At 36.8% G+C, this 144,179-nt stretch overlaps 3 protein-coding genes, 1 long non-coding RNA gene and 1 pseudogene across 8 annotated transcripts; 2 read left to right on the forward strand and 3 right to left on the reverse strand.

Annotated features, from left to right (window-relative positions):
• The first annotated feature begins 37,185 nt into the window (after nt 1–37,185).
• LOC145064179 (T-complex protein 1 subunit theta pseudogene) lies at nt 37,186–37,862 on the forward strand (annotated as a pseudogene). The gene is made up of 3 exons (XR_013688051.1): nt 37,186–37,275; nt 37,469–37,563; nt 37,634–37,862. The product of XR_013688051.1 is annotated as a T-complex protein 1 subunit theta pseudogene (transcript).
• An 11,106-nt stretch (nt 37,863–48,968) lies between these two features.
• LOC145062062 (patatin-like protein 2) lies at nt 48,969–51,795 on the reverse strand. Of its 2 annotated transcripts, XM_079009679.1 has the most exons (8): nt 51,400–51,795; nt 51,088–51,269; nt 50,615–50,792; nt 50,365–50,523; nt 49,829–50,128; nt 49,470–49,642; nt 49,256–49,366; nt 48,969–49,207 (listed from the first exon to the last, which is right to left on the reverse strand). In XM_079009679.1, the coding sequence occupies exons 1-8, from the start codon at nt 51,529–51,531 to the stop codon at nt 49,183–49,185; spliced, it is 1,260 nt and encodes a 419-aa protein (XP_078865805.1). In that variant the 5' UTR covers nt 51,532–51,795; the 3' UTR covers nt 48,969–49,182. The 2 variants fall into 2 exon arrangements, with proteins under 2 accessions (XP_078865805.1, XP_078865804.1); XM_079009678.1 differs by having other exon boundaries at nt 48,969–49,366.
• Nucleotides 51,796–68,745: 16,950 nt separating this feature from the next.
• On the forward strand, nt 68,746–71,305 carry LOC145064915 (uncharacterized). 2 transcript variants are annotated; one of them, XR_013688137.1, is made up of 7 exons: nt 68,746–69,030; nt 69,192–69,258; nt 69,378–69,721; nt 69,839–70,203; nt 70,373–70,471; nt 70,558–70,663; nt 70,761–71,305. It is a non-coding gene; the product is annotated as an uncharacterized LOC145064915 (long non-coding RNA). The 2 variants fall into 2 exon arrangements; XR_013688136.1 differs by having other exon boundaries at nt 69,378–70,203.
• Nucleotides 71,306–71,676: 371 nt separating this feature from the next.
• LOC145061946 (patatin-like protein 2) lies at nt 71,677–74,529 on the reverse strand. Its single transcript, XM_079009544.1, has 7 exons — nt 74,227–74,529; nt 73,934–74,115; nt 73,374–73,551; nt 73,129–73,287; nt 72,471–72,776; nt 72,105–72,277; nt 71,677–72,027 (listed from the first exon to the last, which is right to left on the reverse strand). The coding sequence occupies exons 1-7, from the start codon at nt 74,368–74,370 to the stop codon at nt 71,886–71,888; spliced, it is 1,284 nt and encodes a 427-aa protein (XP_078865670.1). The 5' UTR covers nt 74,371–74,529; the 3' UTR covers nt 71,677–71,885.
• A 17,462-nt stretch (nt 74,530–91,991) lies between these two features.
• LOC145061945 (patatin-like protein 2) lies at nt 91,992–95,339 on the reverse strand. 2 transcript variants are annotated; one of them, XM_079009543.1, is made up of 7 exons: nt 94,953–95,339; nt 94,517–94,698; nt 93,470–93,644; nt 93,195–93,356; nt 92,768–93,073; nt 92,462–92,634; nt 91,992–92,389 (listed from the first exon to the last, which is right to left on the reverse strand). In XM_079009543.1, the coding sequence occupies exons 1-7, from the start codon at nt 95,295–95,297 to the stop codon at nt 92,248–92,250; spliced, it is 1,485 nt and encodes a 494-aa protein (XP_078865669.1). In that variant the 5' UTR covers nt 95,298–95,339; the 3' UTR covers nt 91,992–92,247. The 2 variants fall into 2 exon arrangements, with proteins under 2 accessions (XP_078865669.1, XP_078865668.1); XM_079009542.1 differs by having other exon boundaries at nt 93,470–93,650; nt 94,953–95,331.
• Between the last annotated feature and the right edge of the window lie 48,840 nt (nt 95,340–144,179).

The raw sequence follows: 144,179 nt of genomic DNA on the forward strand, positions 1-144,179 counted from the left end.
TTCCCTTTAGTATCTTCACTTTTGGTTTTCTCATTACTCTTTTAAAGTCAATTCTGTATTTGGTAATGATAGTAATTGGGGAAAACTACTCCTTAAAACATAAATCAGTCGGGTCTTGGTAGAAGACTATTTTTATTAAAAAAATATAGGATTTTCTGGAAAGGACGCTAATACACCGTAGATTCTAAACTACTACTTTTCATAAAGTTATTTTCAATAAAAATGTGTATTTATACAAATGACACTAAATACTTATGGACTCACCAGCATTATAAAATGCTGATACTCGCTTTCAAAATAACTGGTATTCTCAGGTCAGCGATAGACAGGTACATCCCAGGAGCTTTTGTGTGAAGACAGTCTAGTACCGAGATGCTTCTATGTTATGCTCTGTAATTACTTTGATATTACTATATCATGTAACCGATGTAAAATTATTACTATTAATGTAATGGTTGTTGTACTTTGATTACTATACTACATATGTTGTGATACTTGACATGACGTCATCCACCCCAGAACTTTTCCGTCGTTCCGGTTTTGGGGTGTAACACAATTTTACCCTTTCGGTCAAAAATGCATCTCATGCATTATTTCTCTAAAACTTACTCATCTAACCTCTTATAGTGACTTAAACTTGTTTTGGCCATCTTCATGAACTTACAACTTCATATTATCATATTTATCTCATAAATGACTAAATTGCCCTTTTGGTTAATATTTGACTAAAAGTCAAATCTTTCTAAATTTTGGGTTGTTAGAACCTACTTACTAAACGAAAGAAATTAGAGCAAGCTTCGAGTGTAGTTTTAAATGAACAATGTTTAACATCGGTGATAAGAAAGATTCTAATGAAGATGAGAGATTCATGTAGCATTATATTGCCTTGCAAGTTCGAGATTCTCCTAAAACGAATGCACTAGTCAATTATGGAGCTAGTATCAATCTAATTCCGTAATCTATATATCAAAATCTTGATCTTCTGGAACATAAATCGACAAGGATGAAGATCCACATGGCAAACCGCTAGCTTACTTATCCAAGAGGTATTATTGAATATTTGCTCTTTAAAGTGGAAAAATTCATTTTTACAATTGACTTTGTTGTCATACATATGGAAGAAAACGGTGAAATTCCAATAATACTTAGGAGACCATTCCTTAGTATTGCGAGATCCCTAGTTGACATTAATTATTCTAAAATAACACTAAGAGTGAGGTCCGAAGAAATAACCTTTGGAGTAGATCAAGCAATGAAATACTCAAAATGACATGATGATATAGTATTATTTATGGACATTGTTATTAATCTACTAGAGGAAGAGTCGAAAGAACATAAAGGTGAGAACATTGATAACGATTAAGAATTTTGGAACGTGAGAGGCTTATGGAAGAAGAAATGCAAAATACAAGCCTAAAGCAGTTCTCGCAACGTGACTTAGAAGTATACGCACCATGACTTGAAGACCTACCGCGAAGTAAAGTTGAAGAAACTTCAGCTTCTTCACGTGATCCCCAAACCGATCACGATGCGATTGTCATGTGCGCAAACTTTTATATTGATGTTACAACATCTTTGAATTGGAAAATGTCCGAACCTTTTCCTAAAAATCATGAATCTGAAGAGTTTCAGATGTAAAAAAGTTCCAAACAAGCTTATTGGTTGATGGGAGTGATGAAAAAGAGTATGGTGCAAAGAAGGAAAATTAGCAAGCGTAAAAGAGAATATTAATGTGATATATATTAACATATAAGTATTCATATATTTATTTTTATGCTATTATTCTAATATAAATTTTATATATGTATAGTAATTTAGTAAATTTTAATGTGAATATTAGTGATATATATATATATATATATATATATATATATATATATATATATATATATATATAATTTTCTATTCCAAATCACTTATATACATATACAATTTTCTATTCCATAAAATGGTTCTAAAATATCTATAAATATATTTTAGTACGCAAATGGACAATTTATTTATACATACATATTTTGTTGTCAAAACAATTTATTATATATATATATATATATATATATATATATATATATATATATATATATATATATATATACTAGTCAACCCTGGTCAACGGTCAACCTTTGACCCGACTCGTCGAGTCTTCCATAGACTCGTCGAGTCCATATGTGAACTCGAGTCCTTTGAATCCTTTCTGACTCACCGAGTCACTCACCTAACTCGGCGAGTCATCCATTGATCTGAGTCACGGGACAACCCGCTCCGACTCGTCGAGTCTGCTCATGGACTCAGCGAGTTCATTTTATGCACAACCTCAAACAACCTTCTGAGGTCAGATCTATTCCTCTAATCCTTACATCTAACATTCCCAAGCTCAATAATCACGTAAAGTCTCTATCTTGATGCACATACAACATCTAAATGAACATATATGATGATTTAGCCCCAAATACCATAACCCAAGGTCATAACCTCCATTGTTCTTCATAAAGCTTGATGAGTAAGCCTCTCTGGACCTCTATGGATCCAGATCCAAAGCCTCATCACCAGAAAAGGACTATTTGGACATCAAATCAACCTAACAAAGGGCCCAAGAAACCCTAAATCCATATATTCTTCATAAAATAGAAGAAGAGCCGAATTACTACCTCAAATGCGATGATCTTATCTTCAACCCAACCTCCTTTGTTTCCTCTTGGCTAGGACCTCCTTCTTCTTGCTAAACAACACCACAAAGGTCAAGAATGGCTTCCTTTCTCTCTCAAAACGCCCAAGCACTCTAGGGTTTCTCTCTATGGACTGGTAGCCGCAATGAAGGCCATAAGGGCCTTTAAATAGGTCCCAAACCCGAGAAATTAGGGTTTCTTTCGTCAGCTCTGACTCGACGAGTCACTCCCCTGACTCGTCAAGTCCCCTAATTAACCACGTCATCTAGTCGCGACCAGACTCGACGAGTCTAAGCACCAACTTGTCGAGTCACCTTACATAATTAAAGAAATACAACATAAATTAATATACCTGGGAAACTGGGTGTTACAGAGATACAAAAATGGACCGAGAGAAAGAGATGGTGTCGGTTTTTAGTGAGAGACAAAGAGGGTGAAAGATAGAAAGACGGTGGTGCAACAAGTGATCTGGGAACGACATCGAGCAAAAGATTAAAGGAAGCATAAATAAGTATAATACAAAAAGACCGAACCGGAAAAATCTGGAAAATAAGATCTATGAGAATGAAAAAGCGAAATAAATTGGAAGATGTTTACCAATGTAGGTAATGAGGCTTGCCGGAGAATGAAGAGAGTTAGGAGGGAGACGGAAGAGATTTGATAGAAAGGGCGGCCGAAGATGTGTAAACAATTTTAGGGTTTCCACATACGGAGTTATGTATTTGCGTGTGTATAGATTTGCATTGGAAGCTTAATAAGATTGTACATGATGTTATAATATTTGTACCTCTTAATTTTCAAGAAACATGTAATATGCTTTATATAATAGTAAATATATATATATATATATATATATATATATATATATATATATATATATATATAGATGTGTACCGCGCAAAATGACACCGACAAATATCTCTACTGATGAATACTTTCTTACGGGGAAATAATTATTAAATTTATTATTACTTATTAAGTAATAAAAAAATTACCACTTTTAAGTAAAATATATATATTTTTTAGACCTTATATATATTGTCTATTTATATTACTTATGTAATTTAATTAATAACAATCTCTAGTTTAAGAAATATAAATATATTTTTATATACAACACTTTATTTTCTACAAATTGAATTTATTAATAACCATCCTTATTTTAGTCTTTATATTTTCGGCTAGTAATAATCATTTATTTATGCATAATTCATTTATACAAAAAGGTTTACAACTTATACCTCTTAAAATTTAAGATCTGATATATATATATATATATATATATATATATATATATATATATATATATATATATATATATATATATATATATATATATGGGTAGGATCAATATAGATCCAAAATAAGCAATTGAACCATAGAACCACCTAAGAAAATCAAAATATATTAATTCTATTCAATTACTATCCAAAATAGTAGGAGATCATTAAAATACATGGGATTAATCTATTTTCATATTTAATCTAAACCAAATAATGTGTAATTTGTATTATGTGATTCCATGTATTACGGTGCATAATTTTATTGTGCACCTTTTAATCTAAACCGCTCAGTGAATAATCATATGGTTATAAATACAGTTTTGTGGTTCTATGAGTTTAGAGTTGTTCTCCATTGATCCTTTTGTCAAACCCCCAACCGGCGGTGGAAACACCTGATAATGTAACGTCATTCCGTGTATCACAGTTATCAAATTCCTGAAAACACATGCATTTTGAAAATACGTCAACATAAATTTTGTGAGTCCACAGGTTTTGACTCTAAGTAAAATAGTTCTTTTTCCCAAGTTTAAAAAGTATAAAACAAAGTATAAAAGAGTCATTATGACTCATACTTATCTCCAGCCTATTGTTTATATATCCTAGGTGTAATAGTTTACTTACTAAATAAGTAGTATACCTATAAGTTTCATATACTATAAATATAAGTGTTTGTAATCCCATACAAACGAAGGTTGATACCTATAAATCTTATTTCAATTCTATATGAGTATGTGTACTAGGTATACTGGTTTACTTATCGAATAAGTGATATACCTAAGAGTTCCTAGAGCATAAGTGTTTGGGAAACTCATACTTAACATTGATACTTGTATATCGACAAAGTATAATGCTTCTAGACTATAATTGCACTACCATGAGTCTATAGCCACTGCTAAACCGATGCCACTACCTCTGAATGGTACTATAAAGGGTTCGCACCAATATAATCATTCCACACACTTCATCAACGTCGTATAAACAAAAGGATCGTTCATCACTTCAAAAACGTTGGGTTGTAGCTAGCAACCATGGGTGGGGGTGTCAACCCGCATTTATTTACACACAACTTCCTCGTTGGAAATGTGGGCAAGTTTGTCACCCGAAAAACCGCTAGGTTGTTGCTAGCAACCACGGGTGGGGTGTTAACCCGTATAAATCTATACATAAATTCCTTGCTCTCATAGGATTAGCAGTTACAGGTCAGGAGATCTCCGACTAAGATTTTCCAATCTTAGTTGATGAATAAAATAGCTCATGTAGACTTGGTCGAGTTCGGTTAGTTCCAATAGTGAAAGCATATTTGTGTCTAAAACCTTAAGTTACTAGACTACGCTTTAGATGTTACTCCTAATTTCTATAATACTTAGGCACTACAACAACTATAACTTGAAGTAAAACCAGATTTTATCTAACATCAAACCAATAATAGCAACATACTTAACAATGAGTATACATAACTCCTGAGTATAACTTCGGGGCTATATCACACATAATATTTGTAGAACGCCCGAGTATAACTCAGGGTCTACATTAGTATAATCTAATATAATACCATGCTAACAAGTTTAAGATAGTTGTATGTTTTCAATATATCAGATATATTCTAGGTATATATGGTACGAAACAACTATATCCTGATTAATATAACTATCTATGTTGATACGAACATACTATCATATAAACATAATATTAACTTTTATATAATATTTAGCATGCATTTTCCCCCGAAAACATTAAAAAGTGGGTTCGTGAAACTCACCATAGTAGCTTGATTTTATAAAATTCTAACTAGAAATGGTCAGCGGTTTGTGATCGTCGGGCTCGGAATGTGGAATGCCTTTAGCAAACGAGAGAGAGAGAGAGAGAGAGAGAGGAAAGAGATTTAGGTGGAAGGAGATCAAGGGTCAAAGTTGCTATTTATAGGGTGTCTATGGCAAGTTCACTTCGTGAACATGACATGTTCACGCCGTGAAGCATGGCTGCATCACTTCATAGACTTGCCATCTGCATTCTAGCTTCGAAAGGTGTCCAGATGACATTTTCACATCGTGAAAGTGATAGGTTCATGTCGTGAGGTTCTACGAGTCACACCGTAGCCTTATCATGTGTTTTCTAACCTCGATTGGTGTCTTGGACTACTTTCACGTCATGAACCTTAATGTTCACGTCGTGAACCAAGGCAGCTAGGGTTTCTACCGCGTATCATGCTTTCAGACAGCTACATCTTTGGAAGATCATAACTTTTTCATACGAGCTCTGTTTTGACATTCTTTATATCCACACATAGGTATTTCCGAGTACTACAACTTTCCTTCAGACTCCAATAGGTAATTCTAAGTTTGTTTTAAATTCCTCTTGTTATAAAGATTTATAGTGTTAGAGTTTATCATAACTTCTTCATGCGAAGTCAGATTTAGATGTTCTATTTATTTTTGGAATCGTATGGACACGCACTTTGATTTATACCATAAGGTAGGTATGAAAGTTCATATTTTTATTTGAACTTGCCATGAACTACAAAGTAAGTTTATTATATTATTTGTTTGATATATCCATATGCTACTGTTGTTGACTTATTTTGACTGGTGTTAGATTGTCCCCCCGTTGAAATAATTCCGTCTTGAAATTTATCTTGTACTAGATACCACCGAAGGTTCCTGGATAGCTTCCCTGCTTCCGATTAAGAATGCCCTGCCGCAGCCTAAACCTTCCCTCCTCCTTAACTTTGGACTTTCGTTCCTGAAGTGTCCAATGTCACCACACTCATAACACGTTATTTCTCCACCAAAGTTTGTTCCAACATTTGTTTCCTGATTTACTGTTGTAGGTTTCATTCTTCTACAGTAATTAACCATGTGCCCCTTTTTTTTACACTTCGTGCAAATAACATAATCACCTAAGTGATGATGGTTGCACCAATTATACCATGGATGCTTGCCTTCATATTGCTTTCGTGGCATGAGTGTTGTTGTTGTAGCGATATAAATAGTTGCCACTTCTTGTTTCATACCAAATGATTGTATTGGGTTTCTTCCATTGAACTTATGCTTGAATACTCCAGATTCGGGAGGATCAACTTTTGCTACCATGGATCCCCCTCAGATCTCTATGTTGGTTAGCTGATGAACTATTCTCTTTGTACTGTCATATGTTCTAGGTTTTGAAGAGATAACCATCCCTTAGATTTGTGGTGCTAGACCCCAGATGTATCTCTCAGTTTTCTTGTATTCAGGGGTTACAAGTGTTGGACACATCACTGCAAGGTCATTGAATCTAGCGATATAAGCATTTATTTATGAACCTTTCATTCTTAGGTTCCATAGTTCTTGTTCTAGATTCTGCACTTCTCTCTAGGACAATACTCTTCTACTAGCATCATCTTCAACTCCTCTCATTTCATGGAATTTACAGCATTAATTACCATTGTATTTACATGCCTGTTCCACCATGTTAATGCCACTTCAATGAAAGTACATGCTGCAAATCGTACTTTACAATCATCTGGACAAAAGCTTATTTGAAATACGGATTTTGGCTTTTCAATCCACCTAGTCAAATTAACGACTCCTTCAGTTCCATGGAAGCTCTTCGGTTTGCAATTCATAAAGTATTTGTAGGTACACATTATGGCGGTCCCTACATTGCCTTCATTTCTAACTCCACCTGTTGTGACATTAGCTAGAGCTGTAGCGATTCTCTGAGCTATAATTTCTTCAAGTTCTCCTGAACTTATTGAGGGGTTTATTTATGGTTGTTGTTGTTGTTATTGTTGTTGTTTTTGTGGTTCTGATAATTGGTTAAGGTTTACCTGAACACTACTTCTTCTTGGCATTTTTATTTAGTTCCTAAATAGTAAGAATATTATGAGTTTTATGAAGTATTTTAATTAGTCATTAATTTATGAGTGTAAATGACTTCAATTATTCATCAAGGTATAGAGCATAGTGGATGACACTATTTGGCACATGATTATTGTAATATATGCTTCATATTTATTACTAGTGGTTACACATGTTTATTATAGGTTTATATGAGAAAAGTTTCAACAAAAAAAAATTGCAAGGTTCACTACACCCTTGCTAGAAACTTTTCCTCATTACCTTAACTAGTATGGATTTTCATTTCCTATCTTACTCAACCACTAGTTCTACTCTATCTACTAGTATCCTAGGTGATGACCTAGTGCATTAGTGACGTGAATCATTTGTTCCTTAAGTGCTTAATAGCTTTGCTCAAGTTCTCCAGTCTGCTCCTCGTTTCTTAAGGTTTGATTGAAGAGCTCTAGTTCTACAATCCTTGCATCGTGAGTAATCATGTTGTTATGAGCTAAATTAATGCAATGATGGGCATCCATCACTGCTTACTGATCTCTTATTCTCTGCCCTTCTAGCCTTCGCACCCTTCCTGAGAGATGAGTAGTCTTCCCATCGACAATTTCCATTTTTTTTTCTATTCTCACACTTTTCTCAAACAGTTGAGTCAAAGTGTATTGTTAGGAAGAAGGTGAGGGATATGGTCGGGATGATTAACCAATCTCATACTTGTTAGCAGTTCTTTCTTCTGCTACCCACCTGTCAATCGTTTGTGCTATGCTTGCAGGTTCATCTTAAACTATATTGGTAACCAAAGATGCCCCCTTTGGATTATTCTTATTAATCCTTATCCATTTTGGTATGGATTTATGAGCCGTGCGTTTTATCTTGGCTCCTCTTAGAAATTTAAGATAAAGGGTATTCATTGGGGCTAGGCAAGATGCAACTGATTCTGTCTCTTCCATAGGCTCGCTTTCTTCAATTGGTTCGCTCTCTTCCAGTTCGTTGGAAGGTAAAGGTGTTCCGTCGTCGGAGGGTATTGGATGGAAGATAGTTGGAATCATAGGGTAGTAAGGATCATCTGCCAAAAGATGGGATGAAATCACTTGTTCATCATCCGTATCCTCTAAGATTATCCATTCTCGGAATGAGCAATGTCGAATTCCTAATTTGTATCACCAAATGTTTAGTTTATCAAATATTACTTCCAATTTGAATAGTCCATATGATCTGATCATAATAAAATGTAGTTGCACACCTACACCTAGTTGTGATAGGATCTACACACATATAAACTTTAGTTGGACTATTTGATCTAAATCCATGAGATCAAAAGCATTCCAGGTGTTTAGGTGTATTCTTATCGAGGGTTTGATTTTTTATATATGAATTTATATTTCTTATTTGTTGTATTCACACATTATTAATTACTGTTTGTTACATCAGGTCTAGCTGATAAGGCACCGACCAGTCAGGACAGTCGAAAGGGCAAATCATTTTAGCATATCACCGTTCTGAAATCTAACAACCCAAAGTGACATGTCTATCTTGTCACCGCTCCCGTAAGTAGTCCTTCAGTAGATAATTAGTAAAACTTTTTACTATAGGTTATGGGATATACATATACCTAAACCTAATAGAGTAAGCCCTAGACTATAGTCGTGCTTTCCTAAGAAAGTACCAGTTCTCTATAGTCAATAGCTTTAATACCAATCTATCACACCCCCACCCGGTGGCGAAAACACCGGGCGGTGTAACGTCATTCCTTGTATCACAGTTTTCAAATTCCTGAAAACCCATGCATTTTGAAAATACGTCAACATAAAGTTGGTGAGTCTACATGTTTTGACCCTGAGTAAAATAGTACTTTTTCCCAAGTTTAAAAAGTATAAAACATAGTATCAAAGAGTCACCCTGACTCATACTTATCTCCAGCCTATTGTTTATATATCCTAGGTATAATAGTTTACTTACTAAATAAGTAGTATACCTATAAGTTGTTGGGTTTTGAGCATTCTAACACTCCTAAGTGTACATGCAACCCTAAATACCTTGGATCTATGTTTTCTTTATCATACATGCAAATATGAATATTTCAAGGTATTACCCTAACTAGCATACAATCATAAGTACTAGTATAACAAAAAACTAGATAGAATACATACCTTTTGATCTAGCTTGATTCCATGGAGCTTAAGAGCCTAGTGCCCCAAGTGTGACACCTCAAATGGTTCACACAACATCAAATACACTTAGAATAACTTGAGAGAAATGAGACACTTCATGAAATCGGCTAGCCCTCACCATTCCTTCATAGTGCCGGTTTATGGGAAGAATAAGATGCTTATATAGTGTGTTACAATTTGGGTTACACCATGTAAACCCTAATTGTCATGGCCTTTCATTTAGAGATGCAACCGGGGGCGGATATTGGCGGGGAATGCAATACCTGTCCCCGTACCCGAACTCCGATCATCAGACCGATCCCCGCCCCCGCCCCGCCTAATCCCCGACGGATTTGGGTAAAAAATCCCCGCCGGGTACGGTAAACCCGATGGATACCCGTTTAGAACAAAAAAATCATACAAATAAAAGAAAAAGACAATCATATTTTATTCTTTACACAACCAATATCGATTCAAAACTGTTAAGAGGTATGCTATACACACAACCACAACTGTTGGAAGCATGTTTAAAAGTTAATCCTCAAACTTTTGTTTCTCATTTGGAGTGTGTAGCCGTATGACGTAAATAAAGGGTGTATCCAATCATACAATTACCATGTTTTTTTCTGTAAAGTATTGCTATATACATCTCGATCAAACTAAAAAACATTCCAAAAACACCAAACATTGCTAATTCTTCAAGTCATAGTGATTTTGAGTCTTCATGAATGATGATGATCGTCGTTCGATGGAATGAATATTGATGCTTAAAGACGTCGATGAATAGAATAGATGATCGGAGAATGGATGCCAATGCTTGATTCCTTGATTCTCGGTGGTTGAATGTCGAAGTGTGAAGAATGCATGCCACTAAGATTCGAAATCTGAAAGAGATGAAGACGATCTAGTGCTTGATACTCAGATATCTAGAAAGATTCAAGTTCATATAACATCAAATCGATTATTGCAAAATCGAGTTCAGACATTGAGTTCATATAACAAAAAATCAAGTTCATAGCAACATCGAGTTGATATTAAAAGAACGAGTTCATACAAATTAAAGCATACACACAATAAACTAGTTCGGCAATTAACAAGTTATAACCAAAAACAAGTTCAAAAATGAAAAAGAAACTTACATGAGGAGTTGTCCATGGTCACAACTCACAAGTCTGGAAATGAAAGGAGAAACGTCTTCGAGTGTTTAAATTTACATGGGGAAACTAAAGGTTTTCCTTTTTATTTTAATCGAAGACACACACAACTGTTGAGTAAGTCTTGTAAATTGATACTCCATTAAATAGTTATTAAAGTGAACAAATTTCGATATATATATATATATATATATATATATATATATATATATATATATATATCGGGTCTTAACGGGGCGAATAGTATCGTACCCACCCCCGTCCCGTCCCCGCTTCGGGTACAAAATGTAAACTCCATCCCCATCCGTTACCCGTTAAGGCGGGTAATACCCGGTCCGATGGGGTTGGGTATCCGCGGGTACATGAGTCCGCGGGTAAAACTTGCATCCCTACTTTCATTTCCATGATCCATGGGTACAAAAACACCATGGAGCATCCTATAGGTTTTAGCCCAACTTGATAATCCATGGAGCATTAGCCCGCTATACAAGTATGGATGATTTACACAATCAACCTATATATTTAATTAGTCTCCTTTTGATCATTTAATTAATTACAAATTAATTCTTGATCAATACTAATTAAATAATCTTATTAATATATTAGAACTTATAATATATCAATAAACCTTAAGTGTTATTTTTCTCATTTTAGTCTATCCAAATGCATGATGCCATGCAACCCAAATGGAGCATGCCAATCGGGTCAAGTACATACCAAATATAGTTATGGACTTAGACACTAATCCAACGTAAGTTTCATATACGATGAATATAAGTGTTTGTAATCCCATACAAACAAAGGTTGCTACATATAAATCTTATTTCAATTCTATACGAGTATTTGAACTAGGTATACTGGTTTACTTATTGAATAAGTGATATACCTAAAAGTTCCTAGAGTATAAGTGTTTGGGAAGATTATACTTAACATTGATACTTGTATATCGACAAAGTATAATGCTTCTAGAGTATAATTGCGCTACGATTAATCCATAACCGTTGCTAAAACGACGCTACTACCTCTGAATGGTACTATAAAAGGTTTGCACCAATTTAATCGTTCCGCATGCTTCATCAACGTCGGAAAACTAAGAGGACCGTCTATCACTTGAAAAGCGTTGGGATGTAACCAGAAACCACGGGTGGGGGTGTCAACCCGCATTGATCTACAAACAACTTCCTCGTCTGCAAATTGGGCAAGTTTTGTACTGACCGTCATTTGAGGTATCCATTATTAATTATTTCTTAAATTATTATTTCGGCTAAATATGGATTTAAAGGACTATTGGAGTGAACTTAAGCAAATGGGCCAAGGATTTGGGCCGCCCATAAGACGTACGCTGGGGGTAGCCTTGGTGTACGCGAGGCGTAGAGGAACGCGTTGGATATGGGGGACGACCGCACGTACGCGTAGCGTACGTGAGCGGATGCCAAACCTTAATTTTTAGGCTTTAAGACATATAAATACCCCATTATAGCCACCCCTGGCCTCCTTACTATCCCATCACCCTTAGAAAACCCTAATACGCCCTCACACTCCATTGTTGTGCGTGTTTGACCTTTTGAGCATATTTTTGGTGAAGAAAAGCTTGGAAGAAGTGAAGAGGAGTTGGAGAAGAAGAACTTGAGTATCTTGAGCTCAAGGATCTGGGACTATTTCATCTTTTGGCACTCGAAGGAGGTATAAAGCTTCCGACTTTCCTCTTAGAAGCTTAGATCTAGGATTATGGAACTTTGGACCTTTTTAGGTCCAAAGGATGGATCTTTATCATGCAACTTCGTTTTTGAGCTTGGGGTTGCCACCTTGGAGCTCAAAGCAGTCCTTTAGCAGTAAAGTTTCAACCTTTAAGGCCTTTATGTAACCATGCATGAGATCTAGCCATTTCTATGGAGTTAGTTTCTATTATTCAATGTTTGGGCTCATTTGTTGGGTATCAAGCCACCAAGGGATCAAGACATTGAAGAGGACTTGGATATGTGGTTATAGCCTTTGGATTAGATTATTAAGCACTTAACGGGAAAAGTGACTTAACATGCAAGTACACTGGGCGCACATGCAGGTACGTGCAGCGTACATGCCATTTAGCCAGTACGCTCAGCGTACAAGGGAGTACGCCCCGCATACTCAACATTATTGGGCTTCTCACATTTTGGGCCTTGGTTTGGGCCAACTATTGGACTTATTAATTATTAGGCCTTAGTAGGCCATCAAAAGTCAGATTTTGGACTAAGGACATGGTTGGGCTTAGGGAAAGCCCATTGAGAAGTTGTGCCTAATTTAGAAAATTAGGCCATTAGTGGGCCTTTAATGGGCCATTAGTGGACTTAGAAAGATTAGTTGGATTTGGGCCTTGGATATGGTCCAAAAAGTAGAGCAGATGTAAAATGGTCATTTTACCCTAAGAAGGATTCTCAGTTTCCTGACTAAGTATTTTTGTATAGAATTAGTCGGGGGAGTCGCGGGAGCAACCAACAGAGATTCCCCACGCACGAGTTCAACATCCAGTTTGAGAGGTGAGTTTCTCTCTAGTAGGAACAGGTCTAAAGCCACAATGTTGGCCAGTTTGTATGTTAGTAGTTTTGGGCTTCGGTCCGATGTCGGGGCGGTCCCAGGAAAAGTATATGTATGCTTGATGTCTTTGTGATTCATGAATGTTATGTGTTATGTGTTCCGGGGTAAGTCCGATGCCAGGGCAAGCCCGATGCATGTTAGCATAGACGTTATTTGTTATGTGTTCTGGGCTTCAGTCTGATGCTGAGGTACGCCCGATGTATGATATATATTTATGTTATGTGTTTATGATATATGATATACTGTGTATGGGTCGGGGTAAGCCCGGTGTCGAGGTGAGCCCGATGTCGGATGTGGTCTGATGCTGTGGTGAGCCCGATGCCGAGTAAGAGTCTGATGTCGGGTAAGCCGATGCCGGGTTCATCCCGATGCAGCTGGGCGGTGTAACAAAGTTTATTTTACATGTTATATGTTATGTATATGGTATGTGGTAGCTTGGGGGAACTCACTAAGTTTCGTGCTTACAGTTTTCAGTTTGGTTTCAGGTACATCAGCTAGCAAAGGGAAGGGCTCGGGATGATCGCATGGAACACACCACAGTTTTCTAGCCTGGGAGATTTACTCTGATATTTGATATGAGATTTTGATATGTTGACAGATACTACGATATTTTGAGACACATGGTTTATGATTTTATATGATGATGATGATGATAGTTATGGTTTTATTAATAACTTAAAATTGAAATTTTTGGTCTGTATTTTTTGGACGTTTCAAGTTGGTATCAGAGCCTTGGTTTGAAGGATTCGGGCACACTCTCAGGTGTGTCTGAACTCAAACTAAGTACATGGTATGAAAGTTTTCAAAAGAAAATCATTTTTACAAAAGAATTTCTAAAAAAGAAAAGAACTTTGAAAAGTGAAAAAGGGTGTGGTGCATGCGTTCAGCCGAGCTCAAGTAAGTACTCCCAAATTACCCATACAAGTTTATGTTAGGATATGTTTATGAGAACTTCATGCTAGTTAGGACTAAGGATCTAGGAAGGCTGCCTTATGTGCCTATTATATATGTATCAGCTTTATGAGAATTGCACTCTAGTTTAGGACTAAGGATCTAGGAAGGATGACTTATGTTACTGTTATGTGTATCTCAGTTTTATGAACCACATGCTAGTACAGATTAGTTAGTGATGGCTTAAATGTAATATGCTTGATTATGTGTACTCGCTGCTCAAATGTTGCTTGCTTTGTGATTTTAGGAGTTCTAGTTATCTCTTACTAACTAGTAAATGAGTATGTTACGTTACAAATTGCAAGGACTAAATAAATTTCAGAAGGTTAGGTCTAGCTCTATTGCGCAACTCTTGTCTGAGTCCAACCGTTGTAGGGTAGGATCTTTCATTCAAAGAATTATCTAGTCTTAGTGATATGTAATAATATTCACAAGCTAGTTAGGGGGAGGTAGCAGGGACTTCTTATACAGCTGATGGTAGAGAGTGGGTTGGTGATTACCCTAGGGCAAGCCTAGTATGAGTTTAACATGAGATCAACAATAGTAGTAGAAGGGACTTGGTGGAGTCGAGGCAGTTCTTGAGGAAAGTACGGATAGATGTGGAAGGTAGTAAGGGCCCGTACTACTGAAAGCAGAGGATCCATACTCGAATCAAGGGGGTCTGAGATGAATCCAGGAAACTTGTAGTATGATAGATCCCTCAAGTTACGATGAGTATACTGATGTTTGATATGGTGTATTTTCAGTATGGTGACATTACGCCCTAGGTCGACTGGCACTGGTGAGAGATAAGGCTCGGGCTCTGGATCCGAGCAGATGGATGAGCAGACAAGGGATTTTATTTTGTCTAAGATCATGTGTAGCATACTAGATCAGAGTCCTGTGATCTTTGGATCGGTCAAGGAGGGTATTTTAGAGCTTCTGGATGAGAAGTTGAGCGCTTTACGCATCGAGTTGGCGGCCATGATGGGGTCATGCACACTGGATTTCAGGGAATTCAGGGCTTGTGGAGCTCCTGGTTACCATGGGGCTTGGGACCTATTGCGATTACTAGATGGTTGGCTAATGTCGCCAATGCGTTCCGCACCAGCAGATGTCCCGAGGGGGACAAGGTTAGACTAGCGTCCTGTCTTCTGAAGGACAGGGCACATGACGGGTGGGAATAGGTTGCGATATCCATTGGGGATGGTTCAGTTTTTGATGCTATAACATGGGGTGACTTCTCGGCCAGGTTCAAGGCCGAGTTTGCACCAGTTATTGAGGTGCAACAGTTAGTACGGGAGTTTCAGGACCTCCAGTAGACAACAGAGACAGTGGTGGAGATCACCGCCAAATTCAGAGAGAGAGAGAGAGAGAGAGCCCTTCTCGTACCACATTATGTGGCGAACGAGGAGATGAAGAAGGCTTGGTACCACAAGATGCTGAGGAGTGACATTAGACAGTTTGTAAGCCACTCTAGCTGCAAGACGCTGGAGGACATGATTGCTAGGGCTCGAGAGAGAGAGTTGGATTTAGAGATGGAGAGGAAGAGGAAACCAGAGGAGGGTTAGTCAAGGAGTTCGGGCAAGAAGCCTAAGGTATGAGATCACAGATCTCGGAGCTAGAAGAGCCACGACCTTTATGGCAAATGCGGCAGGATGCATGAGGGAACATGCAAGGCGGGGAGTTCGAGCTGCTACAAGTGCGGACGAACTGGTCATGTGAGCCGAGATTGCACAGCCACTACCACCACCACGACATCATCAGATCTGATTTGCTTTCAGTTCAATCAGAGGGGACACAAGTGGTCCCAGTGCCCAAGTTTAGCAACAACAGGGAAGGTGGTAGCACCTTCTCCTGCCACATTGAGTATTACGGATGGCTACCACGGCCGGGCTGAGGCGCCGACGGCACGGAGCAGGGCTTTTCAGCTTACTACAAAGGAGGCACGAGCAGCTCTTGATGTGGTGACGGGTATGTATATTTCTCTTATCTCTATATTGTTATTGTTTATTACATATGTTTAGATGTTTTGTTATAGGATCGTTCTTAATGAACAATATATCATCTTTGGTATTGTTTGATTCGGGTGCCACCTGATCTTTCGTCTTGCTTGCGCTTATCAATCGATTTAGTAGAGCTACATAATAGATCGATTTCCCGATTGATGTAGAGATCACATATGACAGGACCGTCAGGGTCACGAGAGTTCACAGAGGTTGTACACTTCAGTTGTTTGACGAGCAGTTTTCAGTGGATCTGGTCCCTATTCCTTTGAGAGGGAGTAAGGTTATAATGGGTATGGATTGGTTGAGGCCTAATGGGGCAATGATTGATTATGAGCAGCAGCTAGTGAGGGTTCGCACCTCTAGTGGGGGAAGGTTAGTGATTCAGGCCGTGAGGCCACAACGCGGTCCTATCTTATATCAAGCCGCGAGCACGAGGCGTTACCTTCAGCAGGGTTGTGCAGGTTATGTCGCTAATGTGATGGATACCCGGGATAAGGGTAATGCAATAGTGGAGGATGTACCGGTAGTGCGAGAGTACCCGGACATATTCCCGAAGGATCTGCCTGGGATACCTCCAGAGTGACAGGTTGAGTTTAGGATTGATCTACTCCGTGGTACAGCTCCGATAGCCAATGCAACATATCGGTTGGCTCCTAACGAGATGTAGGAGTTGTCTATGCAACTGTAAGAGCTGTTGGACAAGGGTTTTATCAGGCTGAGTAGTTTACCATGGGGAGCCCCAATCCTATTTGTGAAGAAGAAGGAAGGGTCACATTGCATGTGTATAGACTATCGGGAGCTAAACAAAGTAACGGTAAAGAACCGTTACCCACTTCCGAGGATAGATGATTTGTTTGATCAACTTCAGGGAGCATCTTGGTTCTCCAAGATCGATCTTTGGTCAGGGTATCACCAGATGCGAGTCAGTGACGATGATGTGCATAAGACAACTTTTAGGACTCACTATGGTCATTATGAGTTTGTAGGGATGCCGTTTGGGCTCACCAATGATCTAGCCGCGTTCATGGACCTCAAGAACCACGTGTGCAGACTGATGTTGGATTAGTCTGTAATAGTATTCATTGATGACATCTTGGTTTACTCCAGGGCCGACCTATGCGCCAGGGCAAGTTGCACCACTGTCTCGGGCCCCCAAAATCCTAAGAGCCCTATATTTTAAAGCTGTTATATTGGATTGATAGTTTGAAAGCCCATTTTTTATAACATTTGATCTGTTAAAAGGGCCCAAATCCAAACTCCAACTCAGGCGCAAAAGAGAACACGATTAGTGACTTTCGATTGAGAATTCCAAGGTGTTAGCATCGGACTCTCAAACGACAAATGTGAAAACTGAAGCGCTGTCACCATATCTGCCACACTCAATTTTGAAATAGATTATCCGATTTATTTCCCTCTCCAAATCTGTTGTGCTAATACCACAATACGCCATTTGATTTTTGATTTTCTTTTAATAGCCTGAATCCTGATCGTGACGCCAATTCGCCGTTTGCCATAACCAAAACTCAAACTGAAAGCCCGAAATGCCAATATGTGGTACGCCATCTGATTTGTTTCATCTTTATTTCTTTTTTGTTTATGGAATTTTTGTTTTGCTTTCAGATTTTTGTTTCATGAATATGCTTTTTGTTTCTCGAATATACAGTCTGGAATATGATTTCTATTAATTTACATGAACATGTTGCAGGTTTTTTGGTCTTCAGATATACTTATCGGGTATTTCTTTGGGTTTGGCCATTTGGGTCTTGAGATCTTTATTAATTTCTTGTTCTTCTGTTTGTAATTGTTGCTAAATGCCACTGTCGATTTCTTTTGTTTGTAATTGTTGCTAAATACCACTGTCGATTCTTGAGTTTTAATTGTTCATTATTTAATGCATTAAGTTATTAAATAGATCCACGAGTCTAATCAATTTTTCATTCCAGATGTGATGACTTGTGACTTGCTACTTTTGTTGGTATGTTGTAGTACTTAGGAGTAGGAGTCTAGGATAATTACAAGACCATTCACTATTTTTTTTTGGTTTTTTGACTTTTCTTTGGACTCTAGTCACTAATGAAATGTAACATATTACAAATTCACACTAGTACAAAAATGACCTATGGTCACACTTTCTGAAAAAAGGGTCTGTGACACTTTTTACTAAAAGTGTGGCCAAAGGTCACTAAAAAAATTTAGAGACTGTTTTTGGGTACATTTAAATTAGTTTGTGTGGCCATTATATAGAAACTTAAAACTTTAACCACACTTAATTGTACCAAATGTGACAAATATTAGTCACACTCGACCACTGAGGTGATAGGTTACAATCAACCACAGGTATCAATTAAGATTGTCATACTTTTTTTGTGACAGACAGTAGATTAACGTATCGTGATATGAGTTAGTTCTATGTGTGTTTGTAACCTGGTGCCTATATAGCCACATAACAGACAAAGTAGCTAAAAGGTGATACCATGGTCACACTAAATATTTGTGTGTCCATAGGGCGGTTATGTACTAGTTGTACTTAGTTAACGCAAGAAATTAAAAGAATTTAGTATTGGCTACTTATGGTCATGTATCATTTATTACGTGTGTCAAAATATGATGAATTGGCTTTAAGAAGAAACAAATATTGTGTGTGTAGGTAGCATTTAGTTACGATTACAACTATTATATGTGTCTATATGTAAATATAGACACATATGTAATGTTTATTATGGTTGTACTATTGTATTTGGAAGACTCAGTTTGACAATATTTATCTTTGATATCATTTGGCAGAAGAAAAAATGAACAAAAAGTTCAATCGTGGCATTTTACAAAAGTACATTGCTTATTTTGCAATTGAAGGGTTGTATAAATTAATGAAAAAAAATGAATGGGAGTTTTGTAAACTTAGAAAAAATTTCTGAAAAAAACTAAAGATAATAAAAACAAAAACAAATAACAATATGGTTGTATTGAATAAGATCTATAAGAAAGGACCAAATTGCCCTTTTTGTCATCTATTTTTTTAATTGCACCAGATCAGACACCATTAAAAATGAAAAGAATACAACCTATTTTAACAGAATAGTATGATAAATAAATGAAAAGAATACAACTTTTTCAAACATTGCATAACAAAAGTACATTACGAGAACATGCAGTTTATGTTATAACATGTCATCCACCATTATAGTAAAAAACTGAAAAAAAAATAACTTTGAGTTATAACAACATTACACCAGAATAGTTTGATGGTGTAAAATGGTAAAAAAAAAATATTAAGGAAAGTATAACGTCATTTTTTGTCATTTTCTTATTCTCCACGTAATGCTAGGATTAAGGTTTGGCCTTTCCCTTCTACGAACAAAAATAAAGATCATTAAATGTTAAAAGAAGGAAAAATATTATTGCTACAAATGTAATTCATGACATTAAGAAACACATACCGTACGTATAACAATACCATGACAATCAGTACGAAAATAATCATTTTCCTTCTGCAACTCACGTGTGTCTGCACTTGGCAATATATTATCATTTTGAGGAACTAAACTACTAAATTCTTCATCTACATCTTCATATGTATCTCTGTAATTTTTGGGAGGTGTATTGACCACAATAGTCATTTTTTGATCGAGCGGGTTTGTGACATAAAATACTTGTTGTGCTTGTTTGGCCAATATGAAGGGATGACCTTTATAGTCTAATCTTTTTAGTTCAACAAGTGTGTACCCTCATTTATCCCTTTTTACCCCATTTCTATTTTCAACCCAGTCACACATGAAAATTTGAATTCATTTAAAATGATAATCTAGTACCCATATCTCTTGTAAAACACCGTAATAAGTGTTTTCGGCATATGTTACAACTTCTTTACTGATGTGTGTGCCAGTTGCAACGACACTAACCCCACTGTTTTGGTAAACTTTACCTTGATGAGCTTTTGTATGAAAAGTATATCCATTGATAGCATATACATCGTATTTAATAATGTTCTTATTGGGTCCATGTGAAATTCATCTCATTGTCTCTGTGTTATAATTGTCAGGTGGAATACCAACAGTATCATCTTTTTGAGGAATTCACTAAAAAACTCAATCGTCTCTTCTGCAACATTCTCTTCTACAATGCATCCTTCTGGTCTATTTTTGTTTTGGACGTACCCCTTAATAACCTTCATAAACCTTTCGAACAGGTACATCCATCTAAAGAATATTATACCGCATAATTTTACTTCACTAGTTAGATAAACGGTTAAATGAATCATCATATCAAAAAATGACGGTGGAAAGTGTTTCTCAAGAAGGCATAAGGTTACACATAACTCCTCTTGCAACTTATTGAGCTCATCCAGTTTGATTTCTTTGCTACATATTGATTTGAAAAAGAAACAAAACCTTGTAATAGCAACTCTGGTGGGTGGATGCATAATAGATCGAATTGCTATGGGCAAAAATTGTTGCATGAGCATGTGATAGTCATGTGAGTTTAGTCCGATCAACTTCCTATGCTTTAGACTCACCAAAATAGAAAAATTAGAACAATACCCTTGAGGAACCCATAAGTTGTATAAAGTCTCACATAATTTGTCTTTTTCCTCTTTTGTCAATGTACAACCTGCTGCAGGAAGTGTTGTGTTGTTCCCCTCTATCTTAGGATGCAACTCTGGTTTTAAGTCATAATGAACCAAATCCAATCGAACTTTATAACCATCTTTCGTCTTCCCGGGAACGTTCAACACATTTCCGGTTAAACTCTCACCCACGTTCTTTTCGACATGCATAAAATCTATACAATGTGGAATCAAATTGTCGCGCCAATACCTTTGCTGTCTATACCATATATTGAATTTCTTCCAGTATGTGTTATTTTGCTGGCCCACATCTGAAGTACCCACTTGGCTTGATTTTCTCTTTTTTTTTTTATTAATCTTCCCACCTCTTCCAATTATAGAATATTGGATTTTTGCCTCTTTTCCCTTAGACACCTTTCCCCATTAATTAATTATAAATTTGACCCTGTTATATACTTCCTCCCCATTCATAGGTTCTGAAGAGGGTGAGAACTCTTGTTGTCTATTGAATGCCTTTTTTGTCTTCTGAACGGGTGATCATATGGTAGAAATCGTCTATGACTAGCATAACTCTGCTTATTCGATTCAGGGAGTCTAATGCAGTGTGTTTCTTTGCCACACACAACACAACCTTGAAATCCGCTGTATGGACAACTACTTAATGTACCTAGAGCAGGATAATCATTAATAGTCCATAACACTACTACACGTAGTTTAAACTGCTCTTGTGCATATGCATCGTATGTTTCAACTCCAATATCAAGTAATAATTGCAGATCATCAATAAAAGGTGCTAGGAACACATCAATATCATTTCCTGGTGTTCCCGAAATCAATAACGAAAGCATAATGAACTTTCTCTTCATACACAACCTCGGTGGAAGGTTGTAAATGATAGTTAAAATAGGCCACACACTATGACTCCTATTTCCTCTATTCACATCGACCCCGTCAGTCGAAATGCCTAGCCGCAAATTTCTTGGCTCGCTAGCAAAGTCAGGGTATTTGTCATCAATGGCAGCCCATGCTGGCGAATCAGCTGGGTGACTTAAAACACCAATATCCACCTTTCTATCTGTTGCGTGCCATGTTAAATCTTTTGCAGTAGTCTTAGATTGAAAAAGTCGTTTCATGCGTGGAATAATTGGAAAGTACCACAAAACTTTTGCAGGAATATTCTTCTAAATTTTATTTTTTGTTCATCGACCTTCCATCTTTATTTATCACAAGTAGGACATGTTACCATGTCTGTGTATTCGTTTCTGTAAAGTATATAGTGGTTGACACATGCGTGTATCTTAGTATACCCTGAACCCTTTGCCTTGAATGCTTTTTTGGCCTCGTATGTACTCCTATAAATTTCGTTACCTTTTGGTAACATATTTTTGATCAAAACCAATAATTCGGTAAAGCACTTATCTGATACTCCATACTTACTCTTTAAGTTGAGTAGTTGTATGACTGCAGATAATTTTGTGAAATTAGGACACCCTTTATATAGGGGCTTCTCGACATCTTCAATCAATTCTCTAAACTTCTTAGGGTTCCCAATAAAATTTTCTTCTATAGCTTCCACCATCTCTATTGTTTCTGCAGCATCTGCTGGCATTTCGGTGTTCTTGTTCGTGGAATCAACAACGTATGACGTGTCCATGTATGTTCATATATATAATTTCTAGGTGATTCCTCTATTTCTCCATGCTTATTCCAATTCGTGTATGTTTGATCAATTCCATTCCTGAATAGGTGATCATCTACCACATCCACCGAATGAGATATGTGTAACACCCGTGTTTCTGGGCTTGTCATTAATAGCAATGTAATAGTCTAGGTTAACCCTTGTAAACCATTTTGAAATAATAAGAATGTATTATTTGAGTATTATGTGTTTTATGCCTAATTGTGTGGCTTAATTGAATTAAGAATAAAAATAAGCGTGAAAATGAAATGTTAGATAAGACCGATATCGATAAATGAAGACATAGTGGTCGTGACAAGGTTTTCGAATATATAAAGAATGCTGAAATCCGAGTTATAACGAAGAAGTTATGACCTGTCGAAGTTTCGTGATAGAACCGGCACGACGCTGAATGACGTAAAATATGAATTTAAGATAGAGCGATATTTAGCCTTAGTGATCTAAACGAAAGTTGTAGAATACGTTAAACCGAGAGCGTGCATAAAAAGAACGTCTAAATCTGACTTCGTATGAGGAAGTTATGATTTTTATAACTTTCGACTTAGCGGTATGCAGCCCGAAGTTCGGATTTGAGATCGAAGGATTTCTAGCCAAAACAATCTGAACGAGAATCGAAGATCCCGTCGATAGTAGTCTAATGGTAAAAAGACAGATGAAAACGGATGTCCAATGAAGAAGATATGAATTTCTAACGGAGTTTTCCTGTCCTAGCCCACCAAAAAAACAATAAAAATAAAAGTCAAAATTAGCTGACGGAGTCTAAATGAAAGTTGTAGAGCATAATATCACCTACATGTGGATATAAAGAACGTCAAAAATGGAGATCGTATGCGAAAGTTATAAATTTCTGAAGTTCGAGGCATGCATCTCAAAGTGGGAACCCCCTGCGTTCCTTTGGGGAACGCACTGCGTTCGATACTTGGCTCCGGAGTGGCCATGTCAATGCTGACTCAGCGGATAAGGGATAGGATCGGATCCCTGCTCCTACGCACCGTGTTCAAAGGCAACGCACTGCGTTCGTTTGGGGAACACATTGCGTTCGCGAGAGACTTCACCCTATAAATAGATATCAAAGGGCAGTCGTTTGTGGTTGCCAAATCTCTTCTCTATCACCCTTATTTCATCGATCTACGTGCAAATTATACCTCCGAATCCCCGGTATCATCCCGCAACCCGAAGCGATTCCTGAAGTCCCGAAGATCCCAAAAAGTGAAGTTTCCCGAGTCGAAGCTCTGCCCGTGAGAAGTTGATTTTTGTGAAGATCTTCCAGATCTACCGAAGCATACTACTTCTACAAGTCGTAGTGCTGTCCGATCATCTTCTGATCAAGTGAGTGCATAGTCCCTTTCATATACCCGATTAAAATACAAGTATGGAATGTATTAGATATACAATATAAGTTAGTGTGTAGCTGCTTTCTGCTAACACACATATAAGAAATATTCTCTATGAAATATGTGCTATGTGATTATACGTTATCTGTTTATTTGGAATGAATATCGAATGAATATCTTATCAGTTTTAAGTGGCATATGAATGCATATGTATATTGTTATCTACAAAATGTTGGGTAGAACTTGGGTAGATAGTTGATGTGTGATAAACTAATGAGAGGCCTTGATGTGACTGTGATCTAGTCATTCAGCAGATTATGGATGACGACCACAGACTTTTTTAGACAGTTCAGTGGAACACTGGCAGGCTCATAACCTGTAGGTGTAATGAACTTGGGTGTTCATTTTCTGTATTCTATCCCCCTCATGGTTGCCTTTAGGGTATCTATTTTTGAGGAAACCCCTTTGTTGTAATGTCTGTCCTGATGAAAATCCTAGATTAGGTCCCTGGTAATAGTGGTTGTCATAGGGACGTAAAGTAAGGATAACGGGAATGGGTAATCGGGTTATTGTTGTTTGGTGAATTGAATATAATTATTTATTGTGGGTTGAAAACCCTATATGCTCACCAGGCTCCCAAGCCTAACCCACTTAGTTTCTTTGTATTACAAGTGGTGGCGCGAGAGCATAAGTTGCAGAACTTGTGAATATATTTTGTTTATAGACCTGTTATTCTTTATAACTGTTGTAAGGTCTATGCTTTACTGTTTATGCTTTTGTGTCTGTATCGGAACATGACATCCCGAGTTTTGATATATAATGAAAATACATTTCTTTAAGAAATGCTTTGATAAACCCTGTTTTATCATTTATTGTTTTGGGGACAAATTCCGCAACTCTTTCAAATCAATGGATTTACTCTTAAATTATTTTAAAAGCATAAATGAAATCGATATTTTCTGGCCGAGATTCTGGGGATGTCACAATATGTGGTTTACACATTTGACACATGGACATGGAATTCTTATCTTTTTTTTTGGTATCTACAAGATCCATATTTTTAGAAATCTTGTAATTGTGTACTGCATATTTCAAAAATTCTGGAACACCCATTACATACGTTTGTGATGTTCTGTAGGCTCCCATCCAAGACTTATCCATATTCAGTTTATAACAGCATCAACAAGCAATATATGTTTCCTGTTCATTGAAGCTTTTTAACAAACAGTAGGTGTACATAAACGAAAAAGATCACATTACAATTAAATCCAATAACTGGAAACCAAATACTTGTTAATTCAAGAATATATAATGATACATCACCAAACAAAATATCAAAGATTAATATTACGAAGGTAATTGTTTTTTATGTACCTTTAAAACTAATGTAGTATGTGTACCTGTATGAATTTCATGTTAAATTATCAATTCCTGGTTGAAGTATAAATGTAGTTGCAATGCATTTGTAGTAAGCAGAGAATGATTCGATGGGAATGCATATTGTCTAAAAATTCATATCTATGCAATAGGTGTGGATGATCAAGGATATATCGAGAAAAACCAAAAAAGGAGAAAAAAATTGTTCCTAACGGGGTTCGAACCCATGACATTCCAACATATACCTTTACCTACATTTACACCTACCAACTGGGGTGATTGGTTGTTTGTAAGTTATTTGTTTACGAAAAAAAACATAACAATAAACTAAAAGAGAAACATTTGACGAAAATACCCCTACTTCCTCTAGAACTGATCTAAGACAAACACATTTACCATCAATCACACTTTCCTCATTTGATACAATATACGTAATTGTGGTTGCACATTGTTTTTAATTAGCCTTCACAATTGGAAACAAAAACAAATGACAAAAATACCCCTGATTCTTCTCACACTCTTATTGTTTAATTGTAGTTATGCACATCATATATGTATCCAAGATTAACTTATTTTTTTTTCTATCAATACTAGGATGATGCATATCCTTAAATGATGTTTCCCTTTTCTTTTCATTATATATACTGAATGACCATTATACCCATATATCTCAAACACAGTTTCAATGGGAAATTATAACATTTTCTTTGTTTTATGATAATAACAAATAATTGACGAATATACCCCTGCTTTAGCATAATCTCCATATGTTGATAACAAACATGTGACAAACTAACTAATCTAACCAATAACTTACCTCTAAAGTGGAAATAAGTTGACAAGCACATTCCTTTTTTTACAAAACAATGCTGCAAAACAGGGACAATACTTACTCAGTTATAAGTATGAAACACAATATAAATAACAATATAAAATTATAATTATAATTACTTCCCATTTTTCCCCTAAGCCATTTATAATCAAAACAACATCATATTGCTTACAAAAAATAGTTTCATATATACTCTGTATTAAACACAAAATGGAGTATAACATAGGTCACCTACACTATGTTTTTTCCACGCTATCACATTCTCCTTCGCCATGTCCATTGCATCCTCGATTTTTTCTCTTGGAATGGTCATGTTTAGCATATGCCTGATGTATGGTATTCCATCATCAACTGTTGCCATTGGGTGTTCTGTTACAAAAAAATGAATAAGCTTCTCAACTCTTTTGGATGGTGAGTTCATCAAAAAGTGGGGGAAATTGATTGGAACAAATACATGCCTATGTTCAACATACATATGTTCAATCTCTCAGAATTGGTGTTCCCTAACGATCATCTTGAAAGTTCCCCAACAATCATCATTCAGAATTGGAATCATTGACAACCCACAGTTTTCTTCGGTTGGCATATGATACCAGTTACCCATAGTTGTATACCCCAAGCTTTTCGAAAAACGACCAAGCATCTTCATGTTGAGCAAATCGATTTTGACACATGAAATAAAGTTAACTTTTGTCTTTTGATACGACTTACCTGGATATTCTGTAAAAAACCCGCCATATACAACTCTAATGGTAAATCTCTTATCGTTTGCTTTCCCGTACTCTACTATTGGTGTGTTTTTCGGTGGTTAACTACTTACACTCCAGAGTTGGAACCTTGGATTTTCCCATGGATAAGCATTCATCTTTGTTTCCATTGATCGTCAGAGTTGTTTTCAAAGATGAGGAGCAAATAATTGAAGCTATCGTATGTTGGTAATGAAGATGTAAGAATGACGATTTTGATATAAGGGGAGGCTTTAAATGGATCATCATTCGGAGATAAAGGGACATCGATGTAGGCCATCACTTCCGATTAATAGTAGGCTACAGGGGAGGTGCAATTTGAACGAGGGTTATGATAATGATTATCGATATTGTGTTATACATTCATATATTCTTTACATTAATATATATATATATATATATATATATATATATATATATATATATATATATATATATATACTTGCTTTGTTTTTATTATTACCATATAAAATATAAATTTATATATAAATTTATTATAAATACATAAAATCATTTTTTTAATTAATATGGATATGGGTTGCAGGTAGTCGGGTGTTGGTACGGGTTGACCATCCATAGGCAATTTAGGGTGTTGGTAATGGTTTGGGACCAAAATGGGTTTATAATATAGGTATGGGTTGCAGGTGGTCGGGTGTTGGTACGGGATGACCATCATTAGGTAATGTAGGGGTGTTGGTATTATTTTGGGGCCAAAATGGGTTTATAATATGGGTATGGGTTGCAGGTGGTCAGGTGTTGCTAATGGTTGACCATTATTAGGTCATGTAGGGGTGTTGGTAATGGTTTGGGACCAAAATAGGTTTATGATATGGGTATGGGTTGCAGGTGGTCGGGTGTTGGTACGGGTTGACCATCCTTAGGTCATGTAGGGGTGTTGGTAATGGTTTGGGACCAAAATGGGTTTATAATATGGGTATGGGTTGAAGGTGGTTGGGTGTTGGTAATGGTTTACAATTATTAGGTCATGTTGGGGTGTTGGTAATGGTTGACGATTATTAGGTCATGTAGGGGTGTTGGTAATGGTTTGGGACCAAAATAGGTTTATAATATGGGTATGGGTTGTAGGTGGTCGGGTGTTGGTATGGGTTGACCATCCTTAGGTCATGTAGGGGTGTTGGTAATGGTTCGGGACCAAAATGGGCTTATAATATGGGTATGGGTTGCAGGTGGTCGGGTGTTGGTAATGGTTGACCATTATTAGGTCATGTAGGGGTGTTGGTAATGGTTTGGGACCAAAATGGGTTTATAATATGGGTATGGGTTGCAGGTGGTCGGATGTTGGTACGGGTTGACCATCCTTAGGTCATGTAGGGGTGTTGGTAATGGTTTAGGACCAAAATGGGTTTATAATATGGCTATGAGTTGCAGGTGGTCGAGTGTTGGTAATGGTTGACCATTATTAGGTCATATAGGGGTGTTGGTAATGGTTTGGGACCAAAATGGGTTTATAATATGGGTATGGGTTGCAGGTGGTCGGGTGTTGGTACGGGTTGACCATCATTAGGTCATGTAGGGGTGTTGGTAATGGTTTAGGACCAAAATGGGTTTATAATATGGGTATGGGTTGCAGGTGGTCGGGTGTTGGTACGGTTTGACCATCATTAGGTCATGTAGGGGTGTTGGTAATGGTTTGGGACCAAAATGGGTTTATAATATGTGTATGGTTTGCAGGTAGTCGGGTGTTAGTATGGGTTGACCATCATTAGATCATTTATGGGTATTGGTAATGTTTTGGGACCAAAATGGGTTTCTAATATGGGTACGGGTTTAGGACCGACATGGGTTTATATTAGGTGTATGGATTTTTTTTTACTTAATATAAAATAAAATAAAAAATCTGAACAAATTGTTCACACGGAAAAATTAGTAAGCTAACTAGACCTTGTTCTTATTTTCGTTTTATTATACTATTATCCCATTGTATATACATAATTAAATGTTAAATACTTTTTATTTCCAATAGTGATATAGTTGTATCCTAACGTAAAATTCTTAATTTACAAGGACCAAAGTTGTAACATTTCTATTAATATCTAATAACTCGTAATAATGTTTCAAAAGCCAAAAAATGTTTCCAAACCACGATTTATGCTTTTCATCGTGTGAGTTCACTATCATATCAAAATTTGGAAATAATTTGAATTCAATTCGTCAATCAAAATTAAGCAAATATAAAGGGAGGCAAACATTTTTTCCATTTTATTTTGGGCTCCAAATCATCGCGGGAAGTATTCATCTATCTCACTGCCAAAACTATGAAGATCAATCCATCAGATGAAGGAAAATCTGGTAAATTTGGTAACCACCCTCAAATTAGGACTTACTAACAATGTATTATTTAAAAGACTTTGATTTTTTCAACCATTGTATGGTTTTTCTCTAGGTTGTATCGATCCCAGTTGGATTATATTTCAGTTCATCATTCGACAACATTCATCACACATTTCTACTGTAAGTATATTCTTTGTATATGGTGTCAATGTTATTGATTGTATTGATTAGGGATTATACATAAAACATAAATTTTTTGATTCTTCATATTACTGTGCTTGTTTCACACCAAATGTTCGATGAAATGTGTATGTGAAATTTTGCATGTAATATAAGTTAGTCATCCTTTTTTATTAAACATATAAATAATCAAACTTCATTCATATGTTTCATGTCAACATGAGAATCATGGAGGTGAAAAAGGAACAACATGAGGATATGCCTGACTATGATATGGAATATGAGAAAGATGATGGAATCTAATTTTATGAATCGGACATAGAAGATGATGAAAATAATGACATTGACTACAATAGCCATTCAGATTCGAAAGAAGAAAAGCAAAGCAAAGTTCCTAGAAGGTCACCTAGGAAGAGGGGCTTGACTCGATTGACAAAGATGAAGATCGAGTATGTCAATTTTGGTTGTAGAAAAAACGTGTCAAGTTTGATGAATTCGGTAACTTTATAGGGAAGAATAATGCAGTGTTTGTTAGTTATTTGGGAGATCTTGTCCACGAGAAGGTGGGATTAAGTGCTCTTTGCTGGAAGAAAGTAAAATCGGAAGTGAAGGACAAACTTTGGGAAGAGATTACACTAAATATTTTTTTTTTTTTACTTTTTTTAACTGCATCTCATATTTTATTTACAAATCATGTATTAAATACTAACAAATTCATTATTTTTTCATTTTAGCGCTATTTTGAAGTTAATGAAATTGGAAAAGAATTTGTGATGAATAGGCTTCGTATCCTTCTACAAAACTTTAGAAGGAAATTGTATGCAGCTTACGTCAAGCCACATCTAGGGAATTCCAAAAAGCTTAGAGAAATCCTTGTTCGATATCGTGCAATAATTACTGAAAAAGATGATTGGAACAAATTCATGACATATACGCAATCTGAAGAGTTTAATGTTACAACTTTTTTCCCATAACTTCTTCATTTTTTTATCATAAAATTACCAAAAAGTGCTTGACAAATCTTTTTTGACAGGTTGTGTCACAAAAGATAGTCAAAGCACAAAAGATGTCAAAGTATGATCATTAGATGGGACGAGGGGGGTACACTACTCTTAGGCGGAAGTTGGTAAGCTTTGATTTTAGCTATATGATCCATTATATTACCTTCATAGTGTTCTACTTAACAGAATTTTACTTTATATTATTTACAATTTAAGTTTTTTTTATCAAGATTGAAGAGAAAATGATTTCAAAGGAAGAAATGCTCCCAAGGTCAATTATGTGGTGTAAAGGAGGTGAAAGTAAAGGAGTATTTAAGGATGAAGATGTTAAACTCATGGCGGATAAGCTAGTAACTTCAATAAACTTTTTTATTACTATTACTATAAAGATTTTAATCAGTTTTATTAGGACAATAATTATTAATATTTTGTGTGCTAGATGGAACAAGAAAAGCAGATAAAAGAAGGACAAGTTAATCTTGAACCGGGAACGGATGCCATGACCTTAGTTTTTGGTTAGGAAAAGGGAGGATTTTTAAAAGGTGTCGGTACAGGAGTCAGTTACAATAGATATTTCAATGTTCCTCGTAGCAAAGGATCATCTAAAGAAGAAATTAAAGATCTTAAAGTTGCACTGCATAATGTAAAACTTGAGCTTGAAAAAAACGATGCTGAAATCAAGGATTTGTCTACAAAGGTTAATGAACAAGATCAAACACTAAAGCTAGTTTTGGCTCATCTTAATGCAAAAGGAGCCGACTTTCAAAATCTGTCTCATACTGTTGTAAGTAATCTTACTAACAAAATGTATTTTCAATGTTAGTTGTAAATTGCATTTTTTTAGACATTTTCCATGTTTCTTTATATTTTCTAGGGTATTTCAAGTGACAAGATTGTTGAAAGTAGTGAAACAACTCCGCTTAGTCTCAAAACCAAGCAACCATCAGAACCTGTAACACTAGTATGTTATCATTTTATAAGATAATCATTGATATACTTTTTTTGGTACTAATTTCTGTTTTTTCACTTGGGACTTTAACTTATTTAGGTTATTGCAAAACCCACCAAGAAACAAGCTCAAACCAACTCTGTAACTGCAACTCCCGATACACAATTGATTTCCATGAAATCTGCAATAGTAGTATATACTTACTTTACAGTTTTCAACACTTTTAATTTATCTTTTATATTAAAATATAATTTTACGTATATGTCTTAAACATTTATATTAGGCAAATACAAAACTCACCAGAAAAGATGTTGACTTTAAGACTGCCACTATCAATCCTGACATACCAACAGTTTCACCAAATAAACCCCTTCACCAGGTAAGTGTTTTTTACATGTTGAATATACATTTATGTTTTTTGTTTCTAATTCTAATATTACTTATCATTGTAGCCAAACAAGTGTACTCTATCATATCCGTATAAAAAGGAACATCGTTGCTCGTGGTACCATTCACTTATCATCAGCAAGACAATTCATTCATGAAATTCCTCTACAGATGATTGCTATAAAGTTTCCATTGATGAAGTGGTAATAAAAAAAGCATTTCTACCCCATAAAAATGGAGAATTCACATTAGTTGAGGATGCATATAAAAGTTTTGTTCCATGGCCAAAATACCTTGTGCAACCCGAGTCAAAGGTTTGTTTAATTATGTTCACTACTTTATGCATTACACTTTATTTTCTTCATAAAGTAGTATACTAAGGTTTTGATGAACTAAATTTTTTTGTTTCAATGTTGTTGTTATATGTACCAGAAATTATATCACATCAAGAACATCAACATCGAAACTCAAAGAAAAGGAAACCAAGTTACATCTCATCTGATGCCCTTCTCAAGAAGACAAGGAGCAATACAAATAAGAAGAATGCATAGTTATGTTTAGGTTTTGGTTTATGATGTTTTTGATTTTTTTTACCATTATTTAAATTCTTCAAATTAGAACAATTTTTTTTGGTATTTTAATTAGGAATTTAATGTATGGATTTGATTTCAATTGTTACTAATATCAAATTATGAATTTTGCTTTCGTTTCATATTGTTGGGTTTGGTTACATGAATTTAAATTATTTTGATGTGTCTAAAATTGTAGAAAAAGTAACAATAAATATTAAATTAAAGTGGCTTTAATATGAATTTGGCCATGTTTTATTGGTTTTCAATGTCTCTAAAATTATACAATGGTTACTGTACATCATTTTTTAATGTGTGGCTATATGGTTAACAATAGATACCATAATGGATTGTTGTTGTGACTAAATACTAGCAAACTGTCACTTATAAAATTAATTATATGTGTCCATTTACCTAACATGGTCATGTTCACCGTAATTATATGTATCTAAAATATACCCAATAGTCTTATTACGATACCGAATAGTCCTTAATTTTAACAAAATGTGTGTCTTTATAATACTTATGATTGTATTTTTCATTTAATTGTGTGTCTCTGTACGATAGACTATAGTCACAAAAATTGATTGCTTTTTGTGACTTACCAATTTGCCACTTATGGAATTAATTATATGTGGCCATTTAGCAAACATGGTCATGCTCACCGTAATTACATGTTTACAAAAGATACACAATAGTCTTAATAAAATTTAAACTGTGTGACAATATAAAAGAAAACAACTACACTAAAACATCATGAATGTCGCAAGTTGGTGGTATACAGTCACCACAGTTACTAAATAAATGTGTCTATTGATGGTTTAACACTACAATATTGGATATTTTAAGGAAAAAAATTTCATACACATTTGCCACACTTTAATAATACGGCCACATGTTTTCATCTCATACAGACACTACATTTTAAAGCGACCATAAGACCTATACGATAGCGTTACCTTCTGTCACACTTTCAGTGAAAAAATAAAATGTCACTATATGCATATGGTCACACATTTTTGGTGTCACTATAAGTCATTTTTCTTGTAGTGTCATATTTACAATTGAATATTTTATTAATGTTTGTTATTGTTTTCCATGGTGTTAACAATTTAATATTGTTAATTATTAATTAGAAATTGCATTATAATGTTGTTTTATTAGTTTTGTGACTTTGTTTAATGTGTTTGTATTCTAATGTGTAGGACTAACATTTTGGAAAAATAATTACTGCTCTTGCAAAGCTACTTTAAGATATTCAATTTTAATGATAATAAGGGATCGTGTTCATGGGTAGTAGATCAGTCAACAGAGATTTGACCTTGTGGAAATATACATCGCTTAATTAGTGATGTATAGAATAAGTGGGAGTGTGGGACTTGATGTATCAGTGTATTTGTGTCTAACTTTAATAATGAGATTTTTTTATATATATGGTGGCCCCCCTTAATCGTTTTTTTCCCCGGGCCTCAAATTTATTTGGACCGACCCTCGTTTACTCCAAGACTCAGGAGCAGCATGAGGAGCACCTGAGGGAGGTGCTGGAGACACTGAGGAGAGATATACTTTTTGTGAAATTCTCCAAGTGTGAGTTCTGCTTGCGCGAGGTGCAGTTCCTTGGGCATCTCGTCAACCATAAGGGTACACTATAAGAAAAACAACCTTTAACGACGCGCAATCAATGACACGCGCTAATAGAGGATACGCATTTGTGCGTGCCCTAAAAATCGATGTCAGTTTTCCAAAATTTGAAGGATAGACGACACGCATTTGTGCATGCCCTACGATTAGTGTCAAACAAAACAAAATTAAAAGCACGGAGGATGCTTATTTTAAGTGCGTTTCGTCTACAAATGTCGCTTTATATTTTTTTAACTAAACGCGCGTTTTTAAAGAGGGATCTAAAATTCTAAAATTTTGAATACCCTCCTTCTCACTCTGATCCTATGGGTCGCCATATCTCTCGCACAGAGCCATTCTCTCCCTCCCCCCTCTCTCTCTCTCTCTAACCCTAGACACAACCACTGGCCATTCACGTTCCTTCTTCCTTGCTCCATATTTTTAACCTTCCCCCGCCGCTATCTTCTTCTCCCCCGCTGCTATCTTCTTCTTGCTCCATATAATAAAATCGGCGACCAAAGAATCAGGATCGCTTCTTATTTTGCTTTTCCGTCTCCCACAAAAACCCTAGTTTCTATCACCACTTCTTGTCCCTCACAAAATCTTTCATTGAACCGACGATTGGGGGTCTGCAACTCTTCACGTTGACAACGCCCTGCTGCAACTCACGATGGGGCCCAATGGTGAAGCAATTACATAACATGGTTGACTACTCTGGCGTATTTAATTTTGTATTCATCTTCTTCCTCTCTAGCTTCCCGTAAATACAAAATTAATCCCACTGTTGAATTAGTGAATTAGGGGTTAGGGTTTGGAGTGATTTGGGGAGAACTTCCCGGAATTGGGATTGAGAAAAGAAGATTGTGTGGAAGGAAGTTGGATTGACAACGTACTTTACTGGGCCTACTTCAACAACACAACCGAAGACATAGTGAAGGTAAAGTTTATGGGTTGCAGCTACTCTTCCCCTCCATTTCTCTCTTTCTTCTCTCATTATTATTATTATTATTATTATTATTATTATTATTATTATTATTATTATTATTATTATTATTATTATTACTATTATTTGTAACAGCCCGGAATTTCAGGTATTGTTATAATTATGTTTTGGGGGTGTTTTAAGAGGGGACTCGGCGAGTTGGAGCCTAGACTCGCCGAGTAGGATCGCAGACCCGGTCGCGGGTTCGCGACGGGACTCGACGAGTCCGGATATGGACTCGGCGAGTCTGCGCTGTTTAGCGAAAACCCTAACCGTTCAGGTTTGGGACGTATATGAAGGACTTATTGGCCGTCATTGTTCATTTTAGCCTTCTGAGAGAAACCCTAAATCGATCGTGTGCATCTGGAGCAAGGTTGAAGGCCATTGTTGATTTTGGAAGAGTTATTGTGCAAGGAAGAGAAGGCTTGGTTAAGGGAACAACAAGGGGAGTCACGTTCTGAGGATTGGGGACACAGAGAGCACATCATCCAAGTAAGAATTCGAGTTATACTCGGCTATGTTGATGTGTATATGGATTTAGGGTTTATGGAACCCTTTTGTGACTAGATTGAATGTTACCCTAGTCCCCCAAACGATTGGAACCCTGTATTGAGACCTTTGGAGGTCCAGAATGTCCCATGCCTGAGCATTTCGGGAATTGATGAAGGTTTTGGATTGGAATCCTTATGCCTTAGGTCAAAATGTAAATTATGAATCATGGGGTGTATCATGAGCACCGAAATGAGGACCTTACGTGATGGATCAGTCTAGGAAGGCCAGACCTATGAATGGTCGGAGCAGTTCTGACCTTAGGAAGCAGTTTGAGCGGTTGCATGGCATGGACTCGCCGAGTTCGATGAACAGACTCGGCGAGTAGCTTGAAGATTAACTAGGACTCGTCGAGTTGTTCTTCAGACTCGGCGAGTTGAGTCGGGGTGGCCCCGCGATTCTTCCAGGAGTAACTCGTCGGGTCAAGGAAGATACTCGACGAGTAGAAGGGGAATCTTAGAGAATTGGAGGACGTCTAGACTCGCCGAGTCGCTCTAGCACTCGCCGAGTCCGGTCATGTTGACCGTTGACCGTTGACCGTTGCCCAGAGTTGACCTATGGGTGACTTCTTAGGGACAGTTAAACTTAGAAGATAAAAGTGTTAATAAGAGATATATGATAGGGAGATTGTAGCTTGGCGGATCGAGCACGAGTGATTTCAGGATTTGCTAGCTTTCAGTATTCACGAGGTGAGTCTTCTCACTATACTGTACCCAGAAGGGTTTGACTGTGTGACCGGAAGGTTAGATATGATATGTGATATGTGTGCTATATGTGGTAAGTTATATGTTATATGTGCTATGTATGTTATGGGCCGGAAGGCGATTATATTATGGGCCGGAAGGCATTATGTTATGGGCCGGAAGGCGATTATGTTATGGACCGGAAGGTCGGTGTGGGTAGGACCGGAAGGTTTACCCAGCAGGGACGGAAGTCCCCTGAGACACATGGACCGGAAGGTCAGGGCCTGGAAAGGCGTATGAGCGTAAGTTGTATATTGGGGAACTCACTAAGCATTTATGCTTACAGTTATTATGTATGTGTTTCAGGTACTAGCGAGGACCGTGGGAAGGCGCCGGCGTGATCTGTACACACTGAAGGATGTTTTTATGATCTTGGGATTTAGACAATTTGTATTTGACATGGCACTTAAATTATTTATGCATTGTTTTGGAATGAAAATACTCTATTTTAAAATGAAAAATTTGTTTGAAAATTTGCGTTGTTACATTATTATTATTATTATTATTATTATTATTATTATTATTATTATTATTATTATTATTATTATTATTGTTATTATTATCGTTATTATTATTATTATTATTATTATTATTATTATTATTATTATCATCATCATCATCATCATCATCATCATCATCATCATCAAATAGTAAAATAGTTGTAAATTGTTTTGTTAACAGGAGAGGAGAAGAACACTCATTCGTTATAAAACCTGCAATTCATTATGGAGGAACAGTAAAACTCAAAGTGAGACAGTAGTTTAGGAAATGAAAGGAGTTTTTTTGCTGCGTGGAAGTACATATAGCATACTTGATGATCTGCAAAGGGCTATCGATGATGGTGTAAATACTTACAAGGTAATTTGGACCTTCTTTTTTCTTTCACCAAAAACAATGATAGGGCAGTGTGGGAAATAAAAGTAATTTTTTTTAGGAAAAACCTAAACTCAGAGTTAATAATTTTGTTGCTTCTTGTTTTTGCGGTTAGTAACAAGATAAAATGCATTACTGTTTGGATAAATTATATTTTTATTCCTTGTATTGTTTTTAGGCGTTATGCAAGGACAGTAGAATTGTGCCTGGAGCTGCAGCCACTGAAATTGAATTAGCAAGAAAACTAAAGGAGTTTTCTTTCTCGGAGACAGGGTAGGTAATCTGAATGATTAGTTTTTGTTTTACTAAATTTGTTTTATGATTGGTGATTGATATGATGCAGATTAGATCAGTATGCAATTGGAAAATTTGCAGAGAGCTTTGAAATGATACCAAAAACATTAGCTGAGAATGTTGGGCTTAATGCTATGGAGATCACATCTACTCTATATGCAGATCATGCCAATGGAAATGTCAAAGTTGGTATAGATTTGGAGGAAGGAGCATGTAAGGATGTCTCCATATTGAAGGAAATCATATCCTTATTTCTTGTGTTGTGCTTACAGGGTTGATGAAAGCGAATAGCTCTGGATTTAGAAGAGGAAAAGAAAGCTCAAGCTGAAAGAGATAAGATGCTGCAAATGCAAGTGTTGCATTCTTCATTTCAATTGTTAGTATGAAACACATAGTAGATTAGTTGAATGTAAATTTATATATTGTAAGAAATAGAATTGTATGACATTAAATTTTATGCAATGGATTGTATTTTTTGTATATAGTATTTTATTTCTATTATGAGACATTAAATGAAAATTTAATTTAAAAATAAATAAATCTATAAATATTTTTTTTAAACATTTAAATTTACGATACACAAAAATGTGTGTCTTCTTCATTTATGACATGGCCTTTCTTGATAGGGGCTTTCTTGATACGCATTGCGTGTCATTAACACGCGCGTCGTAAGGTTACGACACACGAATGCGTGTCGTCTTCCTTTATGACAGGGCCTTCCTTGATACATATTGCGTGTCGTAAACGCACGTCGTAATTGCGCGTCGTAAATGTGCATCATCTATAGACGATGCGCAAAAGCGCGCCGTCTCCCTTTATGACAGGGCCTTCCTTGACGCGCATTTGCGCGTCGTCTGAGCCTTTTACGACGCGCAATGAGCTTCGTAAAAGGCTGTTTTTCTAGTAGTGGTATTCTAGTCGATCCGGCCAAGATATAGGCCGTGATGTAGTGGGAGATTCCGAGGTCTCCATCTGAGATTCGAAGTTTTCTGGATCTAGTGACTTATTATAGGAGATTTATCGAGTACTTCTCCAAGATTGCGGTTCCTTTGACCCGACTGACCAAGAAGTCGGTGGTTTTCTGTTGAGGGCGTAAGTAACAGGCAGCCTTCAAGACTCTAAGACAAGGGTTATGCGAAGCACCGATTCTAAACTTACCAGAGGGAGTTGATGGCTTTGTAATTTACTGTGATTCTTCGATCACAGGCATGGGAGCAGTTTTGATGCAGCGGGTCATGTGATAGCTTATGTATCGAGGCAACTGAAGCCTCACGAGGCTAACTATCCGACACACGATTTAGAGATGGGGCTGTGGTTTTGCCCTCATGATTTGGAGGCATTACCTCTAGGGAGTCCTTTGTACCATTTACACTGACCACAAGAGTTTGAGGTACCTCATGGACCAACCGAATCTGAACATGGAAGCGTAGGTTAGTGGATGTGGTGAAGGATTATGAATGTGGGATCCTTTACCACCCAGGCAAGGCCAATGTGATGGATGTTTCCCTGAGCTGCAAGGCGGTAGTGGCCGCAATTCGACACATTTGTCTGAGGATAACAGTGATTACTCCATTGCTGGAGAAGATTAGAGAGGTGCAGGTGGAGGGTTTGAAAGAAAAGCGTGAAAAGTGTGAGAGGATTGTGGGTCGGGTGGCCTCATTTGATTATGACAGCCGAGGGTTGTTGACCTTGCATGGGAGGGTCTGGGTTTTGTATTGGGCAGAGTATGACAGGTTCTGATGGATGAGGCCCATAAGTCGAGGTTCTCCATCCATCCTGGGGCAACGAAGATGTACAGAGATCTTCGACCCGATTACTGGTGGTCCTGCATGAAGCGGGATGTATCTTGGTACGCAAAGAGATGCTTGACTTGCAGGAAGCTCAAGGCAGAACACCAAAGGCCTCACGGCAAGATGCAACCATTATACATCCACGTGTGGAAGTGGGAGGACATTATTATGGATTTTATCACTAAGCTTCCCAGGACTGCACGTGGGGTTGATTCGATATGGGTCATCGTAGATCGGTTGAGCAAGAGTTCTCACTTTATCCCGATCCAGGAGAGCATCTCGGCCGAGATTTATGTGCGAGAGGTAGTGGCACGACATGGAGTGCCAGTCTCGATGGTGTCAGACCTAGATGTTGGAAACAGTTTTACGACGAGATGGGTACTCGTCTCCACTTCAGCACCGCTTTCCACCCACATACCACCAGACAGAGCGAGAGGACGATTCAGACTCTCGAGGACATGCTCCGTGCATGTGTTTTAGATTTCAGTGGTTGTTGGGATACGTATCTTCCGTTAGCGGAATTTTCGTATAACTATAGTTACCATGATAATATAAACCGGGCTCCCTTCGAGATGCTTTATGGGAGGAAGTGTAGGACCCCAATCTGTTAGGGTGAGGTTGGTCAGAGGGTCATGGGGAGTACGGAGGTAGTACTCAAGACCACAGAGAGGATCCAGCAGGTCCAGAGTAGGCTCCAGACTGCTTAGAGTCGGAAAAAGAGTTACGCCGACAAGCGGCTTTTAGACTTGGAGTTTCAGGTAGGCGACATGGTCCTCCTGAAGGTGTCACCTTGGAAAGGTGTCATCCTATTCCGGAAGTGGGGCAAGCTGGGCCCTAGGTATATCGGTCCTTTCAAGGTTATAGCCCGGGTGGGCAAGGTGGCATATCGATTGGATCTTCTAGCAGAGCTCAGCCAGATCCACATCACTTTCAACGTTTCTCAGCTACGGAAGTGCTTAGTTGATGAGTCAGCAGTTGTACCTTTAGAGGACATTCACGTGAATGATACCCTGAACTACATCGAGAGACCAATGGCTATCCTTGACAGGAGGACGAAGGAGCTTAGGAAAAAGAGAGTGGAGCTGGTGAAGGTGCAGTGTCAGCACCACAAGGACTCGGAGTGGACATGGCAGCTTGAGGATGAGATGAGGGAGCACTACCCAGAGTTGTTTCCAGATGCAACAGACTTCGAGGAAGAATTCTTATTCAAGTGGGGGTGAACTGTAACGACCGTCATTTGGGGTATCAATTATTAATTATTTCTTAAATCATTATCTAGGCTAAATATGGATATAAAGGACTATTGGAGTGAACTTAAGCAAATGGGCCAAGGATTTGGGCCGCCCATAAAACGTACGTTGGGCGTAGCCTTGGTGTACGCGGGGCGTAGAGTTAGTTCGATCTGTGATTCTAGCCATTTCTATGGAGTTAGTTTCTATTATTCAATGTTTGGGCTCATTTGGTGGGTTGCAAGCCACCAAGTGATCGACTTTACGGATCAAGACATTGAAGAGGACTTGGATCTGTGATTATAGCCTTCGGATTAGATTATTAAGCACTTAATGGGAAAAGTAACTTAACAGGAAAGTACGTTCGACGTACATGCAGGTACACGAGCGTAAACGCCATTAAGCTAGTACGCTTAGCGTACAGGGAGTACGCCCTGTGTACTCAACAGTATTGGGCTTGTAACCTTTTGGGCCTCGATTTGGGCCAACTATTGGACTTATTAGTTATTGGGCTTTAGTGGGCCATCAAAAGTCAGATTTTGGACTAAGGACATGGTTGGGCATAGGCAAAGCCCATATTGAGAAGTTGGGCCCAAATTAGAAAATTAGGCCATTAGTGGGACTTTAATGGGCCATTAGTGGACTTAGAAATATTAGTTGGATTTGGGCCTTGGATATGGTCCAAAAAGTAGAGGAGGGGTAAAATGGTCATTTTACCCTTAGAAGGATTCTCAGTTTCCTGACTAAATATTTTTGTATAGTGTTAGCCGGGGAGTCGTGGGAACAGCTAGTAGAGATTCCTCACGCACAAGTTTAGCATCCAGTTTGAGAGTGAGTTTCTCTCCAGTCGGAATGTGTCTAAGGACACAATGCCGACCCGTTTAGGTGTTAGTAGTTTCGAGCTTCGGTCCGATGCTGGGGCATTCCCGAGAAGAGTATTTGTATGCTTGATGTCTTTGTGATTCATGCATGTTATATGTTATGTGTTTTGGGGCAAGACCGATATATGTTAGTGTATCTCTTATATGTTATGTGTTTCGGAGTAAGCCCGATGCATGTTAGCTTAGATGTTATCTGTTATGTGTTTCGGGCTTCGGTCCGATGTCGGGGTAAGCTCGATGTATGATATATGCTTATGTTATGTGTTTATGATATATGATATGTTGTGTATGTGTTGAGGTAAGCCCGATGTCGGGGAAAGCCGATGTCGGGGTAAGCCTGATGACATACGTGGTCTGATGCTGGGGTGAGCCCAATGCCGAGTAGGAGTTTGATGCCGGGTAAGCCGATGTTGAGTTCGTCCCGATGCAGCTAGGCGGTGTCCTAAAGTTTATGTTACGTGTTATATGTTAGGTGTATGGTATGTGGTAGTTTGGGGGACCTCACTAAAATTCGTGCTTACTGTTTTCAGTTTGGTTTCAGGTACTTCAACTAGCAAAGGGAAGGGCTCCGGATGATCACATGGCACACACCACAATTTTCTAGCCTGGGAGATTTACTCTGATATTTGATATGATATTTTGATATTTTTACAGATATTACGATATTTTGAGATACATGGTTTATGATTTTCTATGATAACGATGATAGTTATGGTTTTATTAATAAGTTAAAAATGAAATTTTTGGTCTGTATTTTTGGGATGTTTCAAGTTTTTCACCCAAAAAATTGTTGGGTTGTTACTGGCAACCACGGGTGGGGTGTTAACCCGTACAGATGTATACATAAATTCCTCGCTCACACAAGATTAGCAGTTACAGGTCAGAGGATCTCCACTAAGATTTCCAATCTTAGTTGATGAATAAAATAGCTCATGTAGACTTTTTCGAGTTCCGTTAGTTCCAATAGTGAAAGCATATTTGTGGCTAAAACCCTAAGTTACTAGACTATGCTTTAGATGTTACTCCTAATTTCTGTAATACTTAGGTAGTACAACAACTATAACTTGAAGTAAAACCAGGTTTTATCTAACATAAAACCAATAATAGCAACATACTTAACAATTAGAATACAGAACTCCCGAGTATAACTCCGAGGCTATATCACACATAATATTTATAGAACTCTCAAGTATAACTCAAGGTCTACATTAGTATAGTCTATAATAATAACATGCTAACAAGTTTAAGATAATTGTATGTTTTCAATATATCAGATATATTCTAGGTATATATGATACAAATCAAATATATCCCGATTAATATAACTATATATGTTGGTACGAACATACTATCATATAAACATAATATTAACTTTTATATAATATTTAGCATTCATTTTCCACAGAAAGTATTAAAAATTGGGGCAGTGAAACTCACCCTAGTAGCTTGATTTTATTGAATCTAACTAGAAACGATCAGTGGTTCGTGATTGTCGGGCTCGGGACGTGGAATGCCTTCAGCAAACGAGAGAGAGGAAAGAGATTTAGGTGTAAGGAGAGCAAGGGTCTAAGTTTCTATTTATAGTTTGTCCATGGCAAGTTCACATCGTGAACATGACATGTCCACGTCGTGAAGCATGGTTGCATCACTTCATAGACTTGCCATTTGCGTTCTAGCTTCGAAAGGTGTCTGGATGACATTTTCAAGTCGTGAAAGTGATAGGTTCACATCGTGAGGTTCCATGCGTTATCTTATAGCCTTAACACGTGTGTTCTAGCCTCGATTAGTTTCCTAGACTACTTTAACGTTGTGAACCTTAATGTTCATGTCGTTAACCAAGGCAGCTGGGATTTCTGCCACGTGTCATGCTCTGAGACAACTACATATTCAAAAGATCATAACTTTTGTATCTGAGCTCTGTTTTTTACGTTCTTTATATCCATGCGTAGATGTTTCCGAGTACTACAACTTTCTTTTAAACTCAAATAGGTAATTCTAAGTCTATTTTAAATTCCTCTTGTTATAGAGATTTATAGTGTTAGAGTTTATCATAACTTCTTCATGCGAAGTCAGATTTAGATGTTCTATATATATTTGGAATCGTGTCGACATGGACTTTGATTTATACCATAAGGTAGGTACGATAGTTCATATTTGTAACAGAATTTGTCATGAAATATAAAGTAAGCTTATTATATTATTTGTTTGATATAATCGTATTCGACTGTTGTTGTCCTATTTTGACTTGTGTTACACCTTCCTCCCCCCCCCCCCTCTGTTTCTATATATATATATATATATATATATATATATATATATATATATATATATATCTAATTGAATCAAAACACAAACTTCGTAAATAAAGACGAATTTAACTTCGTTAGGAACAAAATATTGTAAAAGTGAGTTTATTGTGATTTCTATTTAATAACTACTTTATATATATATATATATATATATATATATATGTGTGTGTGTGTGTGTGTGTGTGTGTGTGTGCGTGTGTGTGTGTAAAATCCTGCATTTATATGTTGATTTCACATTAGTTATGCTGCCATGTTTTTGTCAGAAAATCATATTATAAAACTTAAACTCTAAGTATAGAAAACTCTACGACTTAAGTTTTAAAGCTTGATTTACTTTCTTGAACGAATTGAACTAGTTAGGCAATTAAATTTATATTAAAGTTTGTGACTTAAGCACACACACATAATTCTAGTTCTGATAATTACAGGTTTATTTTATGAGTTTTATACTCTTCATCCACTAAGAACATGAAAACTTATTAAAAGACCTTTGTGTTATAACTATTAATCATTAAGGAGCATGGAATTTATTGGTATAGATCTATAGAGGTTGATGAAGCTGTCTGACGACCGTTATCTGACAAGTCAAAACAGGTGTAAATGTTCATTCTCGTACTACTTTCACAATGTTGATGAAGCCTTAGTAATGATATCAACACACCCTTCACCATGTCTTTCAGAGGCTTCTCATCTATACTTCGGTTATAGGCTCATTATAAACCCTTGAAATTCATTCTAGAATGTGCATAACTAATGTCTGAACCACTTTGTTCAAATAGTGAAGTGTCAATTTAATTGTTATTTTAAAATAAATAATACCTTACAAGGATTTGACACGACATTTTATTAAATTATAACTTATGTTTTATAAGTTATAGGTATAAACAAGTCTCTTTTACTAGTATGGGATTACGAGTGTAAACATTTTATATTTTATACTTTTATAATTTATTTGTTTAAACACATTTTTTATTATAAAAAAGTGAGTTAAAACTAGTAAAACGCACAAACATTATTGTTGACGTATTTTCAAACATATGTATCTTCACGAACTTAAGATTTGGAGGACACACCCTGTAGTGGTGTTGATTATGATGAAAAATGGTGAATATGAAAGATCTAGTGAATCATTGTAAGAATCATGAACATCAAGAACACAAAAGAGTAAATAAATCTGGTTTAAGCTCTTATTAGTTTTTGATAGAAAGAGTACAAATGGGTCTTGCTATTTCTCTCTCTAAAACTAATCTCTCCAAAATGATCATAACATAAATGAGTGTCAATCACTTCCTATTTATACGAAAGAAAACTCATTACACAATACAAGAGAGTAAGCACTAACTACATCCAAGCGTGACTTTGCACACTAACATTCTCCCCCTTAAAGTTAGGATTGGATGTCGAAACTTCAATGTCCAATGAGCTCGTGCGATCAAGACCAAATGCCCCTCTAAGCAATACCAGTCTTGAAATCCGCATATGAATACCCGAGAAGCCTCGAATACCCATTCTTCATTCTCCCCTTTTTTATAATAAAAAAATGATTATAAAACCCTTTAAGGGTGAGAAGCGCCCGATGAATAATCTTCACATAACTCCCCCTTGATGTGTGCCAAAAATGAAACACTTCGAAAAATTTGCATGGAAAAACAATCACGAAAAAGTCACGGAAAATTTCCAAATTTGTGAAAATTTTCGACTTTTGGGTGAGAGTTATGCCAAAAACAATCTAAAATGCAAAACACTCCCCCAATTGCGAAAATGGGCATAAAGAGTATATTCGCATTAACTGTAGGGGTTGAACTGTAAATTCCTCCATTTCTCAGAATTGTTAGTCCTATTTCGAAGTTGGGTAGTTTTTGCCAATATTTCAAAACTATAGGGAGTATATGAGAAACATATGCATTCTTCACAAACTGTTTTCACTTCAATGTCGAATGTGGATCAATTGTGCCGTTTTGGTAAATGTTTAAGGGTGAGATTTGAAACTGTTCCTTTTACTTTTCACTTCGTTACACAAAAACTGAATGAGAAGGTTTTACCATCAAAGGCAAAATTCAAAACACACATCCTTCGCTACTCGGCATCAATTTCTCGTGTTCTAGCCCTTCTCTTTTCAACTCAACCTTTCAAACCTTTTATTTCTTAGTCCTGAATACTCGAATCAACTTAGACTGTCGAGTGTCGAGTATCAACAATCATTCTACCATCGACTCAAAACCTTCTTCCTTCGCTTTTCATTCAACCAACTGTCGACATCAAGACAACCCTTCGCTTTTCAGCTAGATAACCCTCATTAACGAACCATGGAAAACATTCAAAAAACAAACCCATCGTCCATCACTTCGAAAATGATTCCTTCACAGTCGATATCACAAATCATAGGCTTCGCTTTTTGTTACTAAACCCAAAACATCAATATCGATCCCCAAGGCTTCGATTATTGACTCCAAAATCATCAATCGACTCCCATAAACCCATTCTTCGTTTTCAATCGATAATCATCGACATCCTTCCCAAAAACCAATAGATGACCATCGATCCCAAATCTTCGATTTCACACCCTTCGAAATCGATCCTCAACTCCTGCTAGTCCTAGTCGACTTCAAATACAATCAATAGTTGGATTCGATCTCTAAACAAAACATCATTTTCATCATACTCCAAACAACAAAATACCGTGAAATGCGATTTCAATTCATCATGACTCACAGCAAAACTGATTTTGAACTATGTTCTCCTCCAGTTTGGTTATGAATGTGAAACGAACATAGAAACATTAGTCAAAATTGAGTTTGACTAAATTATCTTAAAAACCAGTCGAAATCAATGTTGACTGCAAGCAACACACTTTCGATTACAAGCAACTGATTCGAATTCGTCTTTCAATATTTTGATTTCCCATTCCGTCAATAGACTTTCGACAATCCAAACCCATATTGAAATCAAAACTTGAAATTGCCGTTTTTCTTCTTCCCTGTTGATCTTCCAGAATTAGCCCACGAAGGCAACCCTTGCAATTCATTCATAACAAAAATCCTCTAATTGCAATAAAATTCAATAGAGAAATCGAATCCCAAACTTCACTCTTCAATTCTGAAATCGATTTCGAATTTGAAACTTGACTTTGAGTTTAAACCAAAATCGAATAGATCAAGAATTTCTAAAGGAATTGAAAATAATCTGAAGTCATTATCAAGAAATCGATCAATAAATTTCTTGATTTTGAGTAATAATGTGCCAAATTCAACATATGACCTTTAGAATCGAACGATTATGAATGAGCAGTTCATCCGATAAATGGATTAATCATTTTAAATTGAGCTCGATTACACGATATGACCAATAACGAACTTGAAGTTTGGGCTAAAGACTTGGATCTGTTAGAAGTTATGAACTATCGGCTAAGTTGCGTATGTGGCGTGTACGATGGGCGTACTAGCTTATGATGATCAACGAGTTCCTCTAAGGTACACTGGGCGTACTATATGTATGTTGGGCATACGCGACTCAGACTCAAATCTGAATTTTGGGTCTTGGGCCCTGTTTAAAGGTCTTAACTCATTTCCAACACTTCTTATCTTCAGCCTCCATCCTCTCTAACCCTAAATTCGAAACCATAGCCTTATTTGGAAGGATTTTGAGCCTTGTAGTGATTTTGGGTGGATTTTTAGTGCACCTAGAAGAAGAAGAACTCCTTGGCGAAGTGTTGGTTGTCTTGGAGCTTGTAGATCCAAGCCTTGTTCATCTTGATCAAGCTTCTGGAGGTATGAACTTTTGATCTTGATGACTTTCTGATGTAGATCTAATTTGGGTAATGATTTGTCATGTTTTGGTCCCATAGTTGTAGTTCTAATGAGTAGATGTTACTCCAGAACCTTTGAGCATCATATTTGTTCTTTGTTGAGGTCATTAAGTTGGATGCTAGCTGTCTTTATGACTCTTGCATTGCATGTTGGGCTAGGCCCGTTGGTTAAGAAGGGCTAGGCCCATTGTTGTGGGTTGTGCCAAATGTGAGGGCTAGGCCCAAGGATATGTATTATATGTCGTATTTTGGGGAACTCACTAAGCTTTGTGCTTACGGATTTTATGGTTATTATTTCAGGTACTTCTTGTTTGAAAGAGAAGGGTCCGACTTGATTGCAGTGCATCCACCCATGTTTCCGCACTTTATGATTTTGAGAATTGTACTCTGATAATTATTTTACTTTTACGTACTTCTGAATGGTTGACAATAATAAATGATTTTTGTGTTGAAATAAAATTGAAATTTTTACCTTATGATTTTTGGAATGTTACAATGTAAATATTTTTTGAAAAAATTATCTCATTATCCTAATCTATTCCTAATTGAAGTGTGCTACCATTTTATAGGATGCAGTTGTGGAATTTTTGCATCACAAGGTATTACTTTTTTTCTCCTGTTTCAACACTTTTTTCGAGAATGTGTTCTATTTTTTTTAAATATACATAACTCACTCATATGAAGTTTGAATTACATGATGTTTTTCCAAAATGTAATTAGTGTTTGTAATTCATTTTAGACTAATAAAAAAAATATTTTGGCAAGATATTAAATCAAGTACAAGTCCCGAAAGACAAAAAATGAATGATGTGTATTTTCTGTTTTTACCGCTTATCATTATTTTTTATAATCTGTCTCATTATTTAAAGGGCACATAACTCACACATATGGAGATTGAATTACTGGATTTTTTCAGCATGTAATTTTTTGGTGCTTCTACTTCATTTTAGACCATACAAACGTATAATTTGGTTAATTATTGAATCACGCCCAAGAAAATATCATACCAATGCTACGTATTTTCTGTTTCAACACTTATTTATTTATTTATTTATTTTTGGAATCTATCATGCTTTCAAATTACGTACAACTCATTAATATGAAGTTGAAATTACTTTATTTTATGCTTAAAACTTGGTTATTTGAATTGTATTAAACTTAGTTTTTCATTTTGTTGTGGTTGAAAGTGCATTGATATTCTTGTTTCCATTAAGAAAGTGCATTGCAATTATTGGTTCCATTTTGAAAGTGCATTCCAATTCTTGGTTCCATGTTGGTAGCACATTGCTAATCGTTGTTCCAAAACTCGTTTTATTACGAAAAAAATCACAAAACCTAATCTAATTTGAAAAACAACCAAAAAACCAGCATTGGACCTGGACTGAAACCGGCACGTACCGGCCGTACGGTTCTCGATTCTTGTTAACTCTTAAATCAAGTTCGGGTTCCAAACCGGTTCGGTCCAAGATAATATACATACACTTACTTCCCTCAACATAACTAGGCATGTCTAGATCATATGTAAGGCAATGTTGGCCCTACTTCACCATTTTAAGTGGTGTGGTAATTAGAAGTATATATCCTTTATACATTAATGCGTAGTGTTCCAAATGCTGCAAAATTTGGTTTTTTCAATGCTGCAAAATTTGGTTTTTTCAATGCTGCAAAATTTGGTTTTTTCTCCGGCATGATACATGGTTCCAGGTTTGCTTTTTCTGGCAATATAAGGTCACGAAGGCGCTTCTCCATCGAAAGTTGTTTTGCGAAACTGTCCAAGAAGGCAAAACAGTCCAAGAAGGCAAGAAGGCAAAACAGTCAGTCATAACGTAATTAAACGCACCAAATAGTATGTAGTTGATTAAGATGCATACTCTTGGAGAGCCTCTCCATTAGTTTTTTCCCTGTAGGGGATAAACGTGCCGGTTTCGAAGTTCACCCTTGAAACTCTCTTTTTAAGTAAGCTTTCACCAACCTTAACCAAATATTCCAAATTGTCCTTGGTAGCTCTATCAAGTGACAACAATGACCTTTCTAATCCATCCTCCTGTTTCATACAACTTTGTTGATATATCATAAAAAAATTAATCTTTATCAATAATTCTAACTAAAAATGTAAATACCCCTGAACGACTCACGCTTATATAAATTTGTAAGTGTACGTAGTTCCTTCGGAGCTATTATATTTTTATGCCAATGTTTCAAAATTATAACATAAAGATTACACACAAACCTGGATGCGTAGGTAATTTTCTTCAATGTTGAGGGCTTTGAAGACAACTGAAAGGTGGTTATCAACCATATCAGTGCTAGATTGAGTGGAAATATCAAGTAGGGGAGTGGAGCCATTGGCATTGAAAAACCATCCTAACAAGCCCCATTTTGAAGCCTCTTTTGCGTTCCATTTCATTTTGCATTCACCAGTTCCAATAGATATAACCAAAAATCTACGATAATCTAGGGATTGGGATACATGAAAATCGCTAGTTTTGCGAATGAGTTGCTTAGCAATTTCACCCATTGCAATAAGAGTCTGTTGCATGCAGAATAAAAATGAGTAAGAAGATGTCCATTTTGTAGTGTAATTGATTAAAAAATGTGTTGATCTTTATATTAATCTTAAAAAACACTTAACAAAGTTAAAGAAGATTTTAATATGATCTATGTCCTTCAACATTCTTAGATCTTGTGCTTTGAAAGTTTCTTAAAAAATTATAAGGGTCAAATGGACCATTATGTTCCAAATTTATAATTGACGAGTATTCTAACCGGATTATTTACTGCTACACCACCATCAACTAGGTTAAACTCATGCTTGTGTCCCTCATGAATCGTTTCAAAATGATATGGTGGAAGATAAGTAGGTGTTGCTGATGTTGCTATGCAAATATCCGACAACAAGGCATTCAAATATGACTTTTCCTTCATCTATCAACATGAAAAAAGATCGCATGGGAAATATTTGTATGAGTAATATAACAATTACGTCTCACAATGGAAAAAGATAATCAAAACGTACCTCATAGTTGGAAAAGATTGTTGGCTGGAGTGTCCGGATGTCAAAGGTAGGAATAACAACATTAGTTAATGTATCTTCCAATCTAATGTTTTTAAACCTCTTCCTAATGGAGTTCTGGAGGTACTTCCCATCGTATAGTGGCCCAGTTAAGCTCTTTATAATTTTTGTTAACATATTGCTGTTTTTCAAGAAATCAAAACCATGTCATGATGTCAATATAACTCATTTCGTGTGTAAATGGGAAAATTTGGTGTTGTATATTTCTTTGTAACAATTCTCTTATAAAACGACGCTGTTCTCTTCTTAAAAAAGAAGACTATATTCTGTTTTAAAGTTGTAGAATTTGTCTTTGTAACATTTTACTCGAATCCTTTAGTTTCTCTTAAGCAAGGTGAAATGCTATAAATTTATTCTCTTTGGATGGTTACACAAATAATATTTCCAATTTCAAACTAGTTACATGAAATTATTACCAATCTTGAGGGAAGATCTTTGGGCAATTCTGGAGATAAAAATTCTTGATGTCTTTAGCGGAAAATAAAGGGCGCTTTATTTCATTTGGAGCCGTTAACATCGCAGTGATGAGACCACCGGTACTTGTCCCAGCAATTACATCAAAATAGTCTGCTATTCTTGCGTCTTCACCATCTATTCTCTGAGCATTAAATAAAAATTACGATTGCAAAGAACAAGAATTATCAGATTTGTAACATGGTAAAGATATCATACACGTTCAAACAAAAAAACAGTTAAAATTTTGAGAAATCAAAGGAAGCATGTTATACCTTAAGCTCATTCTCAAGAAAGTCGAGGATAATAGCTGGTATAAGACCTCTGATTCCACCTCCATCGATACTAAGAACTGTGATCAACTTCCCAAAAGCCGGGGGCTGTAGTACTGATTTGGATCTCTCCATTTGAGTACTCGTGAGATTCCTTTGTGTATATGTGTATAAGTTTTAACTGACTTTTTGAGGCTTGTTAAATTGAGCTTTATTTTATTAGAATGGTTGGTGCAAAAACTATGCATTCACATAGCAGAACTATATCACGAATCAAGAAACGATGGAAACCATAGGGTAAAAATTGTTTTTTCACATGAAGTGTCTTTTACTTAAATGACTTCGGATGCTTTTTTTATATGCATAGGCATATAAAAAGAATATTAACCTCTTTAGATTTTAAAGGTAGCTATGTCAATAATATGTGGTAGCGATATCGATACTTTATTATAAAACAAGAACAAAATTTCATATAGTGCGTGACAGTTATAATGCATGATAATGTAAATGATTAATAATACACATGACATGATTAGACTTGTAGGTCCCTTTTAGCACATCAATTCGACCAAATTTTGTGAACGCACTACTTCTGTCAATTTTGTTCTATAACAAAGATGGACACCTTTCTTCCACAATAATTCCATTTCTACAGGCTACAACTCTCGTCTCGTATCTTCATGTCCATCACTTTCTCAGTTTTGCATGGAATCGTTTACCAATATTTGTCATGTATGTTTGTACCCACTTGTTGTCTCACCAGCTAAAAAAGAAACAAAAAACAATGACACATCTCTTTTGTTATGTATTGTTATTCACTCACTATACTCTTTGAAGTATTTTTGAAATTAATTAACTTGTTAAATATAATGACACATAGCCTTTTGGGAAGTTTGACAATACTTGAGTCTGTGGTCTCTCGAGACCTCTAAAGTCCAAACAATATATTATCTTTATTCGACTGTTACATTTATACCAAAATTGAATAGCTTCAATATGTTTCGGAAAGCAATTCCATGTAAAATAAAGTTGTATTAAAAAGGTCAATTACAAACAGTGGAGTTCCTGTCGCATTGAAAATGATAAAATAACTTTTAATTCCGGAGTTTATCTGCAATAAAATTATAATTATAATTTAATAAATTATAATTTTATTTAACTTTTTATTAAGTTTTGTACGTGAGCATTGTATTTTAAATAAATTTTACTAAATCATAGTGTTTTGAAAATTAATTCCCCAAAGCCAGTAACTTATTTTTTGGTGGTTTGTTTTTAATATTCATGAAAAACAAAAATTATATCACCACACTATAAGAAATTAGAGTATTACCGGCGACATGCGTCGTCGCTAAAAGTGGGGCTTGTCGCCGTTAATGCTTGTTTGTCGTCGCTAAAGACATGACGCCGCTAATAAGTTCATGTTGCCGCTAAAGACTTGTCGCCGATAATAACCCATCGTCGCCACTAAAGGCGTCGCCGGTATTGGTGTTTTTCTTATATATATATATATATATATATATATATATATATATATATATATATATATATATATATATATCACATTAAAATTGAAAAAAAAAACTGGTATGATATTAATTAATCTAATCCTACATCATTTCATTCCAAAATATTAATACAATATCCTTTTAAAATACTCGTTTGATTTAACATATAACAAAATATCGAAAATACTAGTCTAAAATACTTGCACAAAAAAAAACATAAAAAAAATCCTACAACTATCTACTCGTCATCATCACTCTCCTCGTTTCCTCCAGTTTCATTTCGTTGTGGCAACGAACGAAACCAATCTTCAAGTGCAGCACTACATGCCGGATCTTTTAACATTGTTTGAAGTATTTCCAACTATAAATAAAACAACATAGTCTGATAAGTTAAACTAACATTATAGCATTGTATATACAAAATATACATTCCACATATTGCATATAAAACATTATAGCATTGTACTATAACTAACAATTACCAACCTACAAAATATCATTGTAGCATTGTACTTTTATAAACTAACAATTACCAAGCTATAAAATACCAATATATCAAACTATAACCAAAGTAACAATTACCAATATATAAACTATTATCAAACTAACAATTAACAAATTTTGAAACAATTACTAAACCAACAATTACCAACATTTGAAACAATTACCAAAATTAAATAGTCTTGTCACCTCTGATTGTTGTGTTGGCTGTGTCAGTGTTGTTCCTGATCGTACATCGACACAACCGTAGAAGGTTTACGCCCGTCGCTAAAAGTGGGGATTGTCGTCGTTAATAGTATTAGCGGCGACGTGTCGTCGCTAAAACGTCGACGCTAATGTTTTATCACTATTAATCATATTGTCGCCGCTAATTCTTGTTTGTCGTCGCTAAAGACATGTCGCCGCTAATAAGCTCTTGTCGCCGCTAAAGACGTGTCGCCGATAATAACCCATCGTCGCCACTAAAGGCGTCGTTGGTATTGGTGTTTTTCTTATATATATATATATATATATATATATATATATATATATATATATATATATATATATATATATATATATATATATATTTCACATTAAAATTGAAAAAAAAAACTCGTATAATAATCCTACATCATTCCATTCCAAAATATTAATACATTATCCGTTTAAAATACTCGTCCGATTTAACATATAACAAAATATCGAAAATACTAGTATATAAAATACTTGCACAAATTAAACATAAAAAAATCCTACAACTATCTACTCGTCATCATCGCTCTCCTCGTTTCCTCCAGTTTCATTTCGTTGTGGCAATGAACGAAACCAATCTTCAAGTGCAGCACTACGTGCCGGATCTTTTAACATTGTTTGAAGTATTTCCAACTATAAATAAAACAACATAGTCTTATAAGTTAAGCTAGCATTATAACATTCTATATACAAAATATACATTCCACATATTGCATATAAAACATTATAGGATTGTACTATAACTAATAATTACCAACCTACAAAATACCATTACAACATTGTACTTTTATAAACTAACAATTATCAAGCTATAAAATACCAATATATCAAACTATAACCAAACTAACAATTACCAATATATAAACTTTTATCAAACTAACAATTACCAAATTTTGAAACTATTACTAAACCAACAATTACCAACATTTGAAACAATTACCAAAATTAAATAGTCTTGTCACCTGTGATTGTTGTGCTGGCTGTGTCAGTAGTTGTTCCTGATCGTACATTGACACAACTGTAGAAGGTTTACGCCCGATGCCTCTGATATGGCCATGCCGAACACCCAATATTTTTTCAAAACAATTCTGTGTATCCTTTGGTGTTAGACCGCTTGCTTCAGAAGAAGCTTCAGTTTTTGACTGATCTCAAAGAGTAAAGCATTCTGTATTTTCTAAAAATAATAAATATAATAAAAATTAGATTACTAACTACCCCTTGACGATATAAGCACTTATATGAAAACACAAATTAACCACTTACATATTGTTGCTCGACTGCAGGACTACTAAACACCCCTTGGCGATCAGCATTGGCTTTACAAAATGCTTCGATTCGAGCGATGTCCTATTTGACATTAAAAATTATATTAATTATAATTTAAATAAACAGTTAAATATATCATAGCTTACTTCTTTGAAACATGCATTGTTATACGAGCATGATCCCCCTCTGTTTACAACTTGTTGTTGTGCACGGACTCCTTTGTTTGACGCCAAACGCTTTAGAAATTCAGGAGTTTGAAAATGCTCGACTGTTTGCGCCCAATTTGCACGTGACATACCATTGGGGGGGGGGGGGGGGGTTGGCTAATGCCCTTGGGATATCTGTAAGCCCCCCAACATTCTCAAAATAAGTATGTGCTTTATTTTTCTGGCCTCTATAAATTCTTTGCAAGGTCGCATCAATGCTCTGCAACAACTGAGCAAGCTCGGGATCCAAGTTAACCTTATCTAAATCAAACTTATTCTACAAATACAAAAAAGTTAGTTAGTTAAATATTAATTAGAACTAAACTTAAAATATTGTCCAAGTTACCTTTAAATGAACCACCGTGGCATTCCTTAAAGCGGGGGAAATATTGTCCCAACCAGATACGTTCAAAGGGATGTTCATCCATATATACTTCCCAATCTCACGGGTAAACCAATTACCATGGTTTCCAACAGGGGAATATGTCAGCTCCCTATCGAAATCCAAATCTACAGGCTTTCCCTTGTTTGCCTGTATTATCTTTGATAGTTGAATGCTTTTTGCTAGGCTTCTTCTTTTTTTAGGGAGCTCAGCTGAAAAATATAATTAAAATTATTAGTCACGATAGCTTATAATAAATGGATAAAAATACCTAACGAATATATCATAATAAGACTTACCATCATGTTCGTGTTCACCACGACCAAAGCCTACAGGAGGTGGTGGATCCCCGACTCCATCACCTCCATGTCCTAAGCCCATAACATCCGCCATCACGTAGAAGAGTATCGCCCAACTAAACCCCATATATAGGCTACAAAATTACAATATGAATAGAATTTATACATATTACATTTACAAAAATAATACATTTTCTATTATAACATTGTAGTTTCCAAATTGCATACAAATACATACACAATATAACATCATACTTTTTTTCCAATATTGCATCCTACTTTTTTGTTTAATTTTTTCCATGCACAAATTCATTATACAAATATAACCTTTACAAAAAATATCATTTATAGAACTTTAGAAGTGTAATAATTCAAAAAAATGGTAAGAAATTGATCATAATACCAAAATATACTTCTAAATACAAAACCACACAAATTCATCTAAATACATTTCCATGAACAAATTAAAATTACTACAAAAACTATAACTTATCAATTAAGAACTTTATCACATCATCTTATATATACCAAATTATTAAACCTAAATATCACATAATCATACATATATACAATAGATTCAATTCCATTTTTTCATTTCATTTTAGACATACAATACAACTTTCATATTGGAATCACCAACTGACTCCCATCAGTCTCTGGCTCTGACTCTCAAACATCCCACCGCAAAGCGGACCTTTAACCCCTCCGGGCAGAAGCTCGTCAACTGCGTAGACTCAATGTCTACGATCCATTTCCTAGCAGCAATGGGGTTCTTCACCCTGTGAAAATCCGGCGCACCACTCCCTCTGAAGTCCTTGAAGGACAATGTGAGCGTAGTTGCCTGGCTACACGCCAAATCGCTCCAAAAAGCTCAGAAGCGATCCTCCATCAGCTCAACTATCCCTTCCTTGATCGACCCGAAGATGATGGGAGTTGACTCAAGGATGCCTCTGGTGATCTCAGACGCGATGAACTCGCGTAGCCTCTCATCCACTGGTTCGGAACCTGAACCTGAACCCGATCCTTCTCCTGAACTGCCAACTACCGGCCTCTGCTGCAGTACCACCATTCTGCAATACATATAGGCAAATATTAGTGATACTGATATCCTTAAAGGGATCTCATCAATTACAAGTTCTTCGGTCTTGTCTTAGCCTTCCTCAATTCGGGTACGGATCCTTTGCTTTCAGTAGTACGGGCCCATACTACCTTCCACATCTATCCGTACCTTCCTCAAGGACTGCCTCGACTCCACCAGATCCCTTTTACCACTGCTGATCTCCACTACTCTTATCCTAGGTTTACCCTAGGAAACCTCTGACTTAACTCAAACCAACCCTCAGCTGCTGAAGGCCTCCTTGTGATGCCAATTAGCCATCACCTGAATACCAACTTGTAACAACGTAAATTTCCAAAACAATTTTTCGTATTTTATAAAAACATAATTCGTTTATTATTCATAAAAACATCTTTGTTTGAAAACTTAATTCATAACATAGAACAATCCCCAAGATCTCATAGCAAAAAAATCCCGTGTGTGTACTGATCAAGCCGGCGCCTTCCCGCGATCCTCACTAGTACCTGAAACACATAACACAGAACACTGCAAGCACAAAGCTTAGTGAGTTCCCCAAAATACCACATATAACACATATTAGCCACTCGAGGCTATAACTTTGTGGGTTCGTGCACCCAAACTCTGTGAACCCTCAGGTTCTAACTCTACAAGCATGCACAGCATAAATCACATAGAAGAATGCAGTGCAACATATAAAATATATATATATATATATATATATATATATATATATATATATATATATATATATAGCATACAAACACTGTATCACATAACTCTGTTTACCTACTCAAGGTAAAGTATAGTGAGAAGACTCACCTCGGATATCTCAGTAAATCTCTGACTCGGTAACTCTGGTCTAGCCCCTGCCTAATCACATGAAATAAATACTCTAATTAATACGACTCTCAGGGCTAGGCTAATCTCTTCCTCTCAATACATCCTCTAGGAAGGGTAAAAGACTATCCTACCCTTCCGATGACTCTAAAGTCCAAACGTTGACTAATCCCTAAAAGTCAACGCAGTCAACGGTCAACCTTGACCAAACTCGCCGAGTGTGCAACTGTGACTCGGCGAGTCCACACATGCTCTTTACTCTCCTAGTCCTCATTCGACTCACTGAGTCAACCTCAACTCTGCAAATCATCACTGATCACAATCTGTGAAATGTCTCGACCCAACTCGCCGAGTCTGGCTCCTGACTCGACGAGTACCATCGTGCACTCTGCCCTCTAGATTCCCTCTGACTCACCAAGCCATTTCCCCCAACTCAGTGAGTCACCAACTGTGTCATTATCGGGAAAACCCTCGTCCTACTCGTCGAGTCAACTAAAGGACTCGGCGAGTTCTTGCCATGCTCAAGCTGAACTGACCTCTTGAGGTCAGATCCGCTCCTCTAAACCATAGATCCAGCTTCCCAAAGCATTATAACCATGTAAATATAACATCTTGGTGCACATGCAAAGGCTCAAAGGCCTTATTTGAAGATATGGCCTCTAAAATGACATCCTAAGTTCATAACCTCCATTAATACCCATAAAGCTCAAGGGAAAAGGGTCTCTGGACCTCTTTGGGTCTAGATCTACAGCACCAACACGAGAAGGGACCAATTACTCCATATAACCATCCTCTAATGGGGCTAAAAAGCCCTAACTCTAAGAATTACACCATAAACTGAAGGAGGGGTCGAATGAATACCTCAAAATGAAGTCTTTGAGCCCTGGAATCACTAGATTAGCACCCTCTTCAGTCTCCTCTTGTCTTGGTCCTCTTCTATTTGCAAAAACACCAACAAAGATCAAGAAATAGCTTCTTTCCTCCCACAAACGCTCTAGCTCACTTAGGGTTTCTCTCTGGGGTTTGGTAGCCACAAATGACGGACATAAGGCCCTTTAAATAGGCCCCAAACCCGAGGAATTAGGGTTTCATTAAACAACGTGGACTCGCCGAGTCCTTGGGGCGACTCGTCGAGTCCAACCGTCCACCCGGATAATGATTCGCCTCTCTACTCGGCGAGTCTACGCATCAACTCGCCGAGTTCTTCCATAAGTCTAGAAATTAAATTGAATAAATATAATACCTGAAATTCCGGATGTTACAATTCTCCCCCACTTGAATCAGACTTCGCCCTCGAAGTCTCAACCCTGAAATAGCTCTAGATGCTGCTCACGCATCTCCCGCTCTGGTTCCCAAGTCAACTTGGATCCTCTCCGATGTTGCCATTGAACCTGCACCTGCGGCACCTCCTTGTTTCTTAGAACCTTGATCTTCCGATCCACAATCACCACTAGTCTCTCCACGTAGTTCAGGCTCACATCCACCTGAATGTCCTCTAACGGCACTACCGCCGACTCTTCGGCTATACACTTCCTCAACTGAGACACGTGGAAGGTATTATGAATCCGCTCCAACTCCGCAGGTAGCTCCAAGCGATACGCTACCCTGCCCACCCTCGCGATCACTCTGAACGGCCCAATATACCGGGGCCCTAGCTTGCCCCTCTTCCTGAATCGAATCACTCCTTTCCAAGGAGATACCTTTAGGAGAACATACTCACCGACCTGGAACTCAAGCTCAGATCGTCCCCTATCCACATAACTCTTCTGACGACTCTGAGCGGTCAACAACCTCTGCCTGACCTGCTGTATTTGCTCTGTCGTCTGAAGCACGACCTCCATGCTACCCATCACTCGTTGCCCTACCTCTCCCCAACAAATGGGAGTCCGACACCTCCTCCTATACAACAGCTCAAAGGGTGTCATACCAATGCTCGAATGATGGCTGTTGTTGTAGGAGAACTCCGGTAAGGGCAAATACGTGTCACAACTTCCGCCAAAATCCAACACACATGCTCGGAGCATGTCCTCGAGCGTCTGAATCGTCCGCTCGCTCTGTCCGTCAGTCTGTGGGTGATATGCCGTAGTAAAATGCAACCTCGTACCCAACTCCTCATGAAATTTCTTCCAAAATCTGGATGAGAAACGCACATCTCGATCTGACACAATCGAGATCGGCACCCCATGCCGCGATACCACCTCTCTCACATATATCTCTGCCAACTTCTCCGCAGAAGAATGGCGAGAAAGTGAGCGCTCTTTGTCAAGCGGTCTACTATCACCCAAATTGCATCGACACCCCTCGCCGTTCTCGGCAATCTGGTGATAAAATCCATGGATAACTGTTCCCATTTCCACTTTGGGACTTCCAGTGGCTCTAACTTACCATGCGGTCTCTGATGTTCGGGCTTCCACTCTGGGACTTCCAGTGGCTCTAACTTACCATGCGGTCTCTGATGTTCGGGCTTAACCCTACGACAGGTTAGGCACCTCTCAACAAACTACGCTACATCTCTCTTCATACAGGGCCACCAATACTCCCTTTTAAGATCAAGAAACATCTTAGTGGCCCCGGGATGGATCGAGAATCTCGATCTATGTGCCTCCTCCATCAAGATGGTACGCGTTCCTCCAACAAAAGGTACCCAAATCTGACCTTGGAAGGTCATAAGCCCTCTGCTATCGGTCACGAACTCCGACACCTGTCCGATAACTCGCTCTCTCTTGAGGTTCTCCGGTCTCACTGCCTCAGCCTGAGCCCCTCTGATGGTGTCCAACACCTGAGTCATCACCGTCAATCTCATACAAATATCCCGAATCGGGGCGCTCTCTGCTCTACGACTCATAGCGTCGGCTACCACATTAGCCTTTCCCGGGTGGTACAGGATCTCGCAATCAGAGTCCTTTACTACATCCAACCATCTCCTCTGACGCATGTTCAGGTTTGGCTGATCCATCAAATACTTCAAACTCTTGTGGTCCGTGTATATCATACACCGAACCCCCTACAGATAATGGCGCCAAATCTTGAGGGCGAACACCACAGCCCCCAACTCTAGATCGTGGGTGGGATACCTTCCCTCATGGGGCTTTAGCTGCCTTGATGCGTACGCGATCACATGCCCCCTCTGCATCAACACCGTGCCCAACCCAGATATCAATGTGTCACAATACACCACGAAGTCCTCCATCCCCTCTGGAAGAGTCAACACCGGGGCTTCGCACAATCTCTGGCGAAGAGTCTCAAATGAGGCCTACTGCTCTGGGCCCCAGCTGAACACCACACCCTTCCGGGTCAACCTGGTGAGAGGAACATCAATCTTGGAGAAATCCCTGATGAACCTCCGATAATAGCCGGCCAACCCTAGAAAGCTCCTGATCTTAGAAGGAGATTCCGGCACCTCCCAACTCATCACCACCTCGATCTTGGCCGGATCTACCAAAATCCCCTTTTGGTTAACGAGGTGACCAAGAAACTGCACCTCTCGTAACCAAAAATCACACTTGGAGAATTTGGCGTAAAGCCTCTCCGATCTCAGCATGCTGAGGATCTCTCGCAAATGCTCCTCATGTTGCTCCCTGGACTTCGAATACACCAGAATGTTGTCAATGAACACAATCACTGATCGATCCAGCATCGGTCTGCATACCCGGTTCATGAGATCCATGAACGCTGCAGGCGCATTGGTGAGCCCAAATGGCATCACCACGAACTCGTAATGCCCATAACGAGTCATGAATGCGGTCTTCTGGATATCCTCCTCGCGCACCCTCATCTGATGATATCCAGATCTCAGATCAATCTTGGAAAACCAAGATGCTCCCTACAGTTGATCGAACAAATCGTCGATCCTCGGCAAAGGATAACGGTTCTTGACCGTTAACTTATTCAGCTCTCGATAATCTATGCACATTCGGTGCGAACCATCCTTTTTCTTCACAAAAGGATCGGTGCTCCCCACGGCGAGCTGATCGGCCGTATAAACCCCTTCCCCAGCAGCTCTTGAAGCTGCGAGGATAGCTCCTGCATCTCTGGAGGTGCAAGGCGATAGGGCGCCTTGGCAATAGGTGCTGCCCCTGGAATCAAATCAATGCGAAACTCAACCTACCTCTTGGGAGGAACACCCGGTAACTCCTCGGGAAAAACATCTGGGAATTCACTCACTATCAGGACCTCCTCAACCATACTCGGTCTCTCTGCACCAACTCTTGAATCCATCACATACGCTACAAAACTACTAAAGCCCTGCTGTAGACTCTGCCTCGCTCTAGCAGCCGAACAAAACGCTGAATCGGGATGAGTACCCTCCCCGTACACCGTAAGAACTCCCCCACTTGGGTCTCGTATAGTCACCAGCTACCGCTCGCAATCGATAACTGCTCCAAATTTTCTCAACCAATCCATGCCTACGATGACACAGACGTCCCCCATTGCAATCGGGACCAAATCAATAGGAAACTCTACACCGAAAATCTCAAGTACACATCCTCGAATCACCTCCGTGGCATACACTGCTCTCTCATCGGCGATGGAGACTCTCAGAGGTCGACTCAACGCCTTTCGACTAATACCGACGTGCTGACTAAAAGCCAACGATACAAAAGATCGACTCGCACCCGAGTCAAATAACACCAAAGCAGGTACAGAACTCACAAGAAAAGTACCTACGCATATCATAATATAAGCACAAAATCTCAAACATTAAAATAAATACATGAAAGAATACATACTAGCCACGACATCGGGCGCTGCGCGGACCTCTTCCGCAGTCAACTAGAAGGCTCTCCCCCGAGCCTTCGGCGTCTCGGTCTTCACCGGCCGACTATCAGAAGCTCTAACAGCAGCAGGGGCAGACCCCTGAGAAGCTCCCTGTGCTGTCCCTCGCAACAGAGGACACTCGGCCTTCTGGTGTCCGGTCTGGTTGTAGTGAAAACACACTGCAAACCCCTTGGGGCAGTCCTTGGCCATATGCCCCTCCTTGCCACACTTGTAGCAAGATCCCGCTCTACAAACTCCATCATGACCCTTGCCGCACTTTCCAAAAGTGCGGCCCTTCTGGCTCCCTGCTCTGGAATCGGCAGGCTTGGCCCGCTTGGCTGCCAGTTGGAACTGTGTCGGTCGCCGATCCCTCCCCTGAGTCTCCGCCTCCTCCCTAGCCTGAGTCTCTAGTTCGATCTCCCTCTTCCGGGCATTTTCCTGAAGCTCGGAAAATGTCCAGAACGAGGAGTTCGCCACGAACTCCCGAATGTCTCTCCTCAAATAACGGCTCATACGTGCCTGCTCAGAAGACACGTGCTCAGGGCAGAACATCGCCCTCTCATGAAACATCCTGGTGATAACCGTAACAGACTCCGTACCCTGCTTGAGGGTCAAAAACTCATGTGCCAACCGATCTTGTTCCACCGAGGGAACGTACTCATCACGAAATATGGTGGTGAACCTCTCCCAGGTCACCGCAGCAAGCTCTGTTGGAGAATAGTGTGCTGTCGCGAACTTCAACCAGTCCTTCGCCCCCAGACGAAGCTGGTTCAGCGCAAACCGAACCCTCAAGTGCTCCGGGCACGAGCAAGTATAGAAACACCCCTCAATGTCAGATACCTATCTCATCGCTGCAATCGGATCCTGCGTCCCATCAAACTCTAGTGGCTTCGTGTTGCTGAACTCCCTGAACAACAACGAGTCACCCCCTTGCGGCCTAGCAGCAGCGACGGCTGCAGTGGCCGCTGCAACAGCAGCCTCAGAAAGAGCGGCATAACGCTCGTCAAAAGTCTCAATCAATGTGGTCTTAATAGACCCGAACATCTCTCGTATCTCTGCCCTGATGGCCGCAGCCACCTCCTCATGGATGATCCGACGGATCTCCTCATCACTAGTCTCGGTGTTCTCTGGCATATGACGTGTCCTCACCATGATCTGCCTCTGAAATACAACATACGATATATTAGAAACTCACTCGAGCATACTCGCACTCGATAACTCATCCCTCCTTGATCCCTGGCATCCCGAAGATTCTTACTTGAACTGTACACCACCCCGGTGTTTTCAGTAGTATGGGCCCAATACTACTGTCCGCACCGTATCAGTATACACCCCAAGTCCTCCTCTTAGGATCCCAAGTCCCAAGTACTCTATTATGCATAATCCACTCTATATAGATCTCTCATAAGCTCCTCACTGCTACCTACTCACTCTTAAGCATCTCATAGCAGCTCACCTCCCCCTAGGCTAAGGCATCACAAATCAGGCCACTCTAGTCCTAATAGGAATACCTATCTCATAAACATATAACATAAGGGTATTTTGGGAAATCACCGTTCGGGCGTGGACTGATCGTACACACGACTCTGCTCTACGCTTTCTAAAGATCTTTTACTCTTTTCATAAAACTTGGTTCTCTTTTGAAAATATTTTTCAAATCTTCAGTTTGAGTTCAAATACGCCCGAAAGTGTACTCGAATCCCTCAAACCAAGGCTCTGATACCAACTTGTAACAACGTAAATTTCCAAAACAATTTTTCGTATTTTATAAAAACATAATTTGTTTATTATTCATAAAAACATCTTTGTTTGAAAACTCAATTCATAACATAGAACAATCCCCAAGATCTCATAGCATAAAAATCCTGTGTGTATACTGATCAAGCCGGCGCCTTCCCGCGATCCTCACTAGTACCTGAAACACATAACACAGAACACTGTAAGCACAAAGCTTAGTGAGTTCCCCAAAATACCACATATAACACATATTAGCCACTCGAGGCTATAACTATGTGGGTCCGTGCACCCAAACTCTGTGAACCCTCATGTTCTAACTCTGCAAGCATGCACAACATAAATCACATAGAAGAATGCAGTGCAACACATAACATATATATAGCATACAAACACTGTATCACATAACTCTGTTTACCTACTCAAGGTAAAGTATAGTGAGAAGACTCACCTCGGATATCTCAGTAAATCTCTGACTCGGTAACTCTGGTCTAGCCCCTGCCTAATCACATGAAATAAATACTCTAATTAATACGACTCTTAGGGCTAGGCTAATCTCTTCCTCTCAATACATCCTCTAGGAAGGGTAAAAGACTATCCTACCCTTCCGATGACTCTAAAGTCCAAACGTTGACTAATCCCTAAAAGTCAACGAAGTCAACGGTCAACCTTGACCAAACTCGCCGAGTGTGCAACTGTGACTCGGCGAGTCCACACATGCTCTTTACTCTCCTAGTCCTCATTCGACTCACTGAGTCAACCTCAACTCTGCAAATCATCACTGATCACAATCTGTGAAATGTCTCGACCCAACTCGCCGAGTCTGGCTCCTGACTCGGCGAGTACCATCGTGTACTCTGCCCTCTAGATTCCCTCTGACTCACCGAGTCGTTTCCCCTAACTTAGTGAGTCACCAACTGTGTGATTATCGGGAAAAACCTCGTCCTACTCGTCGAGTCGGCTAAAGGACTCGGCGAGTTCATGTCATGCTCAAGCTGAACTTACCTCTTGAGGTCAGATCCGCTCCTCTAAACCATGGATCCAGCTTCCCAAAGCATTATAATCACGTAAATCTAACATCTTAGTGCACATGCAAAGGCTCAAAGGCCTTATTTGAAGATATGGCCTCTAAAATGACATCCTAAGTTCATAACCTCCATTAATACCCATAAAGCTCAAGGGAAAAGGATCTCTGGACCTCTTTGGGTCCAGATCTACAGCACCAACACGAGAAGGGACCAATTACTCCATATAACCATCCTCTAATGGGGCTAAAAAGCCTAACTCTAAGAATTACACCATAAACTGAAGGAGGGGTCGAATGAATACCTCAAAATGAAGTCTTTGAGCCCTGGAATCACTAGATTAGCACCCTCTTTAGCCTCCTCTTGTCTTGGTCCTCTTCTATTTGCAAAAACACCAACAAAGATCAAGAAATAGCTTCTTTCCTCCCACAAACGCTCTAGCTCACTTAGGGTTTCTCTTTGGGTTCTGGTAGCCGCAAATGACGGCCATAAGGCCCTTTAAATAGGCCCCAAACCCAAGGAATTAGGGTTTAATTAAACAGCGTGGACTCGCCGAGTCCTTGGGGCGACTCGTCGAGTCCAGCCGTCCACCCGGATAATGATTCGCCTCTCTACTCAGCGAGTCTACGCATCAACTCGCCGAGTTCTTCCACAAATCTAGAAATTAAATTGAATAAATATAATACCTGAAATTCCGGATGTTACATTCGTGGGATAACTTCTGGACAATGGGGGATACAAATGAGGCTGATAGATGAGGAATAAGATGCTTAAATAGGGTACAAGTCCCAGAACTAGGGTTTTCCCAACCCAGACCAGACTCGCCGAGTCAGTCTCCCTGACTCGCCGAGTCGGTCACTTAAGCCGCGACACGGATCACGCTCTGACTCGTCGATTTCCTCCTTGGACTCGACGAGTTAACCCCCTTGACTTAGGGTTTTCCTTTCCTTTCTTGACCTTTCTGATTCCGGGTGCTACAATATGATATGTTATGAGTATGGTATATATGGTTGGTATTTTGGGCGTAACTCACTAAGCTTTTTGGGATTACAGTTTTCAGTGTATTGTTTCAGGTACTTCAGGAGAACGTGGCAAGGCGAAGGCATGATCGTACCGCTCCTCGTGTTTTATGTATTTATGTGTGCTTCTAGGAAATACTCTGATAATAAATGAATTGAAAACCTTTTTGTAATAAATTAATGAATATGAGTTGTTTCTGAAAAGTTTAAATTGGTTGAAAAATTTTTGGACGTTACAAAATAGCTACAGACCCGCATCCGTAGCTATTCCGTTACTTAACTAGGACATCCCATTCTGTAGCTGATCTATAGCGATTCCGTAGCTAATTAGCTACGGAAATTTTCCGTAGCTATTTTCCGTAGGAAAATGCCATGTTTTCTAGTAGTGTATGGATTTTAAGGTCCAAAAACTAAAATACCGTGCAGTTAAAATAGTAATAACATTTAAGCATAGTATCTTAACTCCATGGCTAATTATAGATAATGAAATTTATCAAATTCCTATCTTATATTTAATGACTGAGAGTGAAATAGTAGACGATAAATTTGTGATTACATATTAACTTCAATGGGTTCATTGAAAAATCATTGACTAATATAAAAAAAATTGTTATAACATGTATTTTATATTCCTAAAAAGCTAAGGAGACGTTCTTTTAAAATAAGTGTTAAGCTTTCAAAAGAAATAAGGATAAGATGGGTAAATCGGTTCACAAGTCATGATACATTTATGGATTGCGATTCACCAAATATTAAATTCCAATCTGTTATCAAGTGTTTACGATCGTAAGTTGTGACCGGATGGGAAGGATCGGAAGCTATCAGAATGTGCTCCTACAACAACAGCTTTCATTCTGATTGAGATTGGTAGCAAATAGTCCAAAATAGTCATTGTCATAATTTCTCTGACGTTCTCTCTATGGAATAGCAAATAGTTCGAAATACGTAACAATTTTAGATAGACACGCACCTCAGAAATACTCATTCATCGGATAGCCTAAGGGTCAGCTTTCATGAACTAACAATTAGCAACAACAAAAATCAAAACATAATCATTACTAATGCATGTGCACCATATCAAGCTAGAGTCTTTCCTCGATCAGAGGTAGTTACACTACAAGAAAAGTCCTTATTAGTGACTAATTTTTAGTGACGACCTAAAATTTGGTCACTAAAAGCATCTTTTAGTCACCAAAAATTAAATGGTCACTGAATTTTGGTAATCCTACAAATTTAATGACTAATTGTATGTGGTGGTCACTAACTCGGTCACTAAACCACAAAAAAATTAAATTACTTTTAATTCATATCATAACAACTAGTTAGTGACTAAAAATAATGGTCACTATGTTAACAATATAGTGACTAAGAGTAATGGTCACTATGCTAGAAGCTTAGTGACAAAAAAATGTTTACTGTATTGAAGGTTTAGTAACCAAAAATAGTGGTCACTGACTACACTTATTCAAAACCACATGCTTACTCTTTCATTATTGAAAACTACTTAAATGGGGAAAAACAATTAGTGACCACTCAATAGTTGTCACTAATGGATTACAATTAAAAAACAATTAGTGATCATAAAACAATGGTAACCGACTATCTATATATATATATATATATATATATATATATATATATATATATATATATATATATATAATATTTTTTATTTTTGAAAATGACAACAACTTTGTTTTTTTACACATAATTTTACAAAAACTTGTTACATTGACCGGTCTGTATCAAAAATATTTACTATGATAATATTTGGAAAAAATTGAAAAAAAAGAGAAACATGTTAGAAAAAAAGCCTTGGGTTGTATTTATATTTTCAAACCGTACACATGGTGATGACATAATAGTTGTCAATACATGGAAAAAATTAGTGACTAGAAAATAGTGGTCACTAGTATAATCAGAAAAAGAATACAAACGATTTTTTTACATAGAGAAACAATGCGACAATAGAGTAATGGTCATTGGCTATGAGTTAGAACTGCGAAAATTTTCTGACTATAATATTACGGTAACTGGAAAATTACAAAAGAAAAAGAAATCATTGTTTTACAATTTCAAAGTCATAAACATCATTTTTATTTTTCATTAATTTCATCGATAAGAAAATTGCTTATAACTTATCAACGTAAAATTACAAAAATGCCTTTATTTTACTATTTTTGATTTAATTATATTATCCATAAGAAAAAATGACATAAATATATGCGTTAAATTAGCTTTGTTTTTTTTTTGGTAAGATGGTATACTTTTCAAAGAGTGATTATATATTTGTTTTTTATACAAATTAAATAATCAGCCGTCAATTTATTTAATAAATATATTTTTATATAAAAGCCTTTTTCCAAGTAATAAAACAAGATTACGAGTCGGACCTTTTTACGATCCATTAACCCATCGTCGCCATCATCTGAAAATTAGTCTGAAGGGTATAATTGTAAATAGGCAACTATAAAAGGACAACTTGAGGGCAGAGTCTGTTTCATGCGTTGCCAAAAGGGCGAACGAAATAGAGCAAATTCCGTTATCTATCCACACAAAAATTCAATCTTTTCGCATTCTCTCAATCCTAGATATCCATCGTTTTCTCTGAATCGATATCTTTGCTCTTCGAGAAATTTTGCTTGTTTTTTTGATTCGGAGGTTTTTTCAAAACGAATTTTCTAGGGTTTTTTTTTTGAGAATTCATCAGCCATGGTTTACGATTCGATCGCCAACGCTTCGATCCCGACTTCGGTTTCCAATCCGAAGGAAATTGGCAAGAAAAAGCGGGTACATTTATTGAATTCTATTCAATTGTTCGATTTTATGATGCGTATCGTTTGATTGATGGATAGTTGCGACAGAAACGTGTTGATTTTTTCTTTTTGGGAAAACAGGAAGTTCTTCATGTTTTTTGTTACGATCTAACCTGTTTTTTTTCAATGTTGAAGGTGAATAGGACCGTCAAATTTAAGCAGAGCAAACTTCATGTTCGTCGTGAACAGTGACTTTCTCAAGGTGATTTTTCTCAGTTTTTTTTGTGTTTGTATGTGAATTTTTGTATCATGTGTATTTGATCTGATATGTATTGTATGTAGATGTATTGCTCTTATGGTTAATCAAAAAAAATCTTACAGGGAAGAACAAAGGGTTTACGGAAGAAAACAAAGGCAATGTTCGTGCAAAAATGCCAGACATGCATACCCCAAACAAGGGAGATCGATCACTAGTAAAATTAGTAATTAATTATGGTGGTAAAGAGAACGATGGTCTGATGAATCATTACAGAGATTCCAATAACCCTACTAGTCATACAAGCAGCTTGGGGAGTAACAGATCAGTGACTAATTTCACAAGTAGTAGTAGCCGGAGCAGAAACAGTAGCAATGGTGGTTGTTATTCAGAAAGTATGACAGAAGAAGGTGATGGTGACGATGGATGCCACCATCGAATTGATTATCCCCACTCCTTCTGCTAGAATGTAAGTGGATATTTTAATTGTAATTACATAATTGGCCTTTTTTAGGGTGTTTGTGTATTTTGTATATGGTTGTAACCATTCATGACAATTCTTACACCTTGGAGGTTTTATTATTAGTGGTTACAACAGCTAGTACATGCTTCGATGGCAAGTTTTTGCTTTGTGGTGGAAGAGACATCTTGTGGGTGTATCTATAATGCTCTCTACTTCCTTCAGTTATATCAGCATTGTCTTTACTCTCATGTCAAAGCCTTTATCTCATGCTGCACAAGAGCATTTGTAACTTATTCTACAACAGTTTCTTTTTTAAATGTAATTATCTTTTTATACTCTTTATTAGCTGATTATTCTGACATGCATTTTCTTTCGAATTTACAGCCTGCACCGGACAATTTGTGGGAATGTTCACTAACCTTAATGGTGCATGCAACGCTTATGTATCCTAATCAACACAAAGCTTGAGATCACTTCTAAAAGAACAAGTACATCTCATTACTTTCATCAAGGCTATTTTATTCTTTTTTCCCAACTTCTAACTCTTTTTGTTACTATGTATTGAAGGAAATCTCTTTCAATATGCCACTTTGCAATTCAAAGTTAGATTTATGATTATTCATTTATATAATAGCTTTTTTTTATATCTAATATCAGGTGGATATACAAGCACTTGCACATGCTGTTGAGCTTACAAGACAAGGGGCAGTTGACAGCTTAAAATTTGCAAAGGGTGATCTATTCCAAGCATTTCAAGTAAGCTTACATTATAATGGTCAATTAGAATTGCTACTCATTCAGTCATTCTATGAAATGTCGTTTTTAATCCTGGTTGTTAACAGAATGAAGTGTGTCGGATGAGATTAGACATCACCATGCTTGATGAACTTATTCATGAGTATTGTGTGTATAGGGGCATTGTCAGCTCTGGTGCTCCAAACCCTTCATGTAAGTAGATAAGACTCTGTTTGGTATGATGGAAATCATGGAATGGAATCACAATTAAATGGAATGGAATTGGATCAATTAATTTTTTTTTGCTTAGGTGAAGGAATGAAGATAGGACATGAACCATCGGAATCGGAATCCGCTTTATCTGTTGAAGCCAGAAGTGGATCCAATAAGCTTGTTGATGCTGACATGGATTCACCTGGCACTGAAGAACGATACCCATGTGGCACAATGAGCAACAACCATGAAGACTGTAGTACAAGTGGCAACAAGTGAGCAACAACCATGTTTTTTTAATGCATTTAGCTTATGAACTTTTAGGTTAAATACAAGGATGTAGGGAGAGTCAATCAACTTCCAATTCCTATTACAATATTGAAATAAAGGATGCGTATCTTACTCCCTGGATACTTAGTTGTAATTAAGTTGAATGGATATGCCATATGTAGGTGGTTATAGTCATGAAATACACTAGTTCTAGTAATGTTTTGTAAAGAAAATATGAGCAAGTTTCAAGATAATAGAACACATTTATTGGAAGCTAATATGAGGTTTGATTGATTGTATTGGGTTTAGTTATTGTAATTTTATTCAAACATTATCACTGAAATAATTAAGTATTTTTTTAATTTATAGCAATTACATCAACATTGTAAGTATCGTCTTTTTTTGTATTTTTTTGATTAGTGACCACTTTTTTTGGTCTCTAACAGTAAATATTTAGTGACCACTTTTTGGTCACTATGGTCATTAATATGGTAATGAAAACCAGTGACATTTTTGTGGTCATTAAAAGTCGTCACTAAATGAATAAAACAGTGACGACTTTCTTCAATTAGTGACAATATTAGTGACGAAACGGGTCGTCACAAATTTAGTGACGAGTATATTTTAGTCACTATTTAGTGACCATATTCAATTTTGGTCACAAAATCGATTTTGTGACGGACCTATAGTGACGAAAAGTGACGACTGTAATTTTCGTCACTAAATCATTTTGTGACGAATCGTTCTACTGTTAGTGACCATTTCGTTTTGGTCACTAATTGGCATTTTTTTTGTAGTGTTACAAAATCATATACACAAAACTTTGTTACATAATCATATACGCAACACTTACATACTTCTCTTAACATAAGTATAAAGTTTAAATCATATGTAAGGCAATCTTAGCCCACTTCACCATCAAAGTGATATAGTAATTGAGCCTGTATATCCTTTATACATTAATGCTTGGTTTTTCGAAAGCCCCTAAATTTGGCTTTGTCTCGGACATTATACATGGTTCTGGATTTGCTTTTATTGGTCGTGGCGATCTAAGGTCACGAAGGTGCTTCTCACATGAAAGTTGTTTTGCAAATCTATACAAAAAAACAAAATAGTCACTCACAGAGTAATTAAATGCATCAAGTAGTGCATAGTTAATTAACATGCTTACTGTTTGAGAGCATCTTCATTAGTTTTTTCGCTGTAAGGGACAAACTTTCCGGTTTCCAAGTTCACCCTTGAAACTTTCTTTTTAAGTAAGCCTTCACCAGCTTCAATCAAATATTCCAAATTGTCCTTGGTAGCTCTATCAAGTGAAGACAATGTCCTTTCTAACCCATCCTCCTATGTTTCATAAGACTTTGTTGATATATCATCACAAACTTAATCTTTAGTAGTTACAAGATTCTAACGTACTAAAGCTATAAATACCCCTAAGCAACTCACTCTTATATAAATTCCTAAGTGTAGTTCCTTTGGTATTATTATACTTTTATTCAGATGTTTCGAAGTTGTAACATAAAGGTCACACACAAACCTGGATGCGTAGGTAATTTTGTTCGACATCAAGGGCTTTGAAGACAACAGAAAGGTGGATATCAACCATATCAGTGCTAGATTGAGTGAAAATATCAAGTAGGGGAGTAGACCCATTGCCATTGAACCACCATCCTAACAAGCCCCATTTTGAAGCCTCTTTCGCATTATATTTCCATTTCTTTTTGCATTCCCCAGTTCCGATAGATATAACCAAAAATCTACGATACTCTAGGGGTTGAGGTACGTGAAAATCACTATTTTTGCGAATGAGTTGTTTAGCAATTTCTCCCATTGCAATAAGAGTCTAATAAACAGAAGAAAAAGATGAGTAAGAAGATGTCCATTTTGTAGAGAAATTGTTTTAAAAAGTATTGTTTTCTATATTAATTGTAAATAGATAACCGGTTCCAGATAAATTTAAATGAATCTTTGTCCTTAAACATTCTTAGATCTTGGGATTTTAAGAGTTTTCATAAATGAATTCTAAGGGTCAAATGGCTCATGCTCATTAGTTTGGTTTGCTTCATCATATTTTCATTCTTTTTGTCGGTTTTTATGTACACATGTTGAGATGGTGAATGAAAATGAACATACAAATGAAGTAGTTAGACAAATGGACCATATGTTACAAATTTATAATTGACAAGTATTCGAACCGGATTATTTGCTGCCACACCACCATCAACTAGATTAAACTCATGCTTTTGTCCCTCATGAGTTGTTTCAAAATGATGCGGTGGAAGATAAGTAGGTGCTGCTGATGTTGCTATGCAAATATCCGACAGCAAGGCATTCAAATAGGGCTTTTCCTTCATCTATTAACATGAACACCAATCTATCAACATTAGTTCTGTGATTTATATAACAAATACATCACACAAAGGAAAAAGATAATTAAAACCTCATAGTTGGAAAAGATTGTTGGCTGGAGTGTCGAGATGTCAAAGGTAGGAATAGCAACATTAGTTAATGTATCTTCCAATCGGATGTTTTTAAGCCTCTTCCTAATGGAGTTGTGAAGGTACTTCCCATCATATAGTGGTCCAGTTAAGCTCTTGACGATTTTTGTTAACACATTGCTGTTTTTAAAGAAACCAAAAACATGTCAATATTACTCATTTCGTTAAATTTGCATTTCTTTTGTAACATTTTACTCGAATACTTTAGACACACACAGAGAGAGAGAGAGAGAGAGAGAGAGAGAGAGAGAGAGAGAGAGAGAGAGAGAGAGAGAGAGAGAGAGAGAGAGAGAGAGAGAGAGAGATGTCGTCTAAAAAATACTCTATTGTCTTCTAAGAAAGAAGAATATCTTCTTTTTAAAGTCCGAGAATTTCACTTTGTAACATTTTACTCGAATCCTTTATATTCTCTTATGCAAGGTGAAATGTTATAAATCTGTTATCTTTACATGATTAAACTCATAAAATTTCCAAATTCAAACTAATTAGATGAGGTTGTTACCGATCTTGAGGGAAGATCTTTGGGCTCTTCTGGAGATAGAATTTCTTGATGTCCTTAGCCGCAAACAAAGGGCGCTTTTCTTCATTTGGAGCCGTTAGCATCGCAGTGATGAGACCACCGGTACTTGTCCCTGCAATTATATCAAAATAGTCTGCTATTCTTGCGTCTTCACCATCTATTCTCTGAGAACAAAAATCAGATTTGTAAGATGTCAAAGATATCATACAAGTTCGAACAAAAAAGAAAAAAAAAAAAGAGTTGAATATAGAAAAATCAAAAGAAGCATGTGGTACCTGAAGCTCAGTCTCAAGAAAGTCGAGGATAATAGCTGGTATAAGACCTCTAACTCCACCACCATCAATGCTAAGTACTGTAATCAAGTTCCCCAAAACTGGGGGTTGTATCGCTGATTTCGATCTCTCCATTTGAGTAATCATGAGATATCTCTGTTTATAGGCGGATAAGTTTGTCACTGATTTATCTTTTATCCTTGCAACAGATATATAAGTTGCTTACTTTATTGGTATTCCAATTTATAGACCCGTGCTCTATTTTTCTTGAACTGCACTACCTTTTAAGGCTTCTTAAATTGAGCTTTATTTGATTAGAAAGGTTGGTGTATAAACTATGCAATACCATAGCAGAAGTATATTGCGAAACAAGAAACGACGGAAACCAAAGGGTATTGTTTTTTTACATAAAGTGTCTGTTACTTGTAGCTAGGACTTGAGATTTTTTTTTTTTTGTATACAAGGCATATATATAAAGTGAATATGATAACATCGTGAAATTTTAAAGGTAGCTATATCAATAAGGCCGAGTGGTATACTAAGCACGAGCATGTTTCTGGTTGAGCTGGCCACGAACAACGGGCGTGCACACTACCCCGTTGTTTTGTGGTGATTCGTTGTCGTTGTCTCTCGTGCTCGGCACAACGGAAACGCACGCTCAATCAATTTGAAGCCCTCAATTTCACCATTACTATAGCCGTTGAACGGGTAGTTTGTTTAAAAAAAATTAACCTATTTATTTACCTATAAATACAACATTTTTTAATTCTTATTTTTTACACAGTTTTTTTCTTTCTCTATACACAAACTACACACTACATCTTCACAACCAAAAACCATGGATCCCAACAAAAATACCCCTCCAAACTACAGAAATCGCAAACCCGATAAAGCTTTTAGTTTGGCGATAAATTTGATCGATATGTGCAATTTCAAGAAACGAAGGTCGAGGTGATGACTCGAATGGAACAAAAAATGGTTGAAGCACAAACATCATTTCAAAAGGCACAAGCAACGATCCAAACAAAAATCGATATGAAAATCTTAAAAATGAAAGTGGACGACCTCGATGGCGAAGACTTGAAACTTTTCCTCGCTATGAGAGAGTCGGTTCGAGCCCGACGTAAGCGTATGGTGTAGTTTATTTTATTTATGGTTGGAATTTTTAGTTTTTTTTAAGTAATGTAGTTTTTATTTTTATTGTTATTTTTTTTATTTCAATTAATGTAGTTTTTATTTAATGTAATTGGGTCTTTAATTTAATGGAAAACTAGTATTAAAAAAATGATTTTAATGTATTTTTGAATTAAATTAAAATAAAAAAATAAGATGAAGTTGTGTGTTTAATGGTAGGTATATCTTGGTTAGTGGTATGGAATACCACATATATGATATGTTGTGGATATAACCAATGGTGTAATATGTGGTAGTGATACTTGTAATTTGTCGGCTTTGACCTCATTGGTATTGGTTCCGTTGGTATTTGGTGATATAACCGTGTGAATGTAGGAATTATAGAGTTATCTCTAGTATTGGTGATTTTGGTATTATTTAACTATTTAGTGTAATTATAATCTGTACGAGTGATGAACACGATCCAAGTGTGATCTAATACAAGTTTTAGTGATACAAAGTGCACGATTTTATTATTTACATTTGAATGTAAATGATGGGTATGCATTTATTATATGGAAAGATGAATTATGCTTTTATTATTTTAAAAAATAAATTACAATTAGCAAGTAGTTATATATTTTTTTAAAAGATACATAAAGGGTATGTCTAAATGCACGAATTATATTCCAAATGCACAAAGTGATTGATTGGATATGTATAGTAACAAATTTGACAATTTTTAATCTATTAAATTAAATGTGTTTCATAAACGGCGTTTATTTAAAGGGACAATGACTTAAAAGGGTAATATAATTTTCGATTTGTAAACATTTGGTCATTGAGTTTTTTTTTTTTTTTTTCTGTTCACATTTACCTTTTAACTTGTTAAACTGTATACATTAGTCCTTATGACCGGTTAATCTAGGTTAGCGTAGAAAAATGACTTAATAAGGTAATATATTTCTTATTTTGTACACATTTAGTTTATAATATTTTTGTACACGTTTAGTTATTAATATTTTTGTACATATTAGTCCTTAATATTTTTTTATTTTAAAATAAGTTATTTTTGTTTTTGTACTCATTCAATACTTATGAATGATTTATGTAGGTTTTTCTCATTACATCTTACATGGGACAATCATTAATGAGGTGTTTGGGGCAGTTAATGTTGATGTTCATCGCGATCACGACTACTTGTTTGCATAGGTATCGTGATTTGCTTAGGTCTTGTGTTCTGAATGTCGTAACTTTTTCATACGTTATCAGATTTTAACGATCTTTATATCCACTTGTTCAGTTTTTGAGTCTACTAAAAATTTCGTTAAGATTACTCCAGTTAATGTAATATATTTTCACTTACAATTTAAAAAAAAAAAAACATTCATACATGCATTCATAAAAAAAACATATGGATATAAATATCGTAAGTAAAAATATTACTTTTTAACGGGAATCTGATAGAAAGTTGTAGTAGACTAAAATATGAATGCATGAATATAAAGATCGTTAAAATCCGAAGTTATGACGTTCAGAACGCATGACCTAAGCAACCAAGTAGTCGAGATCGCGACGGACATAAATATCAAAAACCCTAAATACCTCATTAATGATTCTCTTACGTAAGATGTTATGAGAAAAACATAAATAAGTCATTCATAAGTATTGAATAAGTACAAAAACAAAAATGACGTATTTTGAAACAAAAACAAAAAAAAACATTAATGACTAAATGTGTATAAAAATATTAAGGATTAAGCGTGTACAAAATATAAAATATATTACCATATTAAGTCATTTTTACCGGCTAACCTGGAGTAATATAATAATTCAGTTGAGTAGCATAAAGAATTTTCCTGTGTGCTGCAAATGGAGGAATACAGAAATTCAGTTGAGTAGCATAAAGAATTTTCCATCCAATAGTCACTGATGATCTATAGTAACGTCAAAGTGGCAAAATAATAGGCATGAACCTTGTAAATTAACGTTCACATGAGCACCTTCAACTACATATACAATTCTAATATTTGAAATATAATTATTTTCAAACTAATTCATTATTCAATGTTGTAAAAATTCTGACTAATATTTGATTAGTTTTTAGATTGTACTCGGCCGACAAGAAGGCGCCTAATAATTAACTGTTGCCTATATAATAAATGAAGCTATAGAAAGCAATAAATTTTTTACGCTTGGACAAATTCTATCTTTAATGACACTATATGAGGAATAACTATTGTTGTATTAATAATATTAATCTATTTTGCTATAATATTAGTGGTATTTAACAAATTTATTATGATATTAATCATATTTAATTTTAAATTTTTTAACAAATTTAAAATTTACGGTCTCCAGCTAGTTACAAACTAATCCCCAAGTATAAGAACTAATCTCTAGCTGCTAATTGACTGACTTAGTGTTGCTTAACAACTTTGACAATTCTGATATTATTATGTTACATTCTAGTGATGAGAATTGGTCCGGACACTCACTGAGATTTGTAAAACTAATAACCGGTATAGTAGGAAAGAGAGAATCAAAAGCAGACCAAATAATAGAAAAAAAAAATAATCGTTTTCTTTATTAAAAAACTTTGATGATAAATTACATAATTTGGTTAACAACTAATTATAAAAATGGATATTAGTTCTGATATAATACATTATTTTTTTTTCTAAAGTGGAAGAAAAGTTATAGGTATGCTTGTAAACGTACTGAACGTTTATCGATTTGGTTATATTCGTTTGTTTATTGGGTTAAACTTAAACGAACGAATATAAATAAATATTTGTACGTGTTTTCATTTGGTTCGTTTAAAACTTTCGTTAGTGAGTTTTTTTTTTATCTTAATAGTGAGTTTACCTTAAAAGTATACATCCTTTTATATTTAATAAATTATCAAACAAACTAAGATTATCAAATATTAAATCAATAACAAATATGTTTATAATATTAATGTTATTTATTAACGTCTTGTTATTTCTTAGGTTAAGATACAGTTTTAATTTATTAATTATTTAAAATTTACTAAAATCACAAGAGACTAAATATAAAATAAAAACACTGATGTATATGTATGTATATTTGGAATATTAATCCAAATAAAAAGGGCAAATTGAAAAATAAATAAGTTTGATTTGATGTGCATCAGTCACACATAATCATATGATGGGTTTTAAAAAAATTATACGATTAATTTAGGCTAAGGGTATAAATACTTCTTTTCCAATTCCTCGTGATATGACTTTTTTATCTTTTATTGTTTTTTATTTTTTTGTTTTTTTTCTTATTTACTTTTGTTGTTTTTAAATTATTATTATTATTATGAATTATTATTAATTTGATAACCGTATAAAATTCTAATATTATTATAAATTTGGACGACATAATAAAATTCGAACCACTCTATAAAACGAACAAAAACAAAGTTTATCTTTATTTATCATCGATATATTAATTAGTTTAGTATTGCATTTGCGTGTTGCGTTATACGGATTTAAAATAAATTTTACATTTATTCCATTTTATATAGTCGTTCAAATTTTAAAATATCATCTGAATTTATAATGTTGTCCGAATATTAAAATTTTGTCCGAATTTTATATTTTTATTGGAATTTATATTAATAATAATAATAATAACAATAAAAGAAAAAAACAATACAAAAACAAAAAGAGAAAAACCAAAAAAAAATGATTTTAAATTAAAAGTAAAAAAAAATGTGATACACGAACGGATAGAGGACCCATAAAAAACAAGAATGAATTTCACATCAGTATCGTATAGTGCGTGACAGTTATAATTCATGACGTTGTAGATGATGAATAACATGACATCATATGACATGTAGGTCCCTTGCAGCACGTCAATTCGACAAAGTTTGTGAACGCACTACTTGTTTCAATTTGTTGCACACTTTTTTTTGAATGAATAAATAGGCTAATTTATATTTTTCTTACACTCTCATTTTATATATATATATATATATATATATATATATATATATATATATATATATATATATATATAGAGAGAGAGAGAGAGAGAGAGAGAGAGTTAGGTTCAAATGTTTTTATTATCTATTGTGTGTTTGTAGGATTGATTATGGACCAAACATTTTAGTTATTTTAAAAAAATAATTAATGCATATTAAATGCTGAAATTCTAATTAATGCTTATTATATCTTTAACATCTAATATGCATTAATTACTTTCTTAAAATAACTAAAATGATTGGTCCAGAATCAATCTTACATGCACACAAGGAACCATAATTAACCAAGGAACACAAGGAACCATATATATAGGGTGAAGTTCAATAGAGAACCATAATTAACCAAGGAATCAAGGAACCATTCTTTTTTTCAACATTTAGAACTTATTTTTTGTCAAAAAAAAAAACTAAAAACATAGAAATTCATAACTTTTTATCCTTTTTCCAATGATATAAAATTCGAATTTTTTTTTAAACGTCAAATTCACAATGTGAATCTTTGAAAATTTACAACGTGAATCCGGATTCACATGCGAAAAATATTTTTCACATTCACAATATTAATATATGAATTTAGATATTTTTAGATTTTTTTTTTCGATAAAAAATAAGCTCTAGAAATTGAAAAAAAGATTTGATTCCTTGAAGAACCAATGATTATGGTTCTCTATTGAAGTTTTCCCTATATATATAAATATATATATATATATATATATATATATATATATATATATATATATATATATATAAGTTAAATTGTAAAAATAATAAAGGTTAAAAATTGGGTAATCATTTCAGTCAATCATTTATTTTTTTCCCAAAAACCTCCAACGTATCCGGCAGAAATGAGAAAGGAATAGATATATGTTTTCCAACAAAAAATGTTTCATTAAAATATGCTAATCATTACCTTAATATATACAAAAACATAGTTTTTTTCATATATAAATATAACATATATAAACTCTTTACAGTTTACATTAACTCTCATCATATATTATAATCACATATGAATAAAACATGTATTAGACTTCCTTTTTAAATTGTTTCCAGAACCCCATGAAAGTCAGAACTAGATACACTAGACCAGGAATAACTTATTTTAAATATCACTCGTACAATACCTATTTCAACCCACTACCATGGGCACATCTCAAGAATGTTGTCAGAAACATTGAGAATAGTCCAGCAAAGCGTGAAACTATTAAGTATATTTAATATGTTGGAATGCATCTAGCAATGAACATCATTACTCACAAGATCATTCTTCGCCATCCAACAGAATCATGTCTTCACAAGGAGAAAACCAACCAACAGGCGAAGCACCAATTCTGCAGATAGACTTCGCTACTTTTCAGGCTGCGGTCACAGCTGTTGTAATAGCCATCATGGCATGGCTCAATGCTAATAACGCCAGCGGAAGCGAAAACGGTGACGGTTATGCAAATAACAATAACAATCAAGGGAACCTGCTAGTGTCTGGTGACAAGGACACCCCAGACCACGAACCTAAGAACAAGAAGCGAAAGTTTTGGGACATAGAGGGGAAAAAGTCGGCACAAGGTTCTACCAAGAGACGACAGCCCGTGACTACCCCTTCGGTCACAACTACAATCACAACATCTTCCACTTCATATGCCACTACAACCTCCATCAAATGATATGCTGGAAATCTCCCATGGTGTGACAAATGCACCTACCACCACCACGGACCTTGCCGAGAGATGCAGTGCAAGAATTGCCGCAAGAAGGAGCACACCGCCCGTTTCTGTAGGGCGCCGACACGACCAATCTCCCAAGTAAACCAGGCTTACTATACGTGTGGCGAGGCAGGGCACTATAAGAGGGACCACCTGATAACAAAGAACTCGGGCGCGGATGGACGGGTTCTGATGATCACCGTAGGATAAACTACCCCGGAGTCCCCAGTGACCAGCGGTACATCTTCGAAATAAGAATTACTTTAAAATTTTATTTATATTTATATAAGATTAAAACTTAAGGAAACATTTAAAAGTAATTATAATAACTCACCCATCTGAACAAGTCACATCAATCATGAGAAAACTAAAGATCCGTTCAGGTGAGCTATGATGGCTTAGTATGTACATCAGGGTTGTGAATAGCTAAGATTTTGCAGACTTAGAGCGAGTGATTCCGCCTTAATTCCTATTCCTTGTTTGGTTGTTGATTTAGGGCAGAGCCACTCAGTCGACCGTCTTATTCATCTTAATTATACATAACTTGTATATGTCAGGCGATCATAGAGGTACCGAGGAGGATCATAATATAGAGTATCGACACTAGTTATCAAAACACTTGCACTGTTAGTACTCGCTCATTGCGGTAAGATTTGTGACAGTAGTAATATCAAGGAGAAAACAGAAAGCACTAGAACGTTTACATAGAGTACATTGTTGAGCACACTCAGAATACACCCTCATAAACAAACACTTCTTTCAAATCGGCCTAACTTTTGTTTCTGTAAAAAGTCCGTAGTCATCATTCGTCATAAATTGGCATGGTCCTCACCATACTAAATTCATATGTTTCGAAATTTCATCGCCTTGACCGTCAAATTCACGAAACCCTCGTCATTCGTAACGACAACCCAACCCATACCTAAAAATCTTCTACCTCGTATTCTAAAACCCCGAAGTACTCATGCGTGGAGTACCTTGCCCTCTGAAACCTTAAGGACCGTATATTCATCAGACCTTCCGGAACTACCACTCGTCCAGCAGATCAAGTTCAAGCATAGAGGCTAAGGACGAATACAACCCAACCATCACTATTAAGTGTATACGCGATGGTGGTATATAATTATGATTACGTAGATTTAGTATGTGTGTTTCCGCCTTATCTCCTGTTCCTTGTTTGGTTGTGGACCTGGGGCAGAGTTGCACATCCAACCGTCTTACTAATCTTAATTATATACGACTTGTATACACGAGGTGATGATAGATGGACCAGGTATGAATCCTATCATGAACATTAGGGAAAAGTGGCCCAGGTCTACGAGTGATTCTTCTGCCATTCAGAGGAGCACAACCCAAGGAGTACTACTAAGAAAGCTAATTTTGGGATTAAATTCCATCTAACGGGGGGATGATGTGACAACCCAAAAAATTTTACCTTGTAAGTCCAGCCAATCAATCGAGAGTCAGACTTGTTTTTGCTATGTTTTAGCACCATTAAGGGTCATTTTATGGGTTCTAAGCCTAGTGCACATAAGGATTTAGTATTGGAGGAATGAAAACGAGCCAGAAAACCCAACACATGGGGTTTATGGCCGTAAACTCTATGTACGGCCGCATACACCCCTCTAGCCATGAACTATCCCCTTTATGTATAAAATTCCCTCATTTTTTCATCATTCATCACAATTCCAACTCAAGAACTTCCATTCTCTCTCAAGTATAATCAAGAATTATTCCATTTCTCGTTCAAATCGTAAGTGATTCTTCCTTGTATTCCTTGATATCCTTCTTAATCTAGTACAACCCGATGATTTCATCCATGAATTCACCACTTTTGTCTAGATCTTCAAGATCATCATCTTTCACCAAGAACACACACTTGTTCTTAGTGGCCGTGAACTCCCAAGGATTCTAAAATCGTAAGTGTCTCATCATGTACCTTGTTATACTTGAAAGACCACTAGATCCAAGCCTTGATTCTTCATGTTTCAGCATCACCTTCATGATCTTGAAGGGAGTACGGTCGTGAACCCTTCATAGGTTCATTGGCCTTACACACCCTAAAAGGGTTCCAAATCATAAGAAATCCACCCTTGACTTGTTATTTACCTCATTCCATGACTAGGCCTTGATTTCCCATGGATCAATTACCTCTTTTGCATGATTCTTCCAAGAGTGTACAGCCGTACACTCATTGGCCATGAACTCATGGCCGTAAACTCAAGTATGGTCGTGAACACACCTCCCTTTGGCCATAAACTCCCTTTAGTCAATCACATATGATTGTAACACTTCCTAGCAAGTGTTTCCTAGTCACTAAGGGTGTTTCCTTGCATGTTAGTTGTTTAAAACACTAATTACATGCCTATATATGCCATTATATGTCATTTAGGACTCGTTTGTGTCTCGGGAATTCACTCGTGGAACTTCTCATCCTTACACGAAACTTCAATTGAATCACCCACATAAGGTGAGTTCATACCCCTATAATCAATCTTTTAACTGTTTTAAATGCTTTTAAGGGGAAGAATACAAGTTGAACACAATGATAATTGTGTAAATGTTATTTGTGATAACCATCACTTTAAAGGATTTCTTACACATTTATAAGTGATCTAAATTATTTCAAAAACTCTTTTTAAGTTATGTTACTTTATTGTTTATAAAACTCCGTTTTTAAAGTACGAGCATAACACCATATATAATCAAGTCTTTTCTACAAATCAGAGACAATTCAAAACAAAGCATACCAGTAAACTACAATAGGTATAGTTTAGAGGTTCAAAACATACTATAACAAGAAACAGAAAGAACATACTATAAAGAGAAACAGAGAGGAACATACTATACACTAGAACAGAAGGAACATACGATAACAAGAACAAGATAACAATAATGTGAAACAACTACTTCACGGCTTAGTAATATACTTGCTAGGTTGCGTTTTGTAACCAGAGTCTCCTGGAGGGAGAGCATGAGTTTGTGTATAGATATATACGAGATTGACACCCTACACCTTGCTATTAGCTACAGTGGGACTTTCAAGTCTATGGGTGACAAATGTCACATCAGTTTCGGCGCCATTAGGTCTTCGTGTTAAACACTAGTCATATCAGTATGGTAACAACCATCTCACATTTTAACCTTAATTAACAAACTGGTTTTAAGGTGGTAAGTGCTTCAATAATTACTTATATAATATTACCAAATACTTTCATTTTCCCATTACATTCATATAGTGATCGTCTCACATAAAAGGCAATGCAAACTATTTTCTAGTAAAGATAGTCTTAAACTTGGAAAAACTTACAAACTTACGAAAGACAAACAATACAGTCGTGTCTTAGTACACTCATTTAGAAAGGGGCGTATAATGCTAACTTTATGATTCCTCGGTAGATACATTGTAACACCGAAATTTTCAAAACAAAATTTTCATTTAAAATCGCTTATCTCTTTATCACTTTTCATAAAAATCCCGTTCTTTTATTTAAGTTACAATACATGACTATTTTTTTCATTCAATTACTAAACCAGGATCCTCAAAACAAACGCTTCCTTTGGTGTGTACAATCGAGCCGGTGCCGTCCCGTGATCCTGAGAAAACCTGAAACACATAACACAAACACTGTAAGCACGGAGCTTAGTGAGTTCCCCAAAATACCACTCTATTAGCCACTTGGGGCTATAATCTCTATTGACCCTCTGGTCTGTATGTCTCAGTGGGACCCTCCAATCCCAACTCTCTGTGGGCCCTCTGGCCCTGACTCTATGGATCCAAAGGCCCTAACTCTGATAACTCTGAATCATGCATATCACATATCACAATAAATTTCAACACATAAATAGCATACAAATACACTGGCACGAAATTCTAAAAATACCACATATAGCACATATTAGCCACTCGAGGCTATAACTCTGTGGGCCCTTTGTCACACCCCCGAACCAGACGGCGGAAACGTTCGAGGGCTGTCGTGACTTAATTGAATACCATAACATTGAATATATATGAAACATAACAACATTCGTCACCATTCATTAATAAAGTACAACCGATAAAGTTTACATGAAGTACATTGTTTAAACATTTCATTCCCAAAAATAAATTGTTCGGTTCATAGATAAACAACTGCAATCCAACACTGAGTACATATTTCCTTTGGTTCACTTGTTACCTGAGAATACAAGTATTTTGAAAAACGTCAACATATGAAATGTTGGTGAGTTCATAAGCGGTATTTGAAAAGCAACATTTTGTATCATTTTGAAAACCACCAGAAAATCCGATATTTTCTGAAAAGAGTTTCTGAAAAAGTTTGTGAAGATCCATAGGTATGCTTGTTTGTTTCTATAGTTGTAAGAAAATTGTTCATCAAAATTGTGTACGTTTAGAAAATCGTGTGTATTGAAAAACCCTAGGAAAACCCGATGTTTTCCTAATTCTTTGAATTCCATGAAGTAAACATAAAACCATTGCAGTGCGTGAAGTCAATAATTCCAGGCGACGTCGGATTATTTTTGCGCATGATTAATTGCTATAAACACGCGTTACACAAACGACCTGTTTATAACTATACTAACGATCCCGTAGGCGTCGTCCGTACTAATCACGTTATCCGACCGCCCTGACTTCTTGTAGTCCCACATCCGAAGAGAAAAAGGGCACGAAGACCACGATGACTCCATTAACCGGTTGGGGATAAAAAGGGTACGAGGGGTCCTTGACCCGCCTCGCATGAAATACCGACTTTACTAGCAATACCATAGGACCCTTGGGGACCAATAGTATAAATGCCATTGAAAGTCCTTTTACGCTGTGTTAGATCATGTAAGATCCAACAACTCGTAAGGTAGGAGTCTTTGGGCCTTAAGATCAGGTCATTGGGCTAGCTAGGCCCAACAAACAAGATTTTACACTTTGGGGCCCAAAGATGGTGCGTAGACGTCTGTGCACTCTCGAGTGTGTGTTGAATTACCAAATGTTTTCGTGTATGAATCGAGTTATCGTCGTGTTAGTATTTTCGGATTGTTATTGATTCGAGACCGAATCAATTCGTTTAACAACGATTTTTGGTATTGTTGTGTATTGTATTACGTAGGTAGTCGCGGTGCCAATATTTGATCAAGTTGCGTGTATTGAATTAGCCTTGAAAGTTTTCTGTTTTCAGCCCCCCATTGTTTGTAAAATTTACTTTTTCAACCCTCTAATTAAATAACTTTCCGGTTTGGTCCTTAAATCATTTTTCTTGACATTTTAACACCAAAAATTATTGAAATTAATATTTTTCAGCATATTTTTCATTGAAAACAGTTTAAGTCCCTGAAATTATAGTTTTCTCGGTTATAACCCCTCTTTTTCGCAGTATTTGCAATTTTGGCCCAAATTGGAAATTTTTTGCAACTTTGGTCCTTTTTAAATTTGAAAAGCATTTTAAACCTTTGAAAAGTACTTGGAACACTAGTAGTCCACTGTTTTACAGAAAAACACAGTTTTGGCCCTCCAAAACAGAAAATTTCGCATAATGGGCCCTATTGGGCCGAAATTGTCATTTTTAGCCCATTAAGCTTGAAATTTATATTTTTAATCCTCCAAGTGAGTATATTTCCAGAAAATAGTTTATTGAAACTGTTTTGACACTCCTCATCCATCAGAATTCGTAATATGTCATTTTGGGCCCTTAAACTTTATATTTTTAACATTTTGTGTCCAAAAATTGAGTTTTTAGCCCAAAGAAGATGTTATTAAGCCACTTAGCTATTTTTCTTGAAATACTTTGTATGTAGAAATATAGTTGATGCTAGTATCATTTAACATAAAGTATATCTCGATTTTTTAGGGGTTTATGGCTAGATCCAACATTATAAACACACAAAATCACACATATAAGCATAGAAATCATACAAGGCATACAAAACACATATAGATCTACACTTTCACTTGTATTCCCCCCCCCCCCCCCCCCCCCACAAAACTCATAAAAACAGAAAATAGGGGGTATGAAGCTCACCTTAGGGTGTGATTTCGGTTTTTGAAGAAGATATGGAAGAAAGTTTGGTGATTTTTGGCCCTAGCACCCCTTGATGAAGATCTCGAGTTTATGGAGTTTTCAAGAAGTGATGATAGTTTCTTGAAATCCTCTTGATTCACAAGCAAAGTTTCGAAATTTTTGATGAAGAGGGAGGATGGTTTCTTGAGTAATCTAGAGAGAATTTGTGAGGTGTGTGTGTGTGTGTTTGAAATGGCCGAGAGTGAGAGAGAGGAAGAAGAAGAGAGAAGCATGAAAGGATGGTGCATGGAAGTATGAGTCTCCTTGCATGGAAGTCCTTTGGTTAATAGTGAGGTGTCACTCATAAGGTCAACCCTTCCTCTTGGGCTTGTTTTGGGCCGAAAATATGGAAGGAAAAAGGAAAATTTGGGCTTTTTGCCCCTAACTCAATATTAGAGTTAGTTTGGGTGTTCATTGGCCTTATAAAATAAAATTGTGATTTTTATGCTTTATTAAGCTAGATTAGGTTAAATCATGGATCAAAGTGTTTAATTTATCTCATTCTAGGCCCAATATGGCCCAAAATATTGAAATAAATAAATGTGGGTCCAATTAGAGCCCATTTAAGGGTTCTAAGCCCATGATAGTCAAATTGGAAGCTTATTGGTCCATTTGGGTCCAATAAGGAAGTCCTAGTCCAAAATGGACCTAAACAAGAACTTCTAGGGTTTCCAATTGCTTGATGACCATTTGTAGTACTTGTATGATGTATTTGATTGAAGTTTTTGAAGTCATATAATAGGTATCACACATGCTTTTAAGTTTTTGATTCACATTAACTTGAGTGTATAGATTACATGACACAAAATTTCTAGTTGTGACACCCTTGGGCCGTAACTCTACGGACCCTCTGGTCCTAGCTCTGTGGACCTTCCGTTCCTAACTCTGATATACACACAGCATAAATCACATAGAAATAATGCAGTGCCACACTTCACATAGATAGCATAAAATATCTCTAACACATAACTCTGTTACCACTCTAGGTAAAGTATAGTGAGAAGACTCACCTCCGGTAGCTCGGTAAATCTCTGACTCGACAAAACTATGGTGTAGCCTCCGCCTAATCTCATGAAATATGTACCTTATTTAATATAACTCTCAAAGGCTAGACTATGTCCACTTATGACACTCTCAAAAGGGTAAAAGACCATTTTACCCCTCTCATAACTCAAAAGGCCCCACTATAGACCATACCCTAAAAGTCAACCAAAAGTCAACTTTCCGGGTTACGCTGCGCGTACCAAATGTGTACGTTGAGCGTACCCGGCTGCCTCTCAGAATCGGGGAATGCCACCCAATACGCGGCGTGTACTGGGATTACGCCCGGCGTACTCCCCTGCTTCATCCCTTTAGCTCTTGAGGTCTTAAACAGTTAAGACCCACATCCAACTTCTAGATCTGACCACTTCTAAGCCTCTTAATCCATAAAGTTGATGACTTTAAGCCTTTGCATGGCTGAATAAGCCACCAACTCCCATAATATTCCATTCTCTAACTCTAAAAGGCTTATTACTCAAGCATGACCTCATACCAACAACCAAGATGGAAACTTTATGGATCTAAATCACTAATACCACTGAAAAGGGACAGATCTTGGACCATGGAGCACCTTACACTCATAAAGTCTCCACCTTTGGGGTTTTTAGCCCTAGAAATGACACATGCAACAATAAACCGAAAAGGATAGGAAAGTTTTGAACTTTATACCTCTAAGTGTAGCCCCTTTCTCTGTAGATCTCAGATCCAAGCTTGCACTTCAAGCTTTAGCCTCCAAAAGCTCCTTTCCTTCTTCTTCACTAAGCCACCAATGCACAATTAACTCCAACAACACTCACACGCACCAAGAACGATGGGAGGCTTTCTCTTAGGGTTTCACTCGCTGATATGGAGGCTGAGAAATGAGCCTTAGAACCCTTTAAATAGTGCACAAGCCAGATTAGGGTTTTGCACCTGGGCCGGGTACGCCCGGCGTAACTCTGGGTACGCCCAGCGTACTCATTTGCCACATTTTCCAATAAAGGGCTAAACTTGACCACAAGAGAAAAGAAGGGGGTTGAATAGCTGCACCTGAACCTTGGGATGTTACATACATCAGGGATATATAAATCGGGTCCGGCAGACAGAAGGATGTATGCTTTCCGCTTCATTCCCTGTTCCTTGTTTGGTTGTGGGCTTAGAGCAGATTCACCTAGTCTACTATCTATTCGATCTTATATATATATATATATATATATATATATATATATATATATATATATATATATATATATATAGCTAAGGAGTACCAGGTATGGGTTAGGTCATAGTATACAAATTCAATATACCGTTTTCTAGTACAAAACATACATTGCGGATAGAACATTTAGTAGGCTAATCTAGAAACTTATCAAAAAAGGGTATAATCCATTTTATTAAACTAGTTTAATTTAAAGAACCTTTAGTGGTTAATTCTATAATACCTTAGTTTATACATCAGGATTATATAAAATTAATATTCGATAGGTAGTTGGATGTGCGCTTTCCGCCTTACTTCCTGTTCCTTGTTTGGTTGTGGGCTTATGTTCCTTGTTTGGTTGTGGGCTTAGGGAAGATTCACACAACTAACTATCCGTTCGATATTAGATTATATATAGCTAGTATAAACTAAGTGATTATAGAGGGAACCATTGTGGTTACCATTTTTATTAAAGGAAATAAGGGTTTTTCTTCAAGAATGTTTTCATCAAATAAAGGAACTATTATAGTTAACTTTGTAAGTACCAAATGAATACGCCAGGTTATATATAGTGAAGATCTAACAAACAATGGGATGTGTGACTTCCGCCTCATTCCCTGTTCCTTGTTTGGTTGTGGGCTTATGACAGATTCACACAACCGATTGTCTGTTTGATCTTTATTGTATATAACTTGTATTCATTTACTACTCATAGAAGGAATTGTAGAGTCACTTTTAATTATATTTCATTACATCAGAAGATATATGATTTTCTGAAGAAACAAACGAACTTTTCTAAAAAGAACATTCAACTTACTTGACATCACTAAAATACTTATGAACGCACCAGCCTAAATGTTGATCTACTCTTTCAAAATAACTTGTATTGTTCGGAATCTAATAGACAGGTACGCGCGTTGGGATTCAGAAGATGAAGTATAGTAGCTTCATGTCTTATTTTGTTATTTGCTTTTGGAGTCTAACTTTTGTGAATCACACTTTGTAAACACTTTCATATTAATGCAATGGTTGTTTGTTACTTTGATTACTATGATGCATGTATTGTGATACTAAACATGACGTCCTCCACCCTTGAACGTTTCTGCCGTTCCGGTTTGGGGGTGTGACACCAGATAAGCAACTTTATTTTCTTGATTTCCTCAAGCGACATCCGTTCCATCTTCTGTTGCATCCAAGATCATCTGGAACGCCCTTGCCTGTGGTTTTGGTAGCGTATTCAGCCCTGTTGGTTTGTCTTTCTTTGTGAAATCCTTATAAATATTCCCCTTATCTCCACACCCGTAACACATCTTGTCTTTGAATGTACAATCTTTGGAATAATGACCATCCCTTTCGCACTTATAGCAGGTCACTTCCCCTTCGCATCTCCTAAAGTGCTTCCTCCTGCACTTATCACACCATTTTGCATCATTGTTCCCCCATATCTCTTGCTATCAGGGACTTTGAGAATGTACTCTTTTAAAGGGAGTTCGGGAGTTCTTCACTTTTCCCTTTCTCGTCAACTTCAGTCTTGTTGACAGTTCTTCTCTTGATCATGTCTTCTATGAACCTTGTAGCAAAGATAGCCTCCTCAAAAGTAGGTGGATGCTTAACCAGCACAGAATATTCCCAAGGTAGTCCCCTCGAGTATGTATCAATTTTTCATAGTTTCTCTGAAACAACATGTAGGAAAGACTCCATTTTGTCAGTGAAATCATTAGTAAACTCATCAACAAACATGCTTCCCTTTTTCAATGGTAGGAGTCGATTGTCTAACTCCAACATATTTTCTAATATGCAAAACTTATGCTTGAAGTGGGTCAATAATTCTTCCCATGTCAGTTGCAAGTTGCAAAGACTTGTTAGGGCTTAAAGATTTTCCCAACGTATTCTATCATCAGATTGTTGAACTCTTAAATTGCCTTACATCATAGGAGTTTGCAACTTCCCCGAGTAACCGTAGGTTATGAAGGCTCGCTTCATTTCTGAAATCCAATAGCCTTCACCTGAAAAACGAAATCAAACCCTATCCTTCACCCTACCTGTAATCATCGGAAAATTCATGTCAACAGGCAGTCAACATGATCATCGCCCGCTATGGTTTGAAAATTAGAAAAATTGATCCCTTCATTTAATTAATTTTCAAAGAGAAAACTACTTACTAAATTAACATTAACTAATAACTTTTTATTATGTAAAATAGTGACATGTTGAAAAATCTTTGCCTATAATCCGCCGCTCATCCTTTGAATATGTATCTGACGCTAATTTGTCGATGTTATAAGCAATCTCTCATTCCTTGATGTATTTGGTTACATTTGGTTATTAAATTTTGTTTTTAAATTTGATAGGAGTAACCAGCAACTTTGTCGATGTTATAAGCAATCTCTCATTCCTTGATGTATTTGGTTACATTTGGTTATTAAATTTTGTTTTTAAATTTGATAGGAGTAAACAGCAACCGATTACAACATTGTTTTCAATGTATTGAAAAAGTTTGTCGCTAAATATAAGCCGCAATATAGTACACAACTTCTTTTCGCTAGCTAAACCATTTCCAACGCAGACTAAGCTTTTTCCAATGTAATATCCATATATTGTTTATGCATAATGGATACTTCCCCTTTTAAGAATATCCACACAAATCACCAAAGTATGATTTTCCTCATCAATAATAGAGCGCATAATAATAAATAAGAACACCTTTGCATTAAATTATATCTACAACTTAAAAGTGATGTCTTTTCAAATCTTGTAACATTGAACCAACATCACTTTTCGGAGAACGACGCCACGCTACTAAGATGCATAAAGTAGCTAGTTACAAATAATATAGAACACACTTATTTCTCTCAACTTAACCCGACAAGCCTACATCATATGTAAGGCAATCTTAGCCCTACTTCACCATGAATGTAATTCGTAATTGAAACTATTTTTCCTTCACACATTGACGCTTAACTTTTCGAATGCCCTAAAATTAGGCTTTTTCTCCAACATACAAGGTTCTGCAGGTTTTGAATTCACTATTCGTGGCGATTGATGGTCACGGAGTTTCTTCTCCTCTGAAAGTTGTTTTGCAAACCTGTACAAGAAAACATATTGTTATTCACACAGTAGATAAATGCATCAAATAGTAGTTGATGAAGATGCATACTCTTTGAGAGCCTCTTCGTTACTTTTTTCGCTGCAAGGGACAACTTTGCCACTATCCAAGTCCACCCTCGAAACTCTTTTTTGGAGCAAGGCTTCACCAGCGTCAGTCAACTCTTTCAAATTGTCGGTGGTAGCTCTATCAAGTTCAGACAACGAATGTTTTAAGCCATCCTCCTGTTTTCATAGAGCTCCTTGTTACAATATTATCATTAAATTCATCTTTGAGAGTAATTTTACATAAATATATAACTAGGTAATATTACTCACTTAAACCTTTATAGTTATAACATAAAGTTTACACACAAACCTGGATGCGAAGGTAATTGTTTTCAACGCCAAGGGCTTTGAAGACAACAGAAAGGTGGATATCAACCATATCAGTGCTAGCTTGAGTAAAAATATCAAGTAGGGGAACAGACCCGTTGGCATTATACCACCATTTTAACAAGCCCCATTTTGAAGCATCATCAGGGTTATAATTCCATTTCTTTTTGCATTCCCCAGTTCCAATAGATATAACCAAAAATTTATTATACTCCAGGGATTGAGGTGCGTGAAAGGCATTGTTTTTACGAATAAGTTCATTCGCAATTTCTCCCATTGCAATAAGAGTCTTTAAAAGAAGCAGAAATAAGTTAGGAGTAATTAATTAATGCATGGTTAATGAAAATGTAAAGATAAATAACATAGTTAAACAAATGGATTATAGAATAGATAGTAATTAAGTATCTTACTGGATTATTTGCTGCGACACCACCATCAACTAGATTGAACTCATGCTTTTCTCCGTTATCATCAGTGGTTTCAAAATGATGTGGTGGAAGATAAGTTGGTGCTGCTGATGTTCCGATGCAAATATCCGACAACAAGGCATTCAAATACGGTTTTTTTTTCATCTATTAACATGAAAAATAAAATGGGACATATATTTCTTTGATTAGAATTTTTGTTTAAAAACAATATAATGATATCGTAATTATATATGTCCCATAAAAGAAAAAGGAAAAACCTTATAGCTGGAAAAGATTGTTGGCTGTAGTGTCGAGATATCAAAAGTAGGTATAGCAACATTAGTTAATGTATCTTCCAATCTGATGTTGGGAAGCCTCTTCCTTATGCAGTCGTGGAGGTACTTCCCATCATATAGTGGTGCAAAGAAGTTCTTAACAAATTTTGTAAGCGAACTGCCGCTATTCAAGAAATCAGAAAATCTCAATCTTTTTTAGTAAGGTATGCTTGGAATATAGTATAAATTTAAGTACACAGGGTGATGTGAAATACATAAAAAAAGAAAATAAGAAATAAATGGAAGAGTTCTTTTAGCTTTTATTTAAAAGGAAAAAAATCTGTAGTATATCTTTATATGACATCAATACATCTGATAGCAAAAATTAGAAAAATTAGAAAGTTTAGAAAGTTTCGTAAGGCATGCTTACATCTATAATCCCACATGACACAATACATTTAGAAAGTTTATTGTAGATATATACAAGCTTAGATCTACAATAAATTAAAAGAATTCGAGCCGTTTAAATAACAAACACAACTTAAACATTAAATAAGTCAAGCGAAGATCAATTAGCTCATTTAAACTAACTTTGTCTTACAATCCAACATTACACAAAGTACATTTAGAAAGTCTAAACCTTAAATCTTAACCCTAGCATTAACTTGACATGAAATAAACGAATTTATGCAGAAGATTCTAAGTTCTTGAGTAAATGGATTCACACCAAACGACATGAAAATTAAGAGAGAGAGAGAGAGAGAGAGAGAGAGAGAGAGAGAGAGAGAGAGAGAGAGAGAGAGAGACTATTCTTCCCCTATATGGATTCCCGTCTTCCCGACGCCATCTTAAGTCTACTACCTTCTATATATTTACTGTAGTCACTATATTCTTTTCTAACCATAGACGCATAACTTGTTTCTCTATTATTTTTTTTATAAAATCGTTTATTTAGATTTTTTAATTCAACTTTGTACTTTGAACTCTGTTATGTGTTTAGATATAGTTGAACTCATAAGGTTCCAAATTGAATTTACATGATGTTTTTACCTATCTTGAGGGAAGATCTTGGGGCACTTCTTGAGGTAGAATTTCTTGATGGCCTTAGCGGTAAACAAAGGGCGCTTTTCTTCATTCGGAGCGGTTAACATCGCAGTGATGAGACCACCAGTACTTGTCCCAGCGATCATATCAAAATAGTCCGCTATTCGTGCGTCTTCACCATCTAATTTCTGAAACATACACCATACATATAAGTTAAGCTCTCCTATAACAAGATTTGTAAAAAGACATGTGACATCCATGAAAATTATAGTACGAATTCCAGGTTTTACTGTTTTCTTTATGTTTTTCTCGGTTTAACGTAGATACAAAGTACAAATGAAAGTATCAGAATAGCAAGATGGAGGAGAAGATATCATACAAATTCAAACAAACAAAATAATAAAAGAGATGAACATAAAGAAATCAAAGAAGCATGACATACCTGAAGCTCAGTCTCAAGACAATCGAGGATAATTGCTGGGATAAGACCTCTAATTCCACCACCATCGATGCTAAGAACTGTGATCAAATTCCCAAAAGCTGGGGGCTGTAGTACTGACTTAGATCTTTCCATTTGAGTACTCATGAGATTTCTCTGTGTATATGTGTATAAGTTTGTCAGTGACTTATCTTTTATCCTCGCAACCGATGAGTTGCCTACTTTATTATTCGCATTCTTATTTATAGGCCCATGCTCTATTTTTCTTGAACAGCACCACCTTTCGAGGCTTCTTAAATTCAGCATTATTTTATTAGAATGGTTGGTCCATAAATTATGCATTCCCATAGCACGACTATATATATGATTAAAGAAGAAACAACGAAAACTAAAGGGTAGATATTGTTTGTTCACATGAATTTTCCTTAATTTACTTATATGACTCGGGATGCTTTTTGTATTTGGCATATAAAGAGAATATATAGCCCTTTATATTTTAATGGTAACCATTTTAAGAATATGTGGCAGCGATACTTAATTTGACGGCTTTAATTTCATGGATGTTGTGACAAGGGAATTATGGACTAATATATTCTCGATGTTAGATATGTTGCTTTCACCTTACTATTTAGTGTAATTGGAATTTATATAAGTGGCCAAGATAATCAAACTCTTATCTAATACTATAAATTTTGGTGTTGCCGGGTGCACAAATGTATATGAGGCAAAGTTTAATCCTCATCAGGAAGAATGTCAGGACAAAAGTGCAAAGCCTCTTATGGATCATAAGTGCATTGGAGAAAAACAAAATAACAAACAAAGGTAAACGGTGTTTGTTTGGGACAAGACAGGATAGCTCGAACAGTCGGAGAACCTAAGCTGCCGAGCACCATGTTGCCTCAAACAACCAAATTGTCTACTCCATATTAGTTTTGCTGGGCCAATTTGTCAAAAAATCATTTCTTCAAAAATTGGAAAGGGAAAAAAATATATTTTTAAAATATAAAATAAATGAAATTTTTCGAAATTATTTTTACATATTATTTTCGTTCTTTAGATTATCTTAAAAAATGAAAAACTAAAATAAAAATAAAAATAAAAATTTTTTGGTTTTTTTCAAAATATACATAAAATACTCTAATAAAATATTATATTGCAAATATATTCAAATCAAATTTATGCAATATTAAAATATTATGCTGGAATATTAAACTATAAATATTCAAACAATTCTAGTAGTCTAACAAATATAACAATTCTATTAGAATATAAATTAAAATATTTTAACATATCTTACAAACTTAGTAGAATATTAATTAGAATATTCTAACATTCTAAAAATTCGATTTGAATATTTACAATGTAATATTTTATTAAAATATTTTATGTATATTTAAAAATACGGTAATTTTTTTTACTTTTTATTTTATTTTATGTTATTTTTTTTTGGATAAATTAAAACACGAAAATAATATTTGAAAAAAATTGGATTTTTTCTTTTATTTTGCACTTTACGATTTTTTAAAAAAAATCTTTTGATTTCCAAGATTATGGCTAAAATCGCATCCTCATATGTCACAAATTAGTATGCGCTCTCTCTCTCTCTCTCTCTCTCTCTCTCTATATATATATATATATATATATATATATATATATATATATATATATATATATATATATATATATATATATATATATAGAGAGAGAGAGAGAGAGAGAGAGAGAGAGAGGGAGGGAGGGAGGGTTTAATTGAGAAAAAATGTTGAGAATGGGGGAAGCATTTTCAGCCACACATTTATTTTGTTGCAAAACACTTAGGCGTACTGTCGGAAATGGATAACGGATAAAAATGTGTTTTCCAACAAAACATGTTTCATTAAACTATGTTAATCATTACCTTAATATACACAAAAATATACCCTTTTTTATTTCTTTTATATTTAGAAAACCATTTTTATCGAAAAATTATTTTCAATACATCAAAATTCATAATTTTTTATTCTCTATAAATAGACATCTATATTTCTATAGTTTTAAGATAAAATATTTTTTTAGAGTTTCAACTCTTTTTATTCATAAGTGAATAAAGATAGATTTTTATTATAATATATTCGTTATTCACTTATGAATAAAACGTACGTTTAACTTTTTTTAATAGTTTAGATAATGTTTACGTATTAATATCACATGTAATAAAGTTTTATTACTTAAAATATATTTTTTACATCATCTTTTGTCATATATTATATTTATATATGAATAAAACGTACATTAGTTGTCGTCATATTTTATATTTATATATGAATAAGATATTTATCTGACTTTTGTTACTATTAATTTGTTATTCATATATGAATAATTAGTATAAATGATACTTAAATTTTTAAAAAAAAAATTATATATTTTTATTCATAAGTGAATAACGAATGTACTGTAGCAAAAAACTGATGCATTTTTATTCACTTATGAATAACGATAACTGAAAATATAAAAAAAATATATTTATCTTAAAAGTATATCAATATGGATGTTTATTTGTAGAGAATAAAAAAACTATGAATTTTGGTATATTTAAAATCATTTTTCGATAAAAATAACTTTTTAAAAAATAAAAAAACGAAAAATAACTATGTTTTTTAATATATTAAGGTAAGATTAACATAGTTTAAGGAAACATGTTATGTTGGAAATATATGTGTATCTTTATCCATTTCCGCTGTACAACGGATTTTTTTGCTGCAAAAATAAATGAGTGGCTAAGAATGATTCTCCATTCTCAACATTTTTTTATTTTCTCAATTGAACTTATATATATATATATATATATATATATATATATATATATATATATATATATATATATATATATATATATATAAGTTCAGGTTCATTTGAGACCATTCTAATTTTGTGAGACCAAATCTAAAAAAAAAAATTAAATGCAAATTAAATAGAAAAATCTAAAAATTCTTTTTTTAAATATTATTTTCGGAACTTGAATTAACTAAAAAAATATTAAAAAAAAATAAAAAAAAAATCCCGTTTTTTTTTTTTTTAAAATACGTGAAATATTCTAATAGAATATTACACTGTACATATTCTAAAAAATAATTTTAAAATGCAAAATAAATGGAAAAATCTAAAAAAAAAATTTAATATTATTTTCGGAACTTGAATTAAGTAAAAAAAGTAAAAAATAATAAAAAATAAATCCCATTTTTTTTTTAAAAATACGTGAAATATTCTAATAGAATATTACACTCTACATATTCTATAAAATAATTTTAAAATGCAAAATAAATGGAAAAACCCAAAAATTCTTTTTTTAAATATTATTTTCGGAACTTGAATTAACTAAAAAAAATAAAAATAATAATAAAAAAATGCGTCTCACGGTCTCACAAAATTAGGCCGTCTCACGTGAACCTAACCCTATATATATATATATATATATATATATATATATATATATATATATATATATATATATATATATATATATATATATATATATATATATATATATATATATATCTTAGTAGACATGTTTTGGATAGATATATAGGGTTCATAGAGGACCTCCTACTTTAATAAAAGAAGATTATGATGAATTTAGAAACTTAAAAACTAATAATTAATTGATTCGATTTGTAACTTTCAATCGTTGATATATATTTGTTAATATCTCAATAAACTTCATGATTTAGAATTATAATTGTTATACGAAAATATTTACCTACAACCACTTTTGTTTGTAGAGAAAAGGATCCACAAACAGTATGAAATGAAAAAAGTGCATATATGGCTAGTCGTCACCAATGAGTCCATAACCCTTGCATCGCGAATCAATTTGGTGTGAGGCACTCGATAATTTTGATCAATTAAACAAAATTATTAACATTGCAACTCTAAGGTGTGGAGGGCACTCAATGCTCATGATTAAGGGGTTTTTTGGTATGGTCTGAATTTTTAAAATCTAGTTTTTTAAGAGTTATGGATTTCTAAGATAGCCTTAATTTTTAAGATATGAATTTTTAATATGATGTTTGGTTGGTGCTCTTTCTAAAAATAGGTTAAAAAACCTTTTCCTTATTAAAAAGATAAGTAATGCTATAAAGTTGGTTAAAAAACCAAAAGTATGGTTCTAAAGATGAATATGTACGTAGAATGCTAAAAACAATATGTAATGCTTTAAATTAGGCTAAATATCAAAAGTCGGATTCTTAAAAATAAATTTAGTTTTTTTTTTCTTCATGAAAGTAGGATGCTAACAATAAACATCAAACCTTTGAAAAAAATCCCATCAAACTAGGAAGCTAGAATTGAACATAATACTTATGAAATATTTTATCCATCCAAGCATGATGCTAAATATAAAATTACACCAAATATTACAAGAAAATACAGTTAAACTAAACAACCTAATATTGTTTCATAACTACTGGCCAATATTTGGGTCAACATCACACCACATAATGAAACAATGTATCACTCAACATCTTCTCAATAGCCTCGTCATCATGTCCACATCTCCTTAGTTGCAATAATTAATGAAATAATGTATATAATCATTTTAGTTCTTGAAGGCGTGAATGAAAAAATGTTGCCAATCTGTAGACACACACACATACAAGACATCTTCATTTCACCATCAGTTGGCGACAATGGAGCTCAAATTGATTAAGAAGAACTTGTTGAACAATTTATGTTTCAACAAACACTCCATATGCATGTCTCTTTTGTTTCCCAAACTTGTTACTAGTCACTCCCACAAGATTAAGCCGAATATCAACTCTAATATTATAGGGCCATCAAGACAGAAACCATGTTTAAAAAGAAAGAAAGAACAACTAGCTACCCAAAAAAGTGAAGCCAGTTATTCTGTCACATATATGCATTATACAAACGTCTAATTATGTAACACATAGATTATGGTATGTCCCTTTTAGTCCTTGGGTTGTTGATTTATTGCAAAAGAAGTCCCTTCGTACGTTGGGCATATGTTTATGTACGCTTAGCGTACAAGGTTAAGTAAAGTCGGGATCTTGAGCCACATATGCGGGGCGTATGTAGCAGTTCACTAAAACCCTAATTTTAGGGCATGAGTCATGTTTAAGCTCACTTATGACCTTGGACCCTCACTCTTATCATCCTCCACTGCCTTTGAGCGTCCCTCAAAACCCTAGTACCCTTTGAGAGTGATCCTTGAGCTTGAAAATAACCTTGGTGGCCTTTTTGGTATGTTTGAAAGAATAAGAAATTGGTAAGCAAGCCTTGGACGTGGTTGAGCTTCAAGACCCTAAATCTACATCATCTTAGGAGGCTTTTAGAGGTAAAAATCTCATACCTTGTTAATGCTTTTATAAGCTCATTTTTGGTCCATGGATACTTTTTTGTGAGTTCGGGCAACTCTAGAAGCTTTTAATGCTAGATCTTAGTCCCCTTGGTGTGTTAGAGGCATAAAAAGATTATTTTGATGATTGTTATGGCACCATGCATGAATATAGGTCCTTAAAGTGAGTCTTAATGGACAAAATGGGATGTTCGGCTCCCATAAGGCATGTAAAGGCATAAAGTTGCCAGCTTTATGCCCTAGGACCCCTTAAATGACCGAGATTTGGATGTTGACGAAGTGACTGCATGGATTAAGCACTTAATGGTTAAAAGTGCTTAACAACTTAGTACGTTGGGTGTACTAAGATGTACGCCGTGCATAATGCTTGAAGATCGAGTATGCTAAGCGTACTAATGTTACGTTGTGTTTACGCCCAGTAGGTTGTTGGTAAATTATTGGACTTTTGTGACTTTTGGGCCTTTGCCTGTCTAGGATAAGTGGGCCTAGTTTTCTGTTTTGGGCCTTGTGTGTCATGGTTTGGGCATTTTGGGCCATGGAACCCGTAATTATGGATGGGCCAAATATGGTTAGGCCCGTTATAGCAAAGGCGAATGGGTCATAATTTAGGAGTTGGGCTTAGAGTTTTGGCCCATGTTTTGGGTCTGTGACCTAATTCTGATTAGGGTGATTTGTGTATATTTTTTGTGAGATTGTCGGATCAGTAGTCGAGTTGTTAGTGTTTACCAACAGACTGAGGTGACTCTTCTCACTATATCCATGGGTCGAAGGCACCAATGTCGGCCCATCACTTGTCATGTGGAATGATAATTGTCTATGTAGTTTCTTGTCTAAAGACCTCGGGGGTAGCCCTTGGTACTTTTATGGACGACCATGGAGTAGCCCATGGCATGGAAGACCATAGGTGTAGCCCATGGCACTTGGAAATCAAACCATGGGGCTAACCCATGGCATTTCAGGAAAAAGACCTTGGGGGTATCCCATTGCAATTGTTTGTATGTTATGTGGTATTGTGGGGAAACTCATTAAGCTTTTGTTTACAATTTGTATTGTGGTTTCAAGTACTTTTGGTACTAAAGGGAAGGGTCCGGCTTGATGGCGCAACATTCACTCTCCACTATTTTCCACACTTAATGATGTTGTTACTCTGCTTATTTGACATGTTTATTTTGTAATGGATTTTGGAAACAAATTATGGTTGTAATCCTTAATTGAAAATGAAAAAAATTATATCCGGTTTTTAGGTTGTTACAAGTTGGTATTGGATCTTTGGTTTGAGGATTTGAGCACATTATCAGGTTTGTTAGAACTCAAACAGAGGAAATGATAATCTTTTAAAAAGAAAAAGAATCGCATTTTTCTGAAAAAGGTTTTCTTAAGTAAAAAGGAAAATTGCAATATGTGCGATCGACCGAGGTCAAGTAAGTGTTTCCCAAAATTAACCATGCTTATGTATTGTGATTCGTATGATTGATATGTGAAGTGCATGCTAGAGTATGGCTAAGGATACCATCAGGGATTATGTGCTAGAATTTACTGATTTGTGTGATGTCTTATAGCCTTGGAAAATTACATGCCATATATTTTGTGGAATCGATGTTGACTCTGTAGTTGCTAAGTGTATGCTTTTGAAGTTATATACGATTAGGATTGCATAGCCCTAGAATGATCGATTCTGCCTCATTTCCTATTCCTTTTTTTTTTGTTGTGGACTTAGGGTAGAAACTTTATTTGACAGTCTATGTGATTCTATTTGTGTATAACTTGCATGTATAAGGCAACCTACGGTGCTAATTGAGGTTTATAGTTCTGTGAGGATTGAGAAATCCTAGAAGAGTCTAGGATGTGTGTGTCTTGTGTTCTATGAGTTATGTTTCTGAGTATTGTTGGGTGAATTAGAGGTATCAGGTATGACCTTGAGGAAGGTATAGGTATGTGTGGAAAGTAGTACTGGGCCCGTACTACTGAAAGCATAGGACCTGTACCCGAGACAAGAGTGGACCAACTCCAAGGAGTCTGGTGAGGAGGAATCCCTTCGAAATTCTTTATCGATTGTTTATATGTTGTATTTTCAGTTGAGCATGGTGATGAATACACGAGGAGGTTCAGGTTCGGGATCGGGTTTAGGTTCCAGTGCGGAACAGATTGATGAGAGGTTGTGCGAGTTTATCGCAATCGAGGTTACTCATGACATCCTTGATGCTACCTCGATGATTTTCAGTACCGTCAAGGAAGGGATTAAATGTGATCATCAGGATGGACTAGTTGGGGCCCAATGGTGCGGTGATTGATTGTAAGCGGGAGTTGGTGATAGTTTGAACCCCAATTGGGGGAGAACTAGTTATTACTGGTGAGAGAGCTTCGCACGGTCCAACTCTCTGTTCAACTGCGAGGGCTAGGAGGCTTCTTCAGCAAGCATGTTCTGGGTTTCTGGCTTATGTTTCGAATACGCAAGTTGAGGCCACGTCAGAGTTGAGTAGGGTACCCATTGCACGAGATTTCCCGGATGTCTTTCCCGAGAAGTTTTTAGGAGTGCCTCTCGAGTGGCAGGTTGAGTTTCGGATTGATTTGATGCCTAGTTCGGCTTCGATAGCCAAGGAGCCATATCGTCTAGCACTACCTGAGGTGTAGAAGTTGTCTACACAACTGCAGGAGCTGCTAGACAATGGTTTTATCCGTCTGAGAAGTTCCCTGTGGGGAGCACCGATCATGTTCATGAATAAAGAATAATGGGCCACACAGGATGTGTATTGATTATTGGGAGTTGAACAAGCTAACGGTGAAGAACCAATACCCACTTCCGAGGATTGACGAATTATTTGATCAGCTTCACTGTACATCTTGGTTCTCCAAGATTGATCTTTCGTCAGGATACAAACAGATGAGGATCAGGGACGAGGATGTACAAACGACGGCCTTTAGAACTTGATATGGTCATTACGATTTTGTAGTGATGCCTTTCGGGCTCACCAATTCACCAGCAACATTCATGGATCTCATGAACCGGGTTTGCAGCCCGATGTTGGGTCGGTCTGTGATTGTTTTCATTGATGATATTTTGGTCTAGTCTAAGACCTATAACATCCATAAAATTTTGAAAATTTTAAAACTTCTAAATAACTCCAAAAACCATCATTCATTACAAAGTATATTCAAAATAGTTCAACATCAGAGAAATCCTAGAAATCATAAAACAAATATGAGGAAGTGCACGATCATGTCATCGCCTTCCCGTGATCCTCAGAAGTACCTGAAACATAATACAAAATTGTAAGCTAGAAGCTTAGTAAGTTTCCCCCAAAATACCAATCATAACACCAAAACCAGAATAATATCACAAACAACATGCATTCAGAGCCTTCAGTCTGACTAGAAAGCCCTATCGTCCTACATTCTATCTGGTACACTCATAGAACCTACAACATGACTGGAATGTTCTCCGTACCTTCGGCCTGACTGGTACACCCTACTAGCCTTCAGTCTATCAGGGACGCCCTAGGTCTCTTGGCATGCATCAAAAAGCAGGATCGCCTCAACCCAACCGCACATAACATGTCGACATATACATAACAATTAAACACATAACCAGTCAACTGACAAATAGAGAGATCTTAAAGATCACTAAGCATAGCATCATCCTACTATCAGGATACAAATCTAACAGATCATTACGATACCCAATCATGCAATAATCAGGATCACAATCCGAAAGGTCCAGCCTTTGTGCCTTCAACCCAACAAGTACAGTGAGGAACACTCACCTCACAAGCATCATGACCAACCCATCAAAACCTCAAAATACCCAAAATGCCCTCAAAAGTTAAACTTGGTCAACCATGGTCAAAGTCAAGGTCAACAGTCCGTGTTAACCCAACTCGTCAAGTGCATCTACCCACTCGTTGAGTTCCTTTAGTACTTAGAGAAACAGGGAAAAACCGAGCTAACTCGTCGAGTTATCAAGACAACTCGTCGAGTTCCTACAGTATCTAAAATAACAGGAAAACTCGAGTCAACTCGCCGAGTTGTTAGGACAGCTCATCAAGTTTTTCCAAGTTAACTCATTCAGTCCTTTTTCGTCCCTTCCAATGCTCAAGAATGCAGATCTGGAACCCACGAGATGGAAAACCACGTAAAGTTGCTAACTTTACGTCCATGCATAACACAAGGAGGCTAAAACACCCAAAGAATGCTTAACAACGACCTAAAGCATAAAGGTAGGCCTATAACATGATAAAGCTTGAAGCTTTAAGCCCAAAGAGGCCACAAAGCATCTGGATCTGAAGTGGAAACTTCAAGAAATGCCCAAACCCAAGAATGACTCCAATATGAGCCAAAATGACAATAAATTTTCAAGGGGAAGATCTAAGCAATAAATGACCAAGGTATCAACTTTATACCTCAAAATGGTTGCAACAACAGAGAAGATTCCAGATCTACACCCTTCCTCTCAATCAAACCTATTCAATCACCAAGCTCCTTCAAAAGATCACCAAAAATCACTCCTCAAGCTCACACACACAAACACACAAAAAGGGAGAGAACACACGAGTTAGGGTTTCTCTGGACAGGGGGCGGATAAAGAGGCCATCTAAAGGCTATAAGTCCTTTAAATAGGGTTCAACACCCTAAAAATTAGGGTTTCATAACTAGGCACCAACTCGTCGAGTTTTCCTTAACAACTCGTCGAGTTGGTACAAAAATATGTGACGCCCAAGAGCTTCCAACACATCGAGTTGAGGACATCAACGCGACAAGTTCAGAAGGGAAAAATTACCTTTTTAGCCATCAATCTCATATCTTGGAGTCGGGATGTTACAACATGTCACACCCCTGAACCAGGACGATGGAAACGTCCGGGGGCAGATGACGTCATTGTATAGTACATAACAATCAAATATGAATGAAACATAGCATTACAATTGGCATACATTGAAAATACACACTTACATAGTTTACATATTGTACTTGTTTATTAGTTACACAAAAGTGAAAAAAGTAAAACATCATAAGATTTCCCCACTTGATTTCATAGCAGAGCTGATAACCTGTTATTTGATCCCTGAGAATACAATTCGTTTTGAAAAGCATCAACTAAAAAGTTGGTGAGTTCATAATTATTTTTGTGCAAAAATTGTTTTGCACTTGATTAGAATAGTTCTCGTAGTACTTCCAGAAAGTCTGATATTTTCTATTACAATGATTTGTAAGTCTCGTTCTAAAACCGTCAATATATGCATGCATGCCCTTTGGTTTCTTTTGTTTATATTTGTAAAGAGTGCGTTCCTAGAAAATCCCATATTTTCTGATGTATGAAAATTTGTAGTCTTAAACCCTAAGACCAGAAGTGTAAGTGACTACATACTTGAAAAATGAATTGTAGTTTTATGGTTTAAGAAAACCGATGAAGTGTAAGCTTCCTGTAAACCAAAATAGTGTTGTTAATCCCTATGTGAGTCGTTACAACCATACTTGATGTGACTGAATGCATGCAGGACGTTCTTCAGGCGTCGATTTCTGTAAGATATTTGTCACCTTAGAGTAGCCCATCTAGCTATAGCAAACAGCTCAGGTGTGGGGGTGTCAACCCGTATAGATCTATATACAGTTACCTCACTCTCCCTCCAGCAGACTCTGGTTATAATTATAGGACTTACGGTGTACGCTAGGTAGGTACAGTAAAGGAGTGTCTCACAAGAGCCTTAACAGATTTACGTGAACTATGACTCCGTCCTACTTGCAAAATAAGATAATTATGCCTTTAAATAATTATGATTCCTTTGAAAGTGTGGTCTCCAAACTATACCGATTATAGTTTATTATGTTTGTTTGTCGAGGCAATTTATATGATCATATATATAAATACATATAAGTTAACATGTCTAGATGTTCTAAAAGTGTATATGTATGTATATATATATATATATATATATATATATATATATATATATATATATCATATAAATTTACATCTAACACAAGTATAAGAACTTTTAGCATGATAAAAATAATTTCTTGTTTTTGAGTTTTCTGTCCCTGTTTTTAAAAAAATTATAGAAAAATCATCGTAAGTCTAAATTCGGATCCGTAAACTCTGATAGTTTGGAAAATGAGTCTAATTTGTTCATAATTTTTATTATAATTTTTAATGGCCTCAAACCAATGTGAAAATGTTCATCTTCACATACTAGTCCAAAATCATTCCTGAAATGACAGACAGTTTTGTAAAAATCACCAAAAATTGTAGAAAAATCTTATGAACGCGTACGAGTAGTCCTTAGAAAGTTATAAACCTGAACTACTTTTTATTACATAATTTTGAAAAAAATTAAGTTCAAGCCCGTTAAAACAGTCTGTAAATGGATCATAACTTTTCTATTGAAAGTTGAGGTTTAAGTTTAAGTTATACATGTTTGAAACCAACACTCATTTTTTCTATTTTTAAGGGTATAACCCTTATCCACAATTTTTTATGCAATATATATATTAAAAAACACATGTCTCATGATTTTTATGAAGTTGTATGACATAAACTCCATGTTCATGCAAATACCCAAAGGTTGAACACATTACACACCGGTACATGCAACTATCCATTAGTTAAAACGAGATTTGAATTGAATTCCACCCCAAAGAGTATGAAAAACATGAAAAATACTAGGGTATGAAGCTCACCTTGGGAATTTTCGAGATGTAGAAAAAGAAGAGGAAGAAACTTTCAAGCCTAGCTTATGTCTTGGAGAGATTCTCGAAATGTGGGTGTTCTAAGGAGTTTAACACACAACAAAGTGTGTAAATGGAATGTTCTAAGCATAAATATGAAGCAGAACACAAGAGTTAGACATGGACTTACCAAGTTTATGAACCTTGAAGGAGAGTTCTTTGAAGATAACACACACCCACGAGATTTTAGAGAAAGGAAATGAGAGAATTTGAGAGAAGAATGGAGAGTGTTCTTGAAACTTAGAGAGAAAAATGCTTAAAGTGTGTGGGTGGGATGGGGGTTTGCGGCCGAGAATAGAGAATGAGGGGGAGAGAGTAGGGGTTGACTTATGGAGGGGTGATGGGAAGTGTATAGACGTTTGGTGGACAATGGCTTTGAAACATGGTGGACAATAAAGAGGTGGCATGGCTATTTTTCCAATCACATTTTTTTAATAGCCCAACTAGCCCAAGGGGGTCCTCGGCCCAATCGGTGGCCCAGAATAGAGGTGTTCGATTTTTAACTTGACCCACTAGATTTTTCGGCCCAATAGGAGGGCCCAATGAGGGTCTTCGGCCTAAGAAGGCTCATTGAAGTGTTTTCGGCCCAATAAGGCCCAAAGAAAGAGTCTTTGGTATAATAAGGCCCATTAAATAATTCTCGGTCCAAATAAGGGGTTTTCAGCCCACTATAAAGTCCAATAGAAGTTTTCAGTCCATTAGGGCCCAAAGAGAGGTTTTCGGCCCAAAAAGACCAATTTAAGAAGTTATCGGCCCAATAGGGCCCAATAAAGACGTCTTGGTCTAATAAGGGTTTTTGGGCCGAGAATTCTTAGGCTAAGGCTCAAAATTGATTGGACTTGGCTTATTGGATCAAGTTTTGGAATTGCATGAGGTTGTTTCGGCCTAAATCATAATGTATGAACGTAGGAACTTAAATGGCATTGCAGTTTGAATTGCACTAAATGGGGTGTTGCAAGGTCACCTGGAAGAAATTGTTGTGAACAAGCTTCACATCTTAAACCCTAAATTGGTATTTATGACACAATACTCCCCCACTTGATCTAGGCTTCGGCCTCGAAGCCTGCCGCAGTTAACAGATTCGGATAATGCTCCTGCATCTCAGCCTCTAGCTTCCAGGTCCACTCGGACCCCTTCCGATGCTGCCACTGTACCATTACCAAAGGTGCCTCCTTGTTACGTAGAACCTTTACCCTTCTTTATAGAATAGTCACCGACCTCTCAACATAGTTCAGGCACTCAGGATCTTCAATAGTTGCTATGCTTGTCGGATGTATAGGATCTTCTGATTTGTCGTAGAGGGTTTCTATGGCCGGGGTTATTATATGGGTTATAGGAATCTTTGTCTCTGGTGGGATTCTAAGGGAGGATCCTAAATTGGCTAATGCATCTGCTTCTGTGTTTTCTTCTCTGGGAACTTGGGTTAGGCTAATGTTTTCAAAATCAGAATCTAGTTTTTAAGGATCTCTAGATATAATGCTAATCTTTCACCTTTCACTACATAAGATCCATTGAAGTAATTGGTTAATAATAAAGAATCAAAAAATACCTAAAGGTCCCTGATTTGAAGATCCTTATCTAATTGTAGTCCCATGATAAGTGCTTCGTATTTTGCTTCATTATTGGTAGTGTTGAATTCACAACTGACTTCCTGGGGTAGGATGTCCCCCTGTGGCGACTTTAGTATGATCCCTATCCCAGTTCCTTTTTTATTTGAAGCTCCATCTGTGAATAGTGTCCATTTTCCCAGGTGTTCATCTTCTAAGAGTTTCTTAGCTTCCATGTCTACTTCGTTTCGTAGATCATCACTAAAGTCAGCCACAAAGTCTGCTAACGCCTGTGACTTTATGGAGGATCTTGGTTCATATCTAATTTAAAACGTGCTTAACTTCACCTACCATTTTGCCATTCTTCCTGACATTTCTAGTTTTCTCGTGACATTCTTAAGAGGATAATTAGTTTTTACATATAGCATGCGTTTCGAAATAATGTCTTAATTTAGTGGAAGCAGTTATTAAGGCAAGAATTAGTTTTTCGATGTGAGAGTATCTGGTCTCAGGATCCAGGAGACTTTTACTTACATAGTAGATAGGGTGTTAATCACCATTAAGATCCTTGGCCACAACAGCACATACCACGTTTGAGGATACTGAGATGTAGAGAAGAAGTGGTTCGCTATCTACAAGCTACACTAGCATTGGAGCAGAGCTTAGATATTTTTTGAGTTCCTGGAAGGCTTTCTCGTGTTCTCCTATCCACTCAAATTTCTTGTTCTTTTTCAAGATATCATAGAAGGGCTTGCACCTTTCTAAGGATCTTGAAATGAACATGGTGATGCTGCTACTCTTCCAGTTAGCTTGGATGTCTTTTGTTGAAGATGGGGATTTCAGCTCGATGATTATTTTGATCTGCTCCGGGCTTGCTTTTATTCCTCTCTTGGTTACCATATATCCAAGGAACTTGCTCGACTTCATCCCGAAATCGCATTTGAGTGGATTCAACTTCATATTGTATTCGTACAGGATTTTAAATGCTTCCTTAAGATCTCTGAGGTGATCTTCAACTTCCATTGTAGTGTAAGAATATATACATGTTAGTGTTATGAATGTTGTATCTTCTTGATCGGATGGTTCCATCTGGATTTGTTGAAATCATGTTAAAGCGTCCATGAAGGTTAAGAGTCTGTGGCCAGCCGTTGCATCTATCATAGAGTCAATGTGTGGTAGAGAGAAAGGATCCTTAGGACAAGCCTTATTGAGATCTGTGTAGTCTACACATACTCGCCATTTTTCGTTTTTCTTTTGTAAGACAACCACGTTGGCTAGCCATCTTGGGAACTTTACTTCTTTGATCATCCATGTTTTGAGGATCTTCTCTACTTCTTCTTGGATGATCTAGTTTCTTTCAGGTGCAAAATTCCTTCTCTTTTGGTGTACTTGTCTGAAGGAAGGATCAATATTAAGTTTATGAGTAATAATACTCTTGTCTATACATGTCATATCTTCATGTTTCCAAGCGAATGTCTTGCTTCTGGTTCTTAGGAAGTTCAACAAATCTTGCTCGATTTGTTCAGGCATTGAGGATCCTATGAGTACTTTAGCTTCAGGATCCTCGATGCCCAGGGGCACTTCTTTCACGTCATGTTCCTTTGTTTCTAGAATATATTGTGCCCCTGTCTTAATTGCTATGCTTGTTGAGGTTTGGTTGTGGATTTCATATAGGTTTTATAACATTTTTTCGATTCTTGTTGGTCTCCCATGATCTTTACTGTCCCCTATAGAGAAGGCATTTTTACACACTGATGATAGGTTGACGGCACTGCTTTCATCTTGTGGATCCATGGTCTACCTAGTATCACATTATATGAGGATAAGGTGTCAATAACACAGAAATTTTGTATAGAGTTTACCCCTTCAATGTATATTGGTAGCTTTATCTCCCAAATCGTGTGTTTCTATGAGGACTGAGGATCTCTTGATTATCTCTGATTCATGGATATTCATTCTTTTCAGAGCGTCTAAGAGTACGATATTGACTGAGGACCCTTCGTCAACAAGGATCCTTCTGAAGAAATGTTTGGCCATATACACTGTTATCATGAGTCCGTCATGGTGAGGATCCTGAATTCCTTCCTTGTCCGTCTCGTCAAATGTTATCTCCTCACTGCTAATCATGGTATTCTTCCGTGGACTATCTTCCTTTTCTGTTTTAGAGGCCTTGGTGTGTCTTTTAGCCTGAGAATAAGAGCTACCACAGATATTAAATCTGCCTGAGATAACATTAATTATCTTAGCGTCAGAGGGTGGAGATTTTGGCTTCTCTGGGATCCTCTGACCATCCTGGCTGTTCTCCCTGGGTTTCTCTCTTTTTCTTCCGAGGATCTCTTTGAGGTGTCCCTTACTAAGGAGGTAGCTGATTTCTTTTCTTCGGGATATGCAGTCCTCCGTCACACGGCCAAAGTCTTTGTGGTAAGCACACCATTTGGACTTATATTTCCAAGTGGTCGACTTGTTGTCCCTCTTTGGCCATCTTGCTCTATATCCGAGATCCTGCAAAACATGAATTACACCTAAAACATCCACAGAAAAACAATAGTCAGTAATCTTAGGAAGTTCTTCTTCTTCTTCCTCATCTTCAAGGGCATTGACCCTGTGATGATCTGATTTGGAATGGAGCTTTGACTTGTAGGATCTTGAAGTCGAGGATTCAGCCTTTCTATTGGGATTCTCATATTGATTCGAAGAGTTGGTTCTCTTCTGGATCTCTCTATCCTCTTCGATCCAGATGAACCTCAATGCCCACTACCTGACTTCATCCAATCTTTTGCATGTGGTCATTACAAGGTCTTCATAGAAGGGCTAATCCTTTCTTAGTCCCATTTTAAAGGCCTCTACAGTGGTGGCCATGTCGATGTTGGGGATGCTCAGAGCTTCCCTGGAAAACTTGTTGACAAACTCCCTAAGTTTTTCCTTAAGATCCTGAACCACCAGGTAGAGATCAGTAGTGATCTTCTCGAAGGTTCTGCTGCAAGAAAAATGGTTATTGAAGATATTGACCAAGTGTGGAAATGAAGTAATAAAGTATGGGCGAACGTTTAGCAGCCATTTAAGGGTTGATCCTATAAGGGTTGAACCAAAGCCTTTACATAGGCAAGCTTCCTTCAAGTTTCCCAGGATGGGAATGATCTCCATGATGGGTTTTGAGCATTCTAACACTTCCTAAGTGTACATGCAACCCTAATAACCTTGAATCTATGTTTTCTCTATATACATGCAAATTTCTTTTTCAAGGTTATTTCCTAACTAGCATGGCATGGGGAATATATGAAACATAAAAACTAGTAGAAATACATACCTTGTTGTTGCTTGGATTCCTTCAAGACTTTGTGAGCCTAGCACCCCAAATATTGTGCCTCAAATGCTTCACACAACACCACAAAACTTGGAATAACTTGAGAGAATACTTCTTGCACTCAAAATCGGTTATGCCCTCTCTAGTAACCCCTAGGTCTGATTTTGCTAGCCAAAGGGTTCCTTTTATAGTGTTGTCGCAATTAGGGTTTTCACATGAATACTCTTAATTGTCATGACTCTTCATTTCCCATGACCCATGGGTTTGTAACTCCCATGGACTGTCCATGGAGCTCCATATGGTTATAACCAAACCCATAAACCATGGATCATTAATCCACCATAAAAGAATTGATGATTATCATAATCAACCCTATATATTTAATTAGTCTCACTTTGATCACCAAATTAATACTAGATTAATACTTGATCAAATACTAATTAAATAATACTATTATGAATATATTAGAACTTATAATATATTAATAATCATAAGTGCCTTATTCTCTTATCTAGTCTATCCAAGTATTGCAATGCCATGGAGCCCAAATGGACCATGCCGGGTCGGGTCAAGTTCATACCAAATAAAGTTATGGACTTAGACACTATATCCAACAGTCTCCCACTTGGATAAGTCTAATAACTATATTTGCAAATATGACTTCAAAATCCAACTAGCAATCGTAGCTCTTTCAAAGTCTCTCGGAACTGAGATGATGATGATACGCCATTTAAGATAAGTGATCATATAATCCTCTGTTCTCATGATATCAGCCGGACAAACACATGGAACATGGTCTTACTTATTGTCCAGCATTTGTTTCTCGATCTTTGATTTGTTTCGACATAGAACTAAATTGAACACATCAATTAGGTTCTGACCGGGCCCGGTACATAGGTCAAAACCAAATCATCGAGGGGCCCAGATATCGCTTCTATTTCTAGAAGGAACAGATAAACTTCGACGGATATGCTTGTACTAACTACTTGTTGAATTATTCACAAAGGCACGTTTTATAACATTGAGTTACCAATGCGTTTTCGTACAATCAATGAATAACCAACTCATAGTCAACAACTCATATCTCTAGGTTTGAAGATTTATATGATATTACCGTCTCACGATCACTCGAGATAAATTCCATGAAGTGATGCAAGTGAGCGTGGGTTGAATCCAATACATAGCCCTTATGAGTACTCATGAATGTTGTAGCAACCATTGCATTGTCTAAAGCACTTTAGACAAATCATACAAGCCAAATTCATGACAGTCTTGATTCATATCTACTTCCAACATATGACTGACTGTGGATGGGTTGAATAATATGATATATACCATAACATAGTTATTCTGGAAGTCAAAACATGCAAAGTGAAACACAAGAATAATACTAATCTTATATGGCCCCAACACTTTGAGTGTAAATAAAACACCTTTTATTTAAGCACCATATTGATTACTCATTATTTATGTTTCGATTAATCAACTTTATGCTTGAATTAAAACATTAGTTGTCCCATGCTCCAAGCATGTACACTATGGTTTTCCAAACAACAATTATGCCATACTCCAAGTATGCATACTATGTTTACATATGGTCCTCTCTTTGTGAAATAGATCAATTGACAATATTCCAAAGATGCTCATTTCACAATTCCAATCCTTGTTGTAAATGCAAGAATACCAAACTCTTGCCATTTACTGTAATCTGTTAGATTCTAAACTTATATGCAATGATCCCCTTGTAATAACTATGCACAGAAGTCACAAAGACTTGGAAACAGACATTACAAAGCATTCCAATGGAAAACAATTCCAAGGAAATGAAGTCTCAAATTCAAAGTACATTCCTTTGAACATCCTTCTTAGCATTAAGTTCTTTAATCTTACACAGATTCAAAGAATAACTTCCACCTCTGGAGACAATTCCATATTACCATTTTGACCATCACTTCTGAAAAAGAGTTGCCTCTTTTCAAAATATGTCAATATGGTCCTTACTCTATACTTCTAATTGTCCATGAGAAACCAATCTTTGGTAAACCTCAGATTGTCCTCGACAATTTGCTTAATCATTTTAGTCATTTCCAGTTCTATTCCTTTTTCCCTTCTTAATGCCCTAAGCATTAGGAAAATTTAGAATGGATGAATATTATAGTACATGCAATCGATCCTATATCCGAAGCATATGGGACATAATTTATGCTATAAAAATTTTTATTTGCCATGTTTTCATAGTTCGAACTATGAAGAGGGATGTCGTAATCATACTCGAATTTTGAGAATGTAACATATATAGAAATTCCTTATGTTGAACAATTCCAACATAACATTCATATATATATATATATATATATATATATATATATATATATATATATATATATATATATATATATATATATATATATATATATCCTTGACTAAAGTTGATAAAACTCAATCTAAGCTGGTAGAATTGGAATGAAGTATAAAATCCTCTCCCTTAATTATAGCAAACAACTTTTCAAAGCAAATTGAAAGTTTTGTTTTCTATAATTAACAGTGCTAACTTGCAATACTTAACATAATCATCATGCTCCCACTAGCATAATGATTACCAGCATAACACTTTATGCTCCCACTAGCTTTGACATGTACTCAGAAATCAACTGGACTTCTAGAAATCAATACTTTATTGACTTTCTTACCAAAGTTCATATTTCTGATACTAGATTGCTTTGATAAGACTTTATCAAAAAAACATACACCTTTCCTTATATAGCTCACATGTTTGTCTAGATCTTTTGCAATTCTCACTAGTTAGTGTGCTGGTTAACCACACACACTCCACTAGCTATATGAGAATGCAAATATCACAACCGCTATCTACTTAAAATCTTCTTAGTGGAAGCGTTTCCTCACCATCATTTTCATGAATCGAAGAGAAACCTTATGACACTTAGATTCTATTGTGTATGTGTTCTTTTCCATGTGAATTTTTTCAAAACCATAATCACAGGACTAGGTTAGTGACACTTCCAAATTCATATGGACTGAACTTGTGCAATCTTAATTTCTTGCCACCCGGCAGCACAAGGGCCTACCATTGCTTCCAGGTTGTTATGCAAACAGTCGAGAACTCTCAGAACTCCAATGCAAAGCCAACCTTAACTGGGATGAGCACGGAATATGTCAACACGATAGGTTACAAACCTCAAGTCGTGGGCTAGTGATTAACAAATCTCTTGATTAGTTCTTGAACCTATCTTAAGATCTTTTTAAGACTCCCACTGACCTCTTGACATATATGATTCTCTTTGTCAAGAACCATTCCTTGACAAAACAAATATTCAATAGTTAGTGCAGATTCTTATCAAGTTAAACACTTCCCATAATTGGACTTAGTTGGTCTTTGTTTTATCCAAAACATCACAACTAACCAACCTCAAATGTATGAGAGTAGGACACATCTTACTCTACATTTGACAAGTTTTATGAACTTTCTAAAGACTATGTCACTCAAGTTACAATCTTGGAGTATAACTCCAGGATTTGTTTTTGGAACGAAGTATGAATTATCTTTTGATTTAACCATTTCAACAATTCACGATTCCTCTCCTCAGCCAACATACACACTAAGGTGTCCTTAGAGGATCAATTGTGATATGGTTCCATAATCACTAAGATAATCATAAAACAAAATACACAAGTACTCTCCCATCTCTTCAGATTGGAGAAACTTTTATCTTTCTGCCTTATTTGATTCTTCTTATTCATTCTGCCATACATTGAAACTTTTCCAACGTTTCAGAATTACACTTAAACTCGTAAGCATAACCATATTTACTAAACTTTAGTAAATCATAATGAATAATCTTATCAACCTTTGTTGTGGACCTGACCAGCACACAACCAAGTGTACCCAATCTTTTAGTCTTTCACTTGACTCACATGTACATGTGAACAAGGAATTCACTTGACTCACATGTACATGTGAACAAGGAACTAGTCTTAATTTCCCAAAGATGAAAACTTCTCATTCATCATACAATACAAGTTTCATGATTCCAAGTTTCTATCCAACTAAAACTTAGGTAATGAGAATCTTTCCTTATTTGGTAAATTATGACACTACCACTAATGAAAGAATCAAATCCATTTACCCATATTGCTTATCAATGGAAACATATAAGCAACAATCTTTTTCACAAATGCCATTGTAAGGATACTTAAAATAAATAAAATCAAAACCATTTTTTTTTATTTTAAAACTTTTCGGAAAACTTATCCTTACAACCCATATGAAAACCTTGTTGTTATCTATTCCTAAGCAATATGTTTCAACTCTTAAGTAACAGCTCAAAATTTTGATCACCGAACCATGCGATCAAAATCCCTCTTCGCGATCAGAATCAGCATATACTTCCTTTAAGTTTCTTCACTTTTCTTTGATTCTTAAAACATCAACATGTGACCCAGTCACATCATGCAATAAGAATCTCATAATAGAAACTTAATAGAGTTAGACGATGGACTTTACCTGAAGTAGAGTCAAACATTTGACTTTACTATCCTTATGGACTTTTAGGTAAATTAGGCAGCTTCGCAACCAATGCCCTTCCTTTGGCAACAGAAACATATGGACTCTTTGGAAACGGTACACGGGACTATCATAGACTTAGCCTTTCTCTTTACCATTTTGTCAACCGAGTTGACTATGGCCAATCCCTTTCAATTGGGAAGAGAAAGTTTTTCTAGACTTCTAATGTTACCATTGTCAATGTCCATGGAAGTTTAGGAAGTTGATCTTCCACTCAAATTTTGCTTTACCAATGCTCCAAATCATTGCTGATTCAGCATCATCAAGCAAATAGGTAAGATCATTAAGGGTCATGTCGTGATCTGTCATCAGGGAGTGACCAAGTCAACAGCCAGCTACCTTGAAACTTCGACACCCGACTCTCCCGGCTTGTTAATATGTGACTTAATCTCCAAGACCTAAGCACATATAGACTTTGTTTGCTAATAGGGATTGAGTAACTTAGAACTTATCATGTCTTGAAACTTGTGGGATAGGGAGATTTATTGGAGTAGGTGAAGGAAGTGAAGTATGATATTCAGACCCACTAATACACAACAAAGGGATTGATCTTTCACCTTGATTGCCATTCAGGATATCATCTTCGTTAGGAAGCTTCTTCCTAAAGATTTGGGAAGACCATAGCTGTCTAAACTAGACATCTATAATGGGAGAAATTCAAGTTAGTTGATTTAAAGTCCTTAATATAACACCCAATATGAAATATTAAGGCTAGGACACAATAACCTATTTATAACTGGAAGAGGGATGCCGTAATCCAAATTATAAAATAGTTAAAGGTAGTTAATGACGATTTACCAATTTCCACCATGAAAAACGAAATATAAATAAGTTTTAATTGGATTTGAAACTCCTAGATCTTTTGAGATACATTGAACTTTCAATGGCATGTTTGAATCTCGATTGTGCCCTCTCAAGTTTGTGACTGGGATGCCGAGGATCACAAACAAGGTGTGAATAACCATACAAATTGACTTGGTACCCTCAACAATATTACCTAATCGATGTGCCGGTTAACCACACACGCTCCACCGATCTATAATAAAGTCAAGTTACCCTTTGCCACTCTTACTAGTCAATGTTAGTGTGTCGGTTAACCACACACGCTCCACTAATGACTTGGTAAGGTACAAAGTGTAATTTTATGGGCTAGCACCAATTTCACATTTTCCTAAAGTAACTAAGATTAGGAATTTATAATTTATAGTTACTTTATAATTCATTATACTTTTAGTGAGTATTTAAAGTCGTATCCTACCCGTTCGGCTAACGACCCTCCACCAATCAAGGAAGCGGTGGGTGAGAGTGGACACCCATTAAGTCACCATTTTATAGGCAACAACCTTATACCCCCCTTATAGACCGGCTTCGTGAATGAGGCCTACTAACGGTAAGAATGACATATTCTTATACATATCTATATAATAAAATTATAATAATAGTATAAGTGTTGAGTTTTAAACTTTTTAAAAATCTAAGGTTTAATTTGGAATTAAAGTATTAAAGTGTAAGACTTTTCAAATTCCAAAACTTGAGGGCAAGAATTGAAACTATTCCAAGTCTCTTCAATTTGTAACTTATGAGTTTTAATGGTTCATAAAAATAAAGACTCTCCATTTTATGAGACCTCTTTAGTTCTTTAATCACAATTTAAAGAAGTGACTTTTAGTTATCCATAACTTGAGGACAAGTTATGGACACCATCATTTCCATTAAGATCATGAATTAAACACACATGGAGGTTACACATAATTCCTATGATCTTCTAAAAACTCATAAGAACACAAATTCATGTCAAGCAATTTCAAGAAATCATATAAACATATACAATACTTGAAAATTGATAAAAGTCATGTAAAATGGGTTAACGTAATCATTATCACTTTGAAAAACAGATTTTACAAGTTCAAAATAGATTGGGATAATGATTTTAATCCATTTCCAACAACAAAACTTGAAAAATTGCCCAGCATGTTCCTACTCGTCGAGTGCATGATCCTACTCGTCGAGTGCATGATCCTACTCGACGAGTGGGATGAATTTGTTCATGGACTCGGCGAGTCCTCCCCGTGAACTCGGCGAGTCTAGTCGTCAGAGTGCAGAATTTTCGATTTTTAAGCAGTTTTGCATCAAGTATACAGAAAACAATCCTAGGATCTGATACCACTGATGGGTTTTGAGCATTCTAACACTTCCTAAGTGTACATGCAACCCTAATAACCTTGAATCTATGTTTTCTCTATATACATGCAAATTTCTTTTTCAAGGTTATTTCCTAACTAGCATGGCATGGGGAATATATGAAACATAAAAACTAGTAGAAATACATACCTTGTTGTTGCTTGGATTCCTTCAAGACTTTGTGAGCCTAGGACCCCAAATGTTGTGCCTCAAATGCTTCATACAACACCACAAAACTTGGAATAACTTGAGAGAATACTTCTTGCACTCAAAATCGGTTATGCCCTCTCTAGTAACCCCTAGGTCCGATTTTGCTAGCCAAAGGGTTCCTTTTATAGTGTTGTCGCAATTAGGGTTTTCACATGAATACTCTTAATTGTCATGACTCTTCATTTCCCATGACCCATAGACTGTCCATTGAGCTCCATATGGTTATAACCAAACCCATAAACCATGGATCATTAATCCACCATAAAAGAATTGATGATTATCATAATCAACCCTATATATTTAATTAGTCTCACTTTGATCACCAAATTAATACTAGATTAATACTTGATCAAATACTAATTAAATAATACTATTATTAATATATTAGAACTTATAATATATTAATAATCATAAGTGCCTTATTCTCTTATCTAGTCTATCCAAGTATTGCAATGCCATGGAACCCAAATGGACCATGCCGGGTCGGGTCAAGTTCATACCAAATAAAGTTATGGACTTAGACACTATATCCAACACTCCATCCTTTCTCTGTATTGGGCTATATGCTCTTCAGGATCTGTAGATCCATCGTATAGCTTCATGATGGGAGTTTGGAAGCGCTTAGGAACTTCGGTATCGGCTATCGCAGGAGAAAATATCGAGATCCTGTGACTTGTTGGAGACGCTTTTGGTATTGATTGGACCACTCCAGGCACACTGGAGATCATTTGCCTCGGTTGCTAAAGTTCCCTGGCCATGTTTGGCTTTATTCCTGCATCAACGTTAGTATAGTTAGTATTAATAGTATTTCTGTTCAAGAAGTTACTAGAATCGAGGTTTCTAGGAGTATTGAAAGGCTCATTGAGATCAATGATCATAGATGCTCGGTTGTCCGTAGTTGTCCCCCAGGGTAACGCCGCAATGGCAGGAACTGTGTTCTTCTGATGATTCTCTAAGGATCATGCATCGCCAAAGTTCAAGATCCTTGTTTGTACAACTGTGGGCGTTGTTTCCTGGGATTTCTGGAATTCCGCCTTCATCATTTCCACTTCTTTGAGTTGTTCTCTATTCTCCTCCTGTTGTTGGGTCACTTGTTGCGTCATTTTCCTCATTATAGTGAAGAGTTCTGCAGTGGTGACCTAGGCAGTCGGATCCTGGAGTCTTGGGGATCCCAAACTTCCTTGGCTAGTGATCGGATGGGTGTTTTTCTTGTAAGCATCAGGCATTTTCCTCTGAGTATGGGGTCCCACTCGGAGGAGGTGGTAGCTTTTTAGTTGGAATGGAAGGAGTAGAGGATGAAGAAAGGATCGTTTGTGTAGACATGATTTTTTTAGGGTTTTGAACACCACGGCCCCATGGTGGGCTCCAAATTGTTTTGGTCAAAAACTACACAAGTATTAATTAACCCATTTGAATGAGAGACTATGATGTGTAGATTAGTATAATGGTGAATGATAAAAGAGGGTGACACAATGGTTTACAAGCAACGCCCTTGATCCATGCTAGGATCTCCAGCATAAAACCTTGGGAGGTGATAATGATTACCTGTGCCTTGATGATTTTATTGATATAAAATGATGACTATAGTGAAATCCTAGTAAGAATAAGTGAACAATTTCGTAGAGTAAGCTTCTAGTGAAAAAACAATGTGTTGTGTGCAGAACACAAGTGTTAATTTATAGTCTAAACTAGCCAACAAGATGTCCGATATTCTCGGGATCCTCTATGACCAGCTTCATGAACGTTAATTGACCAAGTATTCCGGGTCTTTAGCATAGTTGAGATGATTCTTCATTGAGAATTGGTCTTCCCTTGACTACTTCTTCACGCGTGTTAGTTATAGACAAAATATGAGCGTTATAAATTTTAATAAAAATAATAACGACAATTATTCGGGATCCTGAGGTAGCTGAGGATCCTGGATATTTGAGGATCCTGAATATTGTAAGGATCCTGACCCTAACACCATCATACCCCTGTCAGGCATACCTGGGTGCCCGACCTACCCATCGTTTTTATTTCAACTGATTGCGGGGTCTATTTCACCCCTACCACTACCACATAAATCATGTATATCACACATAAGCATCAAACAATTCATACCACCTTAATAATTAACACAAAGACAATTACGAAGCCATTAATACTAGTGGGCTGGCATTGGTGCCTTCAACCCACGGGTTCTATGAAGGGAGACTCACCTCACTGCGTATGCCGAAATCGTACTCCTCGGATGGCCCGAAACTGCTATCCCTAAAACATAATGAATTCCCTAATAAGTTATTGGGTCCAAATAGGACTCCCTTATGGCTAAAACTTATAATTCATGTCCCAAGGCAAGGTTTCCTAATCCTTGCCCTATTGGGCCTCTTTCTACCAAGGCCCAACTCCTAATGAAATTAAGGCCCAAGTCTATTCATTTAAGTTTCAAGGCCCAATAAGGCCCATTAATGCCTAATACCATAAATCCTGGGTCGAGACTTAGAAGCCTTACTCCACAGTGGGTCATGAGGCCCAACTATTTTTAAGCCTAAATACCTATCTGACCACTCTACATACATACGTGCGGCGTACCTAGCACATACGCCTAGCGTACGCTGGTCCTGACCACTTCAGGGAGTTTGACCCAGTACACGCAGCGTACCAGGGGTACGCCCAGCGTACTGGCCAGTTTCCTTATAACTCCTTTGTGATTTAATATATTAATTCCTAACGTCCAAAACATAGATGCAAGTCCTTTAAGACTTCCTAAACCATAAAGTTACAAACCTTCTGTATTTGCATGCATGGATGGGGGTTAAGACATAATTTAAGTCCTTAAACACACTTTGTGACCATCTAACACTTGCATGGTTGTGGATTAAGCATCAAGGCCCGATTTTTATGGTTCTAAATGCTTCCAAGAGCTCAAAAGGACAGCTCTTATGGATTGGAACTACCAGAACATAAGAAATATCAATTATGGAGTCAAAATGCCACATAAAGCACCCCAAAACTACAACTAAGCATGTAATGGTCAAGTTTGAAGCTTGATACCTGAAATAAGTCTGAAAAGATGCCAAACTTCTGGATCTACAAGCTCTCTTCATGTTCTTACTCCTTATTTGAGCTCCTTGCACTTCAAAACCACCAAAATAACACCAAAATGCTCAAAATAAGTTCAAGATACAAGCAAGAGGGTTAGGGTCGAGTTCGACACTGAGAGGGTAATAGAGGTTGAGAGGATAAGAGTTTGGAGGGATATAAGATACTTAAATAGGGTGCAAACCCTAAAATTTAGGGTTTGCATCTAACCGGCCTACGCCCAGCATACGCATGGGGACTTCCCGCTCCACACCTCTCGTATGTATGCTGTGCTCGGAGTTGTAATCTTCCTATTAATTATTGTGACAGCTTTTATAAGATACATACCACCATGGGGTCAGATGAGCTTTTGGGGGGCTACAGTAATTACAAGCTTAGATAACATCATACCCATAGTAGGAGATTCCATAGTGACTTGGCTTTGGGGTCGTTTCTCCGTGGACAATGCCACCTTAAATCTCGTTCTTCTTAAACTTCTTCCATTGTTAGCCATGATTAATAATCTCTTGTGAAATATCAGAGGCATAGGCAACATAAAATAGAAAATAGAGAAGGTGTAGTATAATATATCGTTGATTGCTATTCTTGAACCTCTTTACCATGCTAATAAGATTCAGTAATTCTCCAACAGAATTGGTTTCCACTTTTCATTGGCGTACACCTTGTACGCCCAGCGTACGCCTCCGCCCCAAAATTCCACATGTAAGCATAAGTATAACTTGAACAGGAAGCAACATAACACCTGAGAAATCCCAGGCATTACATAAGGTGTTTAAATAGGGTGCAAAACCCTGAAATTAGGGTTTCTTCCCTTGCCGCCAACTCATCGAGTTGGCTCATTAAATCATGCAGCCAAAAAAACTTCAACACATCGAGTTGGGGCTTCCAACTTGACGAATCTCCAAGAAAAATGCAATACTTTGAAATAAAATCATACCCAAAACAAGGCGTTACAACATGTTTGTTCCTAAAATTTATTGGGTTGATGCGCTTTCTACTGCTTGTTCTCTCATTAATAGAATGCCTTATATTTTCTTGGATGGTATGAGTCCACTCTCGGTTCTTTTTCCTACAAAGTCACTATTTCCTGTCGAACCAAAAATCTTTGGTAGTATGTGTTTCGCACGTGATACCCAACCACACCTAACCAAGTTGGATATGAAGTCCTTGAAATGTGTCTTCCTTGGTTACTCTAGAATTCAGAAAGGCTACAAGTCTTTCTCTCCTACACTCAATCGGTACATTGTATCTCGAGATGTTACATTTCATGAAAATAGACCCTTCTTTCCTATGACCAATCGTTCCAACCAAAGAGTGTATGATGATCTGTTGGTATATACCTTACCTGCTCCTAAGTCTCCTAGCCCATGTAACTCTACACAACGTGAAGAACATATTAAGCCACCAGTTATTCACATATATAGACACCAACGACCTACATATAATCTCGATCCAATACCATCTTCTTCAGATCCAAGTACTGAGGAGACTCCTGTTATGAGCAATTCATCACCTTCCGAGACACAGGAACCTGATATTGATGTTCCAATTTCCCGAAGGAAAGGTAAGCGTTCATGTACGTACCATATAGCCTCTTTTGTATCCTATGCTAAACTGTTTTCAACTTCACGCTCTATGATCTCTACACTTGATACTATACATGTTCCTAAAACAGTTGGTGAAGCCTTGAACCATTTTGGATGGTGGGATGCTATGATTGATGAGATCAATGCTCTTGATCATAATAATACATGGGAGTTGGTAGAATTACCTGTAGGTAAAAAGGCAATCGGTTGTAAATGGGTATTCATGATGAAAGTCAATCAAGATGGATTTGTGGCTCGTCTGAAGGAACGGTTGGTTGCTAAAGGATATGTTCAAACTTATGTGGTTGACTACTAAGAGAGATTCTCTCCTGTGGCTAAGGTATCCTCCATCCGCTTGTTCATTTCATTAGTTGCTACTTACGATTGGGCCCTTCAACAACCGGATGTGAAGAATGCCTTCATACATGGTGATTTACATGAGGAAGTTTATATGGAGCAACCACCTGGGTTTGTTGCTCGGGGGGGTATGGTAGGGTTTGTAAGTTGTGTAAATCATTCTATGGTTTAAAGCAATCCCCTTCGGGCTTGGTTTGGACAGTTTGATGTTGTAGTAACAGATTTTGGCTTACGAAGAAGCTCTTATGATCATTCTGTGTTCTTTGCTTCATCTTCTTCTGGATGCACTCTACTAGTGGTGTATGTTGATGATATTGTGATTACTGGTAGTGATGGAACTGGAATCAAGAAACTGAAAGATTCCCTTGCATCTCGATATCAAACCAAGGACCTAGGTCCTTTAAACTATTTTTTGGGAATTGAGGTCTCTAGTACTCGAAAAGGGATCTGTTTGTCTAAACGGAAATATTCCTTGGATATTCTGAGAGATTCTGGGATGATTGAAACAAAGCCTTGTGAGTCCCAAATGGTTTCGAATAAGAAATTGAAAGTAGACGATGGAGATCCACTTGAGAACCCATAGAAATACAGAAGAGTTGTGGGAAAACTTAACTATCTGACGATTACATGTCCAGACATTGCTTTTTCAGTGAGTGTTATAAGTCGGTTTATGTCGTCACCTCGAACTTCTCATTGGGATGCGATTACTCATATTCTGAAGTACCTAAAGGGTGCTCTTGGTCATGACATCCTATATCAAAATCATGGTCATCTATTAAAGGGTTCACAGATGTTGATTACAATGGAGATCCTACAAACAGACGGTCTACCACAGGTTGTTGTGTATTTGTTGGAGGGAACCTAGTTTCGTGGAAAAGTAAAGAAGCAAAATGTCGTTTCACATTCAAGTGTCGAATCTAAATATAGGGTTATGACTCAGACTACATGTGAGATTATATGGGTACAAAATTTGTTAGGTGAAACTGGGTTTTCTCAATCAAAACCAATGAACATGTATTGTAATAATGAGGAGGTTATCCATATTGAAAACAATCTCGTGTTTCATGAAAGTACTAAACATATCGAAGTAGACTGTCATTTCACTCGTGGAAAATCTAGAAGATGGAACCATCTCTATTCCTCATGTTCGAACAGGAAGCCAACTAGCTGATGTCTTTACCAGAGATTTACCTGGTTTGTAGATATCTGCAATTTGTAACAAGCTGGGAATGTTTAACATTTATGATCCAGCTTGAGGGGGAGTATTGGAATGTAAATATTGTACAAATGCATTGGCCTAGTTTTAGCCCATGGGCCCATAGGGTTTCCTATGTCTAGGGATCTTGCCTCTTTATATACCCTGACATCTTCTTGTAATAATATAACAATCAAGGTTTTGAAAATCAGTCCAGAGACCGAACCGGTCATCTTACTGGTTCGATTGTTCAAGTGGTCCAACCGGTCGGACCGGAAAAACCGAATGATGTCATAATTATATTTAATTATATAAAAAATACAAAAATGAAAAAAAATAAATATTTTTGAAATTTCCGGTTTTGACCGATTTTATCGGTTCATCCGGACCGGTTTTTAACGGTTCACATGAATACCGGTATTTTTTGGCCTTTAAGAACCCGATCCGAGACCGGTTCTCGGTCGAACCAGCCGGTCTGGTCTGGTTTTCAAAACTTGGATAAGAATCAATAAGGTTATTTTCACCCTAAATCTATTTTCTAGTTTACAAAGACTTGTGTGGAGAAGGTGTCTGAAAGCCAGGTCCACACGGGAATCTCAAACACATCTTGGTGATTTTAGTTTATCGTTTGATATAAAATAAATGAATAATTTCGTATATGCCCTTTTTAAACTTCAAAATATTATATTTATCCTGTAACACCGTAAATTTTCAAAATAAAATTTTCATTTTTAAAACACATAAAAATTCATAGTATATTTCTCAAAAACCACAATTGTCTCAATGTCAACACAAATCCACAAAATAAATATTATTATCCCAGAATCCTCAACACAATCTCGAATAGGTGTGTACAATCAAGTTGGCGCCTTCCCGCGATCCTGAGAAGTACCTGAAACACATATCACACATCACGGTAAGCACAAAACTTAGTAAGTTCCCCAAAATACAACACACACATCACATTAGCCACTCGATGCTATAACTCAATAAGATCCTCTGGTCAATGTGTCTCAGTGGAGACCCTTCGGTCCCACAACTCGGGTGAACCCCGGTAGTAACTCAATAAGCTCATTATAATAATACTCATCATAAATCACAAATACATAATGCAAGATATCAGAATACTCAAGTAAACACGTAAGACCCTCCAGTCACACAAAGATACCACTCACGGCAAGTATAGTGAGAAGACTCAATTTGTAAATAAGCTAGGAAAACATGTACCCCTCGAACCGTCTAATCCCCACCTACATGTAACAAGCATCTCTAATTAACACTTAAAATCACAACTCTAAATAACTCATGCTAGCCCCTCTCTAACTCTTGGGAAGGGTAAAAGACCGTTCTACCCCTCCATGATCTCCATTACTCAAGTTTGACCAAACCCTAAAGTCAACAGAAGTCACACTCGAGTCAACATTCCATGTTGACCCAACTCGTCGAGTACATCTATGCAACTCGTCGAGTCCCCTCGATTCCTCAAAAACTTCATGAAAGACCAACTCAACTCGTCGAGTTGATCCATCAACTCGCCGAGTTACAACATGTTCAAACTCATCGGGACAAACCCTAACCGACTCGTCGAGTCGGCTCGTCGACTTGTCGAGTCCCTTCAGTCAAATCCTCATTCAGACGTTTTAAGGCAGAAAAGCTACTCCATACTTTGGATCTATCCTCCTAAGGCTCGAATATCACGTAAAGCTTGCAACTTTACGTTCATGCATGACATATTGGCTCAATAATGCTAATACAAGCGCTACAAAGGGTTTGGTGCTCAAAAGCTTTCCACTAGCTCCATAAAGCTTGGGTCTTTAGGCTCATAAGACCTCCTACAATCCAGATCTGAGATTTCAACCTCAAGATATGCTCAAGGGACTCAATAACACAAGATGGTTGGGAGAAACCCTAAAAACTCCCCCAAACCAAGATCTACACAAAGAATGATCAAGATAGCATCTTTTTACCTCAAACAAAAGCTATCCACTAAGAACCTCTAGATCTAAACGTCCCTCCTTGCTCCAAGCCTTGATGCTTTCCTCTTCTTCTCTCAAAGTGCACCAAAAATGCTCAAGATAGCCTCTCCTTCTCACACAACAAGCTAAGGCTCCATTAGGGTTCTTCACAGTGCTCAAGGATGATAAGGGAGGTGGACATGAGGGCTTAAGGCCCTTTAAATATGACACAAACCCAGAAAATTAGGGTTTCGTTACACAGCCCCAACTCGTCGAGTCGGGTCCTCCGACTCGTTAAGTAGACTCTAAAAATTCTGCGGTCCAAAAAGTTTCTGTTCGGCGAGTTGGTGCTCCCTAACTTGTCGAGTTGCCCTGTTCTTATGAATAAAATACATTAAATAAAACACCTGGGAGTCAGGATGTTATATGTCCGCCCTAATTTCTAAATATCATATTTATCCTTCATAACCTTCTAAATACCATATTTGCCCAAATCATTTTTTAAACATTATTTATATATTTTATAATCATTTAAAAACCTTATTTTTATTAATCGACCATTATACCCTTCTAATTATTATTATTATTATTATTATTATTAAATTAACATACAATTATAAACCTCATCACTTTAAAATAAAATTAGAACTTAATCCCTATCGATGTCGTCTTCTTCAATCGTCATAGACCAACCCAAGATTCAAATGTTGTACAAATATACCCAGCATATAGTTTTGTTTGTTTTTATGCATTCTTGAACAATGCGTTCAAGGGAAGCTTTGATTTCTATGTCAAAATAACCCCTAGATGATTAGAACCCAAAAGGTTGAGAGGGTCTATGAGTTCCACTTTTCAATTCCTCTTACCGTTCTCTCTATCATCATTTCATCATATCCAAGTTTCTTAATTAATTTTAAAGGACACATTTTATACTGGTATTATATAAGTACATAGAAAAATTTGGCTCTGGAACCAATGTCAACGTATGTATAACAAAAGTCTGCAAGCGCTCATATTTACCCTTCACTAAAGTGTTTTTGTTTTTCATATAAACTACAAATAATAAATTCAAGTTTAAATTTTCATAAATTAAAATTGTTAATAAGCAAATAAATAAGTGGACAACGATAACTTCCAATGAAAGGTCTCCTAGATGACAGAATATGAAAGATTGTACTTTAGGCCGATTGAAGAAGACAATCAAGACATCGATCTTGATTAGCTTGTAATTAATTGTGTATATAAGTGATTAGGTTATATTTGTACTTTAATTTAATAATAATAATAATAATAATTAAGGCTGACAAATATGTATCATGGAGAACCAACCAACATATTAAGGCTGACAAATAATAATAATAATAATAATAATAATAATAATAAATTTAATAATAATAATAATAATAATAATTAAGGCTGACAAATATGTATCATGGAGAACCAACCAACATATTACCAACCGAACCAATAAAATCGGTAGTCAAGTTGTTTGGTAGCCAATATGTTTGGCTGGTAATACCATGCCAATTAAGTAGTATTGGTACGGTAACGGTATGAAATTTTGAATATTATGGTTATACCGTACCAACCAATTCATATATATATATATATATATATATATATATATATATATATATATATATATATATATATATATATATATATATATATATATATATATATCAATTAATTAATATAAAGAAATATCAGTTGTCATATATGCATGTTTAATTAGAATAACAATTAAAAAGTCTTGAATTAATAAACTAATATATTGATTAATAAATTTTATGATACTTGTTTTTTGAAGAGCATGGAATCTGTGATACAAAAGCACACGATGCTAAAACTTTAATAGAATAGTAACTTTTCATTTCTTATATTGTTTCCATTTGCTTCCTTTAACAACTTTGTAGGGGTGGGCCTCCTCTAAATCTTTTAGTCCTTTCCAAAACATAAAATATTAAAAAAATTTGGTATATACCAAGTATCAATATATATCAATCAAATTTGTTGGTAATTAAATTAGTTGGTACCAAGTATACTTGGTACGGTACTGGTAGCTAAATTCTTATGTCAACTATAGTTGATACGGTACAGGGTTTGGAGAAAAAAAACATGGTATCGTACCAATTACACCCTTAATAATAATAATAATAATAATAATAATAATAATAATAATAGTCTGTTGATAAAAGTAAAGTTTTTTAAATGATTATAAAATATTTAAAATGTAAAAGAAAAAAATATGATTTATACAAATATGATATTTTAAAAGTTTACCAAAAATAAATTTGATATTTAGAAATAGCTTCATAAACTAACTTCTAAAAAGTAACAAACTTTAAAGTTTAAATAAAAATTACAGAAATTTGAAATATTACAAAACGAATCAGTATATTTTTCAAATAATAATAAACCAAAATCATTCACTCAAGTACGTGATTGATAAAATTTACCTAAATGTATCAATTCCGATAATGCATACTGCATAGCACTTGTAAAGAACATACTAACCTTTGAGAAAAGTTCTCAGTAAAATCTATTAGGTTAGCGGCAATTATTAACAGAATGTATTAGGTTTAGTGGCAATTATTCAACCGAATGACGGAGGATGAGATCAACGTAGATGACGAATTATTACGCTTTTATTATTTTAAAAGATAAATATATCACGGCAAATATGATATAGACATAGATAAAAGTAAGAACGACTTTCATATCTAATTACCATATAGTGCGTGACAATTATGATCTATAAATAATGTAGTGTGATTGACGTAGCAAAATAGCAATATATCGATCTGAATATCACATAATCCATATTTGAATTCTTGTTACTACCATTTATGAAAACAAATCAAAATGCTGATTTGTATCATAAATAAAAGATGATGTATTCAAGAAATTATCAACAATATAATTTTGTCAAATTAATATTTTTTTTTTACATAAGTTCATTTTCGAGCTGGACCATTGCCCGTAGGACCCCACAAGGAATCGCAACCTTCTTGACCCTCATGGTATCGAAATCAAACTCGTTTTACACAATCATGTACTTTGTACTTATTAATTGTTTTTAAAATCAAGAATTTAAGTTCGCATGTAATATGTAAATATCATGGTAATAAAATGACATTAAAATAACCAATAATTTTGTCAATTTTTATTTAGAACAGAGATGACACCTTTCTTCCTCATAAATGTCCGTAATTTTCTCCAATGTTTTAAAACCAGATTTGAACTGGCCAATCAAACCAGTTGGCTTTTAAAGTAAGAAAAGAAAAACAAACACACATCTCTTTAGTCCGTCTTCTTTTTTACTAGACTATTCTCTTTCCGGTTGTTTTAAAATTAACTTAATCTATTCTAATAAATGAATTTTTTTTTGTCACGTGTCACACTCTCATTTAATTTGTCAATATTATTTTATGGTTCTTTTGAATTAATTCTTTTTCACATATCATTTTATGAGTTTTTCTATTTTATTAAAATCACATAATATTTTAATATAATAATTGCAATAAATGTAATAATAAATGGAAATCAATGATACCTAATAAATAAAAATAATTTTATCACTTGTCAATCTCTCATGAGTTATTGACATTTGTCATTTTGTGGTATTTTTGAAATAAATATTATCCACTTCTCAATTTCTGATTTGTTTCAAATTTTAAAATTAAAGTGATATACTTATATATGTAAAATATTAAATATAATATATATGAAATTAAATTGCAGTGAATACGTTTCTTCCTTTCTTATTTTAAAATTTTACATTAAAAAATATTTACTGTTTATATTTTAATGTTTAATTTTTTTTTTAAATTAATCTGTATAATATATGGGTCTCACACCTAGTTTCATTAATAAACTTACCTTTTTAATTTCAAATTTTCCAAATTAAATTTCATTGCTTTTTTTTATTTATTTAAATTTTTTGTTTAAATTTAAAAAATAAAATGCATTTCTATTATAATAATAATTATTTTTCTTATTTTCTTCAAAATTCAAAGTTCTCAAATATTTTAACCTTTATATATATATATATATATATATATATATATATATATATATATATATATATATATATATATAAACTCATGTAATACATGGGTGTCACAACTTGTAAAGATATTAAAAGATAAATACACCGCAGAAATCAAACATTCATGTAGAACCTATTAAATTGGGAAGTGTGAAAAGATATTTGACATGAGTTTGTTTTCTCCCGAGACTTCTAAAAGTAGTCAAAGAAGTAGCTTTATAATGGTTAGGAAAGCAATTTCATGGAAAATCAAGTTGTAGTAAGAATGCCAATTACCTTGATACTTCAGTGTGGAGTTTCCTGTCGCCTTCAAAAAGATAAACAAACTTTAAATGCAGAGCTTATCCACAACAATTATTATTATTATTGTTATTTATTTTATATTTTTATCCAATGTTTTTATTTTTAACACTTCGACATTTAATATGGAGGTATATAGTTCAAATGTTGGAGTTTCAATAAGGTTGCTTATGAAAAAGGTGCACAAGGTTGCACTATACAGTTCGAAAGAGGCTATTTAGTATCGTTATGATAAGTAAGTCTACTTCCCCAAATCTCGCAATATTAAGGAACCATAGTTTTGAAAGGAAAAATCTCCGAGAAATAGAGACATACAGAGATTGAGCAATTTTCTTATTTTGTTCATGACCTCAAATGCAAACTACAATTACTTCAATAAGTAGGGAATTGGCATATATAAGTATTTTGGAATACGAATAATATTTGGATATTACTTGGATTGTGATTATATCACTTTCCGAAATCCATAATTCGTCTCTTATAGCCTAGGGTTACATGAATTCAAAAGTAGGATAATACCAAGAAATATGATTTAGATTAGAAGCCTAATCCAAAATATAAACACATAATATCCTGTGATGTTTAGTGTTTTTGAAAGACTGGAATGGATAACCATCAATTTCGTATATGTAAATGATCAACCTTTTTCCTAGAACAATTATCTTGCATTTATACAACGAAGGAAAATGGTTAAAATAGGTTTGACCAAACAATGGCACCAAAAAGGGTAGTTAATGTACATAATCGATACCTACATCATCATGATGTTATCAGTAGATTTTTGGCGGGAAAAATGGACGGCATGAATCTTTCCTTATAAAGAAACATATTTAGGTTTCAGCCAGTGTAACCACTGCCAGGGGCTTTGATCCTTGGACCCAACAAGGGGCGATGCCTAGAAAACCTGCCAGCAGCGTTGCCCTAGCCCCTACTCGGGTAACCCTATACCCAACGACGTTGCCCAAGGAACCTTGTATACCATAGTTCACATTTAACACTCCAAGTGTGATCTCCGTACCTTTGGTATCGGATGGTATACTAAACCCGACCTGGCTCGATAACAATAATAAATTATACTAAAATATGCTGATAACACTAAAATTATCAATAGAAACTACATTTTCATTTATTAATTGTTTAATATTTTATGTTTTCTTGTTTAAAGATCCTTATGTGTTAAAGTTTTGATTTATATTCATTTATTGTTGATTGTATATAGTTTATATGACCAATCTGTTTATATGTATTTGAAGCATTACTACTTTACAACCAATAAATTGTTATGGCTATAAATAGACCAAATAGTGGGGTTGGATGATAAATTAATTAACTTTAATTTGTAAGATTGAATTAGATGACCATTTTTGCAATTAATTTACTCTCATGACCATTGAGATCGATACATAGAACAAGTTTTCATTGTATTATTAATCACATGACCATTGTGTTAGTTATCTTACTTAGTCATTATGATTAGTTATTCGCAAAAAGATAACTAACTAATATAGGAATCGGTAAACAAAGAATCAGATCTATTGCTCTTCATGGAAATCAACCATAATCGAGAGGCAAAATCGAGTCTAAGTGAAACTACTTTAAATATCTTGATTTAATATGATCCTTAGTTTTTTTTCTAGTTTAATTGATTTAAACAAATTCCCGTTTTACTTTTATGTTTGATTGTTTAATTAATAGTTTTATTTTTTGGATCAAAATCATACTTGTTCCCTTAGTGTATGATATTTGTTCTTTCTTCAGCTACAATATTCTACGCTTGTGTACATTGCTTAGTGTGTAACATTCCAATTGTGATAAGCAATTTTATAAATTTAAAACATGTTGAAAAATGACACATGAACTTATAAAATGCATACTTATTTGATTAATATGAACCTCGGACTTCGAAGCAACCAACATAATCAACTAGAAAAAGTAAATAACATGTTTTAAATCAATACTAAAGCATATGTAGTATGGAGCAATATATTGAATGGATATTTCGATTCGCTCTCACTGCCTACACCAAAAACAGGTACTCTAAAATATTGATCATACAAATTCATTTTCAATAACATAAAGTTGTGTGTGGTCTATATATGAATGTTTTCTCAAATGAGAGTTATAAAGTTTAAGTGGTCAAGATATGCAATATAAATACCTTATTCCTTTGACTTTGGAATAGTACTTCGAAAGTGTAGTATATTCCAGACTAAAATCCGGAATACATTTTTTCATTCGGAAATTTATAGGTGTGATTTCAGATATCATATTCCGTCAACCACCACCAACTACGAAATGACCTTTATTATTCCAGAGTACTGTATTAATTTCATAGTTAGTGGTCATTTTCAAATTTTTGAAAAGAAAATTGATGATTGTTATTAGTAGGTTGATTTATATCTCTTAGTTTAGTTAATTTTATGAATTCATAAAACCAACAACTAACTACTAATCCTAACCGGAAGTCTTTTTAATTTTTGATTAAGTGCCCTTTTTCATTTTAATTTTAAATAATGGATAAAAGCGATAATGTCATAAAAAACCCTTAAATTTTCAAGCAATATTAGGTTTTACAATTTTGAATATTTTATATATATATATATATATATATATATATATATATATATATATATATATACATATAGATAAATACATATATATATATATATATATATATATATATATATATATATATATTTCTACATATAAAATGCATATTTAAACATATAGAAAATGTTATTATACAAATTTAAACATTTTAGACATATTTATATATACACATTACATCTAAATACCTTTTTCATAGATATATATATACATATAAAAAATATTAAGGTATGAAAACGTATTTTTTAAAGTTACAATGAAACAACCCAAAAATTTCAATTTTTATTATAACAAAAAAAAAACCATGAAACTGAGTATCGCATAATAAAACCATACGTTGCGTGTTTCGAAAACCATAATAAAATACTGTGAGAAGAACTGTATCCAAACATATCAAGAAACTGAATCAACTCCCAAGACAAAAACCGAAGTTGTGGTGTGTGCGATGTCATCATCCCGAGCTCTTCCCTTTGCTTACGGAAGTACCTGAAACCAAAACTGAAACTGTAAGCACAAAGCTTAGTGAGCTCCCCCACACTACCACATACCATACAATACATATAAAGCACATACTGGGCCTTGCCCACTGGCTGGGACCCCGTCCCCTGCATCGGACCGAAGTTCGAAAACTGACTGGGACCCCGTCCCCTACATCGGACCGAAGTCCGAAACTGACTGGGACCCCGTCCCCTACATCGGACCGAAGTCCGAAACTGACTGGGACCCCGTCCCCTGCATCGGACCGAAGTCCAGACTAACTGAACACAGCATAGCATATCATATCAAGTAGCATAAACACATAAATCCTGTCTGAGCCACGGAGGTGTCAAACATACTAACTACTGCATTGGACCGAAGTCCAGAGACTACTGCTGACTGAACGGGTCGGCGTTGTGGCCCTAGACCCGTTCCTACTGGAAGGAAACTCACCTCGTGAACTGGCTGCTGTGTGTATGGCTCTGGAAGCTAACTGCTGCAGCTCCGGTATCTCCCCGGCTACAAATCCATAAACACACTCAATCAGATGCTAATCACTGCATTGGGTAAATGACTCTTTTACCCATGGTCAAAGTCAACTCTCCCGGTCAAAGTCAACCTACAGTTGACCTGACTCGCCGAGTTGGGCCGCCAACTCGCCGAGTCCCTAGTCTCACTTCTCAACCCTACTCGTGGCTACTCGTCGAGCATGGCATCGACTCGACTAGTACCCTCTTGATTCAAAAGCTCAAGCAATCTGCATCCGACTCGTCGAGTCATATGAACAACTTGACGAGTTGTTCTTCGATCTAAGAAGATTGTCTTGGACTCGCCGAGTTGTATGAACAACTCGTCGAGTCCCTCCATTACCGAGTCTAACCTCCGACTCACTGAGTCCATCCTACTGCTCACTGGCCTTCACTCGAAATCACTCAAAGGGTAAAGATCGGGGACTCGCGGCCTGACTCGCCGAGTCCGAAGAACGACTCGCCCACATGCATGCAGATCCTAAAAACTCGATTCTGATCAAAACCACCGCACACAATTTATAGATCTGAGTTTCTAAGGCTGATTTACCACGTAAAGTTTCCAACTTTACGTGTACATACGCATGAAAAGGGATATAAAGGCTAAAAGGCACTTAGAAGAGTAGATCTAGGGCTATCATGCAAAATGGCTCTATAAAGGTGATAGATCTACGATTTTGGAACTGAAGCATGGCTAGATCCGAAGGCTAATCAATCTAATGTGATCTCTCTACTAAGAACAAGCTAAGAAATGGCTAAAAGAGGCTAAATATGCTTGTGAAAGAGAAATAAATCCTAGAAACAGAAGGGAATCGGTTGATACCTCAATAAACTCTGAAATGGGTGCAAGACCTTGGATCTTCTTCTTCTCCTTTGGATCTAGCCTCCTTCTTCTCTTCAAAACTTCACGATTCACACAAGAAATGCTCAATTACTCAAGGGAATGGTTAGGGTTTGCTAAATGATGCTCTGAGGGTGAAGGGAACGAGTTTGGGGCTCATAAGGTGGTTTAAATAGGGTGCAAACCCGGGGATTTAGGGTTTCTACCTGGCAGGCAGACTCGCCGAGTCCCGAATATGGACTCGCCGAGTCGCCGACTAACACGTGCTCGAAATCTCGTCCCTACTCGACGAGTCGGGCCATAGACTCGCCGAGTCCCTCTCGAAAACTTCTAAATAAATGCCACGGAAGCAACATACCAGGAATGGGGCGTTACAATTCTCCCCCACTTGTCTCAGACTTCGTCCTCGAAGTCTGCTATGGCTGAATCTGCAAATAACTCTGGGTAGTGCTCTCTCATTTCTTCCTCAGCCTCCCATGTCCACTCAGACCCCTTCCGGTGCTGCCACTGCACCTTCACTAACTGAATTTCCTTGTTCCTCAAGGTCTTTGTCTTCTGGTCCAGAATCGCGACCGGCCTCTCAATATAATTCAGGCTGCTATCAACCTGAATATCTTCTAAGGGAACCACTGCTGACTCATCCACCAAACACTTCCTCAACTGAGACACATGGAAAGTGTTGTGTATCTGGCTAAGCTCTACTGGAAGATCCAACCGATAAGCAACCCGACCCACTCGGGCCAAAACCCTGAAAGGACCAATGAATCTGGGGCCCAGCTTGCCCATCTTCCGAAACTTGATGACACCCTTCCAGGGTGAGACCTTCAGAAGGACCATATCGCCCACCTGGAACTCTAAGTCTGAACGCCTCCTGTCGGCGTAACTCTTCTGCCGACTCTGCGCAGTCTGCAGTCTACTACGGACCTACTGAATCAACTCGGTCGTCTTGAGCACCACCTCTGTGCTCCCAACGACCCGCTGACTGACCTCGCCCCAACAAATCGGGGTCCTACACTTCCTCCCATAAAGCATCTCAAAGGGAGGTCGATCAATGCTCGCATGATAACTGTTGTTATACGAAAATTCCGCTAATGGAAGATACGTATCCCAACTGCCACCAAAGTCTAGAACACATGCCCTGAGCATGTCCTTGAGAGTTTGAATCGTCCTCTCGCTCTGCCCGTCCGTCTGAGGGTGGAAAGCGGTGCTGAAATGGAGACGAGTACCCATCTCGTCGTGAAACCGCTTCCAGAATCTGGATGTAAAACGGACGTCTCGGTCTGACACCACCGATACCGACACTCCATGACGTGCCACTACCTCACGCACATAGATATCGGATAATTTTTCTGCCGATATGCTCTCCTGGATCGGGATAAAATGAGCACTCTTCGTCAACCGATCCACTACTACCCATATCGAATCTACCCCTCGTGCGGTCCTGGGAAGCTTGGTGATAAAATCCATGGTAATGTCCTCCCATTTCCACACGGGAATGTCTAACGGCTGCATCTTGCCGTGAGGCCTCTGGTGCTCCGCCTTGACCTTCCTGCAGGTCAGGCATCTCTCAACATACCAAGCGACATCCCGCTTCATGCATGGCCACCAATAATCGGGTCGAAGATCTCTATACATCTTCGTTGCCCCTGGGTGGATAGAAAATCGTGACTTATGAGCCTCGTCCATCAACACCTGCCGTACCCCACCCCAGTACGGTACCCACACTCTCCCATGAAGTGTCAGCAATCCCCGAATGTCATAATCAAACGAAGCTACTCGGCCCACTATCCTCTCACACTTTTGCCTCTCCTCCTTGAGGCCCTCAACCTGAGCCTCCCTAATCCGTTCCAACAACGGAGTAATCACTATCATCCTCAAACACAAATCTCTGATAGGGGCTGCCGACACCTTGCGGCTTAGGGCGTCGGCCACCACATTGGCCTTCCCTGGATGGTAAAGGATCTCACAATCATAATCTTTCAGCACATCCAACCACCTCCTCTGCGTCATGTTCAGACTCGGCTGATCCATAAGGTACCACAAACTCTTGTGGTCCCGTGTAGATAGTATAACGGACCCCATAAAGATAATGTCTCCAAATCTTGAGGGCAAACACAACCGCCCCCAGCTCTAAATCATGGGTAGGACAGTTAGCCTCGTGAGGCTTCAACTGCCTCGAGGCGTAAGCTATCACATGGCCTCGCTACATCAACATTGCTCCCATACCTATGATTGAGGCATCACAGTAGACTACAAAGTCCTCTACCCCCTCTGGCAAGGTAAGGATCGGAGCCTCGCACAATCTCTGCCTGAGGGTCTCGAACGCTGCCTGCTGCTCAGGCCCCCAACGAAATACCACCGACTTCTTGGTCAGTCGGGTGAGCGGCACTGCTATCTTGGAGAAATCCTAAATGAACCTCCGGTAATACTCTGCCAACCCTAGGAAGCTCCGAATCTCGGATGGAGACTTCGGGACCTCCCACTGCATCACGGCCTCTATCTTGGCCGGATCCACCAAAATACCCTTCTGGTTGACGAGGTAACCAAGGAACTGCACCTCGCGCAACCAGAACTCGCACTTGGAGAACTTTGTGAAAAGTCTCTCCCTCCTCAAAACTTCCAGCACCTCCCTCAGGTGCTCCTCGTGCTGCTCCTGCGTCTTGGAATACACCAAGATATCATCTATGAATACTATCACTGACCGATCCAGCATCGGTCTACACACGCGATTCATGAGATCCATGAATGCGGCTGGAGCATTGGTGAGCCCAAATGGCATCACCACAAACTCATAATGACCATACCTGGTCCTGAAAGCAGTCTTTTGCACATCCCCATCCCTAACCCGCATCTAATGATATCCGGAGCGTAGATCGATCTTGGAGAACCAAGACGCTCCCTGAAGCTGGTCAAACAAATCATCTATCCTCGGAAGTGGGTAACGGTTCTTCACCGTTACCTTATTCAACTCCCGGTAATCTATACACATACGGTGCGACCCATCCTTTTTCCTCACAAACAGGATCGGCGCTCCCCAAGGCGAACTGCTCGGCCGAATGAAACCCTTGTCTAGCAGCTCATGTAGCTGCATAGACAACTCCTGCATCTCAGGGGGAGCTAGACGGTACGGTGCCTTGGCTATCGGAGCCGCACCAGGAATCAGGTCGATCCTAAACTCAACCTGCCTCTCAGGAGGTATTCCTGGTAAATCCTCGGGAAATACATCCGGGAAGTCTCGCACAACCGGAACATCATCAACTGTCGCCTTGCCCTTCTCCCGGGCATCCAAGACATAAGCTACATAACCAACGCAACCCTGCTGAAAATAGCGTCTCGCTCTCGCGGCAGAACAAAAGGTTGGTCCGCGTTGTGGCCTCTCGCCCTGAATCATTAACTCTCCCCCACTGGGAGTGCGAACCCTCACTACCTGCAGCTCACAATCAATCACCGCCCCATTGGGACTCAGCCAATCCATGCCTACTATAACCTTATTCCCTTGCAGGGGAATAGGAACCAGGTCCACCGAAAACTGCTCGTCAAACAACTGAAGAGAACACCCTCTATGCACTCTGGCGACCCTCACGGTCCTGTCATCTACTATCTCAACCTCTAGTGGACAATCCAGCTCCCCTGGAGCTTTACTAAATCTCTTGCTAAGCGCTAGCGATACAAACGATCGGGTAGCCCCCGAATCGAATAATACCATAGCAGAAATGCCATTCACAGAGAACGACCCTATATAAAAACATAAAATCATAAGCAATAATCAATCAATAATAATAAAGAGATGAAGGGAAAATACATACCCGTCACCACATCAGGAGTTGCTCGCGCCTCCTCTGCTGTCATCTGAAAAGCCCTACTCTTCGCCACTGGCGCCTCGGCTCGGCCCTGCCGGCCATCTGTAATCCTCAAAGTAGCAGGGGCAGGTGCAGCCACCTTCCCTACTGCGGCTAAACTCGGGCACTGGGACTTTTTATGTCCCCTCTGATTGCACTGAAAGCAAATCAGATCTGATGTTGCGATGGCAGTAGCAGGGGTCGTACAATCCCTGCTCAAATGCCCAGTCCGACCGCACTTGAAGCAGCCGGAACTCCCTGCCTTGCACACCCCATCGTGCATCCTCCCACACTTGCCACATCAACCGTGGCTCGGCTGAATCCTGGATCTGTGATCTGAAACCTTGGGCTTTTTGCCCGAACCTCCTGAACCCGAAACTGCCTCCGGTTTCCTCTTCTTCTCCATCTCGAGATCAATCTCCCTCTCTCGAGCCCTAGCAATCATGTCATCCAGCGTTTTACAGCTGGACCGGCTCACAAACTGGCGGATATCGCTCCGCAACATCTCATGATAACGGTCCTTCTTCATCTCCTCATCGGCTGCATACTGAGGAACAAGAAGAGCCCTCTCCCTGAACTTGACGGTGATCTCCGGCACGGTCTCTGTAGTCTGGGTGAGGTCCTGAAACTCTCTGGCTAACTGCTGCACCTCAATAACCGGTGCAAACTCCGCCCTGAACCTGGTAGAGAAATCAGCCCAGGTCATGGCATCTAACGCTGCATCATCTCCAATGGTATGTCCGACCTCTTCCCACCAATCCCGTGCCATGTCCTTCAGAAGACAGGACGCCAATCTAACCTTGTCCCCCTCGGGACACCTGCTCGTGCGGAACGCGTTGGCCACATCTGCTAACCATCTAGTACTCGCTATGGGGTCCCGCGCCCCGTGATAATCTGGAGCTCCACATGCCCTGAACTCCCTGAACGTAAGTGTGCGCGACCCCATCATGGCCGCCACCTCGGCACGGAAGGTGCCCAACCTCTCATCCATCAGCTCTAGGATACCCTCCTTGATCGAACCGAAGATCACAGGAGTCTGCTCCAGTATGATACGAGTAATCTCTGAAGAAAGAAACTCTCTGGTCTGCTCATCCATGCGCTCGTCCCCAGAGCCTGATCCTGATCCCTCCCCGGCACCTCCACTGTCGGCTGCTGGCCTCGAACGCAAAACCACCATTCTGAAACACATCATAGAAACATCAGAAAACTGAAATATCTCAAGGGATCTTTGATACTACTACTAGATTCCTGGTCTTGTCTCGACCTTCCTTGATTCGAGTACGGATCCTCTTCTTTCAGTAGTACGGGCCCATACTACCTTCCACATCTATCCGTACTTTCCTCAAGAACTGCCTTGACTCCACCAAGTCACTTCTACTATTACTGATCTCTGCTACTCTCATCCTAGGCTTGCCCTAGGGAAATCTCTGACTCCACTCAAACCAGTCCTCAGCTGCTGAAGGCCTCCTTGTAATGCTAATTAGCCATCACTTGAATACCATCACATGTGATGAGGCTCGGATAATCCTTCGAGTAAAAGGCTCGTCCCTACAACGGTTGGACTCAAACAAGAGCTGCGCAATAAGGCCAAATCCAACACTCTGAGATTATTCAACCCTGATCACATGTGACGTGACGTATTCACTTAACGGCTAACTCTCATCACCAAGAGTTCTACAAAGCACGAAGCAAGCAGCATTCGGACACCGGAAACTACTCAAGCAAATCTACTCTCATAACGAGGAACTGTACTAGCATACAATGCTAAGCTCGCGCTACCAGGCATAACCTAAACATGTTATCCTACTACTATCTACTCAATACTATCATGCAATTCTCATAAAGCTGAAACACATATAGCAGGCACATAAGGCATCCTCCTAGATCCTTAGTCCTATACTAGCATGTTGTTCTACTGAAACTGGAACAATTAATCATAATAAAACTTGTATGGGTAATTTGGGAGTACTTACTTGAGCTCGGTTGATCGCATGCACCACACCTTATCTTGTTTTAAAAATTCTTTTCTTTCTAAGTGCTTTTCAAAATCCTTTTCCTTTTTAAAAACTTTTTACCACTTCCTTAGTTTGAGTTCAGACACACTCGGGAGTGCGCCCGAATCCCTCAAATCAAGGCTCTGATACCAACTTGAAACAACCAAAAAATACGACCCAAAAATTTCAATTTTTATTATAACAAAAAAAAAACATGAAACTGAGTATCGCATAATAAAACCATACGTTGCGTGTTTCGAAAACCATAATAAAATACTGTGAGAAGAACTGTATCACAACTGTATCCAAACATATCAAGAAACTGAATCAACTCCCAGGACAAAAACTGAAGCTGTGGTGTGTGCGATGCCATCATCCCGAGCTCTTCCCTTTGCTTGCGGAAGTACCTGAAACCAAAACTGAAACTGTAAGCACGAAGCTTAGTGAGCTCCCCCAAACTACCACATACCATACAATACATATAAAGTACATACTGGGCCTTGCCCACTGACTGGGACCCCGTCCCCTGCATCGGACCGAAGTCCGGACTAACTATCTGGGACCCCGTCCCCTGCATCGGACCGAAGTCCGAAAACTGATTGGGACCCCGTCCCCTACATCGGACCGAAGTCCGAAACTGACTGGGACCCCGTCCCCTACATCGGACCGAAGTCCGAAACTGACTGGGACCCCGTCCCCTGCATCGGATCGAAGTCCGGACTAACTGAACATAACATAGCATATCATATCAACTAGCATAAACACATAAATCCTGTCTGAGCCACGGAGGTGTCAAACATACTAACTACTGCATTGGACCGAAGTCCAGAGACTACTGCTGACTGAACGGGCCGGCGTTGTGGCCCTAGACCCGTTCCTACTGGAAGGAAACTCACCTCGTGAACTGGCTGCTGTGTGTATGGCTCTGGAAGCTAACTGCTGCAGCTCCGGTATCTCCCCGGCTACAAATCCATAAACACACTCAATCAGATGCTAATCACTGCATTGGGTAAATGACTCTTTTACCCCTGGTCAAAGTCAACTCTCCCGGTCAAAGTCAACCTACAGTTGACCTGACTCACCGAGTTGGGCCGCCAACTCGCCAAGTCCCTAGTCTCACTTCTCAATCCTACTCGTGGCTACTCGTCGAGCATGGCATCGACTCGACTAGTACCCTCTTGATTCAAAAGCTCAGGCAATCTGCATCCGACTCGTCGAGTCATATGAACAACTCGACAAGTTGTTCTTCGATCTAAGAAGATTGTCTTGGACTCGCCGAGTTGTATGAACAACTCGTCGAGTCCCTCCATTACCGAGTCTAACCTCCGACTCACTGAGTCCATCCTACTGCTCACTGGCCTTCACTCGAAATCACTCAAAGGGTAAAGATCGGGGACTCGCGACCTGACTCGCCGAGTCCGAAGAACGACTCGCCCACATGCATGCAGATCCTAAAAACTCGATTCTGATCAAAACCACCTCATATAATTTATAGATCTGAGTTTCTAAGGCTGATTTACCACGTAAAGTTTCCAACTTTACGTGTACATACGCATGAAAAGGGATATAAAGGCTAAAAAGGCACTTAGAAGAGTAGATTTAGGGCTATCATGCAAAATGGCTCTATAAAGGTGATAGATCTACGATTTTGGAACTGAAGCATGGCTAGATCTGAAGGCTAATCAATCTAATGTGATCTCTCTACTAAGAACAAGCTAAGAAATGGCTAAAAGAGGCTAAATATGCTTGTGAAAGAGAAATAAATCATAGAAACAGAAGGGAATCGACTGATACCTCAATAAACTCTGAAATGGGTGCAAGACCTTGGATCTTCTTCTTCTCCTTGGGATCTAGCCTCCTTCTTCTCTTCAAAACTTCAAGATTCACACAAGAAATGCTCAATTACTCAAGGGAATGGTTAGGGTTTGCTAAATGATGCTCTGAGGGTGAAGGGAACGAGTTTGGGGCTCATAAGGTGGTTTAAATAGGGTGCAAACCCGGGGATTTAGGGTTTCTACCTGGCAGGCAGACTCACCGAGTCCCGAATATTGACTCGCCGAGTCGCCGACTAACACGTGTTCGAAATCTCGTCCCTACTCGACGAGTCGGGCCATAGACTCGCCGAGTCCCTCTCGAAAACTTCTAAATAAATGCCACGGAAGCAACATACCAGGAATGGGGCGTTACATACAAATATACTAAAAGGTTTAAAAAAATGGAATTTTGCAAAATTTATATTTATTTATAAGTATTTAGTATATTTAAAACATATTTATACTTTTAAAAATATATTTCTTTGTATGTACGGATATGATTTTATATTTATGAATTCATATAATAACATTTCATACATATTATGAATATAGAGATATGATAAATACTATATATATATATATATATATATATATATATATATATATATATGTGTGTGTGTGTGTGTGTGTGTGTGTGTATATATATATATATATATATATATATATATATATATATTATACATTTAAATACGTATAAAACGTTTTT

This window comes from Lactuca serriola, chromosome 7 (genome assembly GCF_051521515.1).
Source record: "Lactuca serriola cultivar US96UC23 chromosome 7, Lser_US96UC23_V15, whole genome shotgun sequence".
Lineage (NCBI taxonomy): Eukaryota > Viridiplantae > Streptophyta > Magnoliopsida > Asterales > Asteraceae > Lactuca > Lactuca serriola.

Bases quoted from the DNA above. Each gene is read 5' to 3' on its own strand.
- LOC145061946 (XM_079009544.1), bottom strand. From the start codon at position 74,370: ATGATTACTCAAATGGAGAGATCGAAATCAGCGATACAACCCCCAGTT. The intron at 72,278-72,470 runs GTTTGTGTGTGA...TATGAAACATAG, and splicing joins AAAATTACCTACGCATCCAG to GAGGATGGGTTAGAAAGGAC. The intron at 72,028-72,104 runs GTAAGCATGTTA...TTTTTTGTATAG, and splicing joins AATGAAGATGCTCTCAAACA to ATTTGCAAAACAACTTTCAT.
- LOC145061945 (XM_079009542.1), bottom strand. From the start codon at position 95,297: ATGGGAATGCATAATTTATGGACCAACCATTCTAATAAAATAATGCTG. The intron at 92,635-92,767 runs GTTTGTGTGTAA...CTATGAAAACAG, and splicing joins ACAATTACCTTCGCATCCAG to GAGGATGGCTTAAAACATTC. The intron at 92,390-92,461 runs GTATGCATCTTC...TTTCTTGTACAG, and splicing joins AACGAAGAGGCTCTCAAAGA to GTTTGCAAAACAACTTTCAG.
- LOC145062062 (XM_079009678.1), bottom strand. From the start codon at position 51,531: ATGGAGAGATCCAAATCAGTACTACAGCCCCCGGCTTTTGGGAAGTTG. The intron at 51,270-51,399 runs GTATAACATGCT...TTTAATGCTCAG, and splicing joins TTCTTGAGAATGAGCTTAAG to AGAATAGATGGTGAAGACGC. The intron at 49,643-49,828 runs GTTTGTGTGTAA...TGTATGAAACAG, and splicing joins AAAATTACCTACGCATCCAG to GAGGATGGATTAGAAAGGTC.